At 41.0% G+C, this 144,179-nt stretch overlaps 2 protein-coding genes and 2 long non-coding RNA genes across 7 annotated transcripts; 2 read left to right on the forward strand and 2 right to left on the reverse strand.

Annotated features, from left to right (window-relative positions):
- Window positions 1-1,474: 1,474 nt before the first annotated feature.
- On the reverse strand, window positions 1,475-4,010 carry LOC117808051. Its single transcript, XR_004630115.1, has 2 exons — window positions 3,908-4,010; window positions 1,475-1,683 (listed from the first exon to the last, which is right to left on the reverse strand). It is a non-coding gene; the product is annotated as an uncharacterized LOC117808051 (long non-coding RNA).
- Window positions 4,011-7,053: 3,043 nt separating this feature from the next.
- Window positions 7,054-104,919, reverse strand: LOC117808053. Of its 3 annotated transcripts, XR_004630117.1 has the most exons (5): window positions 104,739-104,919; window positions 88,796-88,839; window positions 72,217-72,291; window positions 71,923-72,125; window positions 68,070-68,772 (listed from the first exon to the last, which is right to left on the reverse strand). It is a non-coding gene; the product is annotated as an uncharacterized LOC117808053 (long non-coding RNA). The 3 variants fall into 3 exon arrangements; XR_004630116.1 differs by lacking the exons at window positions 68,070-68,772; window positions 71,923-72,125; window positions 72,217-72,291 and adding an exon at window positions 7,054-7,292; XR_004630118.1 differs by lacking the exons at window positions 71,923-72,125; window positions 72,217-72,291 and having other exon boundaries at window positions 68,070-68,768.
- On the forward strand, window positions 57,466-79,464 carry slitrk6 (SLIT and NTRK-like family, member 6). 2 transcript variants are annotated; one of them, XM_034677488.1, is made up of 2 exons: window positions 57,466-57,582; window positions 75,694-79,464. In XM_034677488.1, exon 2 carries the CDS (start codon window positions 75,709-75,711, stop codon window positions 78,241-78,243), a length of 2,535 nt encoding a protein of 844 aa, XP_034533379.1. In that variant the 5' UTR covers window positions 57,466-57,582; window positions 75,694-75,708; the 3' UTR covers window positions 78,244-79,464. The 2 variants fall into 2 exon arrangements, with proteins under 2 accessions (XP_034533379.1, XP_034533380.1); XM_034677489.1 differs by lacking the exon at window positions 57,466-57,582 and adding an exon at window positions 70,450-70,469 and having other exon boundaries at window positions 75,690-79,464.
- A 36,653-nt stretch (window positions 104,920-141,572) lies between the features above and the next one.
- LOC117808238 (frataxin, mitochondrial-like) lies at window positions 141,573-142,329 on the forward strand. Its single transcript, XM_034677860.1, is given in 2 exon segments — window positions 141,573-141,846; window positions 141,848-142,329. Coding segments are annotated over 2 exon segments (588 nt in total). The 5' UTR covers window position 141,573; the 3' UTR covers window positions 142,163-142,329.
- Window positions 142,330-144,179: the final 1,850 nt, after the last annotated feature.

The raw sequence follows: 144,179 nt of genomic DNA on the forward strand, positions 1-144,179 counted from the left end.
CAGCTGTGCTATCATCTGAGGTAACCACATCCATCACTTTATAATTAGTGTCAGGCTCATGGTTAAAATGAGTCATAGCATGTGTCACGTGAGAGTTATTCACACCACCTCTCTCATCTGAAAAGCACACTGACGGTTTTGTCAGTTTGCTTCCATGCAGTGACTTCCACTAAAGAGTCATGTCCAATTTTAATTTATGGTTTATTAAACAACTTTTTCCAAACATATAAATGGCATTAAGTTAAAAATTAGCATTATTTATGAATAAAAATGCAATGTTTTGTGGATGCAGTGACAAACTGTTCACAGATAATCATTTTTGGATGGGATTTTGAGCCCGTGCAGTGACTTCCACTACAGAGTCATGTCTAGTTTTCTTTCTTGAAATTGTATTATTTTATAAATATTTTTTAGATGTAGTCAAAAAAAAAATTTTCACATATAAATCGTTTTTGGAAGTGGTTTTGAACCCATGTAGGGACTTCCACTACATTTTATTTTTTTAATTATGTTTTTAGTGTCACTTTAAAATGAACATGCTTTTAAAAAATATAGATAAATATCAAATATTTTGCAGCTGCATTAAAAACAATGAGGTTCACAGGTAAATGGCTTTAACCCCATGCAGTGACTTCCACTACAGAGTCATGTCCAATTTTAATTCATGGCTTATTTAACAACTTTTTCCAAACATATAAATGGCATTAAGTTAAAAATTAGCATTATTTATGAATACAAATGCAATGTTTTGTGGATGCAGTGACAAACTGTTCACAGATAATCATTTTTGGATGGGATTTTGAGCCGGTGCAGTGACTTCCACTACAGAGTCATGTCTAGTTTTCTTTCTTTATATTGTATTACATTATAAATATTTTTTAGATGTAGTCAAAAATATTTTTTTCACGTATAAATAGTTTTTGGAAGGGGTTTTGAACCCATGTAGGGACTTCCACTACATTTTATTTTTTTAATTATTTTTTTAGTGTAACTTTAAAATCAACATGCTTTTAAAAAATATAGATAAATATCAAGTATTTTGCAGCTGCATTAAAAACAATGAGGTTCACAGGTTAATGGCTTTAAACCCATGCAGTGACTTCCACTACAGAGTCATGTCTAATTTTCTTCTCTTTAACTTTTAATTGGATTTCACAACTTTTTTAAATGTGTTGTTGTCTCTGTACTAACTTTTTTGAAACATATAGATGGCAGCAATTTTGAAATGAGCATATGTTATGAATAAAAATCCAATATTTTGCAGTGACTTCCACTACAGAGTCATGACATTTTCATGTTAGAGTTTTAAACTGTCCCTGTCTCAACTTTTAACACATGTTGCTGGCACTACATTAAAAATTAACCCAATTTTTGTTCATAAAACTATCAATTTTTCAAGTTAATTTTCATTTGACATGCTTTCTTTTCCACTATGTTGAATTAAATACAGGGTTAAAATGATTTGAATACCACCAACATTTTTGGACTTGGGGTTTTATTATATTGGGGGTTTTGTGCAGCCAAAAATAGTACAATACACCCCTGATGTTATATTGAATTTAAGTATTGGAGGGATGTTTTGAAATAAAATGACTACAGGCAAACAGAGAGGAGAGTAGACTTTCAGTTTGGCAGCCGCAAGCCCATTGGCTGGTGGCGATGTTGGTGATGTAGCCAGCTCATCTGAGGAGAGAAGGGAAAATAGAATTCAAGTGGTGCAAGGGGAGTCAGACATTCACATAACTTCCTCAAAACATCATAAACAAACGTATTACAGTCATGAAAATGCAAGTTGCAAATGTCATGGACAGCAGGGCATAAAGATGGACATATAGAGCATTTGGCCTATCATTAAAACCAAGTCTATGGACGCCATTTTTCCAGAGAAGACAAAAGGAGCAACACGGTACAGCATGGATTGTAACATCATCAAGGGGAACTCTGTGTTGTGAAGGCTCAAGCTCTTGTTGAACAGATGGATTAATTCCCTCTTTGGTCACTTCTCCAGCTTATTCCAGGACACATTTGGCTCTTGGCCAATCAACCGCCAAAGGTCAATGACCTTTAACCTTTCCACACTGTACAAAAGCCCTTTGTGTCAAAAATAGCCCGTGTTGGTGTGTTGGCGAGAAACTTTGCTGCATGCACTTGAGCCAAGTTTTTTCTGACCTACTTGCTCTTGGAAATAAAAGAACAGAAAACAGATATATTTGTCCAGGATGAGAGAGAAATGTTGCTAATGGAAAACAAGTTAGTGACCAAGAACAGCACCATATGCTGCCGGTGACAGCCAGACAGAAAGGCACTCGGGGTTGACAAGTGATCCGATGAGTGTTTCACCTCAGTGCACGAGTGACAAGAATCAAGATGAGACAAGAGTCGCGGCAGCTTTAGATTTACTGTCCATTTACAGGCGGGAAGCCGGAGCAAATGCTGCAGTGTTTGACGGGAAGCAACGCTTGACTGTTAAAGACCTTGACACTGAGAGGGAAGAGTAGTTACCTGTTTTTGAAGAGTTTGTAATGGAGTTAAATAAGGATTGAAATAAGGTAAAGTCACATTAAAATGTCCTTAAGATCCACAAGATGTATGAATAATTCAAATATGCTGTTTAGTAGTTACATCCTTTACTCCCACTCCTCCTAGAAACTCATTATGAAGCAATTTATGTTCTTTAACCAAGTTCCTAAGTACACCGTAACAAGCAGCCATTGCTTTTATTATTATCACAGAGGAAGCTTATCACAGAGGCTGAAACAGCTGGTGGCCTAGTGGTCTAAGAGCCCCACATACAGAGGCTACAGTCCTTCTCATGGAGGTTGCAGGTTTGACTCCCAGCTGGGACTACTTCCTGCATCTCCTCTCCCACTCCACACTCCCCATGCTTCCTGTCTCTCTTCAGCTGTACTATCTAATAAAGGCAAAAAGAACAAAAATGTAACTTTAAAAAAATGTTTTAAAAAAGGTTTAAACAAAGTATAATAATAATGCTATTTTAATGTGATTAATCAGGATAAAAAATGTAAAAAAAAAAAAGAAAAAAAAGTATAATAATATTTCTATTTCAATGTGGTTATTTGCAATAAGAAAATGTATAATAATGCTTTTTTAATGCAGTTAATAGCAATGTTAAAAAAGTTTAAAAAATAAACAAAAGTCTAACAATAATGCTATTTTAATGCAGTTAATAGCAATTTTAAAAAAGTTAAAAAAATAAACAAAAGTCTAAAAATAGTGCTATTTTAATGCAGTTAATAGCAATTTTAAAAAAGTTAAAAAAAATAAGTCTAACAACAATGCTATTTTAATGCGGTTAATAGCAATTTTAAAAAAGTTTAAAAAATAAACAAAAGTCTAACAATAATGCTATTTTAATGCAGTTAATAGCAATTTTAAAAAAGTTTAAAAAATAAACAAAAGTCTAACAATAATGCTATTTTAATGCGGTTAACCACAATAAAAATTTTAATTTGTTATTTTGAAAATTACTAATTTGACACCCCTTGTCTATAACTTTAATTTGAAAGTAAATTTTTTTTAATTTTGTAATTTTTTAAGTAAAATTTTTAAAACACTAACAAAGCAGACCCTTTGAGGCATTTTGAAAATGTTAAATCCGACCATCAAAATAATTCGGAAAATGTTAAATTTACGTTTCCTGATCTTCTCACAATTATAAATACTTGAAGACTTCATTTGCAAAAACAGATAACTCAGTTTTTATACATTTTCAAAACACATATTTCTTTTTAATATACATTTGAATAAATTAACATTTTTTAACGATACTTCTAATAACTTCAGTTTCTTGAAACATTTTTAAATTTGAACTCTTCACTTGTCACACAACATGTGAAGTTAAACCATACACATTCACACATAAGTAAGCCCATAATTATCAACTCACCCACACACTGCTATGCTATTAGCAGTTGAGGTACACAGTCTTGCCCAGACAACCAGCTCTACTGCCAAACCACAGCTGCCTCTTAAGTGCCCTAAAGTGTGGGAGGTGGCTGGAGTGTGTGGAGTCACACCTGATCTGAGTTAAATCAAAGGCCCAAGCCACAGTTGGTTGTTTTGAGTCTTTGAACACTACTGTGGGAGTAAAAGTGCAAAAAGAGGCTTTAGTTACACCTCAAACAAAGTAGTCCAGTAATCTTACTCTGTAACTTTCCCCATGTGGTGTTACCAAAGCGCCGTACTTTCTCTGAACCTCACACTGAACCAAGATGATTCATTTGTGACCTCTTTGAAGTCCCGCTGCTTTCACCCATTATGACAGCAGGCCCTTATTTACCCCGAAGAACACCTGAAGACATTTCCAAGGAACAAAAGCTAACAGCCTTCTGGGTAAAAGGTTGAATGCAGCACTTTACTCGGTTTGATCAGCAGGAGAAGAAGAGGAAAAAAAAAACCACTGACGATATCAAGGACAAGAGAGGCAGACGTGTTATATCATACTTTTCTGTTTCCACTGAATTCAACACACACATGTACACACTGATACTGCAAAGTAGGGCATAATGAAGACTTATTCTTCATTTAGTGAGTGTTTATGCTAATAGAGGTGAAAAGGCTCCGCTTGATATAGATCACTGCTTGGGGGATCAGTGCAGTTAAATCTAGGCTTGGGGTTAACTGGGTATAATGTGGCCTTACCATGTAAGGCAGGTGCTGTGGGACCACATCAGAAGAAATGAAGGGGCCTATAAATGGTAAATGGACGACCTTTTTATAGCTCCTTCCTGGTCTTTGGACCGCTCACAGGGATTTACTGTGCCTCCGATTCGTCTGATTCGAACACGCTGTTGGGGATGCTTCCGCGCAAGGTGCCAACCTGCTTATCAGGGTAGTTATTAATACTTTCACACACATACACACCAATTAAATGGGAGCAATTCAACATCTGAATCTTCTGCGCGCAGGCAGGCTAGATTAAAAGGGGATTGAAGTCCCCGGTTCCCCAATAAGTGGGGAAACCACTCCACATCCAACCACCACCTGAAGAGCTCTGCCTCTCTGAACCTTTCCCATTTTCCTTGGAACTACATTTGATCGTGCACGCTGTTAACTTGTAGTCAATGATATAATTGGGGGAAGCAGCATTCCCTTTAATTGCTCGCCTTAATTTTGGAAGAGAACTCAGTAATTGGAAGCATTAAGGTGTCCTCAGGTGGCTCCAAACAGCCATTAAGGCACGGGGATCAAAGCAACTGGAGGGGAACCATTTTTAGAAATAGAGCCAGCTCACTGTTTGATGGGTTTCATTAGAGCCACGGATATCTAATGTATACAATCCAATCAACAACAACAGTGTGAGATCATTGGGAGTAAATCGTCCAACATTTTCGTCTCAATTGACCCACAAGCAAATTCATATAAAAGCCCCAGATCATGCACAGAGCCCATTCAATAACCACATGGATCCCTTTGACACAGATGGTAAAAAATTGCCACTGATAATTTACTTCCTGGCTCTTGAGCTATAAGTGGCACTCATAGGCACTTATGCTAAACATGGAAACATGCAGCAACATAATGCCGCATGTTATTGAAGGTTTTGATGGTTTAATGGGTTTTAAGCACACAAACATGGACCCCATAACTGGTAAACAAGACTCAAGAGGCCACAATTCGGTCCTCCACAGAATGGAGGTGAATGGCCAATTACAGGTCTCCATGAATTATTGGGAACAATGTCAATATTTTCTAGAAATAACATTTTATATGTTCCTGAGTCCTACCATGTAAACAAAATAGTTTGAAGCATTTTACAATTTTAATTTGTCTACATGTTTTTTTAAAAGTACTTTATGTTTCTATTTCCTGACATGTTTACTGGAGAGGCTGATCTCCTTTTACAATGAATGTGCTGATGAAAGGAGGGATGGAGGGATGGATGAATGAATGGATGGATGGATAAATTAAATAATGGATAAATAAATGAGTGGATGGATGGATCAGTGGATGGATAAATCGATGGATGGATGAATGAAAAGATGAATGGATTGATAAATGGTGATAGTTCGATGGATGGATGGATGGATGGATGGATGGATGGATGGATGGATGGATGGATGGATGGATAGATAGATAGATAGATAGATAGATAGATAGATAGATAGATAGATAGATAGATAGATAGATAGATAGATAGATAGATAGATAGATAGATAGATAGATAGATAGATAGGATAAATGAATGCATTAATGTATGAATGGATGGATGGATGGACGAATGAGTGAATGGTTGATGGATGGATGGATGGATGGATGGATGGATGGATATGGATGGATGGATATGGATGGATGGATGGATGGATGGATGGATGGATGGATGGATGGATGGATGGATGGATGGATGGACAAATTATTAAATGGATGAATGGATGGATGAATGAATAAATTGTTGATGGATGGATGGATGGATGGATGGATGGATGGATAGATAGATAGATAGATAGATAGATAGATAGATAGATAGATAGATAGATAGATAGATAGATAGATAGATAGATAGATAGATAGATAGATAGATAGATAGATAGATAGATAGATAGATAGATAGGATAAATGAATGCATTAATGTATGAATGGATGGATGGATGGACGAATGAGTGAATGGATGATGGATGGATGGATGGATGGATGGATGGATGGATGGATGGATGGATGGATGGATGGATGGATGGATGGATGGACGGACAAATTATTAAATGGATGAATGGATGAATGAATAAATTGTTGATGGATGGATGGATGCACGGACAAATTATTAAATGGATGAATGGTTGAATGACTAAATGGTTGATGGATGGATGAATGAATGGATGTATGTATGGATAAAAGGATGAATAAATGAATGGATGGATGCATGAATGGATGGATGGATGGATGTATGGATGGATAAAAGGATGAATAAATGAATGGATGGATGCATGAATGGATGGGTGTACTGAGTGTAAAAATGACTATAAATTGAACATTTCTGAATTTGTATTCCTTTTTTGATCGATCTAAGGAAATATTCTAATATTTTGAGATGCTGGATTTCTGATTTTAATGAGACCCAACTGTTTAATGTTAAATTACAGAGATAGAACAATAGATTGAATTAGCCAACAACAGCTGTTTCTTTCCATACCCAGAGTAATATAACACAATTATATTAAAGGGTTAATTTCTTGTTAATTAAACCAAAAATCTTCAGACTTGTCGATGAATCTTCAACCAAGCTTCAGAGGTTGCCTGATCATGGCATTCCACCATGTCTGTTTTTACCCCAGGGTCTGTAAGAGGAAGAGACGCAGAATAATTCATCTAACTGTTGAATTTTTAATTAAAAATTCTCCTCCCATATGTTAAATGCCAAATCGACTCGCAGCCTTTTATGACACAAAAAAAATAGGTCCTAAATGCAACAATGGCCCCCGTTTGGAAAAGTCCAGGAGTGCTTCTGTTGTTTGTTTTTAATCAGCACTGGACATGCGCCACCAAATCCAAGTCCAGTTCCTGACACCGAAATAATTTGATCCCCTGTGAGCAGGACGGCTTTCAAGTTAAATGAAAGGCTGGTATCATGAATTAGGACAAAGCTGCTGCAGCTTTTAAATGCTTGTCCAGGTATGTGAATGTTTAATGCTGCAGCTGTTATAGAATAATGCTAAACTGCTATGAAACAACATTTAGAAATCACATTAGAATAGTAGCTTAGAGGGATGTGCTTTACCAAGAATGATATGGGGCCCTAATTTTAGATTCCAGTCCTAATGAGTCCAGCTACAAGACTATTACCATGTATTCAACATCAATGGTAAAGTTTCGTGTCGTATCGTGACATTTGACCTCCAAGCCGAGCAAACAACACGTTTAAAACTCCACCTGTGACTCAAAATCTCAACATGGTTTCAGTAGCTAGTTAGCACACAGCAGGAATCACAGACACATGCTCATATAGGTAGGGTCATTTTCTGCAGAGCAGCTAAATGAAGCCACATTAAACCACTTTGAGGGACAGTGGGGGGTCGCAGGTCTTTGGCACCTATATTTTGGGAGTCATGGGCTGATAACTACAGCAGCTGCCAGATTTGCATTGATACATATTGTGCAATACTTCTGAGATCGAGGCTGAAATTGACTTCTCATCAGGCCGTGATGCATTTTTATTGACGAAGCTAACGGCTCCTGGAGGTAATGGCTTTCCCCACCATCCACATCTCCCCTTAGCTTTCCCACATAACCATCCTCCACACAGCGCCTTATTTCCCATCCATTCAGAAGCCAATCTGAGCCGTCATATCCTTCTCAGGTGTGCAGCTAGCATCTTGTCTATAATTGCGGCCTAATTAAACCCCATCGTCTCATGTGCATCATTTGGGAGGCCATTCCAAATTTCATCAAGCGAACGTATAATCGTGACATTGTAGGGATTTCCAATGCAATTAGCGTCACACATTGAAATCAATATGAAAATGTGAGCGCTCATTAATTGATTTGTTGTGTTCTGGTCGCCTCACCGCCTCATATTTCCACATCAGGTGTAGAAACCTGGAAATATGAGATGCATATTGCAAATGTTGCTCAGTGAAGCAGAGTCTGTGGGGATGTCTGAGTGATAAAACACAGTTATTGACTCCACAGTGCCCACAAAGCACTCGCACTACAGCTCTAAAAGTAGCTTCCCAAACATGATCTCCTCTCTAAAACTTCCCGGCCACCTTGTCATCTGTGACCTGCTCCATCTGACTCCATGAGAGATTTGTCATGTGCCTAATTTAGATATTCCATATTCTGGGTTTCCGGACCCACGGGGAAGGACATAATTGAATAGGCTGTGTCAAAGCCTCCCCACACTCCACAAAAACCTCCCAGGGACGGGCTAACGTTAATTATCTCCCATTGCAATATGGCCTAGTTTTATAATTACTGGTCCTGCCAAATATATTACAACATACTAAACCTCTCAGCAGACGGTTATTAATTTAGCATGTGTGATGCGTCGACATGCGCTTTAGGATTTGCTTTCTTACCTTATTTACAGACCGGATAACAATATTTGTGCACATGGAGTTGATTGAATTGCGTGTCACAATCCCAGGCTGTTAGTTAAAAACCTCAGACAGGCTGTTCATTAGCGGTACATATCTTATCAGCATGAGTGTCCTCGTTTCGGCATCAAAGGGGAGCTCTGTGGGTTTAACATATTGAGATTAGTTTACTTGTCAGGAGGAGTCAGTCTGTGAAACCAGTTGTTAAACGTCTCCTGTGACACGGGGAGATTATAAAGCCTGGAACATGACTTAGAGTCTACAGTACAGGCACGCTGGTTTATTTGTGAGGCTGTGTTTAGACACTGTGGCACTTAGAAGCATTTTTCAGCCCACAGCCCCCACTGTCCCTCAAAGTGGTTTAATGTGGCTTCACTTAGCTGGTCTGCAGAAAATGACCCTACCTATATGAGCATGTGTGTGTTTCCTGTGCTGTTATGGATTAACCTGCTGCTGCTGATGCTAACCCTAAACTTAGGAGTCATCTGGCAACAAAGAAAGGCAGAAAGCTCATTACATTTTCTATTTTCAAGGTCTATTTCTGGCGAAATTTTGTACTAAATTTGGGGGAAATGTACTATTTAAAAAAAAAAAAATAATTCTGGAAGACATCTCATGACCCCCATTTGTGTTTCAGGACCCCCACACTTCGGGAACCCCTGCCTTAAGTCACATTTGTTCATCGATTCCAATTTAAGTCAAAGAAACCAGGTTGAAGAGTTTAGCTTCAAGTTAGCAATGCTAACAAGACCAAGCTACAAAACATGCCCCCCTTTGAGCTGGATCTGGCACATCACAGACAAAGAAATGGGTCACTTATATCAACGTGGGAATTCGAGACATTACACCCGACCCTCCATTTGTAGCCCTTTCAACACCTGCACATTGGATGTCTTGCTAAAAATAACATCCACGCCGCCATGGAAGGAGTGAAGTGGAGCGGAGGCTGTATATGTGACGAGTTCTGACACTGAGAGAGAAGGCAAAGGAAGCTGGAAGTAAGGCAAGATCAACATCAAGTCGTTAAAGAAGAGGTTTCTGTTTTAATGTGAGGCTTGGCCTGATTGGACTTGTCTTAGCAAGACCAGGTTGTGAAGAAGTCAAGGTAGACTGAAATAGCTGGTAAGTCATTCAAGTGATCCTGCTCAAAGGACGGGCCGACACGGAACAACTGGATCAGTGACTGCTCATTGATCAAGCGGGGTTTCTAGTTCATGCACGGACCAGGTGCACCACTGCTTGGTCGACCGAACCAACCTTGCTCAGCAAGCAGCTGCTGCGAGGCGGGAATAGAAGCATTGTCCCAGGTCTGTTCCTGGGATGCAGTCCCAACCCAAGCCACGTGCACGAATGTCATATATGGAGACATGGTTGAACAGCACATGAAGGAAGCTTGCCAGTGTGCCATCTTTTTGTTGTGAGTTGGACATGCCGAGTACCACGGGGATCCTATCTCACCCCCTTCCCCCCAACCCCCTCATCACTTACTTTAACTCTCCCTGTCCCATTAAAGTTACTAACCATAGACCTTTCTGGAGTCCCTGAGCTCCCTTGTCTCGTAGGTTCCTGCTGCTGTGGACGTTCCAGACTCCAGCGGCAACAGTTACTACTACTCTAATCATCACTATCACCGCTCCCCCTATCTCTTATTCTCCTCTACCCCTCTTTCCAGACCCAACACGGTCCCAACAGATGGCTGTCTAACATGAGTCTGGTTCTGCTCAAGGTTTCTGCCTGTTAAAGGAAGTTTGTCCTCTCTGCTGTAACTAGCTAAATACTGTGAGGTGCAATGCTCATGGTGGATTAAGGTGGGGTCAGACTGAGTCTTATCCTGTCTTGGTGTTGGGTGGTCTATGCATTGACTTCCACTACAGAGTCATGTCTGTTTTTAATGCAGTGCCGCCTCATTGCAGCATGTTGATATTGTGAGCACAGAAAACTGTGGAGAGGTACTTTGAGATCTTGGAGTTTACTGGATTTCAGAATCATTTTATCTCACTATTACTTCTAAGTTTGAAAAACAACAGAACTACTAATTAGTCAAGATTCTTTTTTTAAATGAAGCTGGATGACGGGGGATAAAGTTCGCCTTTGAAGCTTTGAAAGGTTAATTTTAACGAGCCGAAAAAGAACTCTTTCGTTTCAACTCTGCAATTTTCAGCCCTTTTTTTTTACTTCAGGAACTTGACATCAAGCCATTAAAACAGCTCTAAAGGCACTTCTTCCAGCATCCCTCTGAACTGTGAACAGCCAAGCGAGTGAGTCACACGCAAAGACGGAGAACTTACGCAGAGACAAGAAAAGAAACTAATATTTTGAATGTGTTTGATCAAGGAAATCAATAATTTAAGGAGCGCTTCGTTGAATAAAGACTTCCTGGGTTCTATTATTTCATGGAGAATGAGGGCACTGAGAGAAAGTGGAAGCTGTACAGGAAGTTTTCTCAACGTCTGGCAGGTAGAGGAAACGATACAAAGAGAAGACAGTGTAATAGATATGATGTAAAGAATCACCCTAGTGAGACACAACAGCTTGTGCCCTGGATTCGCCTTTGGGGTGTTATCTCATGTTAATAAAAAAAAAAAAAAAAGGGAAAGAAAATCAATAGTGTTGCATTCTGGGAAGTGCTATTTCCTGAAGTGAAACCAGCAGTCACTTTTCCATTGAGGGGGTTACATGGCTCACAGCTGGGACAATTCTACGCAATGGAGGCGCATTAGACGTAGCAGGTTGAATCATCGGCGTAGAGGGAGAAGTGAGTTCAACTGCAAAGATTTCAAGAAGTAATCAAAGAGGTTACGAATGTGAGTATGTTACAGCCTCATGGGGCAATGAGACCACCAGCTTATTAATGGGGACTACATTCAGGGTCAGATACGAGGCAGAAACCTCCAGCAGGACCAGACTCATGTTTGACACACATCTGCTGAGACCTTGAAGTGTACAATGCAAAGAGGGTGTGAGGCTGAGACTATTTAAGATGGATAGATGTGGTCAGGTAAGTTAGAAAATTTCACTTTTAAAACCACTGGAACTAACTGTCCAAACTTTTTTGAGAATATGTTGCTGGCTTCAGATTTGGAGTGATGATACATTTTTTAACAAAGCATCAAATTGAATCAGTTTGTGCACAAACTACAAACTTAGCCTCACGGTTGAGTTGTGCACATGTAGCAGGCGGCCTGGGTTCAATTCCAGCCTGCATGTCATTCCCCCACTCTCTCCCAGTGTCCTACTCTATGCACTGTCCTCACCTCTATCAATAAATGTGTGAAAGCCAAAAAATACAACAAACAAAAAAAATTTCAGTGGAATATCCAAACTTCTTTATGTCTCCTTAAAGAATGAATGCACCATGTCCTCCTGTGGTCCTGCCTAATTCTGCAGCCTACCTCTTCTATTGTCCTGAGTTCCCCTTTGGATGTGCAAATGCTAAATTACAAGCCCAACTCATCTCAGGTGGCCGTACACGACATTCATAGAGTGGCGTTCAAAGATGCAGCAAATGACAACTCTCCCTCTTATCCTCATGCGTCTGCTCTAAATTTGGATGCTTTCAAAGAAGTCCTAAAAAGGTACAGAGAAGTCCGACCATTAAACATATGGCTGCTTAGCTTCACTTTGTATTCAGGGGAGGTGATGATAAAAAGCAGCCTAGAAGTGCCACTTGGGCACTGAAGTTATTGCTATTGCATATTCCTGTGGAGCATGACTGTTTTATTTAGGCCATCCGTCTTGTTACTTAAACCATTATTTATGCCGGTCCCCATTTTCAGTTAATCTCCTAAAGGGTGAGATTTATACCTATGGAAGGGAACCATTATCCACATGTGAATTAAGTGGAATTGCAAATGGCGTATTTCATCTGTTTGACACTAAGCACTTAGCACATTTCTCCGGCTGTGGAGGTAAAGCAGCCATATGTTGGAGAAACGTTCCTAATGTATTCTGTTTGGGGTTTTTTTTTTAAGCCTTGTTCTGGAGCCTGTTCAGAGCACAGACAGTGGAGTATGTATATGTCAATCCTTAAAGTGGGTGATCAAAACTTAATGTGCATGCCTAAGGTGGTAGTCCACCTCTGGGTATAGCAATTTTATCCTCCGCTGACAATAAAAGGAAGATGAACTGTGTCGAGTCGGTGGCAGCACCCTGGGTGATTCTCAGCAGATAAAGGCGCGTTTTCTGGTTCAGATGTGGTTCAGAACACGATGATGTGAAGCGAAGCTGCAAGCGGCGTAGTGTGACTCCACAGATCTGGTCTTCTCTTCATCACCAAGAGGGCGGCTTGCAGTTTTTTATCTCTATGGAGCGTCAATCCTCTACTGACGCCCCGGTTGAACTCCCCTTTAAGGTATATCTCATCAGGGTCAAGCAACAACAAAAAAAATGAACGCCACTCATGCAATCAAGAAGTTACCCTCCTTCTCACGCCGCCTCCTCTTTGGATTGCGCCTCACAAATCCCCTGCTTGTCAGCGCTAGCAACAGCTTACCAACCCTGCACGCCACTTCAAAAAGCTCCCGCCGTTTGAAGTTGGCGTGCGGTGGCATTTTCGGGCGCCGAAGAGTTAGTCTGCAAACTGTCACATCTGTTTGATTAAGCTAACGTCATTGATTGTGACAACGTGCGGAGTGACTCAGAGGGGGGGGGGGGGGGGGGGAGGAGCTAGCGAGTGGGACACATGAGCGGTGTTTAAAAAACTCTGCTGCTTTTGAGTCCTGCTGTTTTTTTTTTTTAGCCCCAATCAGAAAGTTGAAAATGAACACAGGAGCGAGTGTGAAAATGAAAGATGAATAAGGGGGCCTTTTAAAGATTAAGAATTGACAAGTAACAGTATGTGGTAGGAGGTTGGAAAACAGGACAAAGAAGATTGTGCTGCCTTTTGAATCTCACTGTGCCCTCGTCTTCAGAGCCCCATGCACAATAAATCAGACGGATGGGAAATGAATGAATGAGGTGACAGAAAACACGTGGGCAGCATGCCTACCCCTGCCATGTCCCGAGCTTGTGTGTGTGTGTGTTGGCGTTTTTTTCCTGCTGGAGGAAAGAGAGCGAGCGGCTGTGGCTCGCCTCCCCTCCTGTGACAGCTCTCTGCTCGCTCTCCTGTGAGCCATATTCTGCTCTGCTGCGGGGATACTGTGACACACACAAACGGCGCGCGCACGCCTCGCACGCCTCATACGCCTCACACGCTCACGCCCGATCCACTGTATCTCTTTTTCGGGGCCGTGCGAACGCGCGGATACACACACATGCGGCGAAGTGACAGGCGCCCGAGACAGCTCAGGGCCCCAGCAGGAGTCAGAGAGGCGGTGTGCCAAGTCAGAGCCTCGACTCTGTTCCAGCCCCAGCGTTGTGCCTTGAGAGGGCCGCGGTGACACACCACTCACTATGACTAGCTATGTATAACCGGCGAATCAGTACATTATGTTCAAGTCAGGATGTCACAGCTATGGATCATGGCTTCGCCCTCAATCAACATATGATTCAAATAATGTACATTCTGCACGTTGACCCCCGTGCATGAGACATTTCAAATGAACACATGCATGCACAAGCATTCAAACCCTGGCATTTGCAGCGTCCTCATGTATTCATATGAATTGCATGTGGAAATTGTCTGTAGCAGCGTGTGTTATTGTGTCACAACAAACACCTGCACATTTAAAGAGACAGCGTGACATTTAGAGCAAAGGGCTTCAGATTTCATCTCTGCACATCTGGGGTGTTTAGCCAAGCTTGGCGCTTAATGTGTGCAGAAGGGGTGCAGAAGGGGTGCAGACTTGGCCTAATGGTTAAGTTGCGCGCCCATGTAGAAGGCGGCCAGGGTTCGAATCCAGCCCAAAGGTGTAAAAGCAAGTCAACATGTTCTACTTAATTTAAAAGTGCCTTATTAAACCTGTTGGTTTTTTTATTTCGCTAAAATTGGGACAGTCCTGGTTTTCCCCAATGCCCTTTTAAGTGCCCCCGCTGGTGGCATCATAGTTGAACATGAGGTGTCATCCCAATGTTCCCACAGCCCTATAGGACTGTGGGAACATAGGCAAGCTTGGCCCTCAATGTGCAATGTGTGCAGCAGGAGTAGTACTGGAGTTGCAATTGAAGAAAATTTAAAAAGATTAAGGAATTTTAAAAAAGGAAACAAGAGAGTTGTGATGTTCTGCTTAATCCAAAATTACCTTATTAAATCTGTTCTATTTTTTGATTTAACTAAAATGTTAAATTAACACAACCCTGGTTTTCCCCAAAGTCCATTTAACTGCCCCCACTGGTGGCGCCACAGTCGAACATGACACCATTCCTTCCATAACACCTCTATTCAGCAGCTGCCGATTGGGAGTTTCAGCCTTGCATCATCATTACAGAATCACAAAAGCGCCACCTCATCTGATGGAATTGCTCGGGTTCATGAACTCTCATAAAAGACAATTTTAGACACAAAAAGTGACGAGTCATGAAAGGTTCAACAAAGGCATCGTTCATTTCTCACAGTGCCTCCATTCAAATCAGTTAAGGGACAATTATTTCAGAATCAGGTTCACAAGAAGTAAACCAACCAAGCATTAATGTGTAGGCCAATTATGGTCCAATGGAGGGAGGACTGAAGCTAGGGGGAGGATTGCTTTTGGGCATCCATGAAAGGTTGACGCCCAAACCTGGAATGACTTTCCAGCACTGTTTTAAAACGTTAAACCCCGTCTAGAGAATCCAACCCAAACTCAACTCAGAGCCAACAGTAGGGTAATAGCAAGTCTGACCCTGCTGGATTGAAATGACCTGAACCTGAAATGTATCTGGGCTATACCAAATACTCTATTTCCAGCGTTAATGTTGTCCTCCTGCAAGAGCTCAATGTTATCCTCAGAGTGAGACGAGGGCTTCTTTTTCCCCTCTTCCACTATCCAGTCTGAACAACCCTGTCAGTAAAGTGTTTCAAACGGTGTCATTAATTTGCATATTAAGTCAAAATGTACATTCAGAGTCGTTTCAAGGCCCAAAAGCTTCCAGTGACACATTTGTTTGCAGTAAACCTCCACAGGGGGTCTTTAGCAGTGCTGTCTCATGTTGCCAACTCCCTTCTGATGTTCTAATCTTCACATGCTTGAATCAGCCATAATTAATCAGATCTGTTTACGGGGTTTACATGTAGCAACAACACACGGGGTCGCACTGAGGCGAACACGTGTAATTTGTGCTTGATTTTTATTTTGACGAGGTTTCCTGTCGGCAAAGGTCAGAATGATTAAGAATGTTTCTGATCAGTTTTTGTACCAACAGTGAGAGGACATGCATGGGAAAGGAAAACAAAGAATTAAGATTATTGTGACACATTTATATCCTGAATTCCAAAGCAGAGTTTCATGGTTTGCAAATCATTCAAACTCATGTATTCAATTGGATATATTGCAAAGACAACAAATCAAAGGTCACTGTTTCATGCTACTGCTTAAATGAAAGCACGACTCTGCAGTGGAATTCACTGCATGGGCTCAAAAACGCGGGTTAAAACTGCACCACCAACTTCTCTGGGCTCAAGTCCGTTTGAGATGGACTGGGGTGAAGTGGAAGACTGTCCTGTGGTCTGGCAAATTTAAAATGTGACATTGTTTTTGGAAATCCTGGATCCTCAGATCTAGAAAGGGGGAAGGACTGACCAGCTTGCTTTCAGCACACAGGTCAAAAACCAGCATTTATGATGCTATAGATGGGTAGGGAACTGGGGTCGTAGAATCCAGGCTTGGACCAGGTCTTAGTTATGTTGCTATAGGCTTAGACTGTTGTGGGAACTGGTGCACTGACACACTGGGATCCTGCCTCACCCCTCATCACTTACTGTAACTCTCCCTGTCTCGTTAAAGTTACTAACCATTGACCTTTCTGGAGTCCCTGAGCTCCCTTGTCTCGTAGGTTCCAGACTCCAGTGGCAACAGCTACTACTACTCGTCTCATCACTCTTTCCAGACCCAACACGGTCTCAGCAGATGTGTGTCTAACATGAGTCTGGATCTGCTCGAGGTTTCTGCCTATTAAAGGAAGTTTGTCCTCTCTGCTGTAACTAGCTAAATACTGTGAGGTGCAATGCTCATGGTGGATTAAGGTGGGGTCAGACTGAGTCTTACCCTGTCTTGGTGTTGGGTCTATGTTCATAATTTGACATAGAGTGGTCTAGACCTGCTCTGTTTGTAAAAGCGTCCTGCCCTAACGTTTGTTGTGATTTGGCGCTATACAAATAAAGGTTATTGATATAAAATGTATAAATGTATAAAACAGCTGATTCAGCATTACCTTGTAGCTTCTGTGCCCCTAATTTCAACCGAGTGACAAAGCACAATATATTTAACATTGAAGGAAATTCACCACGGCAGCAGAATAATAAAACCTCGTTTTATAAGCAATTAATCTTCCAGTTATTCGCTTAATTAGTTGCGTGACCTGATAAACAGGAAATCAAAAGGATCAAAAATGAATGAATACATTTAGACGTTTTCCATTTTCAGAAGCAGCAACCAAAAAAAAAAAAAAAAAAGTTTGTCCTCCTCTGCTCGGAAAAATTAATTAATCAGACAATGAGTCAATAATTAGAGGAGCTGCGAATTCATTCCCTTACAATTGTTCAATCAATTCAATGACAAAGTTTTAGTTACAAAATAAATGCTTTATTTTGGCGGGGGGGGGGGGGGAATTTTGCCCAGTGTTTGTTTTGGATTATTTTTTGTTTGGTCCACTGTGATGACGCCAATCAGCTGTGACATAACGACTACCTGGTTACTAAAGCTTGCCCTGCTTGGATCAGGTCAAGGCCCTGACTTGATAAGACATGGACTTTGTATCTGGCACCAGGATGGCAGCAGATCTTCTAAATCCTCACAGTTGCGCGGTCGGACCTCAATGGATCGCACCTGATATCTAACAGGTGCCTGATTGGACTGATACATGGGGAGTCCGGATGCCAAGTCAGCTCCTTAGTCTTGCTATGTTCCCACCTTCATCCATTCCCCCATGCATGCCCCAACTGTGATGCATCCGTTCCCTTTGTAGGCACATTTGGCAGTGAACAGGGGTCAACATGGGCACCCTGACTGGTCTACGGCTACGCAGCCGTGTACGCAACTGACTTGGTGGCTACAAGGAAATGAGTCGCTTTGGAACACTCCAAATACTGACCACTGCAAAACATAAACTCCCTACCAGAGCCAGTCTAGGTGCAAAATATGGCCCCTGGATCTCTGCTGGATCGGAGACTGAGCAGATCCAGTGGAAGTTAACACATTGACTAGAATAGAAACCTATCAGATCTGGACTGGATATGGATTTGGTGGAATTTGGCGTATCTAAGTCATGCTAATATCAGTAAGATCTACCTGTTGACAATCTGTCAAAATATCAACAACCACTTAAAGGTAGATGTATCATTAAGTAGTTTATTGTCCCGGTATCTCTGCAAACCCAGACCTGATGGGACTCCAATCACACAATTGGAACCACAGGAGCAGATATAAAGTCATCCAAACAACGCTCACCATATGATTGATTAGGGTTTCTAAGGAATTACATGAATCTACATAATAGTCTCAGATTAGGAGGACATTTGAACACCTCCACAGGGACACTCTTACAATCATTAATCAGCAGAATATGTAATGACAAAATGTGCTGCCGTTTCAAGATTGTCCCTCCAGCCTTTCCTGAAATTGCACCCAACATCTGGGACCATTATCAGGGGGATATTTTGCCCTTTTAGGAACACTCACAGGGTCGTTTCAGTGGGTGTTGCTGTTCTGTTCCATTCATCAGAGTAACCTCTTTGTCAGTATTCCATTTCACTGTGTGTGTGTGTGTGTGTGTTTTATTTTTTTAACGCTACTCTTTTGTGCGTGTTCCTCTAATGTGAGTAAACTGACTAATATAGCAAAGCTCTCTTTCAAGGGCAGCGGGTGAACAGGAGGGTGAACACATTCATCAGTGTAAAAAGGTGTTGACCAAGGCTGTGCCTACCTGTTTGTTAGAAAAGGAGAGAGGGTGTCCACTCAGAGGCAATTCATGAAACTGTTGCAGCTTATTAATGGAGGCGACCAAGCTGTGTTTCACTTATATGGAGGGTTAACCAATTATGATGCTGTAGGCCCAGTTATCATTGGTGTAGCATGAAGTTGGCTAACAGGTGTTAAGCCCCAGATATGGCTAACTTTCCCTCATATTACAAGTTATTTTTTTTCAGTGGTATCCAATCTTGTGTCTGTTTTTTTTAAAGTTATATTTTTGGGGGGTTTTTTTGCTTTTATTTGTTAGGACAGCTGAAGAGAGGCAGGAAATGTGGGGAGTAGAGAGTGGGGGAGGACATGCAGGAGATGGTCGACTGGCTGGGTGACCCTTGCGACGAGGACTGTAGCCTTAGTATGTGGGGCGCTTAGACCGCTAGGCCACCAGCGCCCCAATGTTGTGTCTCTTAACTCCATGGGAATAAACTTCCCTAACAAGATGCATTGTGGGATTTACACTTGGGCTAATACTGAAAGTACTTTTGATTGTTGGAGACGGTGTTAATTTTGGCGGCTATTTTAGATTTAGTCTTAGAGTTAAAATAGTCAACATTTCACTCTTTTAACACTTTTGTGTAATTTCTTAAATTGAGTTAAATCATTCAGCCTGTCTTTGCTAAAGAGTCAAAAGTAAATATTCTTAATGAGACCACTATGGCTGTATTTTGACTTTCTTTCATCCATCCATCCATCTTCTTCCGCTTATCCGGGTCCGGGTCGTTGGTGCAGCAGCCTCAGCCGGGAAGCCCAGACACTCCTCTCCCCGGCCACTTCCACCAGCTCTTCTGGGAGGATACCGAGGCGCTCCCAGGCCAGCTGAGAGACATAGTCTCGCCAGTGTGTCCTTGGCCTTCCCCGTGGCCTCCTCCCAGACGGACATGCCCGAAACACCTCCCCAGGGAGACGTCCGGGAGGCATCCTAACCAGATGCCCGAACCACCTCATCTGGCTCCTCTCGATCCGGCTCTACTTTGAGCCTCTCCTGGATGTCTGAGCTCCTGACCCTCTCTCTAAGGCTGAGCCCAGCCACCCTGTGGAGAAAGCTCATTTCAGCCGCTTGTATTCGCGATCTCGTTCTTTCGGTCACTACCCACAGCTTGTGACCATAGGTGAGGGTCGGAACGTAGATTGACCGGTAAATTGATTTTCTTGATTCAAATAAAAAGATGCCTTGGGGGTAAAAAATCCTCAATGAAGATAAGACAGATGCTGGTTCACAGGTAGAGACCATGCTAGCACTGCACACCTCAGATAACTCCATCTGTCACAAGAATGCATCACTTTTATCTTTAAAGATTAGATGCACAGCGAGGGAAACATGGATGTTGAATGCACGGCGGTCCATCCAACCTGCACCCTCCATCCAACCTTCAGCCACCACTCTCTGACTGTGTCTCTGAAAATCTCCCGCCTTGATTACTGCCATGGAGTCCAGTCTCGGGGTGCCCAGTAAAGCCCTGGACAGGCTCCAGTGTGTACAAACCTCAGCTGCCAGGGTTCCCAGTTGCACCCAGCCCTGGCAGCACTTCACCCCGACTGTCATGCACATCCACCGGCTCCAAACGCCAAAATCCTACCTCACTTTACTGAATGGATTTTTATTTGTAGTGTCCTAAAATCTGTACCCAACGTTAGCAAACACACAGGAGGTAAAAACCTGGAGAAGAGAAGGAGAGGAAGAACCTTCTTCACCTTCAAAGCCAGAGTGATTACAATTCCAGTCTCTAGACCCACACCTCAAGGGGTCGTAATCAAGAGGATGAAAAACCTCGCACCTATAGTGATGTATGGCTGCGCTCCTCGGCGCAATCAATCAATTGGGATTCTGCTGTTTTGTACTCCTGACTCCAAACAACAACAATAAAATGTCTTTCTTGACTTCGCCCAAAAATAATCAATACAGCTTCTTCCCCCTCTCTCTCCTCGCTGCTCTATTTTTCAGGAACATCGCCCCCAAAGCTGAATCCAACCTTTCCAACATGTACTGTAGCGTCCTCCTTTGTTTCCCTATACGTGCCTGAGAGTGTCAGCGAATTAAGCACATTATTTCTCCATCTTAATCTGCGTTCTAAAAATAAAGGCGCACTATTTTAAACATCTGACGTCCTCCTGGAGTATCAGTTACACAACCGATAGTTTAAACGAATATTTATTCGCCCCAAAAAAAAAAAAAAGTTGGTAAATTATTCATGAGGGCTAAAAAAGGAAGCGAGAACAAGACAGACACTCTGTAAATAGAGTTTTTAATGTATTAAACACAGTGTGAAGAGTCAGATCCATCACCTTTGAAAAGCAGGGGTCTGAAATCCGGCGTATTGTCAACACCAGATTCGTTTTCATCCCCCTCACACACATTCTCCAGGTGGAGGTTGCCAGGTTAATTTTAAACCCTGTGTTTACAGTACGACAGGCCCCCTTTCTTTTTTTTTTTACACGCTCATTTCAATGACAATGGCGTAAGTGTTGTGATACAGCGTGTAGGAGGACTACAAGAGTGGTTAGGCGAAGGGAGGAGAGGGAGATGGAGAGGGAGAGGGAGGAGGAGGAGGAGGAAGGGGGGTAAAAAATGGGACACCAGCATAAACACCAGAGAGATCAGGCTATTGTTTTCTCTCCCTCTAAATATACAGGATTCAGCTTCCCGTGGCTGAGCACAGAGAGAGAGAGGGAGAGAGAGAGAGAGAGAGAGAGGGAATGACATAACCATCCCTTAGAGAGGCAGCTCCTTCTGACTCTGTTCCAAGCTTTTAATGCCCTCTAGCTGTCAGTTTGTGAACTGCATGCTCACAGAGAGGACACATTAGGCTTTGGTTGCATGGTGCTGGAGCTGCATCATGTCTTACATGTTGGTTGGACATCTAAAAGTTAATAACTGTAGTAAGCTTAATAGTTAATGTCTTTCATATATTCCTAATTGACTATCTTGGTCTGTCCCAATGTGTCACTGTAATGTTTTAACCTCTAAAATGTGAATTTATTGCCTCTTTCTCACATTAAATATCTTGCCTATGGGCTCTTTAAATTTTCAAAATAAAATATGCCTTTTATTGTATTTTCTATTTATATTAATACATCATATGTGGTTAATACAATCATAAAATTGTGGTTTATATAAAGGTTATCTATTTAAGCTAATATGTTTTTAATTTTTACCATTTTATTTCAGAATAAAAGCACAAACTCTTCTAGGCTACAAGGATCTCAGATTGGGAACACTATTGATTGTTAGCTTTAGCCGTCTTGTAATGCTTTTGTTCTGTGCATGCTAGCAAAGATGTTAGCTCCCCATCACCCAAGCAAGCTTATTTCTACATCTACTTTTAACATTAACAAGGGAACACTTGACTTGTGCAATAATAAGTCATTTTACGGTGATGGGGGTTTAGCTTTGTTGCTAATTAGCCAAAAGGCCCTTCAAATTAAGTGTCTATTAGCTGCCAAACCAAACTGAAAACACAGTTAGCAACTAGCTTGTGCATATATGGGAGGCTTTAGCGTTGGAGATGATTTCCCTAACTGTGTTAGCTTTAGCTGACTTGTAATGCTTTTGTTCTGTGCATGCTAGCAAAGATGTTAGCTCCCCGGTCACCCAAGCTAGCTTATTTCTATGTTTTCAACTTAGGAAAGGAAACCTTCACTAGCTAGTACGACTACTTTTAACATTAACAAGGGAACACTTGAGTTGTGCAATAATAAGTCATTTTACGGTGATGGAGGTTTAGCTTTGTTGCTAATTAGCCAAAAGGCCCTTCAAATTAAGTGTCTATTAGCTGCCAAACCAAACTGAAAACACAGTTAGCAACTAGCTTGTGCATATATGGGAGGCTTAAGCGTCGGAGATGATTTGCCTAACTGTGTTAGCTTTAGCCGTGTTGTAATGCTTTTGTTCTGTGCATGCTAGCAAAGATGTTAGCTCCCCGGTCACCCAAGCTAGCTTATTTCTATGTTTTCAACTTAGGAAAGAAAACCTTCACTAGCTAGTACGACTACTTTTAACATTAACAAGGGAACACTTGAGTTGTGCAATAATAAGTCATTTTACGGTGATGGAGGTTTAGCTTTGTTGCTAATTAGCCAAAAGGCCCTTCAAATTAAGTGTCTATTAGCTGCCAAACCAAACTGAAAACACAGTTAGCAACTAGCTTGTGCATATATGGGAGCCTTAAGAGTTGGAGATGATTTGCCTAACTGTGTTAGCTTTAGCTGTGTTGTAATGCTTTACTTCTGTGCATGCTAGCAAAGATGTTAGCTCCCCGGTCACCCAAGCTAGCTTATTTCTATGTTCTCAACTTAGGAAAGGAAACCTTCACTAGCTAGTATAACTACTTTTAACATTAACAAGGGAACACTTGACTTGTGCAATAATAAGTCATTTTACGGTGATGGAGGTTTAGCTTTGTTGCTAATTAGCCAAAAGGCCCTTCAAATTAAGTGTCTATTAGCTGCCAAACCAAACTGAAAACACAGTTAGCAACTAGCTTGTGCATATATGGGAGGCTTAAGCGTCGGAGATGATTTGCCTAACTGTGTTAGCTTTAGCCGTGTTGTAATGCTTTTCTTCTGTGCATGCTAGCAAAGATGTTAGCTCCCCGGTCACCCAAGCTAGCTTATTTCTTTGTTTTCAACTTAGGAAACCTCCACTGAGAACACTCTTTGAAACAGCTTGTCAACATGCTTTTAACATTAACATGGGTACATGAGTTGTGCAATAATAAGTCATTTTAAAGGAAGTTTTGACCCTTTAGCTTTGTTGCTAATTAGCCAAAAGGTAGCTAGGAGAGAGTATAAGCATGCTCACTTGTTAAAATGACATGATGCATGATGCAAATTACTGTACAGCAAGCATCAAGCTAATTTCCTGTTTTAAGCATTTAGCAGCCACATTTCGTTGCTAGCATAACTCTGGGTCTTTCATCAGCTTTGTTTTATTGGCTATGAAAAGACAATATTGTCTGATAAAATAATAAATGTACAGAGAAGACGCTGCCTGAGTAATAATCTCATGCGTGACTCATCTGTCGGTCACACACCGAGTCCTGTACCCAGACTGTATCTGAGAAGAAACTGGGTTTATAAAAACCCTCTTTGGTTCCCCCTAGGCCCAAAACAAGTGAGTCAGCATGTCACGTGATCCATTTCTGTGATCTCAAATGAATCAATTAAGAGTTTGAGTCACACTCGCTCCCTGCTGCTCGTGTATTGAGACTCTGAGATGTAATTTGTGGCCTCTCAAAGGAGTGTCAGCGTGGTGTTGTGGTCACCTGGTGATTAATTGGCACTGTGGAAACTGGAATTGTAGTACTTTGAGTGATGTGGCTGCATTGTAGTACATTAGACCTATATTTTGTTTCTAGAAAGTCCTAAAAATGGAGCTAAAAGAAGCTGTGGAGGCATTTTTAGAACTACAGGAGACATAAAGGCATGATTTAGTATTTCTACTGTATGTTACCAAAGATTTAAAAATAACCTCTCCTGCCAAAACATATGTTCCTCCAGGCTGAGGCCGGTTTAATGACTCACCCAAGACAAGAACAGATAAGATTTTTACCCCCACCCTCCCTCCCTCCCTCCTCTCACCAAAGCAGAGGATCATTTACTCCACATTGCGGCGCAGTGCAGATGATTTTTCAATTTCCATGTTCCTCCTGGGTTTCCTGAAACATATTGAGACTTCTGCCCTGAGTAATGGCTTTTTTCTGCCTGTCGAGGTAGCCCATAGATACAATTTACAACCTCTGCTATCTTCAGAAAGCACTGCGGAATACACAAGTGTCAATAGCTGTATCAGAATGGCCACAGGGATTGGCTGTGACAGGAATGGAGAGGCGTTCAGGGACTGTGCTGTTGTCTTGGTCTGTTTTTTAAAAGCTCAGGGAGACATTTTTAGAATTTATTGCTTTTAAATATAAGAAAAAAACAAGGCTCAAGTCTTGCTTTACTCCAGTGTTCCACATGAAACCTACATCCACTGATCCCCATGCAGTCTCTGGCCTCAGTATGAATTCCACTGTATAATTTCCAACACAAATGACCTGAGGGGCTCCAGGTGTCATTAGAAACATACTTTCGTGGTATGTGTTTTATTGCCCCTGTTAATTTTATGAGGGCTGTTAACTTAAGTGGAGGTGTATGCTGCCAGCAATCATGCTGCTGGAATCAGCGCTTTATTAACACCCCCTCCCATCCTCCCCGCCTTTTTTTTTTTTTCGCCCCCAAAAAAGAAGGAGATGAGGTTTGGTGTGCTGCCCCGCCTGAGGCTCCCGAACGCCACTTGTGCCTCGGAGTTCGCAGAGTGATGAATCCAGGCAGGGTTCGGAATGCAGCGATCATCGCCCTGTATCGATGTTTCACGCTAAACTTCCATCGCCGACTCGGTTTAAAGGGGCAATGAGTGAGATTTATTCCGTCCCATAACACTGAATGGCTGTAACATATCATGAGCAGAGTTATTGACCCGCAAAAAAAAATACAGGAGCAGGTGTTTGGAATGTCGGGGCATTCAAAACCTGCAGTCCAGACCACACATGGGGTTTAACTAGCCACGAAACTGCCAAAGTTGTGATTGATCAGAGTGTTTTTCAGCTATGTTTGTAAGATTCCTTATTAATATATTCTAACAGGAGCATGACTATGTTCCCACAGCCCTATGTTCCCACAGCCCTATGTTCCCACAGCCCTATGTTCCCACAGCCCTATGTTCCCACAGGCCCATATATAAGATATAACTTAAAAGAAAATGTGTGCAGAAGGAGGAGCACTGGAGTTGCAATTGAAGAAAATTAAATAAGATAAAGGAATTTTTAAAAAAGGAAAACAGAGAGTCAAGATGTTCTACTAAATTTAAAATTGCCTTATTAAATCTGTTGAATTTTTTGATTTCACTAAAATGTTAAATTGTTAATGTTAAATGTTAAAGCCTGGGTTTCCCCCAATGTCCCCTGAAGTACCACTGGTGGTACTATACTCGAACATGAGGGGTGATCCCTATGTTCCCACAGCCCTATATACCCACAGCCCTGTGTTCCCACAGCCCTGTTCCCCCAGCCCTAGATGTTCCCACAGCCCTATGTTCCCCCAGCCATAGATGTTCCCATAGCCCTATGTTCTCAAAGCCCTAAATGTTCCCACAGCCCTATGTTCCCACAGCCCTGTAGTTCAACAGCCCTATGTTCCCACAGCCCTGTAGTCCAACAGCCCCATGTTCCCACAGCCATATGTTCCCACAGCCCTGTCGTTCAACAGCCCTATGTTCCCACAGCCCTGTAGTCCAACAGCCCTATGTTCCCACAGCCATATGTTCCCACAGCCCTGTAGTCCTGTTGGACTATGTTCCCACAGCCCTGTAGTCCAACAGCCCTATGTTCCCACAGCCCTGTAGTCCAACAGCCCTATGTTACCACAGCCATATGTTCCCACAGCCCTGTAGTCCTGTTGGACTATGTTCCCACAGCCCTGTAGTCCAACAGCCCTATGTTCCCACAGCCCTGTAGTCCAACAGCCCTATGTTCCCACATCCATATGTTCCCACAGCCCTATGTTCCCACATCCATATGTTCCCACAGCACTATGTTCCCACAGCCCTGTAGTCCAACAGCCCTATGTTCCCACATCCATATGTTCCCACATCCATATGTTCCCACAGCCCTATGTTCCCACAGCCCTGTAGTCCAACAGCCCTATGTTCCCACATCCATATGTTCCCACAGCCCTATGTTCCCACAGCCCTATGTTCCCACAGCACTATGTTCCCACAGCCCCACTATTGTAAGATGTTGTTCCACCATTGGGACCATTGGGACCATTGGTCTGTGGGAACGAAGGGATGACCTGATTCTAACCGTACTCATATATTTTTAATATTTTCAGTCTCAATGAGAGGAACAGGAAGTTAGCAGGACAGGAAGTCCTTGTTAGTCACCTAGAAACGACAATAAAGACACGAAATGCAACAACAAGGGAGTCCAAACACATCACAACACATCAGAGGAAGAAGATACGCGAGTGGAAATCTGTTCTTGTCAACTCAACAAGAGTTTATTATTCATCACAATCACAGGGAAATAACAAAACTTCACAAAAAGAAGAAAAAGTGGAGTTAGAAAAATGGGGCTGTCAATTCAACCAATGTCATCATTTTGCAGCTGAATTCATAAATTCTCAGAAATTTCCACTTCGGTCTCTAAAATAATCAAAATTCAAAACTCCAATCCCAAACTTTCTTAAAAAAAAACAGCATCAAAACTTTCGTCGCACCAATTTCCTGACGACGATTATGAAGTCTGAGGACTTCTGTTGCGCTTAATTACTTCGGCTTCTCAATCTCCAAAGACGACCCTCGGGTTCTGAGCGCCTCTCAAAGTCCTCTTATTCAAATCTCAGCAAAAAAATGAACACACACTTGAAGTTTGTAATTTTCTCTTAATTATAGTTCATGAATGGAGGTGGAAGAATGGGAGTCTTATCTTATGGGAGTCCATTTTTGCCGGCTTTTGGCGAAGATTTCTGAGTTTTCAACAGGAATGCTAACGAATTTGGTTGCGTCATGTTTTAAGAGGTTTATAATCGCCCACTTTAATGATAATAATGCTAGCTTACTTTGTCTCAACTTCGTTCTGTACCAGAATTTTTTCATTGTAGATCCCCTGTCCACCTGTGTCCTTTTTTGTACAAGCTTCACATTAGCTACCGAGTCATGTTAGCTTGAATCTAGCTTACTAAACGTCATGTTTTCGTGCTATCTCAGAACTTGAGTGTAATTTCATTCTTGGTTGATTTTGTTACAGAAACCAAGATATTTCTTTCTGGACCTGAAAATGCAAGTCATGCTAACATGCTACAGCTAAGCTAAGAGCTGCTATATCAATGTGACTGAATACAATGATGACTACAGTGCTATAAGTGACTAGCATGAACTGAGCAAGTGCTGGCAGAATGGTAGCAGTTTCAAGGTATGGCACTCAGGTAGTGAAATGTTAATTTTTAAAGCTGTTTACGGCTAAAGCTGTTCGTTAGCTTGTCAAAGTCTGGTGTCACATCTAGCTGTGGAAATTGAACCTGAACCTTGTCTAAACAAATCTGTAAAAAATGGACGTAGATTCAGTTACATCACCCATTGGTTTATAAAGAGCCGTTTTCAAGTGAAATGATGGTGGCCGCCATATTTGTAAATTTCAGTTGTGCTGCTAATTATGCTAACGTATGTTAATCTAGCTACATGGATGCGTAGAACAAGTGCGGTGTGTAGGAATAAATAAATGAGCTACAAAGGTACAAGGTTGTAATCATGGTTTAAGTTGCTTTCAAAGTTTGCAGTTTAACATGGGGCCTAATGGAAATCCTCACCTTTTCAGCCGGCCCCTAGTGGACACTTGAGGGACTGCAGTTATTTTATTTTGCACTGCTTAATTGGCTTCATTTTGAAGATTGTGGTTGCCGCTTGAGTTATTTATCACATCTTCACACTAAATTGACTTGTTTTGCAGCTAATTATGCTAACGTATCTTAAAACTCTTAGCCGTGATGAAATCTAAGTGGATGTGTAACACTAGGGCGGAGCTATAAACCTAAAAACATTTGAAATGCGAGGTTGTAATCATGGCTGAAGTTGCTTTAAAAGTTGGCAGTTTAACATGAGTCCTAATGGGAATCTTAAGCTATTCAGCCAGCCCCTAGTGGACACTTGAGGCACTGCAGTTTTCTTTTGCACTTCTAAGTTGGCTTCATTTCGAACATTGTAGTTGACGCTTGAGTTTTTATCACTTTTCACACTAATTGGACTTTTTTTTTTGCAGACTTGCAACTTTAAAAAAAAAGCTGAAATTAATTGCCAAATTCTGGAGAGGTTTTACATTTAATTTGATTTAATTTTTAACTTTGACAGTTATCTTATAAAAGGAAAATGGATGTAACTTTTAGTACTTATTGGGTTTTAATTGAATTTACAGTGAGTATTTCATCAATAAGAGTGATGGGAGGTTGGTCTTCATCTCATACTTTTAAATATTATTAATTATTGTTCTGTGCTTTATTGTTTTAAGAAGATATATCTAGAAAGCGTTCATTCTGACAAAATAATCCCCTTTAGCACGTCAAATATTGAATAATTGAAGTGACAATGACATTCCTCCTCGCTTGGAAGGCCTCTCCAGAGCGTCCGACGCCAGCCGCCCCGCTCTAAGTGCTCTCCAGGAGTCACTTTATATGAAGGTGACACACAACATTTAACCCCTTCCTCGTGTTTAAAGGATTAAACACGCAGATCCTTCGCCGGCGGCACTTTTTCATGGAGTGACTTTGGCCGCCGTCTGCCCCGAGCACTCCAAACGGCTGAGCATTAACCCACGCCCCTGGCACATGATCAATAAAGCTGGGGAGACGCTTGCTCGCACACAACCACACACACACACACACACACAGGAGCCCTGCCTCACATCATTGAAACTATTAACACCATGCCAAGATCGATCGGTCACCCTTGGCTCCCCCCCCCCTGCCTCGCACATCAAGGGTAAGTGTGTGTGCGCTCACATATGCACACATGCAGAATGTTTTCGCTCTGCAGAACCACCAAGCAGACTGTGCTCCTTCATTTTTTATCTGCCTTGACAGCTGACATCACTTCCCTCTAAGTAGAAAACATTCACAGCTGGGCGACTGTGCCAAACAGTTGATAAAATGCATGATAAAAATGTGCACTACCTGGAGGAAGGGAGGAAGGGAGGGGGGGAGGAAAAGAAACATCCTCCTATCTGAATAGTTGACCTTTTGCAGAGAGGAGGAGGTTTCTGCAGCACTCTGATGGCAACAATTCAAACGCAGGTTCACAGCGTACAGCACTCAGCGGCTATCTCTCCCCTCAGCGGTGCCGTTAATAACAGGAGGCAATCTGCCTCACTGAGACGTGGGAAATGTAGTCATCTGTAGCGCAGTGGTGTGACCAGCTAAATGCTGCTAATTGATATGGACAGCGGGAGCCTCTCAGTGTGTGGGATGAGAAGGTGGCGGGTGGTGGAGAGAGCCTGACGTGTTTCCAGGCTGTGACGAGACTGCTGAGGACGGCCGCGGAAAACAAGCCGATGTATTCATCTCGCCACATTTCTTTCATTCATTCGTGCACGCTTGGTTTTTTTTCCTCCCTCCTCAGACATCCAGAGCAAAGAGACACATCTGTATTCGGCCAAGCCTATCTATTTTTACCCCCCGCCCCATGATTGATGTATCCTTTCAGCATGTACACCCATTGCTATCCACAGGGATGAATAAACCACAGCTGAACAGCAATCTGTAGGGAAGGCACAGACACACACACACACTCTCACGTACGTATACACACAGCACAAGCATTTACAGTGGGAGTAGACACAGATGTCCACATACGCATATGCAGACTCATGCTGAGGTACAAATGCATATGGTGGGATCCACCCATACAATATAAAGAGGGAGTGATGTCCGAGTGTACGGTGGCTGGCGAGGGCCAATGGGGTGCAACGCCTCAAAATGGTCACACGGCTGGAGACACAGATTTAAAACCGTGAAACAAGTGCAAGAATGTAGTGCTGCAAAAGAAAAGCCAAAACAAACATATTAATAACTAATTTCCTGCAAATGCACCGATAGTGCATCGTCCAAAACATTAAAAAACAGCACCACGTCTTTGTAGTTACACAAAGTTTTTTTCCATTGCAGTTGCACCATATTTTTGCAATATCATTATGTCTTTGCAGTTGCATTAACTTTTTGCAGTTGTACCATATTTTTGCAGTTGCATTAACTTTTTGCAGTTACATTAACTCTTTGCAGTTGCATTAACTTTTTGCAGTTGCATTATCTTTTTGCAGTTGCATTAACTTTTTGCAGTTGCATTATGTTTTTGCAGTTGCACCATATTTTTTGCAGTTGCATTAACTTTTTGCAGTTGCATTATCTTTTTGCAGTTGCATCATGTCTTTGCAGTTGCACCATTCTTTTGCAGTTGCACTGTTTTTGCATTTGCATTATGTTTTTGCAGTTGCATTAACTTTTTGCAGTTGCACCATAGTTTTGCAGTTGCACCATAGTTTTGCAGTTGCACCATATTTTTGCAATTGCATTATGTCTTTGCAGTTGCATTAACTTTTTGCAGTTGCGTTAACTTTTTGCAGTTGCACCATATTTTTGCAGTTGCATTTACTTTTTGCAGTTGCATTAACTTTTTGCAGTTGCACCAGATTTTTGCAGTTGCATTATATTTTTGCAGTTGCATTATCTTTTTGCAGTTGCATTAACTTTTTGCAGTTGCATTAACTTTTTGCAGTTGCACCATATTTTTGCAGTTGCATTATCTTTTTGCAGTTGCATTATCTTTTTGCAGTTGCATTAACTTTTTGCAGTTGCACCATGTTTGCCACTTTTGGCCACCATACAAAAACACCAAACAGGCATACAGATACACTCAAGCTCTGACTGCAACTTCATATCCTTCAGTCTGTTGCATTTGTCATGGATCTCACTTATCCAGCAGCGGCGTGTGCATTTATGACTCTTCTATTTTGCAGGCCCGACTCTGCTTTCATCTCCTCACCCTGCGCCTCAACTACAAGACAGCCGTGCGACTATTCATCCGACATGCTTTGCAACAAAAAACTGAACAGATACGAGACAGACAGCCATGACCGCTCCGAGATGCATGTCTCCCTGGAAGAGCTGTCCGTTCTGCGCACTTGACAATCTAATAGGGCCGGCGTCGTGAGCAATCGGGGGACGCTGGCGGCCGTTATGGCCACAGGTGAGTTATTGAGTTGATGTGGCCCCCCTCTCTTGTAGGGCATGGACACAAACAGAGGGAGTAAATGCATGGTGGCAGAGAGAGACACAGGGTCATGTGCTGGATGCAGCGTGTACCAAGTGACATAAGGTCTCAATCCTTTTCAGTCTCAATGACGGGCCTAATTGCGATCCCTTTTACTTCACGGACAGGCAATTTATAGGATATTCACCTTGGGGGACTATTTATATATGAACAAGTGCCAGAGAATAGACTACTTACTCCAGGGGGCATTGCAGTGTGATTGACTTGCCTTGGTGCTTAGACATAAGAGTTATGGAGAGCCACCAGTGCCCTCTTGTGTCCAAATCCGACTCCACACCTCCTGGAAGCTGCTTGAAAAATGTATTTATTTGGGGTTTTACTCAAGAGAGGAAAGCAAATTAGAAGAACACTTAAGAGGGGATCCGTGAAGCTTAGGGTGATATTAGATAGATGCGGCGAAATCCGACCCAAGTGGTTCGTTGACCTGAGGGAAGCCGGTTCTGCAAATCCGCCGCCACCACACTGCACTCAGCAGAGCACCCTTAAGATTCACAGTGTGGGTGACATTATTGCACTGAGTAAGCTTTCGCTCAGGAGGAGGTGGAGGTAGTTCAAGCTGGGCTAAAAGGCAAATTATAGAGTGCTGGTGCTGGTGACTCAGCAAGGGTGAAGCTCGCTCGTGTATTCATGGGCTCAAATCAGAAACATCAACCTTTCTCGCTCTGGAATCTTTCTCTCTTTTCAGACTTCTTTTCATGCGGTATGAAAGTTGTCTTTACAAGAAAGCTGACACAGCACATCCAGACAGATGCCCGGGGTGTTATCAAGCAAATACAGTCAGTTCTTTTAGAAGAGGGGCCATTTCTTAGCTCACAATGAGATAATTGGCAGATTCAGTTTGTTATTCTGAAAGGGAATAAGTCAACGCCAGTCCAACACTCAGAAGTAAAGTGAATCCAAAACTCTTATTTAACTAGCTAACTGTCCATGTGTTCCAGTTTCTGTGACGTATAAAGATGTTCTGAACCTTTTTGTCTCCAAAGTTTTTGCTTCCACATTTTTTTGAAAATAGGACTTTTATTTTGAAAATAACTCTCTCTGGAAATAACACCAGTAATTGAATTCTAGAACACTACACTCCCAACATGCAGGCTTGCTCATCATACCTAAAGTCTCTAAAAGTAGTATGGGAGGTAGAACCTTCAGTTATGAGGCCCCTCTCCTTTGGACTCATCTACCAGTCAGGGTCCGGGAGGCAGACACCCTCTCTACTTTTAAGAGTAGGCTTTTTGATAAAGCTTATAGTTAGAGCTGGATCAGGCTTGGACCAGCTCTTAGTTATGGTGCTATAGGCTTAGACTGGCACACTGGGATCCTATCTCAACCCCCTCATTACTTACTTTAACTCTCCCTGTCCCATTAAAGTTACTAACCATAGACCTGTCTGGAGTCCCTGAGCTCCCTTGTCTCGTAGGTTCCTCTGACTCCCGCGACAACAGCTGGATCAGGCTTGGACCAGCTCTTAGTTATGGTGCTATAGGCTTAGACTGGCACACTGGGATCCTATCTCACCCCCCTCATTACTTACTTGAACGCTCCCTGTCTCATTAAAGTTACTAACCATAGACCTTTCTGGAGTCCCTGAGCTCCCTTGTCTCGTAGGTTCCTCAGACTCCCAAGACAACAGCTTCTACTACTCTTATTCTCCTCTATCCCTCTTTCCAGACCCAACTCGGTCTCAGGAGGTGGCTGTCTAACATGAGTCTGGTCCTGCTGGAGGTTTCTGCCTGTTAAAGGAAGTTTGTCCTCTCTGCTGTAACTAGCTAAATACTGCAAGGTGCAATGCTCATTATGGATTAAGGTGGGGTCAGACTGAGTCTTACCCTGTCTTGGTGTTGGGTCTCTGTTCATAATTTGACATAGAGTGGTCTAGACCTGCTCTGTGAAAGAGTCTGTTGTGATTTGGCGCTACACAAATAAAGATTGATTGATTACGAGTGCTTTGCCTTGTACCCTCTTTTGATGTGAAAACCATACAGCGACCCTAAACCATGCAATCATCGTTCCACTTCAAACCCCATCATCCTCTTACTCTCATCTGATGCTTCACCTCCTCTCGCCTCACAATCCTTCCTGACAGCGTCTCTTTATCCAGCCTGAACCTTGAGCAACAGTGTGTGTAACAAAGCTGAGTGTGAAAAGCTCTTTCTGTCTTTTTTTTTTTAAAAGTCTGTATAATGAAGAAAGCACATTCGGAAAAAGACGCCTGGGGTAATGTCAACCAAGCACAGTCGGTTCTCTTAGAAGAAGAGCAATTATTTTAGCACAGGATATGATAATTATTGGATTCTGTTTGCCAGTTTGAATAAAAATACGACATTATCAATTCAACGTTTTCTTTTGTAAAGAAACACCAATTTAAGTCGAGGGAAAGGAGCACAACTTGTCCTTATTCAGCTTCCTGTGCCTTTATAAATCAAGCTTTATTTGGACTGTTTGTCTGACTTTATTCCTTTACCATGAAAAGCCACACATTTGGCGAAGAGTGTAAAATCTTCAACTCCCATTCCGCCCTCCATCCCTCCTGCCTTGCCGTCTTCTCCTCCACTGAAACACCAGGAGGGCCAATTTCGCCATCTATTACTCCGCCGCCTTGAGTCTTGGCTCCCTGCCATGGCTTATTAGGTACTCAGGCAACCCTTGGTTCAACCATTCATGCTTATTCTTCCTTTAATTCCACACATTCATCTCAGTCCCTCATAATTCCCCAATTTTGGACTATCTCACTGCACATGCACGGTCATCTTGTTCCCAATCTTGGCGCCCATTGGCTATCATCTGACAGAGACGTATGCATCTGGTAGAGATGGTGAGTTTGGAGGGCGTTCATGTGTTGCTAAATATTCAGTTACTGTGCAGAGTCCAGTTAGCAACCAAGAAAGCAACCAGAGCCTGTATGATACATGGACGGAGTCACTGTGACCAACCCATTGGTGGTCGCCATTTTTGAAAAAACTCAACCTAACTTCTCATTCAATGGTTTTCATTTATGTTAATTATTTGCAACATTGTAGATTAATACTGAAGACATCAAAACTATGAAATAATCTGCTTTTGCAATAATCTGGATTACAACAGTAGTGAAATAGGGCTATCCATTGTGCTAACCCTACCTCTGAAAGACACAACTGATGGTCTCAAACACATTAAGAAGGCAAGTCATTCTCCAAATGAACTCTTGACAAGGCTCATGTTCATTAGAAACCACTCCAGGAGACCACTTCATGAAGCAGACTGAGAGAACACCAAGAGTGTGCAAAGCTGTCATGGAGGAAAAAGGGGGCTACATAGGGGGCTATATATCTCTGCTGTCAGGTAGAAACCATGTATAATGTTTTTGGTCACCCTTAGTGCCTGTCAGAGAGCATTACAAAATTTCAGCAAATTAAAAGCGCCAAAAAGAGATTGGGACTGCCTCCCATTCAGTGTTTTGTTATATAAAAACTGAGTGTTTTTTATGTCCTGAAAAGCTGCATATTTGGAGATAAGAGGTTTCAGCCTGACAGTGATATCTTTCATAGTTTTGATGTATTAATCTACAGTGTTTACAATAATTACAATAAATACAAACCCTTGAATGAGAAGGTGGTTCCAAACTTTTGACTGGTATATGGTCTTGGTCCTGCATTGGTGTCAGTCTTGACTTGGTCTCGATCCCTAAATGTCTTGGTCTTGCCTTGATCTCATGCACTCAGGTCTTGACTACAACACTACTATCGGTCATAACTACTGGGACTTAAAACATACTACAAATGGACTAAATGCACTAAAACAACAGATAACTTGAACAATAAGCTAATATGCAACATCCTGGTATTTGGGAAGTGTTTCAAAAATAACATTGTGCTGCATCCTTGGCGTCACCCATCTGTTTGTGAAGGGGTGTTTGGAGGCCAATTGGCGGCGGCGGCCATATTGGAAATGCTGAACTCAACCTAACTTCTGTCAAGCTAGTGTGAGGTAAAGAGGCGGGGCTTTGAGCCTCCTAGCCAACAGCTACAGTGTTCCCGCCTGTCAATCAAATCAGCTGTGCCTCTCATAATGGAAAAAGAGATCAGCTATCCAGACTACACTTGTCTTTTCAACCAGGCTGTAAACATGTTTATTTCCTCTAATGGACACTCAAGGAACTGCAGTTTTTTAACACTTCAGCATTGGCTTCAATTCTCACTTCCTGAGGTTGCTGTTTGCCTGCAATATGACAGCAAAACAATGCAATATTTACACACTGTTTCTATACTGCTTTGTATGCTAACCTTAACTAACATTGCAAGACAAAAAGGAAAATCCCTGCTGTCTCTCCCAGTTTACCAAACAATGAAATCCAGCATCAAACTGCATCCTGTGACTCCTGTCGACAGTCAAAGAACTTCACCGCAGTGTCATTAGCTTTGAGGTGTCGCCTGAAAGTAAACAGATAAGCTAATACAAAGACACAGCGGCTTCTGTCGCGCCGATCAGGACTGCGGTGGCGGGGAAAGCAGCCGACTCCGGCGCTCACCTCAAACAGAGGTTGTGCATTATGTTCGAGCTCGCCGGGTAATTAGGTGGCGGCACCGCGTCTCCCTTGGAAAAGCCTCGTCTCGTGCGCGCGCCTTTCACATGTGTTCATCTGTCAGCCCGCTTGTACCTTTACTGTGGGCGTGTGTTTTTCGGCAAATCACCTTCATTATGAACGTGTCTCATTACAGTAATGAGACGATTTCATTATCGCTTAAACGACCTTGTCCCCGGTGCTAAACAAGACCGGCTGTTGCAGACCCAGTGGGCTACTTGAGTCGAGGCGCAGCGGGGGGGCCAGGCAGGTGGGCGGGTCGGCAGGTGGCGCCGGCAGAGACTTGAATGGAGACATCTAATTGAAGTGCACGAGTGCTTGTTTGCCTAAGTTATGTGCATGTTTGATTGCAGATGAGACTCGGCGGCTTGGATGTTTAGCAGAGGGGAGTTGTGCTCTGGTAAACAAAGTCAAAGATTAGGATTCAGAATTCAACATTTTTAACTTTCACGGGCTGGAAAAAAGGTTGAAGGACGTTCAACGAGAGCATTTCATGCCCCATTCATTTCAATGAGACTGAAAACAAGAGAGAGAAATGGAGGCAGGGAGAATTTGTTGCAGATATGTGAAACCTGCTCTTCTCTATTACCCATGCTTTGACATTTTGTCATGTTAGCTTAAAGCTGGGGTTGGTAGTCTTGGAAAACTAGCGTGAATTTGAATGTAGCATGTCTTCAGGACTCCGTCTAACCCGTCCCTCCCTTCCCCCTTTCATTTTCTGTAGGACCTACTAAATGTCATTAGTTCTTCTGCTTGTCAGAGCCCCCGTGGGGAGAGCTTTTTAGACTCTGATCCGGACTACAGTCCTGAGCAAAGCACCTCATCGGGTCAGAGGGGACAGGCCCGAGGTGGAGGGAGAGGGGCAGTGAGTAGAGGCAGGGGAAGCAGAGGCAGGGGATGGGGACGTACGCCCAGGAGGCGGGCAGAACTGCAGGATAAGATTTGATTGGTTTAAAATTTTGGGACTCAAAAACGGTGATTGGTTGATGTTTTCCCAGGTTTACTTACTTACAAAAAGTGGATCTAAATCTGACTACCAACCCCAGCTTTAATGAGAAATTATTAGTTACAGCCTTTGATCAAGGGTGACATGATTAAGCACTTCTTGAAGAGTGCTAAACAAAACAATGTGCAGCTATTATGAATACTCTGTCTCTGCAGCTGCAACACATAGTAATTGCAGCCACCATAGAAACTCTCTTGCATCTGTGTGTGCACGAGTGAGAGTAACACGACGCTGCAGACTGATCACTGACCACGTTGTTATTATGCATTTGAAAAGCATCAATTGTGAAGGTGCATATCCCTTACTTCTGTACGCAGCATTATTCTCTTCCTTATATGTGATATGATTGAATGAAGTTGGAGAGTGGTAGGTCTCAGGCACACACAGCGAGTGGGCGCACACCTTCTATTTTAGCTCATGTATGTGCAGCAGTGCAGGGTGAAATGGAATATAAATGAGATGGCGTGCTGATTAATGGAGACACTCGCAGCCAGCCGTATCGCTGGTCCCACTGCTCCAGAGCGGCGGAGCCAATCACAGCGCTAATGATGACAACAGCTCGACATATAGGAAGAAGCCTCTGCAGGAAGATTAGACTGTTGTAAGGAGGGGGCACTGAAGGACTCCGTGAATCTGCTGTTTGTTTTTAGAATCTAATTTGTATAATGATGAGCGTAATGAAAACAGCATGATGAGTCTTAATTACTAAAGTATTTATCAAGTCAAAATGCCCAGAATTCAAAATACTCCTACACGTGAGAATTCTACACTAAAACAACAAATCTAAATAACACTCTAAAACATTGAAGAAGATGAAACATGGAATGTGCTGTTTGAGCAAAAGTACTGCATTCATACAAGTACTTATATAACCACAGGTGTGATTATTCAATTACAGTTAAGATAAGGTTGGAGAGAGTCCACACTTGATAAAAATGGGATTAATTAAAGGCATTATGGTGATTCTTTAAATATTATTATTATTATTATTAGTAGTAGTAGTAGTAGTAGTAGTATTTAATTTAATTATAATAAGTATTAGTTGTTTTATTATTATTATTATTATTATTATTATTATTATTATTATTATTATTATTATTATTATTATTATTATTATTATTATTGCCATTAATAATAAAATAAAAACAACAGTATTGTGAGAATTATAATTAGATATTACAATCATATAATTTAACAATAATTATTATTACGCTATAATAATAATAATAATAATTATTATTATTATTATAATTATAATTATAATAATCTTAACAACAACAATAAAAATGATATTAGTAATAAAAATATATTATTATTATTATTATTGTCATTAATAATAAAATAAAAACAACAATATTGTGATACATATAATTAGATATTAAAATCATATAAATTAACAATAATTATTATTATTCTGTAATGATAATGATATAAATAATGATTATAATAATAATAATAATAATAATACAAATAATTATAATAATCTTAACAATAACAATAATATCAGTAATAAGAATAAATATATTATTATTATTATTATTATTATTATTATTTTTAGCAACAATAATAAGAAAAATCATAATGATATTGTGGTAATTATAATTATATATTATAAAATAATAAAAACAATAATATTTATAATTATTATAATACAAATAATTAAATTAATAGTAGCAACAAAAATAATGATAATAATAATAAAAGTAATTATAACCGTATTATTGTTGTTATCATTTCTAAAATAATAATAATAATATTAATATTCATAATAATAATAAACAATTAATAATAGTAATAAAAATAAAACAACTAATAATTATTATAATTAAATTAAATTATACTAATAATAAAACTAATAATAATAATACAACTAATAATAATAATAATAAAACAATCAATAATAATAATTTTTTTTTTTTTTTTTATATTTTGGTCGTACAATTGTCAGCCCACTTCCTTACTGTCACAAGATATTCACAGGTTTGAGCTCCAACCTCTTAACACTAAACAGAATGCTATCATCACAAGTCATAACTTATGTTAGCTAGCTAACCAGAGGACTGAACCAACTGAATAAAGGGATGCTAATATCATTAGCTGCTGCAGAAGTTTGATTAACTTGCAATATTTTAGAGGTTTGCAGCTGAATGCTCCTGCAACCCACTACACCCTGTTTCTTCAATCTCCCACTTTGGCACTGAAACACAAGATGTGATTTAAAGTTCTGAAGGGAGACTGTGGTTTTCCAGTTTTTACAATGACACCTCCACGCTGACAAAAACATCTATTTATACACACCTAACGCTTACAGTCGACACATTCACACCTTCACACACACTTTCCCTTTCCCGAGCTCTACCTGGCCCCCACTCAGATCTCCTCTCATCCCTGCTAAGCACTCAATCTGTTTGGTGAGTGACCTTTCGTTGTTGGAGAGCTTATCTCTCGCTTTTAAAGCACCCTGCAACCCTGAACTAATCCTTGGAGCCAAACACGGCCGGCCTAATCCCCACTCCCTCAAGTCCTCATTCACTATTTGCGCTCGCTCTAATTGTCTTGGAGGCTCACGCAGGTTAGCTCCGCCGCCTCTGCCTTTTGTGTATGCGTGAAGTCAATGATCTGTGGGTGCATGCATGCATCATCACCTCATCCGTGGATATCTGGGGCACTAAAAGCTTTGCACCAGTGAACCAGCTTGTGTTTGCAGTGTGTGTGTGTGTGTGTGTGTGTGTGAGTGTTTGCACATGTCTTTATGAGTTTGACCGGCATGGTCAGGCAGGGCCCAGTGATCACGCCGCCATCAGGGTGCATTTAGGAGGATTGCCACTGTGTAGGAAAGGATCAGGACCAGAGTCAGGACCAAAGCTGCACAGGCAGAAGCCCAGAATCAGCATTCAGGAGGCTAGTGGAGCGTTGAGTGTGTGGCTGTGTGTGTGTGTGTGTGTGTGTGTGTGGGTGGGTGTTTGTACGGCAACCCCTAGGGTAACAGTTCCTGGTCACAGTCTGTGGATGAAAGTAATTGCCAGTGGAGGGCAACCTGCAGCTGAGGCCCAGAGATGGTGTGTGTGTGTGTGTGAGTCAGTGTGTGGACGCTGTCAGACTGCTGCTTTCGTCCAGTGAGATGGGATGATTTCTGCTTAGATGTAACACTCTGCACAGACCGGGCTCCTACAGGTGTGTCTAGTTTGCTGTATCTTTAATTTGCCTGTGTAAACCTGAGTTTTATTCTGTACCCATCAGCTTCACGGTTTCTTTCCAGCCAAGTTTCCTGTATGCTTTTTGCAACCCACCATAAAACAGAGGGAGGACAAAGATAAGCAGAAGAAGAATACATCTCTTTAAACTCTATATATAGATTTTCAACCTGAAGAGGTCATACTGTTTTAAGATGGGATGCCTATCTCATCTTTAACCTTAACCTAGGTTGAGAAAGGTGCTGTTTAAATAAAGGTTTATAATAATAATAATAATAATAATAATAATAATAATAATAATAGTACAATAAAAAACAATAACATATATCAAACCAATAACATTAAAACAATTAGAATTGTTCTTATTATTATTGCAACAACAATAATAATAATAATAATAATAATAATAATAATAATAATAATAATAATAATAATACAAATCATAATAATAATAAAAATAATAATAAAAATAATACAAATAATAATAATAATAATAATAATAATAATAATATTAATAATAATAATAGTACAATAAAGAACAATAACATATATCAAACTAATAACATTCAAATAATTAGAATTGTTTTTATTATTATTGTAATAATAATAATAATAAAATAATAATAATAATAATAATAAATAACAAAAATACTAAAAGATTAAAAACAACAACATAAATCGTACTAGTAACATTTAAAAAAAATAATGATTATATTATTATTTTTGTAATTTTAATTATAATAATACAAATAATAATATTTTGTATTATTATTTTCATTGTTATTATTTCTATTAATAGTTGTAGTTGTAGTAGTAGAAGTACTATTATATCATTAATATGATAATTATAATAATAATCATAATAAAAGTAATTAAAACATAACATTAATAATACTAATAACGTACATTTAAAAAAATATTTTCCATTATTATTAATATTATTATTGTAATTAAACTAATTATTATAATTATCATTAGTATTACCATCAGTAGAAGTACTATTATTAGTTCTTATATTATTAATATTATAATAATTATGATGAATAATAGTAATAATATTTCAAACAACTCAATAATAATAATAATCATAAAATTAATGATTTAAAAATTAAAATGCAATTTTAAATAATTCAATTTTTTCATTTTTAAGGCATCTTGTGACCCCCCCAATCAGTGTCTGAGCCCCCCTCCAAACCCACTGTTTTATCTTTATCTACAAAATATTATACAGTACAAAATATGATTTATTGCTTAGTAGAGTTTTTTACATGAATAACAATTAAGTGAACAGATGCCATGTGCACATGTGTGATTCCTAAAATGCAAAGATAGCTACAGCATGTGTTCTAAACTCTCCAAGGGAAAGCAGTAGGAGAGGAAGTAGAGCAATCAGCATCACTCCATGTGGAGCTCCCTGGCTGATCTCCAGTGTCACATGCGGGTGCACCAAACGGCCAGCAGAGGGCCACCAAAACTAACAATTAACAGCGCTGCTTCCCCTCCACTCTGCAATGCTCTGCTGGAAGTTAACTCTGGCTCTGTGGAGAAGTGTAAAATCTGCATTTCTTCCCTCCTAATGTTTTATACATTCTCAGGGGGAGAGAGGAGAAAAAAAAAAGAGGACTTATTAATTGGTGCTGAAATATTTCATTCCTCTCATCCCACCTCTGAGGTTCTAACGCTTTAATGAAAGCAGCCATGGTTGAAAATGTTATTCCGGGCCTTTGAATTGGAACACGTCCATGGATAGGAGCCAGGACTCAGTGTGTAGGTGCAGAGATGTATGCAAAACTGCAACTCAATTCTATCTGGATTACTGAACCACAATGACCACCCTTTGCACAATGACCCAAACAGATTGCATGTGGCTCTGAGATACTGGGCTGGTGGACGAGGCAGGCAGGCAGACAGACAGGGACTGAGTGTAGGGGGGGCAGACATGCAGAGTGACAGGCACCCGAGCCAAATAAAGCAGGAATCAGAGAGCAATAGACCGAGGGAGCATGTGGCAGAGGTCTCGCCCCCCCCGAGGCCACTTCATCAGGCGGCACAAGCTGTCCTCTTTCAGCAGGATTTACGTCAGCCGCGCTCACGGCTCGGGATGTGTTCATCATTCCCGCTTACCTGGAAGTGCGGAGTCAATAAAAAAAGGAAAAGGAAGGAAGGAAGAAGAATGGGTACCATGGTTCCTCTCAGCTTGATTACAATAGCTTTGTTTGAGGAGCACAAAAGCAGCGTTGGGTTTAATTAAACGGCGTCCCCGGCGAACAATAAAGCAGGAAATTGGCGTCTTTTGTGGTGGCTTGTGACGAAGGTGTGGTTACAGGATAAGGAGCGGTGTCAAATGAGCTCAAACAGGTGCGCACGAGACAAGGGCGACGTTATCGGGAGCGTTATGACTCACAGGTAAAAGAAGAGGAAGGGTGCTGAAGGCAAGGGCAGCGTATGACGAATGGGATTGGAGTGCTAATAAGATTTCAGCTCAATAATACATCAATGGGGTTCGGGCTGCATGAGTAATGCATGTGCAGTATACGTTGAGTCATACTCAAGGGTGTGCAGTGCATTGTGTGAGGGTTTCCTCTGCTGCATTTTAGTTTGGACGCCTGAGCAGAGCTAATGGTCGGGTATCGGTTAGTGTTATTCAAAGGTTAGCATTAATTGAATTCTTATTGCAGGGTGAGAGGGATGTAAAGGCCTTGCAAACAACATCAATCTGAATGAGGAGGGGGGGTAATATGTGCTCTGCTGCTTTAATTTAGAAGGGGCTCTAATGAGGGTTCGACCGGCTTAAAGCCAGTTTATAGAAAGTTGTATTTAAGTGGTTTTTTGCTGTAACCTCTAGTGTTAAGAACATTGGTTTGAAAAACTGCAGACCCCGCCCCCCTCCATTAAAGCCCATAATTAACATTTTTACCAAACATTAAAGCTCCTGTGAGGAGATTTAAGCTATGGGGCCTCTCTAAGAGCTACAAAATCAAACAAGACCACTTACATGCTAATTTTTTTTTTTGTTGAGTTCAAGCCCATAATTCCAATTTTTACTGAAAATTAAAGCTCAAACGGTACATGGTTAAAAATAATACAAATTCATTGTTAAATATAAAAACATGAAAAAGTTACAAAAATTGAATTATACATAAATATATATTGAATAACATATATAAAAAATATTAAGTAACATTTTACATGGATTGAATTCTAAGGTTATGGTGAGAATATTTTACATAAAAACAAAATTTTTGCCCCCCTTTCTATCCCCACTTATCAGATCTACTTTTACTTGTAACATTAAAGTATAATACAAATTGAATATATTCATTTTAGTGCTGTTAAAGGATTAATTATTTTAATCCCATATTAATATCTCAACTAAATGCACCATTAAGGGCCTTTTTCTGACATGTTAATGCTCTTACCAACATGGGGATGGACAAATATGTCTATATATTTAAATGTATGTCTATTATTATTTATACAAATCCAAAATAATGACAAATACTGCACAAAAACATCCCCAGAATACCCTGAACATGGGAAACTCAAGCCCTATAGCAACAACAGATGGGCACACTGACCTGAGTGTTACATTACTTTTATTGTGCAAGAGTGCAATGGGAGGGCAGGCCACCCCTGTCAAAATCTCTGGTGACCGCCCCTTTGTGACCGCCATCTTTGGGCTTTACAGTGCCAATTTAGGAGTCAATGGATGATGTCACTGAAGGGCAGGTGTGGCGTAGCTGTAGAGTGGTTTGTACTCAAGTGACCTTTGCAGAGACGTGGACTGGCGGTGCAATTGGCCCCATATTGTGAAAGTGGTTGTACAGTCTAGAGAAGTGCAACATAAGTACAGATCCATTAATTGAGACTACTTCCATAACACAGATCAAGTGTGCTCAATAGAGGGGACTACTGATGGAAATGGCTTTTGGGACAGAAGTATTTAGGATGCAGAAAGTCTTGCAACACCTGTTCTGTTTAAATCCTTACGTATTCTGGACCTGTCCTGAGCTGTACTGAGCTATGATGCATTTCTTTTCCCGTCCTTTCCTGTCAGACATCTGCACCCGCTCAGGCACCTGTTTCATACACTCTGTCATCCACTTGAAGTGTGTCGCCCTGAGGGGAGTGGGATCAAATCCGACACCTGCCATGTCCCCCACCTTCTCCTGTGGTGCCTTTTGCATCTGGCCCACCTTTGCCCTTTGAGTCTGGATGACTGTGTCGAAGTGGAATTGGACACAAAGAAGAAACAGCGTTTTTGAAATGAGAAATATTCTGAAGAGAGGTTGAAATCGTCGGAACACAGAGGGAATTACACCGAGTTGCTCATTCCTGTCGCGCACAAAGCAGTTAAGGTTCAACGGCCTGCAGAGCTGCTTTATTATGTCTTTGAAATATTATTTCAGTAGGCCATAGCTCAAACAAACAACCACAGTCGGGCTGCAAAATATCTCATTACCGACTATAAATCATTGCAAACCACAAGGAGAGCAACAAGGTAAGGAAAACACTGTCAAGGAAGGTTACAGGGAAAACATGCTGTGGCTTGAGTCAGAAGAAAGTAATCTTCCATGACACATTGTGGTTACATAAAAACAGGTTCACAAGTGTGTAAAATTACCTTTAATTATCAGAAAATGTGTTTAAAATATCCCTTTGGCCATAAATTCAGAGTTTGGGTGCTCAATTTCATCAAACAGCACACCGACTTGGACACAAACATAGCACCACTCCATTGCACAACACCGCAAGGACAGGTTCCACCGCCAGCGCATAGTGATCACATAACATGCAAGCCTGGACCTGAGTCAAGAGAAGCTAATTAGCATTCTCCGCGTCACACGCCGCAGCCCTGTACATGTTTGTCAAAAAGGCAGGGTTGGGAAGTCAGGTGACCCGGCATCACAGGGCGGCGTGATGAAGGCGTCCGTCAGCAGGAGGGTTAAGAGTAGGCGCGTGTTCGACATGTGTTTGCTTTTACATTATCCAGCTCTAAATGTCAGGCAAGTTGTTTTCTTTCTCCTCCACGAGCGTTGAGTTCCCATCCTGTTTGCGCCTCACATCCTTCATGCAACAACTGGAACTATACTGCTGTGTTAGCCGTGTCAGAGGAGTTCAGGACCTGCTCCAGTGAACCCGATCAGAAGGATTCAGAGACCTAATTTGTGATCAAAGAGGAGTCTGTTTAAAATGTCAAAGTGGTTTCTCTATCCTTCATTTCCAAATTCATCAGGTCACGCTTTAAATTTAAACAGGAACCCTCAAAGTACATAGTGTTCAAGTTTAGAGTTCAAAGCTAAATAAACAGTTTAAAAAAAACTGTTGTGTTGTGAGTGATCGCTGCTAGCTTAAAGTTACAGCATGCTACGCTAATGTTTGTTTTGCACATGACTACGTTCTTCTCTTTGGTTAAATGTTTTTTTTCTGCAGGCGAATAACAGCTTCCTAACATCCAAAAGATGTATTAAAAGGGATTGCTGCTAGCTTAAAGCTACAGCGAGCTAATCTAATGCTCATTTGTATTCTATATGTGAAAAATACTTCTAATTTTACACAGTTTACGAATATCAGATGAAGACAACATTTTTTGGGGAAACATTCATTAAATTTGGTTTGAGAGTGCTAGCTGCTAGCTTAAAGTTACAGCCTGCTAGGCTAATGCCTGTTTAGCAAATGACTAAATTTCTTTTAGTATTACACACCTTCCTAACATTAGTTCAAAACTGTAAATAAAAGTTTTTTTGCATGACATTTTTATATTAACTGGCTGGAGTGTGATAGCTGCTAGCTTAAAGCTACAGCGAGCTAATCTAACGCTGTTTGGTAACTAATTCTATTTTTGTTAGATCATTTTTAATTTGACATAGCTTACTAATGTCAGTTCAAATAACATTTTTCAGTGCACAATCATTTAATTTGGTTTGACAGTGATGCTGCTAGCTTAAAGTTGCAGCATGTAGGCTAATGCTTGTTTTTCACACCATATTTCCTTTTAGTTTTGCAGACTTTCATAACATTTATCCAAAGCGGTTAATAAAACGTTTTCAAAGAACGTGCATTGAAAAATAGTTGATTGGTAAGTGATTGCTACTAGCTTAAATTTACAGCACACTAGGCTAATGCTAGCATTGCACATGACAATTTTCTTCATATTGTTAAATTATTGTCTTTTGTTTGACACAGTTACTAACATCATACCAAAGCATGTTTCAGACATGTTTAACAAAATAGGACAGAGAGCGATTGTTGCTAGCTTCAAATGGCGCACTAAGCTAATGTACATTTATTATTTTCTTACATTTGTTGCACAATTTTTAACCAAACATTTTCCAAAGCATCATTCCAAAGCTGTTCAGAACACAACTATTTTTCGGTTCAGATGCATTGAATAGCTAGCATACAGTTACAGCGCATTAAGCTAACATTCGTCTAGCACATACTATTTGTTTGTGTGTTAGCTGGACCTGGCAGATGAGTTATGTCATTTTGAGTTAAGCCTTAATGTGTGTATGATTTTATTAAAGGTGAATGTCTGTTTCTGTTTTTGAAAACTCTTAGAGAGGAGTTGTAGCAGGCGCTGTTTATAGATAACTCACATATTAAGGCTGACCTTATCTGACACGGCAGCAGAAACAACTGTAGGGCTTGACATTTGGGATTTGGGATTTTCCACACAGAGATCGACTCAAACATTAAAAACAATGCCGGAAGACACTAATTGGAAGTGTGTAAATAGCGATTACCATGGATTTCGGATTCAAAACATCCACACAAGAATTCAAAGATACACCTGCAATGCTTTGTAACACATTCGTGGAGCTGAGTCAGACATAAAAGCAGATTCACTGGATTAAGTTGGCCTTTAGGATAAGAAGAGAATCTCCAAACTTCAAGCTAATTAGCAGAGTTAAAAAGAATACGCAAGTAGTAGTAGTGGATACTAAGAAGGCTTTCGGCGACTTTAATGAGGGGGAATAAACAAAGTCATATGTGGAAAGGTTGCTCGGAGCAAGTATTCGTCACACTTTTCTTGGGAAACAGCAGGAAGTGACAGCCGAGGGGGGGTTATGTTGCACAAGGTTGGCCAAAAACAACAACTGTATAACGATGTGTCGACTGCATCTTCATCAAAACGACACAGAAGTGACGCTGAGACTCCAATGGTCCGAAAGCCACCTGTCGAGGTCCCGTCCTCCAGTCGTGTTATTTCCCCCTCTCCTAAGCTGAGAACATCAGTAGTGCTAATCAAAAGGCCACTTGGCTTGATCACGAGTGCCCTTGGGAGGTTACATAGCAATTAGGCCGGCTACAGGAGCAATCAAGCTAACTAGGAGAGCACTTAGGCCAACGTGAGGAGCACTCGGGGAGCAACTAGTCCGACCGGGAGAGCACTCCTGGGGGCGCTCAGTTGCTCCGCTGGGGGAAATGAAACATGGTAGATTCCCATTAAGACACAGACATGCTGAATGTACCTTGGTTAAATAATCTGTCGCACACACACACACACACACACACAAAGAGAGAGAGAGAGACATTGATTGAAAGATGATTTAAAAGAAAAAAAAAAGTACTCCCTCTGATTCCACGGTCGGACTTGCTTCCATGGAAACAGATTCTCTGCAGCCTCATTCAGCTCTCCTACATCTCAGAGCTGTGCACTTACACATTTAATCACAAATGAGGCAACTGTCACATTACACTTTGCCACCACTACGACTATTATGGTTTACGTAACTTAATGCCAATCCTGCTGCTGTTGCCTGGATAACAGGACAGGAAGTCGCTGCATGTTCCCCTATCAGAGGAAGTTGGGGTCCAGTGTTCCCCTCATGGTGATCTCTCATTGGTTATTATCCAGAGACCTTTCTAGAGTCCCTGAGTCTGGTTCTGCTCGAGGTTTCTGCCTGTTAAAACTTCACTTAAAGCAAGAATACAAAGCCGTGGCAGAGATCCACCGGTGTTCCGCTGTAAAGAGCGACCCTTTTAAATGGCGACTTTCAGCAGGACGCATCACTCACAAACGTCTTTATGTGATCATTAAATACTGTGATCAAATTTTGACATTTAATTAAAACCTGAACTAGGATGCTCTTGCTGAAGGTCTCAAGTTTGCATGGTCACAGTTGATACTGTAACACCGGGATCTGAGAAGACGACTGTCATCCTGCCGTCATATTGTGGACGGCAGGTGAAATAAAGCATAGCGGTCACTCTACCAATCAGAAACGTTCAGCATTTCCAAAGTTCCTGGACCTTTGGAAAGTACTACCCTTTGAGGAGGGACTTTTCAAAGGGTGGATTAACTCTCCCTGTCCCTTTAAAGTTACTAACCATAGTCCTTTCTGGTGTCCCTGAGCTCCCTTGTCTCGTAGGTTCCCCTGAGCTGCCGTAGACGACCTCCTGCTGTGGATAAATTGATTGATTGCCTCCCCTGGAACAAAACTTAGACCCTGGTTCCTTCCCCAAAAAGTTCCTGGATACAGTTCCTGCAGTCAAACAGCACCTTTTCATACACCATAGACAAACTTGAACGTGTTGGTTCTTAACTACAAGTTTCTACTACCAGAAGGGATTGTTGGAAATAAAGGAAACCTCATTCAAGCAGAAGAATGGCTCGGGTTTTGTCTTCCCGGCAACACACATCAAACAAAAGGACCCGCCACTGCAAACCCTTTGCTTGCCATCATTGTCTCAATCACAATGAATGAAAGAACACAAAACACACAAGGATTGCACATCAGACATAGAGCAATCCAAACCATCCCATTGTCGCTCTTTATCACAATGTAATTGAACGAACGGGATCACAATTACTGCGGGGGAATAGAATAAAGCCAGGACTGACTGGCGTACAATACACCCATCTGGTTTTTGAATGGGTGAAATCCAACACTGAGCTATGAATGTTAGATATGTTTGATGAGACAGTTCATTCGCCCCAGTGCTAAACTCCACTGACCCACGGTGATTCAGTCATTACAAACATCCGCCATGCAGCCAGAGACTGCTCAACTGTACTCAGCTGGAACTCTGGGGGAGATCCCAAAGTTCTCAAAGATACAAAGATATGTCAAGTGGGATATTTTGAGACATTCAAGTCTATTTGGTTGGATGGAGTCGGAGAAATGAGAGATGCATTTGAATGTTTCAGTCCAGCATCACAGAAATCACATCTGCTAGCTTGAATATGTCAGGTCTCCCTTCAACCCTGACCAGGCTAAGCACCAATGAGGTTTAGCTGCACAGTCAAGATGGACAAGCTGATGTGGACCACTCTAAGGGCCTGTGTCCATTAATACCATTTTTGGCACTGGCAGCACTTCCCACCTCAATTTCAGGGCGCTAATCACCATCACTAACTGTTGCTAAGTTTTGGAAATCCAAGGATGTTTTACAAAAGCAATGTCATTAGGAGCAGCTAAGTCCCGCCCCTTCTTGATTTTGATTGGTCGGTTAGGTGAGAGGTGACTGACGAGCAACACGAAATCAACTCACACTGCTTTGTTGTTGAATTACACTGAGGACACTGAGCACTGAAAATGTTAAATTGCATTGGTTTTGAATGGAGAATGTGCTAAATCAGAGCACAAAATGCAGTCAGTGGACACAGGCCCTTAATCTGCTACACCAAATCATCTTTGTTATGTACAATTGATAACTGTTAAAGGGCAGAGCCAGAATTTTTGGGGTGGATTGTTTTCCAGGGTGGCCAATTAGATCTCAGGGGTGGCCACCTCTTGGCACTAAATCACACCGCATCAACCCTCTGCACATTATGTTGGATTAAGAGCAACTTGAACTGGGAGTTGGCACCAGCTACCTCGCCATAAGCCTGTCACTACATCACATATTTCCTTGCTGAGGGTAAGCTGACTTCATTCCAGACTTGGACTGTGTTTAAAAATCACTTCCAATAAGAGCTGAGGTCCAGATTCTGGTCTGGCCCATGCCTTACAGGGAGGGAGATGAAACAGAGACGCTTCAACTGTAATGTTTGAGGTTAAAAAAGTGTTAGCATCTCTACACTGCCTCTGTTAAAGTTACTAACCATAGACCTTTCTGGAGTCCCTGAGCTCCCTTGTCTCGTAGGTTCCTCCTCCTGTGGCAACAGCTTCTACTACTCGTCTCATCACTATCACCGCTCCCCCTCTCTCTTTCCAGCCCCAACTCAGTCTCAGTAGATGGCTGTCTAACATGAGTCTGGTCCTGCTGGAGGTTTCTGCCTGTTAAAAGGACCTTCTCTGTTTGTAAAAGAGTCTTAAGGTAACATTTGTTGTGATTTGATAAAGTGGACATCTGTGTCTTTCTGTTTCAGCACAACTAACTTTTCATACAGATATTTGGGTTGTTGACCTAAATCCCACACAGTACCAGCCGGTGGACTTCCCTAACACGACCAGCTTTTCTGGACCGATCGCTCGGGGTGTAGGCGATAAAAACAACTCTTCATGGAATCCAAAGTTTGGGTTGGAAGGCCTGTTTCTGACGGGTCTTCTTCTGACAGGGGATGTAGCGAGGAGCGAGACTAAATTTACCAAGTCTGGGTCCTGGCGAAATACTTTTTACCCATGATGCAGAGCATGTGAGACATCTCAGGCTGCAGCACACAAACTGTGTGCAGCGTAGGACTGTGGGTGGGCTAGCTCCTTGGGCTAAGACAAACACACACACAGATGCGAGAGGATCTTCTATTATTTGTGCAGAGATTTTCATTGCAGATGAGCCAAAGTTGCCCTGTCTTCCAAATGTCATCACGCAGCAGTGTTTTACTCCTTTGGCTTCTTGGCTTCTGTGTTAGTTCCATGAGGGTGACTGAGAGTGACACGAGGAGTACAAAGAAGTCGGGATGCGGTTGCAAAAATGGACGCCTTAAGGTCTCAGCAAAAAGCAAGAGCGGGATTTTCATTTCCTAAAATGCAGCGGAGAGGGTGACCTTGGCCGAGACGAAAATAGGCAAACAGCTGCGGAACGCATTGATGATAATTGTGCATATTGTTACAGAGCTATTATGCAAAGTGTGATGTCTTCTCTGCAAAGGACGGCGCTTCAGAAGACACAAGAGCTGCCCCAGAAGATTGTGCTGCAGAAATTAAGCACAGAACTCCTTAGAACTAAAAATATCAAATATGCATACATAGAAATCCAAATAGAAAATATTAAATATATTAAATATGAAAATATTAATAAATGAAAATCTATAAAATCCAAACATAAGATATATAAATGACATGTTAAAATGTAGGAAAGTAAAAATATAAGATATTAATATAAAAAAACAGGTTTAAAATATTAAGTAATAAAATATAAGAAACTAAAAATGTATAAATATATACAAATATAAAAATACAAAACATAAAGTATAAATATATGAAATGTTAAATATAAGATACTACAAATATAAATATACAAAATCCAAATATAAAAATATGAAAATATAGAAATATGAAATATTTGTATATATATATATATTTTTTTAAATTATAATTTTTATACTTATAGAAACTAAAAATATGAAATATATTACAATTCCAAATATAGTATACAAATATGAAATATTTGTATGTATATATATATTTTTTAATTATAATTTTTATACTTATAGAAACTAAAAATATGAAATATATTAAAATTCCAAATATAGTATACAAATATGAAATATTAAAACATAAGAAACTACAAATATAAAATAATATATAAAAATAAAACAAAATAGATGAACATTAAAAAATGTAAAACACAAAAAAATGAAATATTAAAATATGATACAACTAAAAATATTAAATATTATAATATTGATATATAAAAATATGATAAAACTAAAATATAAAAATATAAAAATATGGAAAAAGAAATATGAAATATTTGTATATATATATATATATTTTTTTTTTTTATTATAATTTGTATACTTATAGAAACTAAAAATATGAAGTATATTAAAAATCCAAATAAAAGTATACAAATATGAAATATTAAAACATAAGAAACTACAAATATAAAATAACAATATATAAAAATAGAACAAAATAGATGAACATTTAAAAATATAAAACACAAAAAAATGAAATATTAAAATATGATACAACTAAAAATATTAAATATTATAATATTGATATATAAAATGTGATAAAACTAAAATATACAAATATACAAATATAAAAATTTAAAGGTATACCGGAATAAACATTTAACATATTTAAATATTAAATATTAAAATAACAGAAACTGGTTGCAAATTGAACTTCCTTCATATAAAGCATGCATCCCAAGCGCTCAACCACAGAGGACAATCAGCTGATGTCTTGCTGACTTGCTCTTAAATACCTCAAGGCTCTTTCTTTGTTAAATTCTGTATGCTGCTTCCTTGGTCGAGTAGGAGGCAGGTTAATCATGCAGTTACAATGCACCGAGTGTCCCCTTCGATATATAGCTGTAACTGACTCTCATTAGTGCCGGAGCAGTGGAAGAAAGCTCAGACGTCACACTGAGGTTGCAGCTGAGCCATTTTTGATGCGGTTAAGTATGATGATTATGTTGAAAATAGGACGGATATGTTTGAACAGTTGCCAAAGAGACAGTTCCTTTGTGAGTGTCACCCTACTTTTAGTTTTAATGATGCCGTTCAGTACACAAAATGTCAAACCCAAGCCTGGAGTGCTTGGATCAGTATCTTACAGCCTTAAGTACAGCAGGGAAATCTCAGGAATCCCAGGGTGGGAAACAAACATGAAACAAAAATCCCTCTTTAAAAACAGCGCTCATAAATAGGATAAACTCAGCAGCAGTGTTGACACTCCACTCTGACGACTTTCAGACTAATTGCTGTCAATATGAAGCTGATTGAGAGCTTCTGCAAGCACAGCAAGATTGTATAATCGGATAAAAAAGACACTCTTCAACAGCATGACACGTCTAAAAATGGAGGCGGGTTGTCACAGAGGGAGCTCGGCACCACCTGAGAGGCTCCTGGAGGAGATTTTCTTGCAACAGAAAGAGAGCAGGAATATTATCTGATTCAATTTTGCAGATGCAGGTGTTTCTCGTATTTTACCTGCCTACATGTTGCTGCAACACCGAGCCAGTGAAGCTATTTTTGAAACCAGGTTGTAAAATTTAAATTCAAACATGGGTGTTCACAGCTTTTACAGCCACCCTCTAGTGGCAATTGGAGGAACTGCAGTTTTGGCTTCACTTTTACACAGCTGCATGATGTGCATTCATTTGTATGATTTTTAAGGCAGTATCATCGGCAGGATTTAGGCTTTATATTTTATATTTTTTATATTTGTATATTTTTAGTTTCTTATATTTTTATATCTCATATTTGGAATTTTTTATCTATTTCTTATATTTTTGATTTTTTGGTTTTATGTTTGTCTGTTCTATATTTTTCCATATTAATATTTTTATATTACATATTTTTAGTTTCTTATATTTTTATATCTCATATTTGGAATTTAATATTTTTTATCTATTTCTTATATTTTATATTTTTTGGTTTTATGTTTGTCTGTTCTATATTTTTCCATATTAATATTTTTATAGTACATATTTTTAGTTTCTTACATTTTTATATCTCATATTTACATTTCAATATTTTTTATCTATTTCTTATATTTAATATTTTTAGATTTTGTTTGTCTGTATATTTCCATATTAATATTTTTATATTAAATATTTTTAGTTTCTTCTATTTTAATATTTCACACTTTATATTTTGAAATTAAATAATCTTATATTTCTATATTTGAGTATTTTTAGTATTTTATTTCTCATCTTGTGTTCTTTTAATATTCTTGATGTAGTCAAAAGCCCCAGCATTGTAACACAATACATCAGTGTTAAAGCCTCTTGTCCAATCAAATTACTCCGTCTGACCCAAGTGCCCTTTAATGTAATTTATAAATCTAATCAGGAGAGAGTTAAAGTATAAATAAGACTATTTTAAGCAAGAAGTTGAGTTGTTGTTTTTTTTGGTGACATTTAACATTTTAAATCTGCTGTTTGTGGAATCCTAACAGAGATGTTACTGTTTGTTATATTCCAAAACACGTGATTGAAAAATGTAGTGTGGACACTGTTGAAAATTTTAAAAAACAATATATATAATGGATGTAATTTTGAGGTCATGTGGTGAGTTCCACTACAGAGTCATGCATGTCTCATGCATTTGTTTCAGCCTGATCCCCTTTGTGCAAAGATTCTCTGAATCCATGATATTTTGTACAATAGATGATCAAAACCACAAACTCTTGACCCTTAGGAATATGACTTTGGAACTTGGGTTTCAGATTATTTGCAAACCATAATTATCCGTTTTAATCAACACTTTTATTTTGGAATGCACAATTCCCTGAGTGTATCAATGCTGTCACCAACTTCCTTTGAAATGTGACAGACCCTATCTATTCCACTGAAGACCGTTTTGTATGAAGCCTTGCATGAGTCACGTCAGCATGTGGACTTGATGTAGACAAAACACACCTCCCTCTGTGATCAAAGCACTGACGCATTGAAAACAGAGATGAATTATTAAATATTAACCGTCCTTATTGAGATGAAAACTACAAACAGCCAGTCTAGACTTCAAAGAACTACAAAAAAAAGAGCACTTTATCTCTATATTGTATTTGTATATGTGATAAAGTCTCTAAAAGTAGTATGGGAGGTAGATTCAGTTATCAGGCCCCTCTCCTTTGGAATCATCTAACACTCAGGGTCCTACTTTTAAGAGTAGGCTTCAAACTTTCCTTTTTGATACAGCTTAGAGTTAGAGCTGGATCAGGCTTGGACCAGCTCTCTCGGGCATCACTGCCAAGAAAGTGAGGCGCATACATATTGATCTATCTCCGTCTGAACGTGTGAATGTGTGTGCATGGCATACTTCTCCATGTTTTTAAGGTTGTGTAAATAAAAGAGGACGTTTCTTTTCAAGCCCCCTGAAGTGGGTTCACAAGGTTGTACTCTTCACTCGCATTCACTCCTCCTCTGAGAAGCCTTATCTGGAGTTGGGTAAGAAGCGAGGTCAAGCAGAGACTTGCACCGTGCTATGATGTTCCAGATGGGAGTTAAATGTACACTAATCCTGTGACAGACCTGCTTTGCAGACGCGTTACACTACAGCAGTGAGCTGCTGTGGAGGATCACACCCGGGGTTCGGACGCAGACGAGTCATGAGCTGGAATAATGATAGCATGCTTCATCAGGTTTTTGCACTCCAGGGAGATCAGAGGTCAGGGTGAGCTACAACTCTGCTGGAACTGGTCCCACATCGGTGTCTCGTTCAAGGACATGGAGAAAGCATGAACCCCACTGTGCACTCTGCTGCAGATACTGAACTTTCTAGCCTTCAACTACATCTCCTTCCTTCCTCCCTTTACTCACAGACTCATCCTGGTGTGTTATCTATCCTGTACAAGCCTATTCATTGGCCGGTTGGATTTTTAAAGCTGAGTTTTGGATGCACAGCCTTTTTTATTTAGCATTAACTCCATCCTCTATGCTTGGTGCTGCAGCCAGGCTATTTAAAGCCCATCAATGCAAGTTTTTTTTTTTCCTTTCCAGTATTGTAAGAAGCTCTGAGAGGAGGAGCTCTGTATAAATGCTATAGACCTTTCCCAGCTGTGTAAAATAACACCTAAAATAAACAGCAAAATACCGGAAGTCCCGTAATAATACCTTCAAAATAAAATAATTTTGTTTAAAATCTGCCAAACAGAGACAACAGAGGCTCATACGACTATAACAGTGAGATATAGACTTGCTTGTATAGTGTTTGCTTATCAGACTTAATCAGATTGTATTTATAAAGCCTTTACATGCAGTGACATTGTAACACAAAGTGCTGCACATAAAAACAATTTACAATAGAATCAATTAAGAAAAAGATAATCCTAATCCTAATCCCAACCTCAACCCTGACCCCAAAGCCACCCCACAATCCTAAGGTAAACAATAAAAATAATAATAACAATAAAATATAAAAATAAAATGTAATATAAGATGTTAGAACTCAACACAGGGAATTAAAATCACCAAAATAAAATAAATTATGAAGATAATAAAACACTAAAATATTAAACTATTAAAAGAAAATAGGATGCTATATTTAAAAAATTTAATAAATGTATGAAATAGAATAAAAGTGACTAAAATTTTAACTAGATAATAAATAATTAAATAAATAAAGCTGTTATAAGAATGAATTCAACACAAAGAGGCTCTTTATCTTTACATTAGGGGAACTATTCCCTCCCCATGCATCATGCTTTTACTCTGAAAGGCACAACCGGAAGTAGACGCGCGCACCACATCTGGCTTGACGCTGCCACCCGTCTCTGTAGTCCACCTCTACTGCATGCAAATTACCGAGCAACTCCAATATATCGCAGATTGGTTAACTACACGGAGCGCACGGCGCGGCGCAGGAGCTGGACGCAGCATGCGCTTACATCCTTCAGAGTGGACTGGAACAGCTGGAACAAATCTCTCCTTTTTCATTTAAAGTCTGGTGGGGGGTTTTTTTTTCTTCTTCTTTCACCTGCAACTTCATCACAATTTACCCACTTGGGGAGACTGTGAGAGGAGGGACGCGCGCACGCACTCATCATCCCGGGACCGGAGGAGTGGAAGCTCACGGCGCGCTGCTGAACGGAATAATTAGGACCAGGGTTTTTTTTTCACGCTCAAGACAGACTGTGGTGTGGTCGTGAGGGGATGAGTGGGGACTGACGGACAGAGGGGAAGTTTGCTCGTGTGTCAGCTGTGTCAGTGGGAGAGAGGTGGAGGGAGCAGAGAGGGAAGTGTTGAGGAGGTTAACCCCTCTTCAATGCGTCGGACTGGTGACACTTGAAGCAGGCTGCCTCTGTTCTCCACTTTCTGTCGGTGAGTCCACTGCAAAATACTACATTATGTTTATGCCTTAACACTTATGAATCAGGTCCTGCTGTGTTTTTCACGCGTGGAACCCAGGTGTTCATTATGGACAGGTTCCAACTAGCTCAACTATGCATCCTCTCCACATCTGACCACCACTGCAGAAACACAGCATTCCTCTGAATGCACTAAGTGAGCTGACCTGTCACTGTAATTCATGGCTGCTTGTCATTACTAGAGCTTTATGAGGGAGGGAGGAAAGTGCTGTAAAAAAGAAAGAAAGAAAAGAAAGAGAGAAAAGTGCTTGGACTTGACAGGGAGCAGAGAGAGAGAGAGAGTCCAGAGGGTCCTCCATTACCTCCAACACACCTGGCTGGTTGCCACACGCAGTTACTGTATCCCACGGCTGTGCTGGGCTTATGCTAATGGAGATTGCTGCTGAGCTTAGACTGTGCTGTCACTGCCTCCCTGGTGCTAAAAAACTTTCCTTTACATGCCTCCTTTTTCTTCTCCTTCTTCACTCTTAAAGGAGACCCTTTCCACCATCGCTAAATATAGTAGTTGCGTATGAATATTCATACGTCTGTTAGTGGTCACAGGTGTGCTTAACGAGGACTACATCACCACAGCCAATCAGAGATGAGGATACTTCTTTTAAAGGCATATTCCATCTTTTTTTAGGTTATGTTTTCACCTTTAATGTATAGAATGATTGAAGAGAGACAGAACATTTGGGGGAGTGGAGGGTGGGGGATGACATGCAGCGAATGTTCCATGCTGGAATCAAATCTGCGACCTCTTTAACTTCTGCGATGAGCTTATTGGTGGAACTGCGAGGCCAATGGTGCGGCAGGCATATGCCATCTTTGTTTAAGTTGTGCTTTTGGGGCATTCTCACCTTTAATGTATAGGGCAGCTGAAGAGAGATAGGAAACGCGGGGGAGTGGAGGGTGGGGGATGACACTCAGCCTCTGCAACCCTTATGACAAGACTATAGCCTCCTGTTTTTTGGTGAAACTGCAAGGCCAATAGAGCGCCAGGCATATTCCATCTTTTTTTTTTAAGATGGAATATGCCTACGAGAAATTTGGGGGAGTGGAGGGTGGGGGGTGACATGCAGCAAATGGTCAAGGCTGGAACTGAACCTGCGAACTCTGCAACCTTTGTGACGAGGACTATATCCTCTGTTTATGGGGAAACTGGGAGGCCAATGGCATCCCAGGTGTATTCCATCTTTGTTTAAGTTATGTTTTTGGTGGTTTTCCACCCTTAATTGACAGGACAGCTGAAGAGAGACAAGAAATTTGGGGGATGGAGGGTGGGGGATGACATGCAGCAAATGGTTCCAGGCTGGAATCAAACCTGCAACCTCTGTGACAAGACTATAGAACAATAAACAACATGATAGAAAAAATAATATGGACTGTGGACAATATCAAATAAAATAAGTTCATATGTAAATAAATAGAAAAAAAAATAGCTGGAGTAAATTAATAAATTAATTTTAAAAAATGATACATTCATGAAATGTAAAGATGTTGGCAGGACCCATTGGGCATTTACATATTCAGGAAAATGACCCTACATTCTTCACAAGGCTATGCTGCTTCCTGTACGTCACATTCTAACTCATTATGAGGCCTTCATCCTTTATGTGTAGCATTCATAAACCCATTTTAATGACCCTGATTCACCCAGCAGGACTGTATTCTCTTTAATAAGAAGGGTGAGTCCAATTTAACTTCAAGTCAACGCAGACTAGACGTGTCCAATTAGCTTTATGGCGCCAATTGCTTAATTGAGTTTTGGTCCCAATTTCTCGCTCGGGTGAATTAATGAGTAATAGTGTGACGTCGTTGCATCCCTTAATATGAATATATGTGCTGCCCAAGCCTGATTTATGAAGTACACTAACCATTGAAGGCGAGTTTTGCTCCTTAAGTTGCATTTAAATGATGCTAAATGGTCGTTTTGGTGTGTTTGTGTACAAAAGAGACGACTTGCAAGTTTTAAAAGGCACACAAAACCACAGGGAAGTGTAGATTGGAGCTGCACCGAGCAACCTGCTTGCAATAAAGGGAAAGTTGTTGCTGTAAAGTGTGAAACGGCCTCAGGAAATGTGTCCTCGGTTTAAAGAGTATTAGGAAAAGGCATGGTGAAACTTTTCAAATAGGAGAAAGACAGAAAGAAAAAGAAGCCTGCAGATATATCGGTGAGGCACGGCTAGCCCACAGAATATTGAATCAGTCAAATAAAAAAAAAAAGGAGGGCTGGAACAAGGAGCAAGGGAGTTGAACTATCTCTTGCCTTTCGAGTGGGCGGATGTCATAATTATCATTTCTCTAGGATTGCGATGGAGGGCCGCGGGCGCTGGCAGGATCTCTGCAGATATGTGGGTGTAGTGGTGGTGTCGACCCTGTAGGGCAAGCCACATCACTTCCAATAGAGAGTGGAGGGAGAAAAAAAAAAAAGAAGGGACAAGGGGCCGCCATAATTGGTGCTTGGGAACACTGCAGGGCGCTCGGGGGACATGATAGAGCCTGTGAAAAGAAGAAGATTCGTGCAGGGGTCTAATCTGTGATCCCGTGTCCGGCTGAAATGAAACGCAACAAGTCTCAGTATCTCGCATCCAGTCTCTGTTTCAGCCCCCGAGCAGAGTGAGTGTTAGTCGTGCACGCAACTGTTGGTGGGTGACCTCGGAGGAAGAGTCTCTGTGTGTACGTCACACAGAGAGGGTGAATTGGACTAAATAAGCAGGTGTGACGAGGAATCCTGCGTTGTTAAAAACCAGCTCTCTCCTGTCCTGCTTGTGCTTAGTCACTCCTCTCCTGTAGCACCTGGAAGAAAATGCCTCCTTCCACCGAAGTTGCTCTAAACCTCTCTGTCAGGAGACGTATAGCGGCTGCTTGCTCCAGGGCAGTGGGTCTTTTATTGCAGTGTGGTGAGTGGATAGAATCATCACAGGGCTCCGGAACCCAATCTAAGCTTAAAATCATTCTCAACACAACGGATTGATTTCTTTTTTTCCCTCTCCTCTGTCGCCCTTTGAGGTTTTTTTATTTTTATATTAAACCGAGGAAAGTTTTCTGCTTTTTGTCTTCTCCCCATATAGACTCGGCACCTGTCATGAACGCCTATCCCGCTGCACAGGGCTATAAATATTGTAAAAGCTGCTGTTGGGGAAGTGGCACATTCAGGGGAAAGAGGCCGGGCTCTGATGAAATGCTCAGTGAGCACATTATTGAGAACAATAAACACCTCGCTGCCCTTGTTTGAAATGCAACACTCCCTTCTGTTGCAGCGACGTCACGTGTGGTATGCACACATCTCTGAGCCGTGTTGTCTGTAAATGCACGGATATGATCCGGCGTTCGGCGGTAATCCGTCCCCCCTCCCTTAAAACAAAAAGGGAATTATGAGTGTTGAGACTTTCTCTCTTTGACTTTGAAGCGTTTGTTCTCCTAACAGGTTTAAACAGGAGCTGCAGACTGCTGTCCGGCTCCTTTAGCTGCCCGCTGTGGTGCTGCTCCTTAATTGGTCTTGAAAAGACTTATTCGGGAGGACCGTGCGGGTCAGCGCAAGCCTCGGTGGTTATTAAGTCATCAGACACTCAATTAACTTGGCAACTGTACCTGATCTTATTAAAGGGAAACTCGTAGGGGCAGAAAAACAAGATGCCTCCAGCTAAATGGTGCTGAATCAAAGTGAGAGTCTAAACTGTCCTTCTGTTACGTTCCAAAACTCAGACTGCATCTCATCTGAGTCCTCTGTCCTCCATCGGTCATACACTGGATTTCCTCCAGGCCTGTGCATCAGTCTGCTCCCTCAGGGTGTCAGACAGGTGGAGTTTTGTTCTCCTGGCGCTGCATCATAAAGCAACTTAGAGTGTCACAGTGATGAATAATGGAGAGGGGGCAGAGCTGAGAGTAGAGCTGGGCGATAATTCAATCATGATAATTATATTGAACCCCACATTTAATTGGAAATAATGCAAAAATGCCTTTAAATTTAAATGGAGTTGTGATGTCAGCGTCTATTTTCTAGTACAGCTACACCTAGGGCTGGGCGATAATTCAATAATTATCATGATGCTACTTATTGATTAAATGGTGTTATATTTATCATGATGTTATTGATATCGACTGATGTGAAATATTTTATCATGATGACATCATTTAAAATTTCGCCCAGCTCTACACACAATCCAAGCGCAGTGATCTTGCGTAGCCCATGCAGTGAGTTCCACTACAGAGCCATGTCTGTTTTTGACACAGTGCTACCCAATGAGTGTCTTTTTGTCCTGGTCCCAACTTTTTGAAACATGATAAGTGAACCAAAATGTTAAATTTGTCTCTTTTGCGTTATTTCTGATTAAACTTGGGGTTTAAATGATTTACAAATCATTCAGATCGGATTTTAGTGAACATTTTGCACGACTGTTAAACTTTTCTGGGACTTGTGAACTATGCCCCAAAAAAGAGGATTCATGTAGAGCTGGGCGATATTGAAAAAAATGTTATCACTATAAATATAAAATTATTTCATTTAACTTTAAAGGCAGATTTTTGCTCCTGAGTGAAAGTTGAAGAAACCAGACAGAGCATTTGTTCTATTTATATTGAGACAAATGATATCAAGATGATTATGGAATTATCACCCAGCCCTAGGTGTAGTTATAAGCTGACACTAGAACTCCATTTGAATCTAAAGGCATCAGTCTGCTCCCTCAGGGTGTCAAACAGGTGGAGTTTGTTCTCCTGGCGCTGCATCATAAAGCGACTTATAGTGATCCCAGAGTGTCACGGCGATGAATAATGGAAGCGCCTGGTGAATAAATAGAGAGGGGGCAGAGCGGAGAGGGAATCAGAATAGGTGGTACACACAATCCAAGCGTAGTGATTTTCTGTCAGAGGGAAAAGTTGCGAGTGCACGCTTCCCAAACAGTTCCAGACAGACCCGGACTTTCTGCTAATCCAACGTCTTTTTATGGCTTTGTCTTCACCCAGAGAGCAGGAGGGGACTCTATGTGGGACTCTGGGTCGGTTTCTGCTGGGTTGGCAGAAAGCTAAAGCCTCAATCAATCAACAGATGATGCCTTCATTGTAGTTTCGTCCAATTAGTGAACTCAAAGCAGCCACACATCTGCCAATTACAGATGTCACGGAAGACGAGAATTACAAGCATGGCACCAATCTGTCAGAAGAAGAATGTAGTCGTACAGAAGCTCGTAAGTGCCTGAGGTTTGTAATTACAACCTCCTTATGCAGCTAGGAACACAGTCTGACTGGTGCAGAGCTTCTTTTAAGCTTATAATCTACAGATTATATGGAAGAACAATTCACAGATTACGGATATGATGGCCGGAATAGGGATTTATTATGTAGCTGGAGTGAAAATAGACCTTTTCTGTATTGTTCTGCTTTACACAAAGAGATGGAGGTTGCTGCTTTCTGGAACAATTACCTTTATGCAACTATTTTTAACATTTCTCTAATTCAAATGCTAACAATGCTAGTTATTCTCTGCTACATGTGCTTTAAAAGTTGGGTTACAGGGGTTAAGGTAAGCTAATCTGGACAAACAGAAAGATGACACAATGTCATTATCACCACAAATGTTGTTTTTCTGTTTCACTCATACAGGAAAACAATATCAGAGATAGAGCTGGGCGATATTACAAATTTTAAAAAAATCACAATTTTTTTTTTTTATATTTTTTTGAAATTTGAAGAAACCGGGTAGAACATCTTTTATATTTATATTAAGAAAACTTATATCACAATAATTACTGAATTATCGCCCAGCCCTAGGTGTAGTTATAAAAGAATATAGACAGCTGACATCATAACTCCTTTTAAATTTTGGGTTTAAATGATTTACAAACCAAACCAGCCATTTAACTTTTTTGGGACTGGTAAATTACACCCCTAAAAAGAGGATACATCTCCAGGTGTAAGTAGAGCTGGGCGATATTGCAAAAGATATTACCTTGCTAAATATCAAATCAATATTTCATTTAAATATAAAGGCTGATTTTTGCTCCTGAGTGAAAGTTGAAGACGGTTTGTTAGCGTCATGATATTTATTGAATTATCGCCCAGCCCTAGGTGTAGTTATAAAAGAATATAGACAGAAGCTGACATCATAACTCAATTTAACTTTTGGGTTTAAATGATTTACAAACCAAACCAGCCATCAAATTTTTCTGGGACTGGTAAATTACACCCCAAAAGAGAGGATACATCTCCAGGTGTAAGTAGAGCTGGGCGATATTGCAAAAGATATTACCTTGCTAAATATCAAATCAATATTTCTCTTAAATTTAAAGGCTGATTTTTGCTCCTGAGTGAAAGTTGAAGACGGTTTGTTAGCTTCATGATATTTATTGAATTATCACCCAGCCCTAGGTGTAGTCATAAAGGAATATAGACAGAAGCTGACATTGTAACCTCCTGTTATTTGGACACCACAGAACGTTCTGCCCTCCATCCTGTTTACTCTGAGCGAGCAGGTCCATCTTCCTCTAATAGTGTGTCTCTGTTGAGACTGAAGGCAGCGTATCAGACGGCACATCTCCACCTATTTATGGAGTGAATCATAAGACTGTCATTAGTGTTACCCTGTGGCCTTTTTCACCGCTGCTGCTTTTAAACGGTCTATTCAAACAGCTGAGAACAGGCAGACACTCACGGTGAACACTTGCTTGCTTGCTTTACAACTTAGCACAACTCGTTTTCCCCTCCACATGTTTGCTCTCCTTGAGATGTGCCCGTCTGTGTCGACACAGCAGAGTCTGGACCGAGTATTCAGAAGGGAGTTATCTACATCCCCCAGTCCTGCCGGGCACTGGTTAGTCACCACTGAATAAAATGTGCTCCTTCTCAAGACGACAGCAACGCACAAAGAAACATACATCTGCTCGCTGCAGATGTACCTTGATGCCACAATGCACTTGTGTAATCCGCGTGCTCATTTCTGGAGAACTAATTACTGCGCATTAGTTAAACAGACCATTTGAAATGCAAGCCCACTAAATTGCGCTTGCCAAGGGAGCCGAGCCGCCACCCCCTCCCTTCTCCATGCGGTCTATTATTAGTTCTATCATGCATATGTTTGCTCTCAGAAATTAAGGCCCACCAGCTGAGAACAGTAAGAGAGGAGGCCGAGGTATTCCAGCGTGTGAAAATTGATTCCTCTGCTTTGTATTGGTTCACATGTTTGGACATATGAGGGGGCTGCATGTGCAAAAGTAGTCCCCGAATGAAGTCCCCGCATGCATTCATCTTGCCATATGATCAGCTGCCAGCTGTTGGAACCGCTGCATGGCACGAGACGGGGGGGGGGGGGGGCACAGCTGACGGTGCTTTAACAGGCCACTGAGGATGATTCAAAAGACTCAGCCCAGAGCAGGCAGCCTAGCACGGGGGCGGGATCCTTGGTTCCGCGGTCACTGAGGCTGTGTCTGCAGCACGGCCAGGAGGATCTTTGTTTCTGCGTGGTGGAGCAGTATGGTGGAGGGACTACAACCTAAGTCCTCGCCAGGGGGAGGATGTGGGGTTGGTTTATTTGTTTGATGCTGCAGAAGCTCGGGCAGCTGGTCTGATTTGTGCTTCTGAAGTGATACGGCAAACTAGAGCTGGGCGATATTGAAAAAGATGTTATGACGTTGAATTTTTCACATCAGTCGATATCTATAAACTAGAGCTGGGCGATGTTAAAAAAGATGTTATGATGTTACATTTTTCACATCAGTTGATATCTATAAACTAGAGCTGGGCAATATTAAAAAAGATGTTATGACATAAAATTTTTCACATCAGTTAATATCTATAAACTAGAGCTGGGCAATATTAAAAAAGATGTTATGATGTTAAATTTTTCACATCAGTCGATATCTATAAACTAGAGCTGGGCGATATTAAAAAAGATGTTATGACATAAAATTTTTCACATCAGTTAATATCTATAAACTAGAGCTGGGCAATATTAAAAAAGATGTTATGATGTTAAATTTTTCACATCAGTCGATATCTATAAACTAGAGCTGGGCGATATTAAAAAAGATGTTATGATGTTAAATTTTTCACATCAGTTAATATCTATAACCTAGAGCTGGGCAATATTAAAAAAGATGTTATGATGTTAAATTTTTCACATCAGTCGATATCTATAAACTAGAGCTGGGCGATATTAAAAAAGATGTTATGATGTTACATTTTTCACATCAGTTGATATCTATAAACTAGAGCTGGGCGATGTTAAAAAAGATGCTATCACGCTAAATTTTTCTTATCAGTTGATATCGATAAATTAGAGCTTGGCGGACAACAGGATGTTAAACAATGCAAGCTGCTAAGCTAACTACTACCTCCAATGTGGTCGCAATTTCTCTTCAACTCCTGTCCCTGCCTGTTCGATTGTGGTTTGTTTTACAGCAGTGGTGCCCAATATGAGGGTCGGGACCCCTGAGAGGGTCGCAATACCTCCATTGATGGGTCGCAAGATGCATTTTTAAAAATTAAAAACAATGTATATTTGATAATAAATAGAGGAAACAAAAGTAGTCCAGTGGTTACATTTGAACTAAAGTCGTGCTAATGACATGAAATGAAAATGTTTCATTAGCTACAAAGTTGGTCCTGAATTTCTGACGCCCTTCAAACTATGTCCTATTTGTTTTGCTCCATCCTTCAGTTAGCTTGCTCCCCAACAGCCCGCAGAGAGTGTGATAGCCTGCCCCCACAGGAGAGGATATCTGATCGTTGAATATTAAACATGTTTGGTCGCTACAATTTCAAATCAGTGGGGGGAGATTGGGGAAGGTAAAAGCACTCCCATCACACCTCACACCATAAGAAAATCTCCTCTTCTTACATCCTCAACTATCAAAGTATTGGTCCTTTGCTGAGGTTCATTAGAAGGCAAGAATTGGGCCCAAACATGCTAGATTATCTTGTAGTGTGCACCCTCCCTTACCCTCCCTTTACACGTTAAAAACCAGCCAGAAGTCAGAAGTCCCACTTGGTATTTACACCGAGGCTCACTCTCTGGATGAAAACCAGTCCAGGAACAATTTCTTGTCTCCTTTTAATCCATCATCACCGTGTTTGATCTCTGTCATGAGTATTTACATTCTAGCGCTCAGACATGTAGATGATGAACCAGTATATTCAACTCTATTTATGTGGATCTGACAGCAGACCCCTGAATTAAAATGTACCCCTTCCACCACCCTGTTGTCAGGACCCATAAATCACCACATCCGCAGGTAGCCTCGTAATGAGGTGGACTGAGGTCGTAAAGCGCGAACAGCTGAGGTGTCAGTGAGGCTTTTTCAAACAAGTATGAAACTGAGAAAAACTCTCCCCACTAGATACCCACTGGATAAGTTTAGAAACAGAAATGTGGAGTGACTTTTATCAGTCTTGACGGAGTTGGGAGAATGGCTCAGTCGGGTGCCACTAGGGATAACAAGCCCCTCATACTCGTGCATCAAGACGCCTCACGCTACAGAAAAGGAATTAGGCTCCTGCCTTATGGGCTATTTGTGGCTCCAGCGTGCTTTACTTCCTCTGACAGTGACGAGGACAGAACATGACTACAGCCGTGTTCGTATTATCTAAAAATAATGTCTTAAACTGTCAACTGGATAACGTGTATGCTACTTGGTGCACTTTGATCCAGGTTTATGTTGTGTCCACGGGAGTCGCATACTATGTCTGTGTTGTGAGTCAGTCCAATGGGGCCCCATGACAAATGCCTGGGAGGTAAGAATTAGTGACCGTTTAGTGCGTGAAATTCAATGGATAAGAGAGCACATGGGCTTCATGCTCCCCGGTAAAGGTCACATGATCAGTACGACCTCTGGGTTTAAACCGTACAGGGAGAATCAGTCTCTTTCAGAAGGAGGGTATTGTTGAAGTTAGATGGTGGAGTCAGCAAGATACTTTAGGATACTGAGGACTAAGTTACAAGGAGCGATGGGGTCTGTTGCTCCAGTATCCCAAGCTGCAAGCACCAAGGAACGGGCCCTCGCACACCTGCAACCACTGCCTGCTTGCGTACAAGCCGTTACTGTGCTGCAGGTACAACCAATGTGACCTTAATGAGGCATAGACTCAAACTGTAAGCATACTTTGTACACATTGTAGTACTGCTTTTGACCACAAGGCTGACCAGATCTATGACTTTAATGAAGTTATCATCTGAAGGAACATTTCTGACAAATCATTATATAAGCCGTTATCATGGGAAGCATGTTAAAGACAGATACTTGGACTTTTTGGAGAAAAGGCAGAGGGCAAGTTCGCCTAAATAAGCACCCTTGCGAATTTGGGTGTCAGAATTTCAAAAAGAGATGGCCGACTTCCTGTTGGGAATTCACCACGACATTAGGAATCTTTTTTGTAGGTCTTGGCCTGATAGATATGGGAAAAAACATCATGCATGTAGGTTGTGTGGTGGTCGTGTTGAAGGGCTGCCCTGTTGAGATGACGGGGGCGCTATTGAGCCATTTTTGGGCCTTTTTGCACGGGACCAAAAGAATATCAAATTTTACACCCGGCCTGATGAGTGTGTCAAGTTTGGTGAGTTTTCAGGTATGATGACGGCTCCAAAAATGACATTTACTTTGGTAGAAAGAAAGAATTATAACAGGTTAGGGTATACAGGCAGCCAAGAAGTGGCATATACATAAGCGCTTGTTTCTAAATCCACTACAGCCCACCTCAGCATCCGTTTATCTGTTACAAGTAGTTGTCAGTTTGATGGCAGACATTACAATCACTCAGTGGCTTCAGAGCTCAAGTTTGCCAAAATAACAACGCACCACTCAATGCACTTCAGGTAGCAGGAACTCCAAACTGATTAGGGAAAACTTCTCTTAACACAGCTTCAAATAAAAAAAGTGTTGCTCAAGTTGTAATTTTTTATACAGAGAGAGGATGTCATGGCGGTGTGCATTCTGCCTGCTTTTGCTCACCGTAGAGACTGTTTTCCCTGCACACACCAAAGCCTGCTGATGCTTGATTGATGTAATCTACAGTACTTGGACAGCAAACAGACACTAGAATGCTTCCAAAGCTGACTGTGTAGATCCTGTAAACAGAGATTAAAAGTAGAGAAGAAGGATGTTTGCTGTCCGAACACGGCGTCTATGTGACCTGCTGGCTTGGTAGGAACGCCTGACCTCTCAGCTTCCTATGGAGGAGGGAAAAAAGAGCTTGTTAGGGGCGCTGGTGGCCTAGTGGTCTAAGCACCCCACATACAGAGGCTACAGTAGTCGTTGCAGAGCTTGCTGGTTCAATTCCTGGTCGCAACTATTTCCTGCATGTCTTCCCCCACTCTCTGCTACCTAAGTTTCCTGTCTCTCTTAAATAATTAATAAATAAATAAATAAATAATAATCAGAAATTAAAATAAATAAATAATAATTATTAGAATTAAAAAAACAAATAAATACTGATAATCAGAATTTAACAAATTAAAATAATAACAATAATAATAATGATTAAAATTTAAAATAAATAATAATAATAATCATAATTTTAAAATAATAGTAATCAAAATTAAATAATAATAATAATAATCAGAATAAAAAAATACAGATAAGAATTATCAAAATTAAAAAAAAGAATGATAAATCAGAATTTTTTAAAATAGTATAATAATAATGATAATCAGAATTTGAAATAATAAAAATTATAGTAATAAATAATAATCAGAATAAAAATGAATAATAATCAGAATATGAAAAATGTAATAATATTGATAATGATAATGATAATAATCAGAATTTAAAAAAATAATAAATAGCTTGTTAGTTGAAAAACTTGCAGCTGCATCTTCGTGCACATTCAAAGTCCTATGTAACCATAATGAAACAATTCAAATACAGCCAGAAATGATGATGTCATGTTAAAAACCACTAAGACTGTAGTCAGCTGGTTGTGGTTTGAATGCAGCTGCACCTTGGAAATACTTCAAAAGACGCACATCTTGCAGTCACATGTAGGTTTGTGTACTTTGGTGTTGGGGCAGGACTCTGACTGGTCAGGCAAATCCAATTTAACTGACAAATATCCCATTCAGGGCCGCTTTAAGGAACTCCTCTAAGGCACTCGTAAAGTCGGAAAAGTCCAACATGAACGAATCATTATGACCGATGCATGCGATGGAGTGCTATTAATACTAGTCTCTTATGTCAGCTTCAGGAACAGAGGAGGTTTATTCACTGTGATGTTCAGGAGATATAATTAAAGGCAGCACTTACATTGGAACAATACAATTTATAGCTGGCCCCAAAAAATATGCGCTTGCTATTTCTGGGACTGTATTTCTGTAAGTGGCTAATGCCCAATGTGAGATAAATATTCCACCAACAGATTTCTCCTCTCCCTCCTCCCTCTGCTTTCCTTCCCTCGTCCACTCAGTACCAGCTTTTCTTTCCCCTTTCTTTTTTTCTAACTCATCTCATTTGATGTGGGATGATGATTTGGCTCCACACTCATGCATGAGGGGAGTTCTCATAGGGCTTCACTACATCTCTAATTGAATTGTCTGAGCAGCGAGAGACGCGCATTTCAAATTCGAAGAGAAAAGAGAGACCAGCACCCCGGAAGAAGTGTTTCATCTCCCGTGCCCGTCACGCTGAGTTCCATGCAACATTGATTACCTGGGAGGAAAAAAAAATAATGGATCAGTGAGAGGAGTCTGTTTGAAATGCCGAAGAAGGAGGGAGGGTAATGCCGCTCTGTATCTGGCCCCCAGCAGTGTCATCGTGCAGCGTGCGATAACATCTGTCAATAGTCTGTTTCATTTCACATTGTCTTACGAAGCATCAGGGTCGCAGAGGTGAGGGCCCCGGGGACCGTGACCGCCACCCGGCTTCTGAACAGGCCAGGACAGATAAGTTATGAAAGGAAATGGCTGGAGATATCCTCAGGCGCAGGGATCTGGATTCTTTTTCTGAAACCATCTGAAAAATGCATACGTAATAGGCTTTGAGAAATTAGACTTCTTCTTTGGTTTTATTCCTATTCCTAAGAAAGATTGGTAATTAGAGTGCGAAGTCAATCATAGCTTAACGGGGCGCCGTTGGCCTAGTGGTCTAAGGGCCCGCCCCGTATACAGAGGCTGTAGCCCTCGTCGCAGAGGCCGCAGGTTCGGTTCCAGCCTTGAGCATTCACTGCATGTCATCCCCCACCCTCCACTCCCCACATGTCCTGTCTCTCTTCAGGTGTCCTGTCCATTAAAGGCAAATATGCCCAAAAATACAACTTTAAAAAACAACCCTAACTCTAACCCAAAGCTACTGAGCTAATGTCACCTTCTTCTCCAGTTTAAGAACATTAATTCAAGCCCCGCCTCCTGTCATTGGACGCATACATCTCCATATGGATGGTTTTCACCACAACACAAAATTCAACTTGCAGGTTCAAACCCAAAACCTGCTTTACCAGTGACATACAGTGGCAAGATTGCATATGCCTAGGCTGCTATTGCCCTTGCAGTTTCACCAATAAACAGAGGCTACAGTCCTTATGGTAGAGGTTGCAGAGGTCGCAGGTTCGATTCCAGCCTGGACCATTTGCTGCATGTCATCCCCCACCCTCCACTCCCCACATGTCCTGTCTCTCTTCAGCTGTCCTGTCCATTAAAAGGCAAAAATGCCCAAAAATACAACTTTAAAAAACAACCCTTACTCTAACCCAAAGCTACTGAGCTAACCGCTTTATGTCACCTTCTTTTCCAGTTTAAGAACATTAGTTCAAGCCCCGCCTCCTGTCATTGGACGCATATATCTCCATATGGATGGTTTTCACCACAACACAAAATTCAACTTGCAGGTTCAAACCCAAAACATGCTTGCTATGCTAACCCCTTTACCAGTGACATACAGTGGCAAGATTGCATATGCCTGGGCTGCTATTGGCCTTGCACTTTCACCAATAAACAGAGGCTACAGTCCTTATGGTAGAGGTTGCAGAGGTTGCAGGTTTGATTCCAGCCTGGACCATTTGCTGCATGTCATCCCCCACCCTCCACTCTCCCTCATTTCCTGTATCTCTTCAGCTGGCCTGTACATTAAGGTGAAAAAAAAAACCCACCATCTTTTTCAATATCGCCCAGCTCTACCTACAACCACCTCTTGATATTCTCAAGAGATAACAGCAACAACAAAGTCGATCAAATGCATATGCATAACAAATCAAAGTGTTCACGTGTTTTCATACTGTCAAGCTAATGCTCCAAGTTTCATTATGAGAGGCACAAAGACCACATGAAAGGCTTCCCTCCAAAATGCAAAATCCCTGACAGTAGTTACAGTCGACTTGACTCCCTGCTTACCATACAAGGATTATCTTTCATGCTCCTGCACAATTATTGGCTTTTTAAACGACTTGTGTACTCGTTATTGGGAGAGATGTTTCCACAGTCTGTGTGTCTGTTGTTATCCGCGCAGGCCGACAAACAGCACCCGGTGTCCCTGGGGGGCGCGAACAACGCAACTAATTATTCCGCTGTATTCCGTCTGATGTTGTGGTGATTCCCTGCAGAGAGGAGTAAAATGGATTATTAATGCGTTAAGATTGTGAACTATTTTAGTCGGTGGAATGTTAATGATGATTTTTACAGACTAACATTTGGTGAAAGGGGTGTCCAGGTTTATTTATCTCCCTTCAAATTCCATATTACCCGGCCTTCTTTGTAGGTCTGCTGTAGATGGGAAGTTTATGGTTACCTTGGGGCGCATGCTTGAGATGTTTGAGAAAGCATTGACTGGGTGAATCATTCCAGATGAGCAAAGAGAGACTGAATGGAGGAGATGGAAGTAAGAGTGATGAAAGAGGCTAGAGCTGAGGGATAAAAGCCACGTGCCACATTCACACAAACCACACCGTTACCGTTAAACCACGGACTGCAAAGAGAATGGATGATCATTTACACCAAGTCATAAAAGTGCTTCGATTTTGGGGGCTCACATATTGCGGGAGAAAAATGGATCTTACCCATAAAACATGTACGATGCCTGAGGTGGGTTCAGTCCACAGCAGACATATTTATGGCTTTGGAGGGCCCCATGGTATCCGTCTTCTGGGCTTGTTTACACCTGGATAGTGGGGCCTCGTAGTGTTAAGGTGGGTGGCTACGCGTTAGCTTGGGTGCAACATCCAACCGGCATTATGGGGCTTGAATAATATAAATATTATCAAAACTGAGTGCAGACGTAGGGCTGGGCGAAAAATCGATATATTTAAACCTGTAATTACACCTGCCAACCACTGGAAAATAAGGGGGCGCTAATGTGCATGATAATTATTATAATAATCGACTGGTATGAAAAATGGGCGATAAATTGATAACGATAATTAGCACGATATGATTTTCTCGATATATATATATCAAACGTTGGATAAAAAATCTATTTAAATACACCTGTAATTACACCCCCCAACCACTGGAAAAGGGGGCACTAATGAGCCTTAAACGCTAGTTACCACACAACAGTAAATAGAAGAAGACGGCATTGAACAACCAATCATGTCGCAGGGTGAGATGTAGGCGGGGCTTAAAGACGTTTTGAGTGGTAATCTAATTGGAAATATCGCATATTTAACATTTTGGTGCTGGAAACATTGGGACCAGGACAAAAAAATACTCAAAAAACACGTAGAGAACATTTCCCAACTCATCAGTTAACACTGCATTCAAAACAGACACGGCTTGATATTTATCGTGATCTTTTTCAATATCGCCCAGCTCTATTCAGACGACATTTTGGCGACATTTCGTCATTTCCTGCACTATACTTGCGGATCATGAGATCCAGGCACTCTGATCCACATTCCAAACCCATTCATCCCACCTTCTTTAGGAGGAAAGTCAACAGCAGATCCTGCTTTTGAAAATGCACCCTACATTTCATTGACTCTCAATAGAGAGAAAGTGATTTATGGTCAAAGAGAGGTCGAGGACTGTTTATAGATGGATTATGAGTCAGAGGTTGGAGGCTCTGACAAACTATTCTCTCCACAGGCAGTATCGTCTGAACGCCGGGGCTTGCCTAGTCTTGTTAGAATGACGCTCTCCAGATGCTTATCTCGCCCGTTAACAAGTACAGCTGTGTTTTCCCAGTGTCTTATCTCTTTGAAGAAGCCTGATAGTGGTGGTGGGTGTCTCCTTGATCACGAGAAGATGGCTTCACTCCCCCCCCCTCCCTTGAGAGTGATCTAGCCTTTGATCCGTTGTGATTTCAGTCGAATTAAAGTAATGCATTGAGATGTGGCGCTGAGGCACGCCGTCGTTAAAAATCACATTCCAAAGCGCTTCCCTTGTCAGTCAACATAAATCCATCTTTCAATGAAGTGTGTGTTTTCAGAGGACTGTCTTGTGCCTCAGCTGCTTCTGTCAAGAACAGCAAAAAAAACAATCAGAATTCAGCATTTACATTAACGAACGTAGGTGTATATAGAGCTGGGCGATATTAAAAGATGTTACCATGCTAAATATTGAATCATTATTTTACTCAAATGTAAAGTCAGATTTTTGCTCCTCAGTGAAAGTTGAAGACGGTTTGTTAGCTTGTAGCTGGATTTAGTTTCTGATGAGCTTCTTGAATCCATCATTTCGGACGATGCTAACAGGAAGCAGGTCTTTTAGTGAAGTTTTAGTTTGTAGATTCTCAGGATGAGATAATTGGCACAATTCACCCACTTCCTGAAAGTGTATTAAGTCAGCTCAGTGTCAGACTAACGACTCTGCTTTGAGCTGGTAAATTTTGCGTCTTTAAGCCCCGCCTACCTCTCACCCTGCGACATGATTGGCTGTTCAATGCTGTCTACTTCTCCTGTCTAATGTTGGGTGGGAACTAGCATTTAAGACACATTAGCGCCTCCTCCCTTTCCAGTGGCTTGGGGGTGTAAATACAGGTTTAACCTGCCTGTTATCCTTGGGGTCAATTGGACCCCATTCAATATTTAAAATCTCTAAATTAATGATTAACATAATTTTTTCTCATGAATTTTCGTAATTTAATGAAGACAACTGGGAAAAAACAAAATTATGATATGTTCTAATTTCCTGTAAAAAAAAAAAAAAATTATGCATCAGTGTTCCTAGGGGTCAATTTGACCCCAGGCTTTTTTTTTAATGATTGAAATATATTTTATTGAAAGGCTATTTAGGTAGTCAACAAAGACATATAAACTTAGGTAACAATCAGTTTCTTGAGGTTTAAAGTGCTGGGGTCAAATTGACCCCAATGATACAAGATGTTAGTAATTTGAGGGTAACAGGAGGGTTAAATACTGTATATCAAATTTTATTAAACATTATGGTTTTAGAATTATCGCCCAGCCCTAGGTGTAGTGTCTGATTAATCGGTCTAACACTCAAGACACAATCCTTTATTTCCAGTTGTTGTAAATCTGTTCTTGGACTTGAATTCTAAATGAACTGGAGTGACTTATGCGTTCCTATGACTCACGCTCCCTTTGTTCGAATGAGTCCGGGGTACAAAGGGCAGAAAAATCAGTCAAATGAGAGCGCCGTGTCTTTAAATGTACCATTATCCCACTGTGACTCACTGGAGAGGAGATGCTGTCCTACTGTCAGGGCTCATCCTGTGAGCTGTATTTACTCATTGGTGGAAATGCATTGTCTAGTTAGAGACTAGAGACTCTGATGACTCTTGGATACGGATTATTAGGATTCTCGTTAGCTGCTGCGCTTGATTTAACTCGGGTTCCTCGCGTCCACGCGGGAAACAACATCACTAAGTGGTATTAAGAGGATTGGGGGTAAACATTCAGAAAGGAGAGAGCACTTAATGGAGGGTTATTCCACTCCACACAATTAAAGGAGAGCAGGAAAGAAGGGATGTTGCTTTTTCTTGCAGAATTATACTTTTATGTTATCATGCATACAATGTATCCATACATTCCACTTTCACACATACAACAGCTAAGTTCATGTACTGTAACACATGAATCTTGTATGACATGTGGATCACTATGATTGTAGTTTTAAAGGGCTCATTAAATTTGCATCAAACTCTGTAAAACATGTCCACTTATTTTCATCTCCTCCCCCCTTCTTTTTCCTTCTTTCTCTCCGCAGATATCCCAAAGCAAAATGCTGCCCCGTATCATTTTCATCGGCTTGTTCCTCTCCGCGGCCAAGTCCCAAGACGTCCCCCCCTCGGAGGCCTCATCCTCCATTAGTGAGTCTTGTGACTCCCTGTGCTCCTGCGAGGGGAAAGACGGCATCCTGCATCTGAACTGCGAGCAGAGGAACATCAGCAAAATCTCCCAGATCCAAATCCCGGCAGGTGTGCCCTTCCACCTGAACCTCTACAAAAATGACTTGGTGGAGCTCCGCGCCGAGGAAATGGAAGGGCTTAAGAATGCCCTCTCGCTGCACATCGGGGGTAATAGCATACAAGAGCTGGAGCCAGGGGTCTTTAGCTCCCTGGGCTCGCTGAAAAAGCTCCACATCAACAGCAATTTCCTCGTCACTCTGAAAGAGGACACCTTCCAAGGCCTGGTGAACTTGGAGTTCCTCCAAGCTGACACAAACTTCATCCGGGTCATCGAGCCTGGGGCCTTCAACAAACTGATCCGCCTCAAGGTCCTGATCCTCAACGACAACTCCATCGAGTTTCTGCCCAACAACATTTTCCGCTTTGTGCCCCTCACACACCTGGACTTACGCGGCAACAAGCTCCAGACGCTGCCTTACGTCGGGTTCTTGGAGCACATCGGGCGGATTATGGAGCTCCTCCTTGAGGACAATGACTGGGTCTGTGACTGTGATATCCTACATCTAAAGATCTGGATGGAGAACATGAGGGCCCAGTCTGCTTTGGGGGACGTGGTCTGCACGACGCCGCATCATCTTAAGGGGATTATTCTCGCGAAAGTGAAGCGGGACGTTCTATGCCCGTCCCACGCCGACATCAACCTGGAGGAGCCGTCAAAGTCACTGGATATGGTCGTGACCCCCTCGTCCAAGGTGGCTCAGATCCCCAAGGTGAACGCCAAAGACGACGCGAAGGTACCGACGCCGTCTCACGTCCCCGGCAGTCCTTGTGTGGAGCACTGCTCGTGTCACAATCACCCCGTGGCGGGGTTTTTGATGCACTGTCAGGACAGGGGGATTCAGAAGGTGTCGGACATCGGAATACTTCAACAGAGTCCGACTAAACTGGTCATGACGGGGAATATGATCCAGAAACTCTTCAAGTACGACTTTGTCACGTATGATAGTCTGGAGTTGCTCAACCTCGCGAATAACAGAATCGATTACATCGATAATGAAACTTTCCTCAGCTTGAGCAGCTTGAAAAAACTCTACTTAAACGGCAACAGGATTGAGAAGCTGTTCTCCACGATGTTTGTGGGGCTGCACAACCTTGAGTTCCTGTATCTGGAGTACAATCTTATCAAAGAGATTGCTCCCGGCACTTTTAATCCCCTGCCAAACCTGAAGCTGTTGTCATTAAACAACAACCTGCTCAGCTCGCTCCCGGCCCAGATCTTCCGCAACGTGCCCCTCACCAAATTAAACCTGAGGAAAAATCTACTTATGCATCTGCCGGTGAGCAACGTGCTCGATCAACTGGACTCGCTGGAGCAGATTTACTTAGAGGACAACCCGTGGGACTGCAGCTGTGACTTGCTCAGCCTCAAACAATGGGTGGAGAAGCTCAGGAAGGACACGGTGGTGGGCTCGATTTTGTGCCACACCCCCAGTAAAGTGATCCAGGCTGAACTGAGGAGCCTGCATCATGAGGTGTTGTGCCCCGGTTTGGGGACGTACTACCCGATGTCTCCAGATGGCGAGGAGAGCATCACGGCGACACTGGGGCCGGAAAGCCTCGACAAAGGTTTATTCAGCTCCCTCACGGACACCGTCCCCCTCTCAGTGCTCATCCTAAGCCTTCTTATGGTTGTCCTCATGATTATATTCTGCTCAGCCGGGTTGGTGGTGTTTGTGGTGCACCGGCGTCGGCGCAGGGCGAAGAAAAAAGCAGCAGAGGATCAGCCGCAAGGGAACGCCAGCAGCAGCCCCATTCACTTACACTACAGCATGTACGGGCAGAAAACCACACACCACACCCTGACGCAAAGAACCGGGTCGGCCACTCTCTACGAGGAGAGGTCGCACAGCCCGATCGTGCAGATCTGCCGCAACCCCACGTACTGCTCCCAGCACAAGGAGCACGACGCCGAGTTGGATTACGGCGTGGACGACCCGAGCGCCAAGCACCAGTTCTGCCGGAGCATCATGGAGAAGGAGAACACGTCCCCGCTCACAGGGAACCCCGGCTCCAAGTTCAGACCCATGGCCGGGGAGTGCCCGGCGGAGTTCGTCACGCTCGGGAATCCCAACTCCTTGTACAGGAACCTTCTGGAGCGGGAGAAGGAGCTGCAGCAGCTCGGGATCACCGAGTACCTCCGCAAGAATATGCCTCAGCTCCAGTCTGCCGTGGACATGCAGGTCCCGGGGCACCAGGAGGAGTTGAAGCTAATGGAGACGATTATGTACTCCAGACCGCGCAAGGTCATGCTTGAGCAAACTAAGAATGAGTACTTTGAACTCAAGGCCAACTTGCATACTGAGCCTGATTACTTAGAGGTTCTGGAGCATCAAACTGCATTTAACTGAGCTTACACAATAACTCCATATATTACAGTCTGAACCAAGTGCCTTGTCCTGTTCGCCCTCTTGTACTTTTCCACAAATATATACCATGGGCACATCACTTTCAGTTGAACAGTAGCACAGAATGTAACCGGTCTAGTCTTTGTCACCTGTATCTGTTGACAGCCATGTTATGTAGCTGCTGAGACGTGGGCCAAATAGAACCTAAAGAGTCTGTTGAGCAGACCTGGTTTGGATCTAACTTTGAAATCAGAGCTTTTCTTGTTATGATTGAAGGCCGGTGCAGGCGTCTGAATTGATCCGCATAGCGCTCGCCCCTCCCAACCCCCCCGTGTGGCATCCTGATCGCATAGAGCAGATGTTTGGAAAGAAGTGGGTGAATTCCAATCACCACTTGACCCAGAATTACTGTTTAACCAGTAATTCCGGGTCTGACCTGATTACACCCTCTGTCAACATAAGCCAGCTGGATTGCTGTACCCATAATGCTCATTGTGCCGTAGAGTCAGCAAAACGCCAACTGGTCGGTTGTTTTCGATCAATCCAAGACGCTGCACAGCCGCAGTCATAGGACCTCTATTTATTTTTATACAAAGCGGTGGTACTCACAGTACGGATGTGTATTCTCCTCTCAATCAGTACATACAGCACTTAAAAGTACAGTATATTCCACACAACTGTAATCTTGTACAAATGCATTGCACTAATCAAATGCCATAAGGTGGTGCATGACAATCAACTGAATCCTGCTGAATTTCTGTTTGTTTGTTATGTTTGTTTGTAAAAATGAGCCACAAATGTGTGTGATCCCTCAGTGTGTGTGCCTGTATGTGTATGTCTGGAGGTATTCAAGCAGCATCAGGAGTAGGACTCCTTCTGCGGGAACTGTCGGGACTTTCTAAAAGGCGGGGATTATTAGCACATCAATGGTTAACGGCGAGCAGGAGCTCCAAGTTCCTCACGCCGGACCGGACGACCTGCCAACCGACTCATATTCAAACAAAGGACTGCTGTCGGGACATTGTCAGGATTTATACTCTCCACTCCCTTCATACTCATACGACTCTGAAACGGTTCGTGTAAGCACACACTCTGTAGCTTTTCTACCTAACTAGATTGAATTATTTATTCTGTATATTTTGTATATACTTATGTTCCATTACATTTTTGGTTTTTGTGTGCCTTCAGTGCTGTACAGAATATAAACAGAAGTTGTAACTGATAAACAGGAAATAAAGAGTTGCAATATTATACATAAGCTCACTCTGGTGTTGCCATGAATCAGCTAGCAGTGTCCCGTTTATTTCTGTAGAAACAGAAAGCTAGGAAAGGACTCATGTTTGTTTGTTGACATAGTTTGTAGCTGGCTTATAGGTACCACACTGTGAAAACACAAGCCAATGCAGCCAAGTGACAAAAAAAATCACTCTAGAAACTGGAAAACACGTCTGAATTCAAAAGGGTGCGACATAAAACAGCAAAATGTGGAAATGCACCGCAAACACTCCAAATTCACCCCCAAAAAACAAGTGCATTGGAAGAAATACTCCCAAATGCAAATATGCACCGCACTGCAAACATGTTGCAGCAAAATACGTCACAAACTAATTTAGATGTGCAGTGCAGAAAACAACCGCAGACACGACTGTGGTGGGGGAAAAAAAAATACTTGCTGCATAAACAGGAACCAATACAAAAATGTGCTGACAAACAGGAAGCACAACCTAATCCAAAAAGTGTGCTGCAAGCACTCCAAATTCACCGCCAAAAAACAGGTGCACTGAAAGAAATACTCCCAAATACGAATATGCACCGCGCTGCAGACGTGTTGCAGCAAAATACGTCACACATACCAGGAAAACTAGAACATGTCTGGTGCAAATATAGTTGGAACAGCTAATTTAGAAGTGCAGTGCAGAAAACAGCTGCAAATACGGTTAAAACACGACTGTGGTGGAATAACAGAACTTTGTGCATCAACAGGAACCGATACAAAAATGTGCTGTGAAACAGAAATCACAACCTAATCCAAAAAGTGTGCTGCAAACACTCATAATGCACCCCCAAAAAACAGGTGCACTGCAAGAAATACTCCCAAATACGAATATGCACCGCGCTGCAGACATGTTGCAGCAAAATACGTCACTTATACCAGAATAAGAAAACGCGACTGAATTCAAAAGGGTGCAAGAGAAAAACAGCAAAATTTAGAAATGCACCACAAATACAGTTAAAAAACGACTTACAGCAAAGGCATGTGGTGGAAAAACAAAACTTGCTGCATCAATGGGAACCAATAAAATGTGCTGCAAACTAGAAAGCACAAAGGAATCCAGAAGTGTGCTGCAAACACTCCAAATGCACCCCCCAAAAACGGGTGCACTGCAAGAAATGCTCCCAAATCCGATAATGCGCTGCAAACATGTTGCAGCAAAATACTATATGGAGAAACTATGTGTATGTAAAGATGTGTGGTGCAAGTATAGTCGGTGCAACTAACTTAGAAGTGCAGTGCAGAAAACAGCCCCATCAAAAAAAGTTGCACCAATATGATCTCACTGTTATGTTTTGACCAATCAGAATCAAGGATTTAACACAGCTGGGTGATTAGGTAAGAAAGGCATTGGTGACTGTATTTATAACACCTTTTACTATTGCACCTACAAGACCACCGCAGAGAGGCTGAAGTGCTTCCACAGTCTCAGCTAATTGACACTCCAGCCACCCTGATCTGCATCTCCACAATGACCCCCCTCTCCTAATGCTCCATCAGTCCTCCGCCGTGCGTACCAACATGTGCATGCATACTTGTGTAAACACCATTTGGTTGTTTTCCTGCTGTGTGAATAATTTAACCCCCCGCGATGGCTCAAACCTAGTCCTTAATCACACAACAATGGCTGGAGGGTCTTATCACCAGCCGCGCTTTTCTGCATGACTTTCTTTCACTCCTCCTCTCCGGGGAAACAGCGGGCCCGCTCTAATTTCTCCATTTTCTATCTTAATTGATGTTTCCCGAGCTCCTGTGGAAGAACACACACACACACACACACACACACACACACAAAGAGAGATATAATCCCCAGCATTAATAAATAAATGTCTGTGCGTTTCTGTGCAGACACGCATCATTTAAGATATATGCAAAGTTAAAGAACCTGTGTGCACACACGCATAGCAGGGAGGATGAATTATCCTCTGCATGGGGTCCTGTGGGAGTCATAAGCAGTGTGCTTATCCAAAGGTGAGACATTAGCAAAGTGCATTAGTGTGTTTAAGAGATATTTTTCACTTTAGGGCCCGACTTCAAAATGAATGGAACTGCTTTTGAACTAAAGCTCACCAAGACGCCCATCCTTGATCAAAGATAGAAACAACCACACTCAAAGACAGAGTAATGAACGGAATGAAAGCTCCTCAGCGCGGGTTTAACCTTGTGCTTCTGCAAATTCGACAAACTTTTCAGATTAATTCTGTAAATCTTGCTCACTCAAAGTGCTAATATGACCCCGCCCGTTTCCTGCACGATTCCCCGTCACTTTGAAGATTCTTGAATAAAAGGAAACAGCATCTACAAAAAACGACTTCAAGGGAACAAATGTTTGAAAGTGTCGTGTCAACAGCGCCCCGTGTCATTCAGGGCCTTCATCTGACTTCCCTGTGAACTTTGGAACAAGCTGAACATCACAAGTTTGAGGTTTTGATGCTCTTTGACCGCACAAGAACAAGGAACAAGGATGCCAAATTACAGCTCAGTGCAACTCCAGTACAATGAAAGTGTATTTAATTGAAGTATATGTTGAAACTGCTCATTTTAAAAAGTTAATGCAAGTAACATTTCATAAAAGTGAGACAGGGTATGTTTCTGATTACATTTGAACAAGTTCCAGAAGTTTCTAACACTTGCCTTATATAGCATTCCAGATGCTCAATAATCCAAGGTCTCCCTTGTGGTATTTATTGCACCATATGTTTTGAATTGGGGCCAATTCGGGACTTCAGGCAGGTAAATTTGGCACCTGGACTCTTCTACTAAGGAGCCATACTGTTGTGATAAGTGCAGAATGTGGTTTTGCATTGGTTTGTTGAAGTATGCAAGGTCATCCCTGGAAAAGACACGATCTAGTTCCTCAAAAACCTGAATTTATGTGTAAGCTACTCATGCTAGGGGTACTGTTACATCCCCATAGCATCACTGATGCTGGATTTTGAACTGGTCCTACTCCTCTGTAGAGCAGAGGACATGGCGTCCATGACTTTCAAAAATAATGTCACATTTTGGTTACTTAGCCTCAATACTGAGCCTCAGAAACAAAATTAAAAAAGAAAAAAAATTGTTTTAAATATATTTTAAAATAGAGACTATTGCACACAATTAACATTAAGAATATAAATAGTTAAAATGAATGAATTAAAAAGAGTTGGAGATAAAATAAAGGCAAAATATGTCAATAAAAATTAGTGGAAAAAATCTAAAAATAGTGAAAATTAACAAAATAATAAAGCAACATCAACATTAACATAAAAGTAAAAAGTTAAGTAATAAAAATGTTAAACCCTACATACAAAATGATGCACTGTAGATTGAAAACAAGAAAGAAGACATATTAAAAAAAAAAAGAAAAAATTAAATAGAGACTAATGCACACTGAAAATAATAAAATATATGTAATTAAAATAAGTTAAAGCATCAAATCAATATTAAGAATATAAATAGTTAAAATGAATGAATTAAAAAGAGTTGGAGATAAAATAAAGGCAAAATATGTCAATAAAAATTTGTGGAAAAATTAAAAAAAAATATTTAAAATTAACAAAATAATAAAGCATCATCAACATTTACATAAAAGTAAAAAGTTAAGCAATAAAAATGTTAAACCCTACATACAAAATGATGCACTGTAGATTGAAAACAAGAAAGAAGACATATTTAAAAAAAAGAAAATTTAAATAGAGACTAATGCATGCTGAAAATAATAAAATATATATATAAGAATATAAATAAATAAAACACATACATTTAAAAGGGTAAGGATAAGAGTTGAATATCAATTAAAATGAGTTAGAAATTAAAACACATTGTTAAAAAAAATAAAACAACATTCAAATCAATATTAAAAAGTTAAGTAATACAATTGTTAAACCCTACATAAGAAAGCATGCACTGTAGATGATGAGAGTGTCCCCATCCCAACTTTTTAGAAATGTCACTGGCATCAAATTTGAAATTTGCATATATTTAACATTTTACAGTTCAAATTTTCAGTTTCACATTTAATTTTTGGTATCTTTCTATCAGTATCTATTTCTATCTAACAACATGTGTGATGACATTCACACAGTCATACAACACTCTACCTTAATGCATGAGCTCATGTGTTAACTGTACAACTTGCAGTATGTGAGGAGGTAATCATGAATGAAAGTGTGCGTATGCATGCATCCACACGTATGAGCACACGAGGTGGATTCACTGAGCTCACACTGCCAATAAAGCACTCATCATCTGTGACTGTTTACACTTCATTTTGAATGTTATGCATGTTTGTTTTGCAGCACAGCCAAACACAACTCATATCTCCTGACCTGGAGTGGAATTAAATAGACTCAGCAGAGATCTGGGTTCAAATAGGAGTTGCCTGTGTTTTTCTATGAGGAGTAAAGTGTCCACAGTGAATATGATGTATGAGATTTATTAGCAAACTGCTTCGTAAGAGCAGCCTGAAGAATCTATATCATCTCACCCACTTATTGTTTTATAAAACGCTCTGTCTGTTACGTCCCCCCGACCACGCCGCATTAATATTCATATCTGACAACGCAACAACAGAGCGGCTCTTCTGGGCAACGGTATCGACCCCTCCTCTGCTTTCCAAGAGTTTCAGCAGGTTCTTTGAAGTGAGCTGCAGTCAATTAGCGGCTCGCAGATTACATTATTCGAGCGGCGCGTCTTCCCTCGCCTTTAATTCCTCCTGACATTTCAACGAACAGTGAGTGGCAGGAATATGGAATAATCAAGCCGCTGGGTATAATTGCCGCAGGAGAGAAAGGGTTGGGCGTAATCAGGGGGTCAAAAGATGTAGGTCGTAAATTGAAACAAGGGGAGCGCTTCCTCCGGGGGGTGGAGGAGGGAGAGCTAACAATACGAGTGAGAGAACAATGCCACAGTAATGGAGGATAACTCACTGATTGTGCAGAACAATGCATCTTAATCATGCAAGCTGAAAAGCACTGGAAGCAGATGCAAATGCAAGTTCACTTCCAACCTGAAACTCTGTCGGTGAAATGTTAAATTTAATAGAATTTAAAGGGCACCGAAGGGATTTAACATTTCACTCCCATCAAGTCCGGACACTCAGACACAGCACATTATGTTAAAACAAAGCAGGAAAAGATATGATATGAGCTGAAATCCTACATTTCCCATGATGCCGATCAAGCAGGGGAAACCCTCATGACATCACAGCTACGCTTTCAAATGAGGGGATATAATTCAACTACCGCCACAGATTTTCAGTCATTCCGCAGTTTTTTTGAATCATAATGCACAAAATAAAAAAGTCAAAAAATTCTCAAGTCTTTTCTTGTTACATATGAGTTAAATTCAACATTTAATTCTAATCATTTAAATGGAATAAAAATCTCACTAATTTAATCGGAAATAGAATAAACTGGGATTAATCGTGATCTCATTTAAATTAACATTGTTCAGCCTATTCAAACAAACAAAGTTGAATATGACATCAAACTTCATATATTGATGGTCCTATATAATATTATAAAACAATAATTTGCATTTATATAGCAATTTTCAAAATAGGGGGAAAATAAGATATACGAATGAAAATGGAAAATTAACAAAAATACAATAAAAGATAAGAAAAGAGGAATTTGATGATTTAAAATTTAAGATTAAAGCAGAACAGAAGGGTGTTAACGTGGGATTAACTATGGGATTCACTCATGACAGCTACAGGGGCTGATCCTAAGAGGTGGATAATACCCTCAATGATATCTGGTTGGCTAACCCAGATCAATCCATCCATCTATTATCTTTACTCTTCCCTCCATGACACTAAACAGTTCAGGGTCATGGACAGGCTGGAGCCTACCCCGACTCTAATTGGGCGAGCACTGGGCTACACGATACCAATCAGAGGGCTAACATGTCGAGACAAACAACCCTTCAGACAGCTTGGAGTCACCAATTAACCTCAAGTGCATGCCTTTGAACTGTGGGAGGGAGGTTGGAATACCTGGAGATGAACCCATACAGTGCATTTACAAGGAGAGCATGGGAACTCAACACGGAGCAGCTAGCTGGTTAGCATGGGAGTCCAGCCAGGAGCCTTGTTGCTGAGAGGGCGCCACCCCAAAGTCCTACAGTGCTTGTTGCCATCTACTCTTAGAGGCAGGACTTCACATAGCTTAGATTTAAATGTTTAAATGCCCCCCCCCCCCCAATCAAACTCCTGCAGATCTGCCCCTGAAGAGCTCTACATACTGCACATTTGACACTGTGTCATCTCCTGCTGTGTTCACATTGCCTAAATCACAGTAGCTGCCTTGCATCTCAGGACTAATGTTTCAGAAGTTCTGTTAATGCACTCGTAGGTCATTGTGGTGAGGATTACTTTGTTTTGTTCCGTTTTATGTCGCCCTGCAGGGAGCGCTTATGCATTCAAAGCATGGCTAACATTTAGCCTAAAGAGTGCAGAGAGAGCCTTGTCGTGCATTCGAACGCTCCCCTGTGATTTAGATCTTACGGGCCCACGAATAAAGACTCTTAATGTGGAGTTTGTTCTCAACGATGGCTCCTTATCGAGCATCCCCGTGCCTCTATGAACTACTAATGAGTCTGTAAGTATCCCGACCTCTCTACAATGCGCATTAAGATTCCCCCCCTGACGTCTCTATCACTCCGGTCCAGCTGTGGTCACTTTAATTGATGGGCTATGATTTGGACTCAAAGGCGCATCCATCAATCCATCCGAGCATCCATTTTTCGATATCTGTGATTTGACTAGTCAGGGTCGCGAGGAGGCTGAAGGCGCGCTGGAGCAATGAGAGGCGGACGTGCGTGAAATGCATGCGTTTATGGAAAGTGATACGGGAGATTTGAGCGTGTTTGAGCGTGAAGACATTTGCATTAAGTCTATAAAGATGTCAGTTTGTGTTGCGATGGCTGCCAAAGAGACGCCAATGGAGCCAAACGCCTGTTTTAGATTAACACATTGAGGAAGATATGAATAAAGGGGTGATAATTAATGAAAGGAGGGAATTCAACGCCCCTAACTATGAATGCATCGCCCGCTATGTGGAGCGACTTTGTTTGTCCGCCCCCTCTTCCTCACTTCCCGGCCTGAACCGAGGTCTGTTGCAGAGCTCTACCCCGGGGGCGATGCTATGATGCCGGCTGCCAAGCCGAGCAGCTTGCAATGAAGCCGTGGACATTGAACCCTCCGTCCTGTTGTTCGTTTGGCACACAGTTTAAAAGGCAAGCCGGTGACCCAGTTCTGCACGGGAACATCAGACGTGCTCGGGCAGGGGGACGCGCTGCACCGGGTGTTTTGTTCTGAGTGCAACCTCTCAGGTGTTGGGGATAAAAATAATGTGATATGAGCGTTAAAACCCTCCATGAAAAAACCCTTGATTTGATTTTGAAGTTGACGATTACACAGAGGTGTTGCGGTTCTTTCACTTCCTTTCCCTACTGGGGGTTCAGATGCACGAGCAACAGCCTCAAAAGACAAGAATTCAGTCCTGCTTTGAACGCCAAAACAGCCTAATGTGCTTGTTTATCCTGCTTAAAGTTGAGCCAACTTTCAGTGGAATCTGTGTTGTGTAAAAACTAAAAGTTCAGGGACGTTCTTCGTCATTCTGGGAAATGTAAGAAGTCACTATATGGAGAAATGGAAAAAGTAGATTACGGCACTTCATCACCAAAGAGCTTCTGGATGTGCTGAGCGTCCTGGATTGATGATGGTGCTTTAAGTATCTAAGGGAGGATTTGTCCCTTTTATGGAGCGGGTGCATGGTTTTAAGAAGGTAGCACATACAGTACAGGGCAGTGGAAATGGATGAGGAGCACTAAAGGGATACGTGTAATATGAGATGAAATGGTGTCCAACACTAATTGTGTTTTTAATGACTCTCACTGATTCATTCTGGTCTCATAAAATGACCTTTAGATCTGAGGTCAGGTGGGGAGTGGAGACTCCAAAGGAAGGCCGTCTTGTCCTTTAGGAGAGTCATATTAAATCTAACTTAACATAAAGGAGGAGCTAAAATGAGCTTAGAACAAAGGTGTACAAAGCAAGGACAAGAGGGAGAATGAACCATGCAAACTTTTAGAGCTGTGAGCGTTGGCACCAAAATACCTTGAATTTAAAACAATAGTAAATCTTCTGTTAGTCATGATTAGAAATATTAATCTACAGGCCCGACACATTCTCCATCAACTGCCTGACTGCCAGCTGTCTGGCTGACACAGCACAATGACAACACACACACACACACAGGCTTCCGCCTTCCAGGGTCCATAAATCATCATCAGAACACTGCTTCTGAAGATCTTACGCCCCTTTCTAACTTTAGTGAGGCAGACAGCGGGCTCAGACCTCGTTCTCATCACTACGAGCCGTCCCCTTAAGGGACCGTCTAAAAAGATGCTGCAAACATATTCCAGAGCTGTATCCTGGTGCAGTGTCGTGTAACGGTGTCGGATTGGGAAAGTCTCCTCTGACACACTTTGGGGGTCAGGGGTGAGTCACAGCTTGTTTTACGTCTGCCTGAGTGAAATTTCATCAAACTAAGAGTTCCTCTACTCGTGTGGAATGTTCAAGTACCTTCCCCACCTCTGATAATGTCTGACTGAGGGCACACCAGATTAAAGGTGCCCCTTTGAAGCAAAGCTTTGTACCTAGTTGGATCAAAACCACGAGACCTTCAAAGACATGTCTGTGGATGTTACCTTATATGGCTTTTGATAACAGGCCTCGCATGATTGGTTGGTTAAAAGGTACCATATGCAGTATTTTGGGTTGAAATAGAAGTATGTAATACATATATGACAATTTAACATCTTCAGCCCCTGATTGGTCATGGCATGTTTGAGATTTACTACCCCAGGTTGGAGAGGCTCTGACTCAGTCAAGAGCAGGAAAAAAATTCTATTGATTGGACATGTAACCCCTAACAAAAAGCCTTGAATTAGGCCACGCCCCCAAATAAATGGGGGTCCCAAATTTGGCGCTGAATCGGGTCTAAAATCATCAGTGTGTCGCCAGTCTACATAGATCTTTATAGAGAGGTGATATACATTATATTTCTTTTCAAGGTTTATTTGTTAAGGACAGATACAGCATACATAGACAAACTGAGAACAGCCAAGTAGTAAATGCTAATTCCAAAACCACGTCCCTAGAAAGGCTTTAAGAGGATATACTGAGGTAGAGCATTTATTGTGCTATTTTTAAGGCTACTTTTTCATGAAATCTTAATATATATAACTCCTAGAGTTTAAAACTCAAAAGGAAAAAAAGGGTTAGCTTACTTGATTTGGTCAGGGTCGTCCATTTTCGGGGGATTGACAGCCACCTGGTGAAAAAAAGAGAGAAAAAAAGTCAGATTTTTTATTTCATTTTGATATTGTTGCACCTGATTGAAATATCTGGCATGTTTTTTAGTAACATATGAGTGAACACAAGATAACTCGGCTAATTTAGGACCTCACATCTTGGTAAAATAGGTTTTCAGGGCATTTAAAGTTCCACCACACCCCAGAAAGTGTCACTTCCTGTCTGTCTCTTTCCCTCTGCCTCCCCCCCCAAGGGCTGTCTGTAAAAACTTGAGCTTGAACTCTCTTAAAATCTGTTTATACACAACACCTCGTTACTATTTCAGCGTGTCTTTTCAGTTCCCTTTTAAGAGCATCAGCGACTCTACCAGGAGCTCCTACAAAATAAAAGCCTGGAAAAGGCCTTGAAGTGTTCATTCTGCCCCGTTAGCACATCGCCCCAAGTGGAGCGTGAACAGCTCACGGCTCACGGTTCAGGGCAGTCCACAAGCGGGAGACCACGCGTGACCTTTCCCTTTGTTCATAAATAAAAGTATTACCGATACAGCGCCATGAGGAGCGCACATAAATAAACAACGCTCAGCTAACCCTTCCCCAGATGTGCGTTACTCCCTCTCCGCTGGTGCAATCAATTGAAAAGCTTATTCATGCACACGCAGTATATACGTGACATGTATGCAATGCATGTCCCATAAGAGAATACTCTCTGTTATGTCTTGGAAACACAGTGCTAGCTTGCGGAGCATGAAGCGAGGCTGACTTTGACATGATTGTCTGCGATAAAAGGGAAAAAAAAGGAGAAGAGAGGGAAAGAGAGGGAGAGAAATACCCTCCAAGAAAAAGAGTCACAAGTCACACTTGTGCTCTCCATACTCGGGCAAACTTCCTCATGTGATCAGGGCAGAAATATGAGACGGTAGCCCAAAGTGTTTCTAATAATATTACAAGCTAATGACCCGTTTCCACAAAGAGCCGAGCCCGGCCCGGCCCACTTGGAACGGGATCAGTGATGGGCTTTCATGGCTCAGGGAAGACGCGCCGAGCGGACCGAGCAGCAGAAGCCATCCGCTCCTTCCTCCGCTGAATGATGGTGCAATTAAATGTTTCATAGTGTGCCAACTTCGGTGCTAGGGCTGCAGCGGATCCCAGCTAGAGTCCCTCTTCTCTCTCAAAGAGCTGTCATGCAAAGCAGAAAATATGAGATGCAGGCTCGCTTCTTCTTCCTCCGTTTTCTTCCATTTGCCTCATTCTGTCTCACTCTCCTGTTCCCTCTTTGACTCCAGAAGTGCATCACAGAAGTGATATCAATGAGAACTTTGAACCTCTGCTCTCAGAGTGATCTCTCTGTATGCACTAAACATCCTGCTTTTGTTCTGAATCGTGCGTTCTATAAAGTGGAGATCACTGATTCAGTGATATCACTTCTTTCATCAGACTATGCAAAAATGTGTCACTTCAAATGTGACATTTTTGCACAAATTGAGATTGTTATCCTTTGTTCCTTTGGAGAAATTGGAGATCAGAGCCATGCATGAGGATGGGCCGTGATCAAAAGTGTGTAAAGTAAGTATTTAGATGAACAAATGTGTTGGTATATACGTCTGAATCAAAGAGACAGGAGAAACCAGGGCATGAAACACAAGGGAAAAACTGAACTTAACATCGACTCATGACAGGACCCCTTCCCTCAAGGGACGGATCCTAGACTTCCCAAAACAACAACAAAAAAGTCATTCAGGGAACACAATATTGGGTCGGAGGAGGGAGTCTGGAAGAAGGGAACCGTGGTGCACAGCAGGGGGGGCCATGAGCTGTGATCGGCCTGGGAGCCGACGGGAGAACCAGGGGCTGGTGTCGGTCTTGGAGCCGATGGGAGAACCTGGAGCTGTAGCCAGCAGGACCTCCGAGCAAGGAAGGGGCGTCTGCAGGACCTCCGAGCGAGGAAGGGGCTTCAGCAGGACATCCAAGCGAGAAAGGGCCTTCAGCAGGACATCCAAGCGAGAAAGGGCCTTCAGCAGGACATCCAAGCGAGAAAGGGCCTTCAGCAGGACCTCCAAGCGCGGAAGGGGCGTCGGTAGGACCTCTGAGCGAGGACGGGGCACTGGCAGGACCCTCCAAGCAAAGAAGGGGCGTCGGCAGGACCTCTGAGCGAGGAAGGGGTGTCAGCAGGACCTCAGAGAGAGGAAGGGGCATCGGCACAACCTCCAAGCATGGAAGGGGCGTCGGTAGGACCTCTGAGCAGAGGGGTGCTGGCAGGTCCCTCCAAGCAAAGAAGGGGCGTCGGCAGGACCTCTGAGCGAGGAAGGGGTGTCAGCAGGACCTCAGAGTAAGGAAGGGGCTTCAGCAGGACCTCTGAGCAAGGAAGGGGCTTCAGCAGGACCTCAGAGTGAGGAAGGGGACATCCGCAGGACCTCTGATCAAGGGATGGGCTTCAGCAGGACCTCTGAGCGAGGAAGGGGCTTCTGCATGACCTCTGATGGAGGAAGGGGCGTTGGCAGGACCTCCGATCAAGGAATGGGCTTCAGCATGACCTCTGATGGAGGAAGGGGCGTCGGCAGGACCTCCAAGCGAGGAAGGGGCTTCAGCATGACCTCTGAGTGAGGAAGGGGCTTCTATAAAGTGGACATTTTTGCACAAACTGAAATTGTTATCCTTTGTTCCTTTGAAGAAATAGGAGATCAGAGCCATGCATGAGGAGGGGCTGTGATCAAAAGGAGGAAAATGTGTGTAAAATAAGTATTTAGATGAACAAATGCGTTGGTATATACATCTGAATCAAAGAGACGGGTATAAACACACAACACAAAGGATGAGAACACAGCTTTGAAGCATATTTGCGGCTTACAATGTGCTTCATGTATGATGAAACGTGCCGCCTTCAGCTATTAGCGCCAAGCCTTCATAATAAATTCATGTCCATAAGTTAGAAGAACTTCCACACACACATCCAGAATAATCCACTTTGGAACCTTAAAGGAGCACAGCAGTGACGTGTGGAGCTGCAAAGGGCAGGGAGAGTGCATTTCAACACAGACGTGACACGAGCGACGTCGTCTCGAGGACGAGAGGAGCGTTGAGCGACAGCCAAGGTCTTATCTATCGCTCGTGTGTCACGTCATTTAGAAAGGATTAGTGTTTTTCTGGCGTGAGGCAAACAAATATGTAAAAACTGGGAGCTCTTCAGCCGGTGGCATTAAAGCGAGGCTGAATCTTGGAGGGTTGGATGTAGATTCGGGGTGGATACAGAGGTCAGATGGTTATTGCACGACTGAAAGCTAGCTCGGTGTAAAAATTCGATGATGAGTTTCTGAAAATGCCGGGGTCAAAAAGTGATGCAGTCAAAAAGTGTGTATTTCTCAGAGTTACAAATTGCACTTCAAAGAACTGTCTTCTAATTGGGGTTCGGAGCGTCGACACAAGAGGTTTCAGTCCTTCACCTCCTATTAGAGTACAGTGTTCTTTAAATAAACACACTCTGCTGTTCAGGACTAGCCGACCACATGGCCTCTAGTTTCCCTCACAACCCAGACATGAAAGTGATGGTTAGCTCGACTTAGCTTAACCCTGGGATAATCAAGTGGGCACCTCTGTTTGCCTGTTTCCTCAAGTTAGGCCCACAACATCACAGGGAGGCTCAACATCATGCTAGCTCAACAAGCTAGTTTTCAGTATATAAGTTCAAAGACAGAAAGACTTATCCATGCTTTAAAGCAGAAGGCTCACAAAAAGTTGCTAACATGCAGTTCTAATTTTTGCTATCTGAGCTGAAAGAGCATGCTAATGTTTGCTAATTAGCATCAAAAACAACACAAGGCTAATGCCGTTTGGAACAGATACATCTAAGGAATATCAACACACAGGGAAGAAGCTCTTTGAGAGACATGTAGTGATGCTTTCAGTCATAATAGCATGCTAACATGCCCCAAAGACTATGCTAACCAGCTAATGTCTGGCAGGTGTAATGTTTGCTACAGCTTACAATTACTCATTAGCACTCATAATGAATATATCTTGAAAATTGATGTTATCCAAACCAACATGCTAGCCACTCTTTTTAGAAAGACATACCCATACGGTTAGCCAAAATGCCAAAACGACATGATTTCTTGCACAAGAGAAACCGCTAATGTTATGCTTGTGTCTTTGTTGTTGTCTAACTTCAAGCATTAGCGAGTGCACAATTGCTAATCAGCAGGAAAAACACTGAAACAAAGCAGCTAATGAGGATAAGACAAGCTATAACTTGTTGTTGCTGTATTATGGCATCATGATGCTAACGTGCTCAAAAGGCTATGCTAACATGTGTAATGTTTGCTATCTTAGTCTAAAGTAGAGGCACAAATGTAACATTCACTAGTTAGCATGAAACATATAAAAAAATGGCAAACTGATTTTAGCTAGTCATGTTAGCTGTTCTTCTAGAAAGAGGATTTCTTGCTCAAAAACACACTATTGAAATAATGGTGTTTAGCTGGTGTTATGGTGTTGTCTTAGCATGGGAAATAGCTAGGTAGCATTTGCTCATGAGTGGAAAAAAATACAAAAATAAGCTAACCAATGGGAATGGGGAAGATATAACACTGCCATGTCAACGGCAAAGCTAGCAGCTATTTGAGAGAGAACGCCATGTTTTGTGCTTGAATGCTAACAACAACATGCTAACATTTGAGGGTTTGATGAAGCTAATAGGGATAGAAACTGCGATTTTTTTCATCTGTTTTAACCATATAAGACAGAAAAAAGTTAGCCATAGCATAGCACAAACAGTTCAAATGTATGCTACCTTTTAGCAGCATTCATTTTGCAGGCATAAGGTGATGAATAAAGACAGGTTTTGTAGCTACAGTTGATATTAGTGCTAGCTTCCTCAGGGATACATTAACGTCCATGCTAAATGTATTTATCTCTGTTATTTAATCACTTCACTGTGACTCCCACATGTGTTGCTGCCTTTAATTAATACTTGAGAGGTGGATATAGAACATTTGTGTGTCTGTGTAATCTCTTGTTATTGTTTAAGGGACCCAGAAGGATTTGGAAAGCCTTGATTTGGACTCAGGGATTGCTTTTTTGCGCTTCTACTGCTGGGAAGGGATATTTGACATTTAAAGAACAGAGATGTAGAAATCAATCTGTGAAAGTGACTTTAAACGTTTGACAAACTGGAGCAAGATGGCGTCTGTTTGTGTTCAAAGATAATCGAAGTGCCACTTCTGAAGTTTACTGACACAGATCAAGAGACTTGTCCTAAAAGAGCCCAACCACAGCGTGAATCACCCTCCACTCATAGGTCACGTCCCTCCCGCCGCCCCCCCTGCCCTCGCCGCCGTCTGGAGTTCCCCACTCAGGCAGTCTTAGAGACCCACTTCCTCTGTGCGTTTGGGGGATTAGGACCATCCCCTGGTTAAAACCGCTAAGTCCCTGAAGTCTCTTATGTGGATTTTTGAAGCCTCTTATTTGGAATTATAGTCAGTCCTTAATCTTGTGGATTAAGGAGAAACGGATTGCTCTCGAAGAAAAGGAAAATAGTATACTTAGTGGAGAGGGAAAAAACACTCATTTCAGTGAGACTGAAGCGTCTTGAATCGCTCTTTTTATCACTCCCGTACTACACTCCATGAAGTCAAGTGAACTTCCATCCCTCGACTAAAAATTACTGCAGAATTTGCCTTTTTCTTCCACTTCGGCAAACTTTAAACTCGCACAAGCACGCTTAGCTTTGGGCCCCGTGTGTTCCTGTTGTTGTAGTCTTGACGTTGGAAGTCACAACAATTAAATCAGCGCGCACCCATCGGCCTGTGCTGTATGGAGGCTGCAGGAGCAGAGAGAGAGAGAGGGGGGAGGCGCATTTAAACCCCCCTGTGCATATATTCCTCCACACGGAACAAGCACTTTTTTTTGTCCCTTTTTCAAAGATCTGGGACGGATTAAATATTTATTCCTACTGTGGCTTTAAAAAAAGAAAACACACACAGCTAATTAGCGGTAGGTAGCTGCATTCTATTCTTCTATTCTTCTATTTGAATAAGTTGTTTGACAAGGACACACGGCTGTATGCTTTTGCTTTGGGGATTCAGGATGTAATCAAGGTTGTTTCATACGGCAGCAAATGCCACCGCAACACCTGCAATGAACGTTCTTGTGGAGACGCGCCAATGAGAGGTGTGTGCGTGCTTTTGCTCAAGTGAAACTGATGCTCAATCAATTTTTATCTCTATGTCAAATTATGAACAGAGACCCAACACCAAGACAGGGTAAGACTCAGTCTGACCCCACCTTAGTCCACCATGAGCATTGCACCTTGCAGTGTTTAGCTAGTTACAGCGGAGTAGTAGTAGTTGTAGCAGCTGGAGTCTGGAACGTCCACAGCAGGAGGAACCTACGAGACAAGGGAGCTCAGGGACTCCAGAAAGGTCTATGGTTAGTAACTTAAATGGGACAGGGAGAGATAGAATCCCAGTGTGTCAGTCTAAGCCTATAGCAGCATAACTAAGAGCTAGTCCAAGCCTGATCCAGCTCTAACTATAAGCTGTATCAAAAAGGAAAGTTTGAAGCCTACTCTTAAAAGTAGAGAGGGTGTCTGCCTCTGAAGGCTATACCTCCCATGCTACTTTTAGAGACTTTAGGTACTACCAGAAGGCCTGCATGCTTTGAGTGTAGTGCTCTTCAAGGCAATAGGACACTAGAAGCTTTCTGACATATGATGGTACATGACCATTAAGGCCAGTCTAAGCCTATAGTGGCAAAACTATGAGCTGGTCCAAGCCTGATCCAGCTCTAACTATAAGCTTTATCAAAAAGGAAAGTTGAAGCCTACTCTTAAAAGTAGAGAGGGTGCCTGCCTCCAGGACCCTGACTGGTAGATGATTCCAAAGTAGAGGGGCCCGATAACTGAAGGCTCTACCTCCCGTACTACTTTTAGAGACTTTAGGTACGACCAGAAGGCCTGCATGCTTTGAGTGTAGTGCTCTTCAAGGCAATAGGACACTAGAAGCTTTCTGAGATATGATGGTACATGACCATTAAGACCAGCCTAAGCCTATAGCGGCAAAACTATGAGCTGGTACAAGCCTGATCCAGCTCTAACTATAAGCTGTATCAAAAAGGAAAGTTGAAGCCTACTCTTAAAAGTAGAGAGGGTGCTTGCCTCCAGGACCCTGACTGGTAGATGATTTCAAAGGAGAGGGGGGGTCTACCTCCCATACTACTTTTAGAGACTTTACAGGCCTGCATGTTTGGAGTGTAGAGCTCTAGAGGGGTAAATGGGCACGCACCGTCGAGCACATGGGTCCGTGCCGCTACATGGCTCGGTACACACGGCTGCGTCTCGTTGTTGCGCCCACCCACCGCAACTCTAACAGCCTGGGCTAATTCGTTCCTGATGACAACATAACACACTCCCACGCGCTCACACTCACACACACTCGGGCAGCAGCCTCAGATGAGTGTGTGTTTTGCATGTGCATATGTATTTCCAAGCCCAAAACTTGACTAACACATCCGGGGTGGATCGATACTCGCTGCAAACTGCTGAACTCCTGCCTCCTCCACAGATGACCCGTCACTGGGGACACGTGTGAACTCTGCACACGCCGACCCCCTCGCCTTCTCCCAAAAAAACCTGGCAACGCCGCCAAATCTGAGTCTCACCAACGCGGTGAATCATACCTTAAATACCTCCAAGCCCTTTTTTTTTTTCGCACTCTCCTCCTGTTAGTGCGCTATATGATGTGTTCAGGGGGTGAACATGACACGGCTCGGGCGTTTGACTCTGCGTTTTCATCCACTCTGGGATGATGCTCCAGTCGGATGCGCTGCGAGCGAGGTCACGCGCTTCAGGAGGAGTCACACACATGCAGACACTTTTCAAAAAAGGTGCACAAGCAAAAGGGGATTTGTGTAACTGGATACACACACACACTTCCCTCCCTCCACGGGAGCTCCAGCCTGCTGTCAGTTTGGTGAAAAGAGGCTGCGAGCCCCTGGAGTTTGGCCTCTTCCTTTCGCGAGCCCTCTGACGGATTCTCCTCACCTCCCCCTCCCTCGCTCCATCTATCTTTTTCCACTCAATCCCTCTCCCTCCACCACCATCTACTTTCTCTCCACTCCCACACAACTCTTCTCTTCGCTCCAGCACACACAAAACAAAATGCAGCGACTATACTATACTATACTATACTATACTATACGTCCCCTGCTCTTCGACTTACAGGCATTTCTTTATTTTTTCCCACATATGCAGCATCTCTTGGAGCTATTTATAGCCGCTTTGTGCACCTACACCAATGAGCCACAGCCTCCTCCTCCTCCAATCTAGCTAGGATTTGATTATGCAGCATGCATCGCCCTCAGGAAAGTTAGACGGGGAGGAGTGAATCTCCAAAGATCAAATCTCTTTGATACGCTGGGCTCGCGTTGCAGAGCAGGTCCCCAAATCCTCCAGGAGATTATACGGATGTGACTGCCGCGGCTCTGTGTTCTTCATCTCTCTTCAGCTCCTCTTATTCAGTTCAAGCTTGTTTTCCTTTGTGCATAAAGACTCTGAAATTACCCAGGCATCTAAACAATGTCCTTTTAGCGCTGCACTGTCAATCACTGGGAGATTGTGTACTTTTAACTCCCTGAGGGCACCGTCTAATTTCTCTTAAACTCGCCCCCCCTTTGTGGTTTCGTGTTCATGCATCCAGCTGTTTTGACATGCACTGCAGGGGTGCCAGCGCCCCGAGGACATGATAGAAACGATGACCTTTTCTTGCTGTTGTACTTGTATTTAAAGCTACATGTGTTTTTGGATGTGCCAAAGAAAGTATCATAAGCAGGAGTCGTGCTTTAAATTCCATATAGGTTGAAGGTATGTGGTGACCTAGAACCACACAAAGACAACAACATTCCCTGACTGCAAACAAAGAGCTAACTATGTTGGAGAACGGCCAGACAAAGGTCCGTCCTGTCCTAAAGGATGACCTAGTTGCGTTCAAGGTAATGTCTTCTCAGGTGAAGCTCAACAACACCAACAATGGCGGCTACCGTTACAATTACAGAGTGGTGGTTAAATGAAGTAACAACAAGTTCAAGTACCAGGAAGTGTACTTCAACCAAAACCTAGTGATGCTAGCATGCCCGGTGTGAATGCTAATGCTAATTCAAACAAACAGTGAGCATGAAGCTGTCAGGAATATTAATGCTAGCATGCAGAAAGTCAATGCTAGTGATTTACGACAATTTACAGCAAGCAGGAAGTAAATGTAATTAGCATTAGCATACCGAAAGAGAAAGAATGTTGCTAATTTAAAACAACCAGCGAGTGAATGTAAATAGCATGACGACTGTTGGTCTAAGTTAGCATAAAGCTATCCAATTTGTCCGGAATATTAATGCTAGCAAGCAGAAAGTCAATGCTAGTAAGTCATGACAAGCAGGGAGTCAATGTAGATAGCATTCTGTCTGTTTGTTTGCCTGTTTAAGCTAGCATAATAACTATTCAGTCTGTCAAAACAGTATTGCTAGCATGAAGAGAAAGAATGTTGCTAATTTACAACAAACAGCGAGTAAGTGTTAATGGCATCACAACTGTTGGTCTAAGCTAGCACATAAAAACATAGTGATGCTAGCAGGTAGAGCGACTATTGCTAATTTAATACAGAGTGAAACTACATGTACATAGCATCCCCAATGTTTTAGAGTCGAAGCTAGCATGAAACCTCAAAGTTCAATTTGTTGAAGTTAGCTTTACACCTGCTGGTTTAGCTTCACAAAATAACAACAAGCAAATGTCAGAAACAGATTAGCTTTTGAGATAGCATTATGGCTATATTAGAATGTGATCTTAGTAAAGCTAGTTAGCCTGGCTCTTACGTAACTTAAAAGAAGCTTAAATGCTAAAGCTAAATGAAAAACTTATAGTTGTAGGATGGCCATGTTAGTTGGATAGCTAGTTTCTTTTGAATTTGAAGTTACACCAAACTGAAGCGTGCTTGTGCTATGCTAGCAATTTAACCAATCCATATCTATTTTGCTTTTCGGAAAAAAAAATGTAACAAGTAGCAATCAAGAAAAACGGCCCGGCCCAAATAGCTACCAAAACAGATGCTAATAGTGTATTGTAGCATGTAAGCTAGCTATTTTAAAAAAAATAAAATTTTAAAGACATTTTTGGGGTGTTTCAAAAATAGAGCCCCAGAAGTTAGATGGTACTAGCTGTTTTTTTAAGCTAATTATAGAAGGACGCCAAACATGAGGCCCAAATAGCTACAAAAAGAGATGCTAATCGTGTATGGTAGCATGTAAGCTAGCAATTTTGTTGAAAAAAAAAAGCCTTTTGGAGGGGTTTTCACAAAAAGAACCCACAAAATGACCTGCTACTAGCTGTTTTATGCTAGTCATAGAAGGACGCCAAACATGAGGCCCAAATAGCTACCAAAACAGATGCTATTAGTGTATTGTAGCATGTAAGCTAGCCATTTTGTTGAAAAAAAATGCCTTTTGGAGGGGTTTTCATAATAAGAACCCACGAAATTACCTGCTACTAGCTGTTTTATGCTAGTCATAGAAGGACGCCAAACAGGAGGCTCAAATAGCTACCAAAACATATGCTATTAGTGTATTGTAGCATGTAAGCTAGCCATTTTGTTGGAAAAAAACTGCCTTTTGGAGGGGTTTTCACAAAAAGAACCCACAAAATTACCTGCTACTAGCTGTTTTATGCTAGTCATAGAAGGACGCCAAACATGAGGCCCAAATAGCTACCAAAACAGATGCTATTAGTGTATATGCTAGTTATAGAAGGACGCTAAGTTATTTATTCCCACATATTGACTCTAGTTCCACAACTCCTCCAATCAAAAGTCCACACCAAGTCCAAAACTTCACAACGATTAGAGGTTCTTAAAGCAGCGTGGCTCGCCTCATCAAGGAAGCAGAGAAATGAATCTTCAGCTGGCGAGCGAACTGCTTCGTTAAGCGGTTTGATTGTGGACACAAGTGATGGATGAGCTCATAAAAGCGACCAGCATTACATCCCAATGACCAAGATATTGCCTGGGAAAAAAAACTAAAAACTAATGGCTTTACGCAGAGGGAGAGTCACCTTTAATGGCTGCTTTCAAGTGCACTTTGGAGCATGTAAAAACAAGCCGCAGCTCCCACTTGTTTTTCTCCCTCTCTCTCATGTTACCTGCAAGGACTTTGCAGTTCAGCACGAAGGCATGAAGGGGATTACATAAAGTTTATTATACATAACAGCAGCTACAGGTATTGAGCAGTCATTGTGGCTTCAGGGCAGCCTCCTTCTAAATCACAGGTAAAATATGGAATGCAGTGACAGGGCCGCGTTCCCCTTTGTGTGGAGATAATAAGACGCTGCAAGGTTATGTGGAGGATTACTCCCATAACACGGGAGGAGTGCTCGGCTGTATAGTGAGGTCTGCAAGGTGACGCCGTCGTTTGTCCTTCAAGGGCTGCAGAACTTTGTCCCTTCGGTGCGTGAAAATGTCAAGTGTCAATTACAGATAAATGGATGACATATTGGTGTTTTCCACTCTCCACGCCGTGCACACAATGCACATTTAGGACCCGGGATGAGGACGCCAGCTGCAATGTAATATACAATTAAGAGCTTCACTGTTCGGTGCCAAAATATGGATGGGAAATTTAATGTGATTGCAGAGTGTGTGCGCGCTGCAGTGTCCTGTAATGTGCAGCCTCTGAGTCGCTGGTTGTTTCACGAGGCAGCCACCCTTTTTAGTCGTCACCTGTTCGAACAGAAGCGTCGTTATTTCCACCAACGAATGTGTCTGAACTGGCTTCATTCAGGCTTATGTAACAGCTCTGTCACAGGTGTCGCTGGCTATTTTTAAATCTTCATTATGTCCCCTAATTCTGAGTGTGAGAAGGCCCGTGGGCTAGGAGTTTGGACTGTTTAGAGACAAGGATCTGATCCAGGGAATGCATGGACGGATGAGGCTGCTCACAGTGGGTGGCTTCATTTATCTCGCCATGGAAAACATGTATTAGGGTTCTATTTTTACTCAAACAAAATGGAAATGTTGTATTGTTCCATTTAAATTTTCTTTTTGTTTTGGCACGTTAACATCTGACTTAATATTTCACACAATTGAATCAATTAAATACATCAAATGGGGGTTAAATGTAACATTTGTGCTAAATTCTACCAAGAGAGATGAGCAGGGGACACAAATTTAAAGAAAATTAGCATCTGACAACTATTACATTTAACATTTTCATAATGTTGTGCTATGCTATGCTATGCTTTGCTCCACTAGGTTATGTGTACAGTCAATTTAAACACAAGTGTTTTTAATCCAAAATTTTCCTAATTCAATTTCAAAATATTGAATTCTTCAAAAGACATTTTAAACAATCCTCAAAAGGACGTCAAATTGTTCAATTTGTGATAAATTCTAAAAAGAGAGAGGAGCCACAGACACAAATATAACGAAAATTAGCGTCCAAAATTTTTCAAATTTAATATTTGCATAATCATGTGCTATGCTATGCTAAGCTATGCTAGGCTACACTATGCAACAAAGTGAGCTGTCAATTTAATTTAAGTGTAAATCCTTAAAAGTTAAAGTTCAGTTGAATTTTTAAAATTGCATTTTAATTACATTTTCAATTTTTTTAAAATTGTATACATCTAATACATTTTTAAATTTGTGTTGATTTACCAAAAGGGAAGAAAATTTCAAGAAAAATTAGCATCTGAGAAATTTTAAATTTGCAAAATGTTGTGCTATGCTATGCTATGCTAAGCTAGGCTACACTATGCAACAAAGTGAGCTGTCAATTTAATTTAAGTATAAATCCTTAAAAGTTAAAGTTCAATTGAATTTTTATTACATTTTCAAAATTTAAAAAAAATGTATAAATCTAATACATTTTTTAAATTTGTGTTAATTTACCAAAAGGGAAGAACATTTAAAGAAAAATTAGCATCTGAGAAATTTTAAATTTGCAGAATGTTGTGCTATGCTAAGCTAGGCTACACTACACAACGTTATGATTAGGGTCAATGTAAACAGGACTGTTTTTGCTCTTAAATTTTCAAATTTTAATTTCAATTTCATTCTAAACTCTTGCATTTTTCAAATACATTGTAAATAATTCTTTTGAGGATGTTAAATTGTTACATTTTTGTTACTTTCTTAGACACAAATTTAAGGAAATTAGCATGTAAAAACACTCAAATTTAACATTTTCATTATGTTATGCCAGGCTACACTAACATACTTATAAAAAAACGTACTATCCCTTTAAGAGGCAGATGGGTACATCATATGGTGATGCAATTGCTGTGCTTTTTGCATGGCCTCAACAAAGTTAGTGTCTTTATTCAATAATTCAATCAATTACTGTCCAAGTTTAATCTATATTTAACATTTTGAAGGACACAATGAGGTGCCACCTGATCTGAATAAGAGATAGTATGGATGTGACAAAGTTTGTAAGGTGCATTAATAACCAGACAGACTCCTTCATCCATACCGTCCTGTGCACGTCAGGTGATTGGCAGTAAGCAGAGTGTAACATAGAGAGACACTCGACTGTGGCACAATGAAATAACGATTAAACAAACTCTGACAAAACCTAATTAAGGCTCCGTGTTCGCTGTGATGGATTATCTCTCCGGAGCGGTGGCTACGTTCTGCAGTTGTTTTAAGTCCAGACTTGAGTGGCAGCAAACATTCTTTGGTCTGTCTAATTCTGTGCTCAGTGCATTAAAGAGGCTCTGTGCTAAAGTCAGGAAATGATGATTTCTATTCAGGAATAAAAACAACATATCTGTGAGACGTGTGTGTGTGTGTTGGTGGAAGCAATTACTGCCTGGTGAAATCCTCAAAAAGTTAACTGCAAATATCAGAAACTGAAAACGCAAGCTAGCAGGGATCAGATCTACAAACACAATATTCTATCTGTACTGATATTGGCCTGTACTAAGTACCACCAATTTAAGGCATTATGACAGGCCACTGCTGAAATGATAATAGGATACAAATATTGGCAACAATAACTTCTGGTACTGGTATTAATATCTAGATCAGTTCTTGTATCTGTATCAAAATCAGAAAATGACACTGGTATCTAAACCACATATTGGTACAAGTATCTGTATTGATATCAGTACTGGTATCAGTATCAGATATCAGGTATCTGTACTGCATCTCAGTCCCAAATTTCAGTCCATGTATCAATATCAACACTGGTTTCAGTATCAGATATTGATACTGGTACCTGAACCAATATTGGTGCTGGTGTCAGTATTAGGAACAGATCCTGATACCTGAACCAATATTGGTGCTGGTATCAGTATTAGGAACAGATCCTGATACCTGAACCAATATTGGTGCTGGTATCAGTATTAGGAACAGATCCTGATACCTGAACCAATATTGGTGCTGGTATCAGTATTAGAAACAGATCCTGATACCTGAACCAATATTGGTGCTTGTATCAGTAGAAGGAATGGATACTGGTACCCAGTTCAATATAGTTACTGGAATTGATATCAGAAATTGATACTGGTACAATATCGGTACAGGTATCAGTATTAGGGATGATATCTGGTACCTGAACCAATATTGGTGCTGGTATCTGTATAAGAAATGTACACTGGTACCTCTATAAGAAAAAAATATATACTGGTACCTAAATCAATATTGGTTCTGATACCAGTATTAAGAACAGATACTGGTACCTGAATCAGTATTTGTACTGGTATCAGTATTAGGAATGTATACTGGTACCTGAACCAATATTGGTATGGGTATCAGTATAGAAAATTAATATTGGTACCTGAAGAAAATTGGTACTACTTTCAGTTTTAGAAAAAGATACTGGCATCTGTATCAGAAATCAATACTGGTACCTAAATCAATATTGGTTCTGATACCAGTATTAAGAACAGATACTGGTACCTGAATCAGTATTTGTACTGGTATCAGTATTGGAGATGTACTGGTATCAGTAATAGGAATGTATACTGGTACCTGAACCAATATTGGTATGGGTATCAGTATAGAAAATCAATATTGGTACCTGAAGAATATTGGTACTACTTTCAGTTTTGGAAAAAGATACTGGCATCTGTATCAGAAATCAATACTGGTACCTGAGTCAATATTGATACTGGTATCAGTATTATAAATTGGTGCTGGAATCAGTATTAAAAATACATTCAAGTATCTGTATCAGAAATTGATGCTTGTACCAGTTACAGAGATCAATTTGGGTATCAGTATTTCTATTTCTAATCTAGGTGTAAACATGTCTTTATCAGTATCAGTACAGAGGAAACTCTGAACTCTAACCCACTGCTGATGAAGAACTTTGTTGACAAAAAGAGACCCTCTTTGTGAGAGGTGCGACGTCCCCTCTGCCACGACAGCCTGCTCTAATTATCCAGATTTATCTGAAGGGCTGCTTAAAGAACCAAACAAGGTTTCTTAGAGGACATCATTTCCCCCTTCACTTCCCAACCCTATCAACTGCCAGATAATCTGGCGCCGAGCCACCTGACTGACTCCTGGCGGGAGTTCTTGACTCGAACAAGATATCAACCACACCAGCTGACACCCGGGCTCAACACAGACCGGTGCTCTCCAGTCCTCCTGTTTGATCAAGCGGCCGCACACGAGCTCGGCGGCGCAGCCTGGCAGAAAATGGTTGAGATATTCTCAATGAGGATGACTGAGCTTTGTATGCACGGGTGACTGCGTCGGGTCATGACGTTCCCTCTCTGATGTTTATCTGTTTCTTAGCATGCTGTGCTAGGCTACTACTGTACGTGAAGTAGAGTGGAAGTCAAGTCAGGACAGACACACAGGGAAGGGAGCTAGCACTGACAGCGCAGGTGCAGCACAGCTAATACTCTCACTACAGAAGGCTCAGAAAGGAGGCTTACTTTAGATCAGGGAGGCAGGGGTGTACACCAGGAACGCCGTCCAGAGCAGGTGAACACACCCACAGGGCTGGAGGCTCCTCCTCCATCCAAACACAGGAGAGGTACAGGAAAACAAAACTCCAAAAACACTGTCCCAGTGAGAGCAGAGAGAGACCTGAACACTGTCACAGAGCTAATCAGGGACAGGTGCAACCAATTAAGGGAAGTGGACCAATCAGAGGGGAGCATGCATCCCAGAGGGGACACACAGGAAATCAAATAAAGAGAGGGTTGCAAAGTTATTATTATTGTTTTACTGGTTTTATCTAACTCTTCCAACTTATATTATTGAACTGTTTTACTCTATTGGATTTAATTATTTATGTTAAAGATTTTTATTTAATTTTTCCCTATTTTAATTGTTGCTGTCTGCTTTTGTGAATAAAGACTGTTATATAAGTGAAGTTGAGTTGGAGTTGGAGGATGTGCACTGACAGGGATAAAATATCACACACTTAAAAATATCATTTTGATTTTGTACTTTAATAGAGGTATGATTAAAATGTTAAAAGTGACAGTCTTAGTTTAGACAGTGAATATCATATATTCATATTGTTCTTGTGATTTTAGTGTGAATTATGTTACAAATAAAATGAAATGAATGAAATTATTTTTTATATACACAAATACAAAAAAATAAAAATACAAGTTTTAAAAATGTATATGTATTGAATTTTTCTGTTTTGATTATTTGTATGTATTTAGGCAAGTAGCACCATTGACTGACATCTCAACCAGTGGTTTAAGCTTGTATTGTTAAGAACACATGTTTTGTTAAAAAAGTATGAAAAATTAAAATTAAAAAAAATCTTAAAAATTGAATTTTATTATTATAATTTGTGTCCTGTTTTGGCTATTTGTATGTATTTTCAACCCAACCAATGGTTGAAGCCTGTATTTAAAAAAAAATGTGTGGTCTGATAAAGATATATATATTTTTTTTAATTTAAAGAATTTGACTTAATTGATATTTTTTCCATTCTTTAACTATTTGAATTGTATTTTGCCACTTTGCACCATTAATGGACATTTCAACCAGGGGTTTAGGCCCTATATTTATAAGAATCAGGGTTAGGGGTTAGGTTTAGGGGGTTAGGGGGTTGGGGGTTAGGGGTTAGGGTTAGGGTTAGGGTTAGGGGTTAGGGTTAGGGTTAGGGGTTAGGGTTAGGGTTGGGGTTAGGGTTTGGGGTTAGGGGTTAGGGTTAGGGGCTAGGGGTTAGGGTTAGGGGCTAGGGGTTAGGGTTAGGGTTAGGGGTTAGGGGTTAGGGTTAGGGTTAGGGTTAGGGTTAGGGTTAGGGTTGGGGTTAGGGGTTAGGGTTAGGGTTAGGGGTTAGGGTTAGGGGTTAGGGTTAGGGTTAGGGGTTAGGGGTTGGGGGTTAGGGTTAGGGGTTAGGGTTAGGGGTTAGGGGTTAGGGTTAGGGGTTAGGGTTAGGGGTTAGGGGTTGGGGTTAGGGGTTAGGGTTAGGGGTTAGGGGTTAGGGTTAGGGGTTAGGGGTTAGGGTTAGGGTTTGGGTTTAGGGTTAGGCATAAAAAGTAAAAAACAAAACAAAAAAGGAATTCTTGTCAATTTTAATTTGTTTAATTTTGTTTCCTGTTTTGACTATTTGTATGTATGTAGGCAATAAGCACCATTGACGGCGTTCCCAACCATTAGTTGAGACCTATATTTTTGAAAACATATTGCTTTTTAAAAAATGAAAAAAAAATAACTTAATTTTAAAAAATGTAAACATGTTTTAATATTTTTCCATATTTTATTGTATGACCAACTTCTCAGCCAGCCTATACTTTTAAAATGTGTTGTGTGTTAAAAAGTGAAAAAAATAAATAAATAAAAAATTTTGTAATTTTTTTTTTTTTTTTTGAAGTTAAAGGGATCATGTGGCCCTAACACTGAAACATGAATGTTGCAACTTATACCACTTCATAAGATACAATTTCTGCTATAATCCTCACTGAATCAAATAAAAGTAGTACTGCTCTTTCTGTTGTACTTCTTATTTCAGTGAATTATAACACCCTGCAGTGAACACAGAATTTTAACTTCATGTTATTTTGTTCCCAGCACAGACTGAGGAGAGTAGTCCGCTCCAGGTGTTTGAATACTCAGCACCTGCTGGGGCAAACATTAAGTTGCAGGTATTGATCATCCCTCACAGATAACAGTATTCAGTGCTTCCCCATCTGCCATAATGACTGGAGGCCTCTTGCCAGCTGCCTCCACAGGTTTGCTGCTTCTGGTTCGGTGTTATACACTTTGAGAAAATGTGTTCATGAGACAGAAAGTCATCACTTAAAGACAGACTGAGTCTTCTGAGAGTAACGAGCACACACATATGTATCTCAATATTGTGTTCGAGCTGAACCGGCTGATTGCTTCTTATTTTTCCACGCAGTTCATGCACACACTGACTTCCTTTGTGGAGTGTGTTTGTGCCAAACTGCGACACCGCCGCAGGGCTCAATGTTCTATAATAAGCCGCAAAAATTGGATCATTCTTTTATTTACGGGGTGGAACAGTTGGACTTAATTGTCCCTTTGGAAAAAGTGACATGTGATTTGTTGAGAAGCCTGAAATTCTTCCACAAACGTGCCGCTTTTTAAAGTCTCAGCCAGTCAGTGTGACTAACTTCAGACTGAGTGACAACATTGGGAAAGTGCGTGAGTGCGTGTGACTACCCAGCATGCCCATGCGCGCAGGCAGGGAAAGTTCAGCGCTAGCATCGCCGTGATGTGTCACTTCCCCGGCGGAGATTTTCAAACACGCTCACCATCAGAGGGAGGAATAAAAAGTGTGAATTGTGTGGATGAGGGCCGCGGACCATGCGTTAGCATGTGATTCACACAGTCTGGTGTTCAGAGCAGGCCGGAGAGCTTCACGCCCTCAGGGGAGGGGAAAGGAAGGCATGTGGGCGATCAGGGCTGACACAGAGAGTTCATGAGCATAATGTTAAAGAAGCAGCTTTTATTAGACCCGCTGTTTAAATACGACATCCACCCTGCAATATGACACGTTCATGGAATCCCTATGATGTTTGAAAGCTCATTTATGCTCTGTGGACGAAAAACAAAGACTCTCTTTTAGAGCAGGAAACTGGCAAGATCCCTGAAACTATCTTGCGCGTCAGAGCGCATCATCCTTGGAGTGTGTTTGGATTGGCTTTTAAAGTTCAACTAGTTGTTGTTGCAAGCACTTATTTTTTTAAATGTTCCTCACAAAACTCCAGAGTCCCTGAAGTCCCAAAAAGTATTCTTTTTAATATTATGTGCGCAAGATATTAACTAGTCTAACTTGTGCGCCGGATATAATAATCTTGTGGGACCAAGATACTATCTTGTTGCCTTCTGGGAACAAGCTGAGTACCTTATGCTAACCTGCTTGGTATCTTGTGCGCACACAAAAAATATATCAGGTGGACAAGATAATAATCTTGTTCAGACAAGATAACTATATTTTGGGCAGGAGAGGACAACTTGTTCCCCTAAGATACTTAAATGGTGCTAAACAGATATTAACTTGTTCCAACAAGATACAAACTTCTACAAACAAGATTATAAATTTGTTCTCACATGATACTTAAATGTTGCTAACAAGATTATCAATACTTAAATGGTTTGATAGCTCATTTATGCTCTGTGGATGTAAACATACACTCTCTTTTAGAGCAGGAAATTGGCAAGATCCCTGAAACTATCTTGCGCGTCAGAGTGGCGGGACACCATGCATCATCCCTGGATTTGTGCAATATAATAAAGTGTGTTTGGATGGGCTTTTAGAGTTAATCTAGGAACTATTTGACACAGTTAACATAGTTTTTGAAGGCTAATGCTAAGCTAGTTTTACTTTCTTACTTTTTTAATTCCTCACCAAACTCCAGAGTCCCTGAAGTCCCCAAAAGTGTTTTTTTTAATTGTGTGTGCAAGATATTAACTAGTCTAAGGTAAAGAAAATAACATGTGCGCCAGATATAATTATCTTGTGGGACCAAGATACTATCTTGTTTCCTTGTGGAACAAGTTGAGTACCTTATGCTATCCCTATAACTATCTTGTGTGCACAACAAAAACACATCATGAGGACATCAAACTCTGACACAATTCAAACCCTAACTGGGTGCGAAATGTTGCTTTTTAGAAGATCTGGCGTGTTGACGAAGTTAGCTAGCTAGCTTGATACTTGTCAACTAAGTAGCCACACTGTTCTATTTTTTAAAAACTCAATTTAAAATAAAGTGATGTCATTATTCTACTTTTATCACATGCTTCTTTGTCCCTTTTGGTACACCGTAGTCAAGCTGCCGCATAGTCTTCCTGCTTCCCACTGCTGCCAAATATTGAAAACCCTGTGTTTTTTGATGGCGCATTTCACTTGGAGAATTGGAATATCCCAGAAGTACCTTGAGTTTGAGCTTCGACCTACAAGCTATGTATAAAGGTGTAGCTATTCAGGCTAATGTAAATGAGCGATAGCATCACAAAAGCTTACAGGACACTATTTTGGCGTGTGAGGACCAACGCCGACCTAAATCAAAGATGTTAACAATCACCATTCCTAGTCAAGATAGTGGACGACTCAGGTTTAAGATATGTCCTCTCATTGCCGTATTGCTTGTCTTACGGTACTTAAGATACAGGCGCAACATTAGGGACAGCGAAGCTAGAATTAGCATTAGCATAGCAGCGCTTCAATGTGTTATGCAATGAATATGCTTTTGAGGAGGACGTTTCTCCATGTGAATGGTTGTCAAATGACGCCCAGTGTCTTTCTTCTCAGTCGTGGTGAACCAAAGAATACCTTGGAAACTGTAGTTAGTGGTAACACACAGGTCCACTTTGTTCCCCTCACTTTGACATTTACATGCGCCTTTGTTCCTTCTACTTAAAATGCAAGGAAGCGATGCACAGAAAGGTAAATAGAACGGGTGAAAGGACTGCAGTCTGGGGGAGCTGATTGCAGATTTACTCTCCTAGTATCACATTCTTGTCTGCCAACGCGTCTCCGACCAAAAAAATCAAAGATTCCTGACTTGATGGCAATCATTTTTTTTCTGCTGAAACTGCCAATCTGCTGACATTTTTCCTTTGTGGCAGGCTTCCTCTGTCGAGTGCCGTTTTATACCACCTCTCTTTGACAGGCCGGACATCAGAGACGGCTTCCAGACAGTCAGGATTCAGAGCTAAGTAACCCGACAGATGAGCAAAAGTGGCTTCTTTTCAGTGGCCTGGGACTAATCTGTCTCTCACTGTACCTGCATTTCACAGAATATTTAGATGAAACTTCTCTGACTTCTACAAATGCAGACAGATGGAGGAGATATACGAGGACTATATTTAACATTCAAATGAAACTACTGTTTAAACTGCAGAATATGACGATAATGAGGCTCTCACTATGACGTATATGCCGGTTTGACATATTCAAAGCACTGCACACTTTTCCACCAAGGCAGTTTCAGGGCCAGTTTGGACCCTCGGCCAGGACAACAGGTTCCAGGGCAGCACCAACTCAACCAGGAACTGTGAACGCCAGGGGCGAGAGGCTGGGAGGGCAAGGGGTCTTCTTACATGAAGTCGGCGTCCATGTAAAGCACGACAGGTCGCACAGGAGTGTCGGTAGACGTTCTCTTCGGGACCTCATGTGAGTACAAAAGGCTCCGGCGCTCAATTGAGTGTTTTTGCGAGTGGCTACACAAAGTGGACCTGTGTGTTACCACTAACTACAATTTCCAAGGTATTCTTTGGTTTACCACGACTGAGAAGAAAGACACTCATATGGAGAAACGTCCTCCTCAAAAGCATATTCAAACGCATTGAAGCGCTGCTATGCTAATGCTAATTTTAGCTTTGCTGTCCCTAATGTTGCGCCTGCATCTTAAGCAACGTAAGACAAGCAATACAGCAACAAGAGGACATATCTTAAACCTGAGTCTTCCACTATCTTGACTAGGAATGGTGATTGTTAACATCTTTGATTTAGGTCGACGTTGGTCCTCACACTCCAAAAATAGTGTCCTGTTAGCTTTTGTGATGCTATCGCTCATATGCATTAGCCTGAATAGCTACACCTTTATGCATAGCTTGTAGGTTGAAGCTCCAACTCAAGGTACTTCTGGGATATTCCAATTCTCCAAGTGGAATGTGCCATCAAAAAACACAGGGTTTTCAATATTTGGCAGCAGTGGGAAGCAGGAAGACTATGCGGCAGCTTGACTACGGTGTACCAAAAGGGACAAAGAAGCATGTGATAAAAGTAGAATAATGACATCACTTTATTTTAAATTGAGTTTTAAAAGAATGGAACACAGTGTGGCTCCTTAGTTGACAGGTATGTAGCTAGCTAGCTAGCTAGCTAACATGTTCAACACGCCAGATCTTCTAAAAAGCAACATTTCACAACCAGTTAGGGTTTGAATTGTGTCAGAGTTTGTTGTCCACATGATGTGTTTTTGTTGTGCACACAAGACCAGAGCGGCTCCAACTCTTTGCTGGTCTAGAACCGCGAACTGGTTACGTCAGGGGCGAGGGGCGAGGGGCGAGGCAAAGCAGGGGTCGCCCTCCACGGGCATAGCATTCATAGCATATAGAGAATCGAACTCCATTGTCAATGTGTAATTCGCCCCTTAGTGATGCTGCTTCTATCCCCTCTGATCTTCCCCAGATTAAACACCCCCACACACACTCGAACACCGCTCCACATTCCACACTGAGCAGTTTTTTAAATCAGCTTCTCTAATAGTTCCAGAGTTTATTTTCAGCCTTAATGAGCCTCTGCTCTGAGATCTCCCGTTTTGCTATTCCAAGCCAATTCACAGAGGTTTCCATCCCGTCTCACTCCTCTGTTTCCCCCCTTTTTTTGTTGCATTCATGCACTCATTTAAGAACACGTGTGCACACACTGTGAAACAAACGGCGTTGTCAGATCCCTGCAGGGAGAGCTCTTGCGAGGCATGGCGCGTCCCTGAGGAAAGTAATGGCCTGCCCTGGAAAGTCAAATAGAAGAACTCGGCACGAACACACAGAAGCAAGAAAGAGGGTTTAAAAATTAATTACTTCCTACCTTATCTGAGGACATACATATTAAACTGTGGAGATGGTATCAGTTTGATTGCACAGGAGGAAAAACATACTGTATATTGCTCTTGTTGGAGGTGGGAATTGGAGGTATTGGGTGTAAATATTTGAATTTGATGCAATATTCAAGCTCCGAATTATTGACACTGTGCATCATGCTGACTAGACATCATCCCATCCACTTGGAATATTCAACAGCAGCTCAACAGGGACTGAGACAATTTCCAGAACAACACATACAAGCTATTCTATTTACTTTCATGTCCGACATAAATAATGCAGAATCCCAGAGCTTGTAGGAGCAGCGTGCACATGTGCATCAACACTATTAAGACGCCGCTTCCACCTGAGCTGCAGAGACATTACAAGGGTAGACACGGCGCTGAAATATTTAATGTCTTCTGGAAGAGGATGCCCGGTCTGGGCGGGCGGGCGAGGGAAGGTGGTCGCCGGCCTTCCAGAGGAGGAAGACAAAACGCTCCCTCCCACATACAGTAACCCTGCTCCTGCTGCTGCTGCTGCAGCCCCGAAAGGTGCACAGTGCGAATCAGTCTTCAAATGGATTATCCACAGTGGACCTGGGAGCGCTTAAAGTTTGAGTGGAAAAACAAAATTATGTACTTCCTTTGATCTGAGGCACATTTAGCGAGGCAAACGAGCGGGATGTGTCACCCGGAATGTATTTTTACATTGCAGTCGGTTGCTGCTCCCTTGCATGATCAAGCGGCCACATCAAAGGGAATACAGGCGGCGTCTGAACTCCTCTTTCTCTGTTGGTGTCTATTTTACGCTCCACATTGCATATCATCCTAATTTTAACCTATAAAGTCAGAAAATTAACCCTCAGCGACACATCCCTCTCCACAAAACCCGCTCTGAAAATGAAGTTTCTTTTCTCTCTTTACATCTTCCTCCTCCCTCCTCCTCCTCCTCCCTCCTCTCTTGATCAGTGGAGCAGGAAATAGATCCCACAGAAGCGGTGATGTAACCGAGTTATCTAATAGCCAATTGAAACGCGTCCAATTTACATCAAGCCCCACTTGATGTAAATGACCTTCTTTAAAGCACGCTTAGCGCCGTCAAACACACTGTTAGCGGCGTGCCGTGGAGGAAAAACGCCCCCGATCGGCTTCGCTTCCTGCCGTGTCACATCGATATGGCTCCCTATGTGAACACGTCTGATAGGGCGTCCACGTATACATTTCGGACTCCCTCAGACCGAGGTGTTGGGACAGCGCCACTCAGGCCAAGGGCTCCCCGATGCCTCAGGGACGGCCGGGGAAGCACTGTCATTGACTTGGTGTGTCCTTAACTTGTGTCACTTTTTAGCAACAGTTAGCGACAGTGGCTTGAGGACCATTAGTGATATAACCCGTGGCAGCTATGTAGCAGCACAAGGTCATTATATCCCAAACGCAGGCGTAATGATAGCTGCATGTACAGTAGAAGAAGAGAGAGGAGCCTGGTCGTAATGAGCTCTTTTGGAGTGTTATTTTACTACCGCTGGAGCTCTCCTCAACCCCCCTCTTCGTTTCTGCGCACAGCCAGACACCCTGAGTCATTAGCAATGAAAGTTCAGCACAGTTCAGGCTGATCATTTTTGATTTAGATGAAAGCTGCGCGCAGACAGAGGGGCCTTTTTTTTCTCTCCAAGCGACCCCCTCGATGCACGCGCTCCGAGGCAGCCGCCGCCGAGGAATGCATGCAGGGGTAGATCTTTCCAACATTGGAGCTGTTTATGTTGCATCATCTGTGTTTGGGTTCTGCAAAAATGGAACACCTCCCTCCCCTTTATAGCACATGCTTTTTGTTGTTCATGTAGGAAATGAAAATTGACCTCCTTTCTGCGTCCATGTTAGAGTTGTAATGTATGACTTCCTTCTTTGGTGTCATTATGTCCTAAGTTGTCGTCATCACATTGCATTACAAGCAGGGTGAAATGTTAAAAATTATATGTTAACTGGTGGTGAAAATGTACGCCACATTTAGAGTGCAATACACCTGCAGTACCTTAAGTGTCCACTAGAGGCTAGCTCTAAAAGTAGCTAAAAGGCGCTGAGGTTCCATGTTAGGGTTCCAATTTTTAGCACAATTTGTTTTCTTATGGGAACAAGTGAATGATCTTGTTAGAACCATTAAGTGTCTTGGGGGAACATGTGAATGATCTTGTTAGAACCATTTCAGTATCTTGTGTGAACAGGTGAATGATCTTGTTAGAACCATTTCAGTATCTTGGGCGAACGAGTTAATGATCTTGTTAGCACCATTTAAGTATCTTGTGTGAACGAGTTAATGATCTTGTTAGCACCATTTAAGTATCTTGTGGGAACAAGTGAATAATCTTGTTAGCACCATTTAAGTATCTTGTGGGAACAAGTGAATAATCTTGTTAGCACCATTTAAGTATCTTGTGGGAACAAGTGAATAACCTTGTTAGCACCATTTAAGTATCTTGTGGGAACAAGTGAATTATCTTGTTAGCACCATTTAAGTATCTTGTGGGAACAAGTGAATAATCTTGTTAGCACCATTTAAGTATCTTGTGGGAACAAGTGAACAATCTTGTTAGAACCATTTAAGTATCTTGTGGGAACAAGTGAATAATCTTGTTAGCACCATTTAAGTATCTTGTGGGAACAAGTGTATAATCTTGTTAGCACCATTTAAGTATCTTGGGGAAACAGGTTAATGATCTTGTTAGAACCATTTAAGTATCTTGTGGGAACAAGTGAATAATCTTGTTAGCACCATTTAAATATCTTGTGGGAACAAGTGAATTATCTTGTTAGCTCCGTTTAAATATCTTGGGGGAACAGTTGAATGATCTTGTTCGAACCTTTGAAGTATCTATGGGGAACAAATTGTCATCTCCTGCCCAAAATATAGTTATCTTGTGCGCACAAGATAATATTTCATTTTTACCAACTCACTGACCGTCTGTATGCTTCTATTTAACTTAAACTATCTCTTTTAAGAATGGCTAACTTTAACTTGCGGGGACTTGTTAGCCATAGTGCTGTGCGGTTTGTCGTTCAAGCTAGCTAATGCCTTCCCTTTAAGATACTTAATCCAGATCTGACTTTCAGCTATGCAAGGAAATCTGACAAACCTTTAACTTATTATTGCCTTGAATGCCACGAAGCACAAAACATAACTTTTGACTACAATTTGACACAAAGTTGTATTTATCTGATGGAGGGTTTCCTGCCTGAGAGTCTACAAACGTCTATTGGTCATTTCTGAGCACTTACATTGTTAAAAGGCTTAGAGGTGTTTAGACACCCAATGGATGACCAGCAAGAACCCCTTTAAACCTGTGAAGTCGCCTATATGCCACATCCAAACAAAGCACACGCACACAATAACAATAACACCGGCCACTTAGCAGAGACAGAAAGCCAGTTAATACTAGATAACTCAATAACCTGTCCCTGTCGTGGTTTGCTTTGCTGTCAGGCATATGGCACTCTCAAGGCAATCTGGTATTCCTGACTGCCTGGGAGGCTAAATTCATATCTAACTGCCTGACAGACTGCCCCTGTATGGCTCTACTTCCTTTCAGACATCTGGTATTGTCTGGCAGCTACCTACTCTAGCTTGGCTTCCTGGGAAGCTTTACATGGCATTCTGCTGCCTAACAGACTGCTTTTTTGTTTAGCAGCCTCTAGCTAGTATCACTTTGTACCTACTTCCTTTAAGGCATCGGTTTTAAAATGCAGCCCGGGAGGCCGGTTCTAATTCCTCTGAAGCCCCTGCCAAAACGCCTTGGCAGAATATCCCTAAAGTGCATGTTCTCTGCATGGAAATAACCGGCGTCACAGCGCCTGTTCCTAAGACGAACTCCCTGTAAGTGTTCAGCTATTTTAGGACCATTGAACAAAGACGGAGTAATATGAGTAACAGCTTGTTTGTCGGGTTCCAGTTGTATTTTTAAATATGAAGAGGTCTAAGGGTCTTAAGAAGGCAGACGTAGGCGGGTTAGATAATAAGATGCAAACTAGTCAGAACATAAAACAGATGAATCGCCCACCACTTCTTTGATGGGAGATATGATGAAGAATGTGAGAGCAGTCTCAGACAATCTGACCTTTTCAAACAGCATTGCTCTACCCTTGAGTAAAACTTGAATTATTATACAGGTAGAGGTCTAACCAGAGGTGTCACTCATACAACTCCAATACCAATGAAGTAGGGACACTAAAAAAACATATTTAATCAGTAATATTTACTTGCTGTTCAACATTTTGGGTCATATTTTACATTTCATGTTTCAGTTTTTAAATGTTTTTCCTATGGGTGTTAACTTGGGGCTGCAGGAAGGCCAGTTTTAGCATCCACACTCTTCTACTAAGGAGTCTAACTATTGTTATATGTGCAGAGTGTGGTTTAACATTACCTTGCTGATATATGCAAAGTCAGGGTCTAGCTTAATAACATGTAAAGTTTGTGATAATTAGTGTAATAAATAATTTAATTATAATATAGCTTACCTTTATTATTATTATTATTATTATTATTATTATTATTATTATTATTATTATTATTATTATTATTATTATTATTATTATATTGTATTATTATATCATTGTTATTATAATAATAATAATTATTATTATATTGTATTAAATATTTGTATCATTATTATTATTATTATTATTATTATTATTATTATTATTATTATTATTATTATTATTATTATTATATTGTATTATATATTTGTATAATAATAATAAGTATTATTATATCTATTTGTATTATTATTATTTGTATTATTATATTATATATTTGTATTATTATGATTATTATATTATTATTTTTATTATTAAATTGTATTACACATTTTTATTATTATAGTTATTATATCATATTTTTACATTATATAAAGTGTTATAAATATAGTTATTATATTTGTGTTATTATTAATATTATTATTTTATATTATTATATTATTTTATTATGCATTATTATTATTATTATTATTATTATTATTATTATTATTATTATCTTATATATGTTTTATTATTATTATCCTTATTATTATCATTATTGTATTATATATATTATTATTATTATTATTATTATTATTATCTTATATATGTTGTAATATTATTATCCTTATTATTATCATTATCATTATTCTATTCTATATATTTATTATTATTATTATTATTATTATTATTATTATTATTATTATTATTATTATTTTATATATGTTTTATTATTATTGTCATTATTATCATTATTCTATTATTATTATTATTTATTTTTATTATTATTATTATTATCTTATATATGTTTTATTATTATTATCCTTATTATTATCATTATTGTATTATATATATTTTTATTATTATTATTATTTTTATTTTTATTATTATTATTATTATTATTATTATTATTATTATTATTATTATTATTATTATAACATTTTTCACTATGAAAGAACATTGTTGTACTCCCTGCTGGAACACAATAATGTCATCCAATGGGTTATCAGTAAATTAAATGTAAAGGTATTTAATATAATCTAAAGCATTCTGAATATGAGTATATTAATAATGCTTTATAACTAGATGTTATTCTATTACACATTTTAATTATCTTATAATTCCATACAGACACTGGCATCATTATGAGTTATGATAAGTGTTATAAATAACCATGAATGCTTGTAATGACGATTATTAGTGAGAAAAATTGCTCTATAAATACAATTATTTCTATGGTGGAGCCCAAAGATATACAGATATAGAGAGTGTCAAGCTAGAAGACTGACGCACAGCTCTTGTCATGTTTTAAAGGAGCTGCCTGAGTGAGTTGCGCTCTCATTGCAACAATAACCAGAATCCCATAAAACAGAAAACTAACATTTCACATGGTTTCAAAGGTCTTCTGCCAATTGGATTCCAACATGGCCTCCCAGAGGAGCACACAAACTGGCAGACTTGAAAGCAGACGGCTTGGAATTGAAAGCGATGCAGACTTGCTCCTGGAGGTGGACCCGGGGCGTCAGCGCGAATGTTCAAGAGACTCAAAGTGCATCAAACAGTCCTCGTGTCTTGAAGAGTCCAAGTCCACATGAGCTCGGGAGACAAAAAGAGTCTCCAGGAGGGGGAACTTTTCCATCTGCAGAGCTGGACGGATGATCCAACACCAAGGAGTAGACTCCTTTTAGAACTATAATAGAACTTATTAGAGATGACCTTTCAAAATAAAGGTCAGATTCTCTGAAGAATCCCCTTCATTCAGTGCTATCCATCAAAGAGGAAACCTGCAGTAATTTAAATTAACCCAGGTTATGTGCTTTAACTCACCCAATGGGATTACTGGGGAGCTTTTCTGATGGATTTGCTGGAGAGTGTGTGTCTGCGTGAGCGACTTGAGCTTTCAGGAGCCAGATGTCTGCAGAGCGACCCCTCAGCACAATTACCTTCAGACATCTGGGACCAATAAACGCGGCGAGCACTCTCTTTTCTTTCTCTTTATTTCACTCGTCCTCTTGCTTTATCAGAATCTGCATGTTTCCCTTCATGCCCAAACACATGCATTCAACTCCCTCCCCCCTCCTCCCTTACATCTGCCTCTGCATCTGCACATACATAAACAACCCTCCTCTCCTTCTCTCCCCCAGCTGGTCGCCACCTCGCTTCCTCTCTCGTCTCCTCTGTGTGTTTCCTCTCGCTTGTCACTCCTTTCCACTCTCGTCAAAACACCTTCTCCTCCCTGGGCACCGACAACAGCAGAGCCGATTTGCTATTCAAATAGTTTTCTCACCTGGTGCGTGCGTGTGTTGCGTGTCCGTGGAATGCATCATCATGCAAATGTTGTTTACCTGGTAAGCAGAACCGGGGCCTGTTTTTTAAGGCAAGAGCTTCTGTGCTTTACATATTACTCTGCAACATTTCATCTCTGTGCTGCGACACCGACACATTTGTTTGTGCTTGAAAGGTGTTCGTACTCGAACAGAAGGCCGGTGTTTGGAAGGTGTTTACTGACTGTCAGCAGTGTCTTAGTGTGTCCTCACTTTGAACTTCACACACCCTTAAAGCTGGAAAACAACCTGTCAAACAGCAGCTAGGAGGTCAGAGCTCAATGCAGAGACAGGTCCTCATTCTAAAGCAGGGGTGAAAAAAAATATATATATATTAATAATAATAATAAATAAACAAATTAATAAAAATACAAATAAAATACAGCAAAGTAAACCAAATAAAATATTAAAAATAACTGAATAAATATTGTCTGTAATAATTTAAAATAAGACAGTATATACTTAAAAGTGACTTACTAGATAAGGAATAAATAAAGTTAGATGGAAAAAGACAAATTAATAAGCAAGAATAAAAACAATGGTCTTGAGAGTGCCCCCTTGGATTCCACTGTAGTAGATAAAACTTTTAAAATTGCCTTCTCTGGTGCCTTTTAAGAGTAAAAGGCAAAGAAGGGCCCTCTGGATGCCCCTCAAATGTATTAAACATAGAAAAAATGGCCTTTAAGTGACCCTAAATTGTTTACAATGTAGAGCAAGTGGCTTTTAAGTGACCCTAAATTGTTTACAATGTCGAACAAGTGGCCTTGAAGTGATCCTAAATTGTTTACAATGTAGAGCAAGTGGCCTTTAAGTGACCCTAAATTGTTCACAATGTAGAGCAAGTGGCCTTTAAGTGACCCTAAATTGTTTATAATGTAGAGCAAGTGGCCTTTAAGTGATCCTAAATTGTTTACAATGTAGAGCAAGTGGCCCTTAAGTGACCCTAGAATGTAGAAACATAGAAAAGTGCCCTCTAGATGCCCCTGAAATGTTCAAATAGTTAAAATGTGCCCTCTAAGTGCCTCTAAAATGTTTGTTTTTTTAAATAAAGGCCATTTAGTGACCCTAATTGTATATAATGTAGAACAAGGGGCCTTTAAGTGACCCTAAATTGTATTAAATGTAGAACAAGTGGCCTTTAAGTGACCCTAAATTGTATTAAATGTAGAACAAGTGGCCTTTAAGTGACCCTAAAATGTAGAAAACATAGAAAAGTGCCCTCTGGACGCCCCTCAAATATACAAATAGTTCAAAAGTGCCCTCTGAGTGCCCCTAATATGTAGAAAACATAGAAAAAGTGGCCTTTAAGTGACCCTAAATTGAATCAAATGTAGAACAAGTGCCCTCTTAATGCCTCTAAAATGTATAAAACATTAAAAATCTCATTCTCACCTCTCCCTCTCTCTCTTATTCTCCTCTATCCCTCTTTCCAGACCCAACCCGGTCTCAGCAGATGTGTGTCTAACATGAGTCTGGTTCTGCTGAGGGTTTCTGCCTGTTAAAGGAAGTTTGTCCTCACCACTGTAACTACCTAAATACTGTGAGGTGCAATGCTCATGGTGGATTAAGGTGGGGTCAGACTGAGTCTTATCCTGTCTTGGTGTTGGGTGGTCTACACCTGCTCTGTTTGTAAAAGCATCTTGAGATAAGGTTTGTTGTGATTCGGCACAGTGGCCCATGCTACTGATTCCACATGTGTGTGCAGGATCTGTAAATAGAGAACCTCAAACCAGCACAGTTCCAAGGGAGGTCAATGAAAGGTGCACATTTTGCATAGTTTTGCCTACTGGTTCCACACACCACCAGTCTAATAATATAACAAATACAAACATGAGGAATAAGAAATCACATTAAGTCAAAGCGACTGGTTCCCTTCTTTGGAGTTAAGTACAATAACCTTGCAGCGACAGTGTTTATTTGACATAAGTAATGGTACAGCTGGGGTGTTATTATTGTTGAAAGCTCGCCGTAATTGCCTCGCCGCGTCTTTAAACCTTTATTTGGGGAATCAAAACAAGGGCAAAGGAACATTTGGTCTGATTGTTTTAAAAACAGAATACAAGCCCAGCCTCAGGAAATTGGTTCACCTGCAAAAAACCGTCTCAAAATACATAACATGATTCTGTTTCTGTGTGTGATGGCGCAGAGTCCAAGTGTGCTGTGTTTGTGAAGAGAGAGAGGCTCCAGGCAAGCATGTCCTGTTTGTTCCCCAGCTGAGGCACGGATAAATAATTTCTCCCAGGCAGGAGGCTTCAGCATCTTCAGCGCCTTGTGATGATTACTGGAGCCAAATGAGTAAACGAAGCCCACCAAAGTTTACCGTGGCCCAGATCGCTCAGGTTGGCTGTCACTGCTATCTAAATAGGGCTGGAGTGAGGGGAGTGTTTCAGTCCCAGGGGTACACAGTGGATCACAGGAGGCTGATTTGAGGGGTGGTCTGTTTTACCTGGGGCCTTCAGAAGACATAAAGGCCTGTCTGTGTCTCTCTCAGCTGGACCTGCTGCTCCTCCCTCATGCTGTCTGTGTTTGGTTTGGCGTGCATGCACTGACACCATCAAACAACACTTTCACTCATCCAAGCATTTCAAACATTGCTGATTATTATCAGGCTGATATATGATATTAGTTGTTTGATTAGTTTGATTATATCAGTTAAAAAATATATTTTGAACTGCTTTATCTGTGTGTGGCCTCGATCTTTGTTACCAGCCATGAGACAGGTGGTATTATTATTATTATTATTATTATTATTATAAACAGTATATATATAATTTTGTTTTCGATTTAATTGCATCATAATTATTATTATTATTATTATTATTATTATCATTATTATTATTATTGTTATTATTGTTATTATTATTATTATTATTATTATTATTATTATTAGCAGTAGTAGTAGTAGTAGTAGTTGTAGTAGTATTACTACTATTATTATTTATTTTATTTTTGTAATTATATACAGTATATATATAAAGTTTTTAAGATTTAATTGTATTTAATTGTATTATTATTATTACCATTATTATAATTTATATTATTATTTTTACAATGTATACCATGTTTTTTTAAGTTTAATTTAATTGTATTATTATTATTATTATTTTTAATATAATTAATTGTATTATTAGTAGTAGTAGTAGTAGTAGTACTGGGAGTAGTATTATTACTACTATTAATATTATTTATATTATTATTATTATTACTACTATTAATATTATTATTTGTATTATATTAAGGATATATAATTTTTTTTAAGCTAGATTAATTGTATTATTATTATTATTATTATTTTTTTATTAATATTATTATTATTTATGTTATTATTATTACTACTATTAATATTATTATTTGTATTATATACAGAATATATAATGTTTTTTAAATTAGATTAAATTATAATTATTATTAGTATAATTAGTATAATTATTATTATTATTATTATTATTATCATTATTCTTATTCTTATTATTATTAGTATTAGTATAATTATTATTATTATTATTAGTAGTAGTAGTAGTAGTAGTAGTAGTAGTAGTAGTAGTATAATTATTATTATTATTATTATTATTATTATTATTATTATTATTATTATTAATAATAACAACAATTAAAAACAGACACGACTCTGTAGTGGTATTCACTGCATTGGCTCAAAATCCACCACAAAAACCACTGTCTTTGACTTTCACAAATACAGGTTACAACTGTACAATGCAAAGAGAAAACCTTGTATTAACTTAATCTAGAAGACCAGTGACTTCTCTGGGTGAAAATTCAACATTCTTTTTGGAAATCATGGACGCCACATCCTCAACTTCAAAAGACGAGAGCTAGCAAAGCATCCCAACTAAAGTCTTCTTTACGAGTCTCCTGATTCCCTCAAGTACCCGACCAATCAGAGACATGAAACATTGTAAGTCCATCCCCAAAAGTACCTGGAGTAGTATTTTCAGGGGTTTTCAATTAGCAGGAACCATTTGGGAGTCAGTCACTGCAGTGGAAATGCATGTAGAGCCTCATAAATCCCTGACAAGTCCCTTCCTTGGGAACCCAGCTTGATATAATCTACAAGATGTTTCATTTAATGTATTTATATAACGTATAATCAAAGCTCTTCAGATGTAATTTAACATACTTCACTCTGGAGTTCATGAACCCGACTTCTTTGGTTTGTATTCCTTAAAATAAAGAGGTCACTTCCCCTTGGACAGACCCTCTCCTCTTCCTATCTTCCAACATGTTTAGCAGTGAGAACACAGCTCTCCACATGTCTGCCCTTCCTCTCACTGTTTATAGCTCACTTGCAGTAGAACAGATTGAGGTGCACAGGGAATCCAAGGCCCAGGGGATGACAAACAAAGTCATAACAAGAGTGAGAGAAACGTAAAAGGTCTGGAGCGAGTCAATGACTCTTTCAATTTTTCACCGAATCATAAAAGACCATGTTCTCTCCCACTTCACAGCTCTGTCCCCCCCTTTATATTATTGACCCAGCTGGTCCCCGGTGGCTCTTTGAATATGGGACGAGGCTTTTCATTTATTCTCGGACGCTGTCGAGAGTCCTTGAACTGCTTGTCCCTGTCATGTGCACTTTCTGGTGGGACCGCTGACCTTGTAAACCAACTCAAGCGTGGCTCTTGGCATATGTAGATCCCTCTGCCACCGGGGCCCTCTTGTCACAAAGGATCTGGCAGAGAGGCTAAAGCCGGAGTCACTGGGAGGGTTACATCAATAAAGTGGAAGTGATCCATGTAACTGACGGGGGATAAATCCTTCGAATCAGTGCTGTCAATGCAAAGCTTTCCAAACAGATCAAAGTCCAAAGTCCTGAAGAGAAAAGAAAGGACAACGCTGATAAATAACTCTGCATTAAAAACAGACTTGACTCTGTAGTGGAAGTCACCGCATCGGCTCCAAATCACTTCCAAAAACCACTTTCTGTGACAACGTGTAAAACCAGGGAGAGCATCAGCAAAGACCCCCAAATTACAGAACAGAGCGTGCATCATTGATAATACATATGGAGCTTCCTGCCCTTCAACGTGCTTACATGAAATGACAAAGCTTGAGGTAGGGAGAGCACACCTCCGCTCTCTTTCATATGCATACATGAAAAGCCAAGGCAGGGAGAGCATCAGCAAAGACCCCCCAGGGAACAGAAGAGAGCGGGTATGAGTAACAATACAGGGGGGGCTCCCTGGCCTTTCAAGTGCTAACCTTGAATGCCAATATAGGTAGGGAGAGCACACCTCCTCTCTCTCGCATGTGCATACATGAAAAGCAAAGGCAGGGAGAGCAGCAGCGAAGACCCCCGAGTTACATAACAGAGAGTGCGTCATTGACAATACATATGGAGCTTCCTGCCCTTCAACGTGCTTACATGAAATGACAAAGCTTGAGGTAGGGAGAGCACACCTCCTCTCTCTCGCATGAGCATACATGAAAAGCAAAGGCAGGGAGAGCATCAGCAAAGACCCCCAGGGAACAGAAGAGAGCGGGTATGAGTAACAATACAGGGGGAGCTCCCTGGCCTTACAGGTGCTAACCTTGAGTGCCAAAGTTTGAGGTAGGGAGAGCACACTTCCTCTCTTTTTCATGAGTATAAATGAAAAGCAAAGGCAGGGAGAGCAGCAGCAAAGACCCCTGAGTTACAAAACAGAGCGTGCGTCATTGACAATACATCTCTTTCATATGCATACATGAAAAGCCAAGGCAGGGAGAGCATCAGCAAAGACCCCCCCAGGGAACAGAAGAGAGCGGGTATGAGTAACAATACAGGGGGAGCTCCCTGGCCTTGCAAGTGCTAACCTTGAATGCCAATATAGGTAGGGAGAGCACACCTCCTCTCTCTCGCATGCGCATACATGAAAAGCAAAGGCAGGGAGAGCAGCAGCAAAGACCACTGAGGGATAAAGCACAGAGTGGGCAACAATGATAATACATAGGGAGCTCCCTGCCCCTCCATGTGCTAACAACAATTGTGAAAGCCTGAGGCAGGGAGAGCACACCTCCCCTCGCTTAACTAAAATATCATGCAACAGTGGATAACTCTGATGGTGTTTTATTACAATAGTGATTAAATATTAAGTGTTATCATAAATACAGCCATTGCAAGTTTAAACAGTTAGTAATTGGCAGGCCGCCCCGGTGATCAACTTGCTTCTCGACATGCTGATTGCTTTTTGACTCCCAAGCTGGAGGCTGATTGGAGCTCATATTTGAGGACGACCACAGGGACGTGGCCCAGGTATCTCGTTGCTGAAACAGGAGAGCGAAGCTGTCAAGGCGTGACACATGAGCTAATAACCTTTGGCCTCGGCAGTGCATTAGAGTGTGGGGCTGCAGGAAAAAGGTAGAGCTCCATTCAGGCATCTTTGAATAGACTGAAAGGAGAATGTGTTACTAAGCAAGAAATATGACTCCGCCGCGATGATCCGGCGCTCCATCTTGATCAAATATTTTATTTTCCACCCATGTTTAAAGTGTGTGCCTTCTTTCTTCACATAATCCCCCGCAGGCCAGTCGAGATCTGCAGCATTAAGACGACGATTGTTTGCAGAATACTTTCCCATAATCCCTGTGACCCACTTTTTGGTCCCTCATTGGATTCCTTCTTTATGTGGCTTCATCACAGGCCTCTCTCCCTGGAATACATTTCCATCCTTTAATGTAAATGGGAACTCCTGAGAGCTTTTTCATACAGGCGATGATTTCCTATAAGGCCCCTCGGCATAACGATGACTCGCCTGGTGGGCGAGGAAGCACGACACTGGCCTCACCCTGTGTTTATTCCCACGAATGTAAATGCAGGTGTGTTAAGGATGCCGGGGATTGCTTGTGACGTTCATGTCAGGTGAACTGTAGCATAGGTAAATAAATACACACTGATTGAGCAAGACTTTGGTATTTGGATAGGATTAGTAGACGGTGTTCCCGTGTGAAAGGCAGCTGAAGTCAGGTGTTTTCAAAACAGGAATCCAATTTCAAAAAGAGACACCAGAAAAGACAAGGAGAAGCCTCAAGTTGCCTTTTCCCTCCTTCTTTGGAAAGACTCCTTGTTTAGCTTGGCCCCATGAGTTTAAACTCACTTAATGAGTTTATTTCCGTCTCGAGAGCACACAGCTTGTACAACCTGAACCCTCTTCAAATCAAAGCATGGCAGAGTTCTCTGGAACACAAACGAACATTGAAGTGTATAATGTTTTTTTTTTTTTCACCATCTGCCTCCACGACTGAGTGATGGAAAAACAGGCCACGTGCAAACATCAAGCTTCCTCGTCATGTAAACCTCGTCCCCCATTGAAGTCGTGCTCTGAGCCTGAAATGAAAGTTTTGGTAACTGTTGGTTTGTGCATGTGGTGACGTACGCACAGAGCTGGTCAAACACCTGTTCTCAGCTTGTGTTTGAAGATAAACCAAGCTGTTCTGGATTAGACCAGAGCAGCAAAGCTAGCAGGCTGTAATGTAAACTTGGAAGGCAGTGGGGAAGTTTCTATGCTGATGTCACATGAATCAAAACCTAATTCCACTCTAAATGAGCTTCGGCCAAGAGAAGTCAATGGATGCATTAAAAACCAGACATGACTCTGGAGTGGAAATCACTGCATGGGCTCAAATGCCTATGTTTGAGACCATGTCTGTTTTTAATGCAGTGATTTCCACTACAGAGTCATGTCTGTTTTTAATGCAGTGACTTCCACTACAGAGTCATGTCCATTTTTAATGCAGTGACATCCACCACAGAATCATGTCTGTTTTTAATGCAGTGACTTCCACTACAGAGTCATGTCTGTTTTTAATGCAGTGACTTCCACTACAGAGTCACGTCTGTTTTAATGCAGTGACTTCCACTACAGTCATGTCTGTTTTTAATGCAGTGACTTCCACTACAGAGTCATGTCTGTTTTTAATGCAGTGACTTCCACTACAGAGTCATGTCTGTTTTTATTGCAGTGACTTCCACTGCAGAGTCATGTCTGTTTTAAATGCAGTGACTTCCACTACAGAGTCATGCCTGTTTTTAATGCAGTGACTTCCACTACAGAGTCATGTCTGTTTTTAATGCAGTGACTTCCACTGCAGAGTCATGTCTGTTTTTAATGCAGTGACTTCCACTACAGAGTCATGTCTGTTTTTAATGCAGTGACTTCCACTACAGAGTCATGTCTGTTTTTAATGCAGTGACTTCCACTACAGAGTCATGTCTGTTTTTAATGCAGTGACTTCTACTACAGAGTCATGTCTGTTTTTAATGCAGTGACTTCCACTACAGAGTCATGTCTGTTTTTAATGCAGTGACTTCCACTACAGAGTCAAGTCTGTTTTTAATGCAGTGACTTCCATTACAGAGTCATGTCTGTTTTTAATGCAGTGACTTCCACTACATAGTCATGTCTGTTTTTAATGCAGTGACTTCCACTACAGAGTCATGTCTGTTTTTAATGCAGTGACTTCCACTACAGAGTCATGTCTGTTTTTAATGCAGACTTCCACTACAGAGTCATGTCTGTTTTTAATGCAGTGACTTCCACTACAGAGTCGTGTCTGTTTTTAATGCAGTGACTTCCACTACAGAGTCATGTCTGTTTTTAATGCAGTGACTTCCACTACAGAGACATGTCTGTTTTTAATGCAGTGAATTCCACTAGAGTCATGTCTGTTTTTAATGCAGTGACTTCCACTACAGAGTCATGTCTGTTTTTAATGCAGTGACTTCCACTACAGAGTCATGTCTGTTTTTAATGCAGTGACTTCCACTACAGAGTCATGTCTGTTTTTAATGCAGTGAATTCCACTACAGAGTCATGTCTGTTTTTAATGCAGTGAATTCCACTAGAGTCATGTCTGTTGTTAATGCAGTGACTTCCACTGCAGAGACATGTCTGTTTTTAATGCAGTGACTTCCACTACAGAGTCATGCCTGTTTTTAATGCAGTGACTTCCACTACAGAGTCATGTCTGTTTTTAATGCAGTGACTTCCACTACAGAGTCATGTCTGTTTTTAATGCATTGACGTCCACTACAGAGTCATGTTTTTTTTAATGCAGTGACTTCCACTACAGAGACATGTCTGTTTTTAATGCAGTGACTTCCACTACAGAGGCATGTCTGTTTTTAATGCAGTGACTTCCACTACAGAGTCATGTCTGTTTTTAATGCAGTGACTTCCACTACAGTCATGTCTGTTTTTAATGCAGTGACTTCCACTTCAGACTCATGTCTGTTTTTAATGCAGTGACTTCCACTGCAGAGTCATGTCTGTTTTTAATGCAGTGACTTCAACTACAGAGTCATGTCTGTTTTTAATGCAGTGACTTCCACTACAGAGTCATGTCTGTTTTTAATGCAGTGACTTCCACTACAGAGTCATGTCTGTTTTTAATGCAGTGACTTCCACTACAGAGTCATGTCTGTTTTTAATGCAGTGACTTCCACTGCAGAGTCATGTCTGTTTTTAATGCAGTGATTTCCACTACAGAGTCATGTCTGTTTTTAATGCAGTGACTTCCACTACAGAGTCATGTCTGTTTTTAATGCAGTGACTTCCACTACAGAGTCACGTCTGTTTCTAATGCAGTGACTTCCACTGCAGAGTCATGTCTGTTTTTAATGCAGTGACTTCCACTACAGAGTCATGTCTGTTTTTAATGCAGTGAATTCCACTACAGAGTCATGTCTGTTTTTAATGCAAATTTTAATCTACATTATATATATTAAAAACGTCTGACTTGGTTTGTCATTTCTCACCTCTTCAAAGTGTGCACCAAAGGCTCCACTGCCAGAGAGCATTCAAAAACCTTCCACATCCAGTGATCAGATAAGCAACACCACATATATTTAGCCAACTCCAGCACCTACGTTTCATTTACACCCCCGCCAACAGCTACAACAGGTAAATGGACGCCATGTGGCGGGTTGTGATGTGCACTTCCTGGTGATACCAGTTGAGTCTCTTGATCTGCCGACGGGGACCATCCGTCATGTTCGTGGAGCAAAGTGAAAGCAGATAAGTGTCGAAAGAGTCTGACTGGAACCAGACTTGACGGGGCCCATATGGCCTCATAAAGAACCCGGCCCCGCACTGTAAACACTTCCCATTTTTAGACCGCTTAAGAGCTGACAGTGAGCAGACGGTGCCACAGAGCTGTGCGGAGTAGAGAAGCCTCGTGTGCGCCGCGAAGGACTCTCTCTTCTATTAACTTCTACGTCTGTGACTTTCACACTTGGACACAGAACAGGGCCTCCCTCGTGTTGTGATATTTCACCTCCGTGTCGTCTTTGTGTAACACTTGCGCCTGATAAGAATATAAGAGGATGATCCCCTGAGTGATGGCGGTTTAAAGCGAAAGGTGTGAACAATGGGAAGTCAGAGAGAGAGAGCTGTGTGAGCTCCTCCATCACCTTAATGATGCTCCTTACAAAAGGTTTCGTGCACGCATTTTCCAAAGGACAACCGCCCCTTCAATTTGCCAGCAACGCTTCTATGAAATTGGTGCAATAAAGTCTCAAACAACTGGCAACCCCTGCTCTTGCAGAAACCCCCCATTGTTTCAGAGAAAACACATTTCACACATGCTTTCACCCACTTTCGTTTTTGTCCTGCTGCCCATTACACGACGCATTAGAAAGGCTCCGACTCCCACAAAGAAGCCAAAGTGAAAGATTTGATTTTGACAGGGAATCGGTGGCTCTTTGCTCCGTCGGAGAGCTTCCTCGCTTTCTTGAAACCACTCTGAAGCCGCTGGAGGATTAGTCATTATTTTGTCTAGTCATAACAGGGGGGGGGACTATGCTTTAGCTGTGCTACCTTTGACTTTTCCACGGATGCCAAGGTCGAACCATTTGATTTTTAAAAGCCGATAGCGTTGAATGCTATTTGTGGCTCCGAAATCATTCCGGCTGACCACTCAAGGGAAAAAGTACAACATGGAAATATTCCCTCAGAATGAAGTGACAAAAGTAGCCCTCTGAAGGACATTTCTAATGGCCACTTTGCAACGCCGAAGGGACCTCTCTCGGATTTCGAAGACCATTAAATCTTTCGGATACGAAAAATCAAACAAAAAAAACACTAAAAACGATGGACCTAAAATTGTCCCAGATGAAAACACATTCACTGTGAGTCTCTGAATTTGTCAAGAGCACTTTTGGCTACACTTCTAATTGTGTTGCTTCAAGTTTCGTGCCATTCATGAACATTGCGCTCACGAATACCCCTCCTTTGTTGTCATAAATCCATCTCTGGGTATTCCACTCCTTTATTTATCTTTAACTTTGACTTAATCACGTGATATGTATCTTGCACAATGCACATTGTTGGTCCAGCTAAGGAGTTGTCTAAATTGTTAATTTAGGGTGAAGTTGGTCTGGTGTTGGGAGGCGCATTCCCAATGGCGCAACCTGAAAACGAGTAATTAATGCACTTGAATAATTTGAAGCTATCGTAATGAGACTGATTGAAGAATGTAGGTAGTAGACAGATAAATATTTGTGTCAAAATACTGGTAAAAAATAAGCTGAGTGCTAAGAATGGATTGCAGGCGCTAGTTGCACCAAGAATTGCGCTTAAATCCCCCCGCTATCTGCACCATCTCAACTTCAAATTCACACATTGTTGGTCCAGCTAAGGAGGTGTCTAAATTGTTAATTTAGGGTGAAGTTGGCCTGGTGTTGGGAGGCGCATTCCCAATGGCGCAACCTGAAAACGAGTAATTAATGCACTTGAATAATTTGAAGCTATCGTAATGAGGCTGATTCAAGAATGTCAGTAGTAGACAGATAAATATTTGTGTCAAAATGTTGGTAAAAAATAAGCTGAGTGCTAAGAATGGATTGCAGGCGCTAGTTGCACCAAGAATTGCGCTGAAATCCCCCCCGCTATCTGCACCATCTCAACTTCAAATTCACACATTGTTGGTCCAGCTAAGGAGTTGTCTAAATTGTTAATTTAGGGTGAAGTTGGCCTGGTGTTGGGAGGCGCATTCCCAATGGCGCAACCTGAAAGCGAGTAATTAATGCACTTGAATAATTTGAAGCTATCGTAATGAGACTGATTCAAGAATGTCAGTAGTAGACATATAAATATTTGTGTCAAAATGTTGGTAAAAAATAAGCTGAGTGCTAAGAATGGATTGCAGGCGCTAGTTGCACCAAGAATTGCGCTTAAATCCCCCCGCTATCTGCACTATCTCAACTTCAAATTCACAAAGCAAATAATGCTAACAACATTCAAGTGCAAAAACACCCACAAATGTGCAGCTTGCTCCAATTTGTGCCTTATTGTAACTGACTTGAGTTGCACATCATTACTCGGTGCAGCGCAGTGCTGCGCCGTGTGCTTCAATCCTGACGGCGCTAAATTCTATCCACATATTTCATGAGCTGGATAGAGCAGGGATGTTCTTACGTTTTAAGCAGTTGTTTCATGACAGATGCGATATGAATTCAAAATTGTATTGCTAGCTTACATCTTGGATGGAGCTAGCTAGCAAAAAGCAGCTGGTAATGTCAAAATACAGATTTATATAGTTATTTTAAGGTCATCAAGACGTGGATATTTGCTTTGATCACGTGAAGTTTATACGTTTATAAACACTATGGCGCAGTTACCGATTGCACTCACAAGGCGGTAAATATTCCACTCTAACTGCGCAGTGCTATTAGCCCTAGTGTTAGCAATTCAAGTGTTATTGGTAATGAGGCTTAGTTGCATAGAAAAGGGCCTCTTTCGCTCCATTTAATGCATAATGGCTCATTAAATTGTATGCAAACAACACTGGCGCACAATGATGCTATCTTCTCCACAGCGCAATTTGTGGTGCATTTAACATTTTGCGCCTTTTCTGTTAATTTGCACAGAAAAGGGCCTGTTTTGCTCCATTTAATGCATAATGGCTAAATAAATTGTATGCAAACAACACGGGCGTACAGTGATGCTATCTTCTCCGCAGCGCAATTTGTGGTGCATTTAACATTTTGCGCCTTTTCTGTTAATTTGCATAGAAAAGGGCCAGTTTCACTCCAATTAATGCAAAATGGCTCAATAAAATGTGTGCACACAACACTGGTGCACAGTGATGCTATCTGCTGTGCAGCGCAAATTGTGGTGCATTTAACATTTTGCGCTTTTTTGTGAATTTGCATAGAAAAGGGGCCTATTCTTCTCCAACTAATGGCTTATTAAAATGTATGCAAACAGTACTGGTGCACAGTGATGCTATGTACTCTGCGACGCAATTTGTGGTGCATTAAACATTTTGCGCCTTTTCTGTTAATTCGCATAGAAAAAGGGCCTGTTTAGCTCCATTTAATGCATAATGGCTAAATAAATTGTATGCAAACAACACTGGCATACAGTGATGCTATCTTCTCCACAGCGCAATTTGTGGCGCATTTAACATTTTGCGCTTTTATTGTGAATTTTCATAGAAAAGAGCCTGTTTTGCTCCAATTAATGGCTCATTAAAATTCATTCATACAAAACGGGCATAGTCTACAGCGCAATTTATGGCGCATTTATCGTTTTACACATGCTTTGAGAGTTAGAGGACTTTTTTGGCTCGTTTTCACACATTTTCAAGCTCAAAAGCCGTGTAATCTTGAAGTGGATCAGACCCTGAGTGTTTTAATCTGAAATAGTTGAATCTTCCCTCTGAATGACCCTCAATGATTCAGTGAAACCACTCCAACAGAGCCCCAAAACATTTGGCAACGCCTGCTCTTGTGAATTCCAGCTGTTCCTTCAAAAACAGATCTAAGACCCTCTTTTATCTCCTCTCATGTCTTTATTAACCATTACGACATGCATCAGAAACGCTGTCATCGAGTCCTCCGGCTTCTTCTTCTCCTTTTTTTTTTCTCACTGAACAAACGAGCCAAACACAACTCTCATGACATCACTCTCTGATTCGGCATCGCCAGATTTTTTGTTTTGTGGATTATTCAGACGCATGAATCCTCCCAAGTTTCGGCATTTCCTGTGAACACTGTGCTCCCATTCATAACCCAATCACTTTGATAGCAGCCCCTCTCTGTAGTCTCCGTGACCTCACTTGAGAGTTCCCTCAAATCACTCCTAGATCAAAGCCAGCGATGCTTGATCCTCTGATAATAGTGCAAAGCCTCCAGAATCTCAGATCAGACTTAGACTTTGTGCCCTACTTGCTTCACCACCCCTCCTTTCCCTCCGCCTCCTTTCCTTTTTTATTTCACTGCCTTGCGAATTGCCATCCTGAATAAAGCGCATTTTGAATCCGTACAAGAGACATGCTGGAAAAAGTCAAAAGAGGGGTGAGCACTTAGCGGAGTAATGATGCCATTTAGCATCGCCACTCTCCCAGTTTGTGTGACCTAGATAGGGAGCGACACGAGCAGACTGTGGCGACCGGAGCCGCTTTCCATTTCGCTCCTCGCCGCAGAAACGCTGATACATTCCTGCGTGGAGAACCCCGCCGATCACAATATGCAAATGCATGCACCTTGAAAAAGTCAACGTGGTATTTAAAGACGCGTGATGAAAGTTTCAGAAGTTGTGGGTGCTGCACATTTATCTTTTGTGCATCAGGCCCTGTCTCTTCTTCTATCTGTTTGTCACTCCTGTACATATATTTGAGCGTCAGATTATGTGTGTTTGTTTATTATTAGATGCTAATCCTCCAACTAGACACACTGTAAAGATGCTCCGACAAGGACGAATCCTCCAAGTGGCCGCCCTCATCTCGCCGTTTCCATATTCATGAGCACTACTGATATTTTGGTCTTCATCAGCATGAAGACATATTGAGATGATGACAAATTGGCTCCACTCCACAGACGCAGACAAACACACACACACACTCTTGGGAGTCCACTAAAGGGGGGGCGATCCAAGGGCATCTTCTGGGCCCAGACGCTCACAAATCTGCCTCACTCTGCACTTTCTGCATAATTCCCCCACTGCTACGCCTCCGAATGACCTGCGTGATCGCCATGAATATCAATGTCACGCGTGTCGGGCCGCGTCAATTCGCCTCGGTTTGATGCATGTCGCCGGCTCGGTCGTTTAACGGCTCCCCTCGCCCATTGAGGAGGATGAGGATGCACGGTTTGGATATTGCTGGGTGATGCATTTGTGTCACCTTAAAAAGCAATGCATACGCCACTTTGAGGAATGCAGGAGAAATTAGCACCTCCTTTAGACGTTGTCCTGATTTAAAGCAACTTTGTCACCGCCGTTTCCTGCAGGGATGATCGTTATTCTGACCTCCTGTGCAATCAGAACAGGGCCCGTGTCTCCGTGGTGTTGTCTCTGACTTTCACAAATGAGCCAAAGTGAAAAATCGGATTTTGACAGCCAAGCTGGATGCCACTCGCAGCCAAAGTGATCACGGCGTGCACTTACTCGTCTCGCATTCTAATCATTGATACTGTCGAAGCTGCAGAAACATAATCAAATGAATCCAGAAAACATCACGCTGGAATGCAGAGCGTTGTTTTTTTTTTAAAGAGGAATTAAAGTTTAACTGTGAGCAGAATATAAAGAGCAACACTAATGAGCCAACATTTGAAAGCAGTCTGATAAATAAAAGACAAAGTTGTGGTGAGGAACAAGGTTGATGTGAGGGTAGCACAACATCAAGTTGATGTTTAGATGCCAAAGTGCTCAATTATTACAGAAAGGTTACAAATACCCGGACAGTGCTGCAAGTTAGCGCTAGTGTTAGCAGTTCAAGTGTTATCTATAATGAGGCTTTGTTGCATAGAAAAGGGCTCATTAAAATGTATGCAAACAACACTAGAACACCATGATGCTATTTGCTCAACAGCGCAAATTGTGGCGCATTTAACATTTTGCGCTTTTTGTGAATTTGCATAGAAAAGGGTAGGTTTTGCTTCATTTATTGCATAATGTCTCATTAAAATGTATGCAAACAACACTGGCGAACGGTGATGCTATCAGATCCGCAGTGCAAATCGTGGCGCATTTAACATTTTGCAGGTTTTTTTGTGAATTTGCATAGAAAAGGGTCTGGTTCTCTCCTTTTCATGCATAATGTCTCATTGCAATGTATGCAAACAACACTAGCACACAGTGATGCTATTTGCTCAACAGTGCAAATTTTGGCGCATTTACCATTTAGCGTTTTTTGTGAATATGCATAGAAAAGGGTCTTGTTCGCTACATTTAATGCATAATGTCTCATTACAATGTATGCAAACAACACTAGCACACCATGATGCTATTTGCTCAACAGCGCAATTTGTGGCGCATTTAACATTTTGCGCTTTTTTGTGAATTTGCATAGAAAAGGGTCTTGTTCGCTCCAATTAATGTCTCATTAAAATCTATGCAAACAACTCTGTTGCACCATGAGGCCATTTGCTCAACTGTGCAATTTGTGGCGCATTTAACATTTTGCACTTTTTTGTGAATTTGCATAGAAAAGGGTCTGGTTCGCTCCAATTAATGTCTCATTAAAATCTATGCAAACAACTCTGTTGCACCATGAGGCCATTTGCTGAACTGTGCAATTTGTGGCGCATTTAACATTTTTCAAGGTTGACGTCATATTTCACCATTCTGACATTAAAGACGTAGAATTATTATTTTAATTGTATACAGTAGTAGAGAAAAAAAGTATAATTTATGTAAAATGAGTTGTACAATAACTGGAAAAATAAAATAAAATTGTGCATTAAAGCTTATCAATTTTGAAAATATTATGGTTATCAAAAATTGCATTTTAGTTGTCAATAAATCATAGCATCAATAAGGGTTTGGAACAAATTAAGGAATAGTAAATACTGAGAATAAAGTTACAATATATCAAGAATAAAGTAATTAATTTTTTTTATTTGAATTTTATAAATGGTCTTGAAAAAAAAGTTGTAGCATTCTGGGATTAAACTCTTACATTCATGAAAGGAAAATGTAAATTTACAAGTTCATGCTCATTCAATTATGAGATTGACGTTATACGTTAACCATTCTGAGATTAAAGTGACAATTTTGCAAGAATAAATTCATAAAATTAATATTTTTAACTGTATAAATTTGTAGAGTTAAAAAAAAATTGACATTTACGTGAAATAAGTAAAAATGTAAACTAACAAGTTTATTTCCTAAAGTTACAAGATTAACTTAATACATTCAAATGGAAAAGTAGTTGAAAAATTAAAAATGTCTTAAAATTAGAATGTTAAGTTTATGAGGAAACGTCTTAAATTAATAAGAAATTAAAGTCACACATTTGCTTAACATATTGGTAAAAAATGATATGTGAAAAAGTTACATATTTACAAGAAAATTGTACATTAACATTGTTTTTAATTATTGTTAATTAACTCATAATTTTACTAGAAGTAATTATAATTTTTTATGTTTTCCTGGTTTCTTAAAGGAGCATTCTAATTGGTCAAAACTGACATTTTGGTGTATTAGAATGTCATTATTGACTAATGATAATAAATTGCTCTGTCAGTTCTCCTCATTAACCGTTGAAGAATGGATCTTCCTGCTAAGTTCCATTCATGATCTCCTGCCTCCAGTGAAAAGGCTCTCACATCCTGACACTGATTACAATCCTTCAGGGTTTCTCCTCCTCAGGGCCAAAACCCCCCGCTGAGAGTCCAGGCGCTAACCCATTACACATTCAACCCACTCCAACTCCATGTAAAACTTCATCAAATTAAACGTCCTTTTATTGCTGTGATTATGTGGGACGATGTCACAGCGGACTCCTGCTGTCACTCTGTGTCAGCCTCCCTTAATATGACACAGACCACTGCTGGTACTCTGCCAGGACAAGTGCCCTTCAAATTAAAAGACCTCTCTGCCAGATTTCAACATGCAGAACCGTCAGGCTCAGCTGCTACGGCTCCTGACCTCTCGAGCTGGCTGCTCTCCACCACACATTACAGTTGTATAATGAGGACAAGTTATGAAAAAAAACACTGACTCCAGTTTTAAAGGTTAGTCATCTCCATCAGTATTAGCTTTATCCACAGCGATGTTATTCCGGTCTTTTTAACCCTGAAGTGTAATTGCTTCGGCAGTGCTTGAGTTATTGATTGCTTTCGTGGGTGAGGAGCAGAAGAATCAATGCAACATCCCTCAAACCATCCACGTCTGACGTCTGAGGCAAACACGTAATAACTTGACGCAAATTCAAACGACAACAAAAAGAACAGACGGAAATATCAACAGCCAGAGGGAATGATTTTTCTCTGTAATTCTCCAGCGACTTGAAAATGATCCCTTCAGCTATTTCAGTCTGTTCATATCAGCCCCAGCATTCACATGACACACCACTAGTTCTGTTTACTTTCTACCTTTAAAGAAACTCCTGATATGAAAGAAAAGAAACGCCTGATGTTATCTTCTCGGCTCTTTTCAAAGTGACAATTTGAAGCCAGGCCAGAGGAGGTAGTTGCGTGTGCAGTTCTGCTGAGCCACAAAAAAAAAAAAAAAAGAAGTGCATGGACAATGTGCCCCGAGTAATTCTGGACCCATGCCTTTTGGATTTTTTTTCATCCAATCCCATGCTCATGCCACTTTGCACAACATCACATTTAGTGAGGGGACTTTGTTTTTGTGCTACAGTCTCACTATTTGGGAGGTAAGTTTCTTTTTGCAGAAGCATTGAGTTCAAAAGTTTGGGCTTTGTATATTCCTCTAGTTCAATTGTAACACCTATTCCATTATTATTTTAATTACAAAAGTACAAAGCGCTATTTTAAACACACCTTGAAGCTCTGTTTGCACCAAAAATACCTGACACTCTTTGATCCAGGAACTACTTTTGCAGGAAATCAAACGGTTCCTCCAGCCCTTTGTTGTTTGTCTGTCAATCAAGTCTTAAAAACTGGACTCTTCACATTTTGGAATCCTTACATAAAAGCCATGTTTGCACCAAAATAACCCCAGCACTGTTAATCCCAGGAACTATTTCTCAAGGGATTGAAAAGGTTCCTCCAGCCCTTTGTTGTTTGCATGTCAATCAAGTCTTAGAAAACTGGACTCTTCACATTTTGGAACCCTTACTAAAAAGCCATGTTTGCACCAAAATAAAAAACAGTACTGTTAATCCCAGGAACTACTTCTCAAGGGATTGAAAAGGTTCCTCCAGCCCTTTGTTGTTTGTCTGTCAATCAAGTCTTAAAAACTGGACTCTTCTAGTTTTATTCTGTTTATAAATGTCACATTTTGGAACCCTTCTATAAAAGCCATGTTTCCACCAAAAATACCCCAAAAATGTTATATGAGGTACTAGTTTTCAAGTCATTTGAAAGGTTCCTCAATCCACTGCTGTTTGCACTGCACCAAAGTCTTAATACCTTGGGAGAATAGGGAAGTAAAAGAGTGTCCTGAAATTTGTGAGTACTCAAAAGTCCCTGTACTATCAGAAGGTACCACCCCTCTAGAAGAACTATTAGAGTATGAAATAAAGTCCCTTGAACGTTGTATCAGCCTTTGCCTCTGCAGTTTCTATATACTGAGTAACATCTGAAGTTCCTTGTCCCTAAGGAAAGTTCCTATACTTTCAGAAAGTACCACCTCTTTAGCAGGGACCTTAAGAGACATGCAATGGAGTCCATTTAGCATTACTTTTGCCCCTGCGGTTGATATATAGCGAGTACCATCTGAAGTTCCTGGTCCCTAAGGAAAGTTCCTATAGTAAAATACCTTAATACCATAGGAGATTAGGAGAGTTAATATGCTTTTGTGTGAAAGAGTCTCTTGAAACTCAACCAATCATTGAAAAAAGTCCCACTTTTAAAACTCCTGTACTTTCAGAAAGTTCCACCTAACTAGAAGAACTATTAGAACATGAAATAAAGTCCCTTGGACATTGTATCAGCCTTTGCCTCTGCAGTTTCTATATATTGAGTAACATCTGAAGTCCCTTTAGTTCCTTTAGTCCCTTTAGCATTACTTCTGCCTTCCCAAAGTTCCTGGTCCCTAAGGAAAGTTCCTGTAGTTTAATACCTTAATACATTGGGCGAATAGGGAAGTAATTCTGCTGTTGTGTAAAAGAGTCTCCTGAAACTAAACCAATCACTGCAAAAAGTACCACTTTTAAAGTCCCTGTACTTTCAGAAAGTTCCACCTCACTAGAATAACTATTAAATATGAAATAAAGTCCCTTGAATGTTGTATCAGCCTTTGCCTCTACAGTTTATACATAGAGTGAGTACCATCTTAAGTTCTTGGTCCCTAAGGAAAGTTCCTATACTTTCAGAAAGTTCCACCTCTTTAGCAGGGACCTTAAGAGGCATGCAATGGAGTCCATTTAGCATTACTTTTGCACCTGTGGTTGATATATAGCGAGTACCATCTGAAGTTCCTTGTATCAGCCTTTGCCTCTACAGTTTATACATAGAGTGAGTACCATCTAAAGTTCTTGGTCCCTAAGGAAAGTTCCTATACTTTCAGAAAGTACCACCTCTTTAACAGGGACCTTAAGAGGCATGGAATAGAGTCCCTTTAGCATTACTTTTGCACCTGCGGTTGATATGTACTGAATTTTTCCTAAAGTTCCTGGTCCCTAAGGAAAGTTCCTGTAGTTTAATACCTTAATACCTTGTGAGATCAGGGACGTTCATATGCTGTTGTGTAAAATAGTCTCCTGAAACTCAACTCCTGAAAGTTCCTGTACTTTCAGAAGGTACCACCTCTCTTGAAGGAACTATTAGGGCATGAAATAAAATCCCTTGAATATCATTTTAACAGTTGCCCCTACAGTTGATGCATATAGTGAGTACCTCCTTAAGTTCCTGGTCTTTAAGAGAGTTCCTGCGGTGTAAATGCAGCTTTAGTTTGTTACTTGTAAATCAAGCAAACAGCATGATGGAGTGAATGTTTCCTGATGCAGCCTTCAGAGTGGACACATTTTTGCAGCAGGACAAAAACTGCCTACTTTGAGTTAAATTGAACCATTTGAAGTCAGAAGCACAAAAACGCTGCACACCGGTAACTATTCTTCTTCTGCAACTTTCTTTAGCTTAAGCTCTTCTGGCTGGCACACCTTGATCATGCATTTCTGCGGCACCAGAAAGAGAGAGCTATCAATAATTGATTCAGCACAACAAAATATGGAGGGCGGGGGAGTCTGTGTGCTGTTGTTGTTTTATTAGGAATCTGAAGAGCAGGAATAAAAGACAACACTGTTCCCAACACTTCTTCTTTCTTCCTTTGAAGGCAGATAATTTGAATGGAATCGACAAGTCCAGGCGCAGCAGTTTGTCTTCTTTTTAAAGAAAGACACGCGGCAAAGAACTCACAGCACAGCAACTCAGAGGGTTACATAAGTGCTCCTACAGATCATCCACCTAGCTTCATGGCAGGTGAAGGTACACAGAGCTTTAACGCTGACATGGACACTTATGGAAGTGTTTTAAACATTTAAAACCAACGCTCATGGGAATGCTGCGTTCTGCAAGATGCGATACCATGTTCTGAGTTGGACCTGCTCCCTCCAGCGTATGCATCCTACATGATTCATGTGCATTAAGTGGGCACTAAGTCATGGAGCGAACGAGACATGGCACATGCTGCAGTAGTGGATCATGTACTGGACTACTTCAGATGCAGGTGTGTTGACACTGAGAAGAGGTGGAAGTGGGTTGCGTGGGTTATTACTGATATGCATTTCAACCAAGAGTTCTGGGGTCTTTTAGCACCCTGAACTAAAAGGTTCCTGTGCCTCCATTGTTGTCTGCGTTCAACTGCAGGCTGAAGTCCTAGGTAGACTGTGCAAATCAGGCCAGTGATGCATGGAGGAAATAAAAAGTAAATGCACTACACCATTAGACCAGTAGAGGGCAGTAAAACAAAGAGGAACGCCATTCATCACACATGACACCATAGAAGCAGATGGACAGGCAGGTATCATTATGAGCAACACAATTAGTTCGCAGAGATCAGCCGGTGTTTTGGTTCAAACAGCGACCCTGTTAACTGGAGACTCTCAGCCGGATGCATCCCTCGTAAACGTCTTTAGAGCTTTTCAGCTGAAGGTCTCCAGTTTACATGGTCACTTTTAAAACCGGAACACCGGGTGAGAGATGCATTCACGGTGGGTTAGAGAAGACTACTGTTACAAGCTGCTAAATCAAGTTCAGCATTGCAGGCCCTGCCCCCTGAAAGTCCTGGGACCTTTGAAAAGTACTACCCCTGAACTAAATCCATCCTCCTGTTGAAAAACGCCTTAAGATGTAATATTGCCTCTTAAGGAGGAGGAAGACTGTCCCTGCTCATTACTGTAACAACACAGCAGGGGGACATGCGTGCAGTGACAGCCCAATCCTTGTCACATTCTTAACTCAGAGCAAAACAAAAAAAGAAGCTTTGCCTCTTTGCAGACGGCAGACGACTTACTTGTTGTGCCACAGATGAAATGAAGCATACTTGAAGAGATGACTTTGTGCAGCTGGAAGCAGAGCCGGAGGGGGAGGGGGGGGGGGACGGCTCTGTGGTTTCTGTGGGAGGATGAAGGGGAAAAAAAACTGACGTGTTAAATGGATTCATAATGACAATGAGATATTAGAGTGGAGATGTTGCACGATGCAACGAGGCGGGGTAAAGGTTATCATCTCTGGAGGATGTTTGCAGCAGCAGCTCAAACAGCTCAAAAAGGAAAGTTTGAAGCCGAATCTTAAAAGTAGAGAGGGTGTCTGCCTCCCGGACCCTGACTGGTAGATGATTCCAAAGGAGAGGGGACTGAAAACTGAAGGCTCTACCTCCCATACTACTTTTGGAGACTTAAAGTATGATAAGCAGGCATGCATGTCTGGAAGATACGAAGGTGTCTGATCATTAAGAAGATGGATTTCAGATTCTAGTCTAGGTTTTATGGGGAGGCAGTGCAGTTCTAGTGAATCAAAAGCATGTTTTTTTTTAAAGATGAAGTCATTGAGGAAGAGGGAGACCATGATGATGCTCTTTAATAAATCCACATGTATATATTCTCAGATGTGTCACCTGGCGAACACACAGCTGAACATTGCGGCTGCGCAGAGCACCAGGAAGCTTTGTGTCCAGGTGAGGAGCCTGTCACACCTCACAGGGATCCCTCCGCTCAACAAACACACTGTGCGTCCCATCTGTCCGCCTGCTGTCAGATGTGTAGAGAACAGAGTGGAGGATGTCTGTTGGAGGAGGAGGAGGAGCATCCACCTGACGGCTCCAAGGCTGGAGAAACCCACACCTGGCTGACGAGACGTTGGACTCTCTGGCTGATTACTTTGAGGACCTGATGGATGAAGCTTTCACTGGAGCAGACTACGACGTGCTGACAGTAAAGATAGGCGAGGACCACGGCACCTACGTCATCAACAAACAGACTCCAAACAAACAGATCTGGCTCTCTTCTCCCACCAGCGGGCCGAAGCGTTACGGCTGGACGGGCGAGCGCTGGGTCTACTTTCACGACGGCCGGAGCCTCCACCAGCTGCTCTCTGAGGAGTTCTCCGTCATCTTTAACAAACACATGGACCTCTCTGAGCTCCTGTACTCCTGAGACCACACACCTGCTGAACACCTTCAGACCGTCCTGCAGAACCAGCACTGTGACGCACCGGAGCACTGATTAAACACAGACACAAACACCTGTCACTGTCTTTAGGAGAGCAGGTGTCCATGACGACAGAGATGTAAACATGTGAGCTGTAATGTTTATGTTCTCAGATTTATATTTACACGTGGTGGTGATGATGATGATGATGCTTTCTCCTTTAGTATTTTAAATATAACCACAGAAATAAAGAAAAATGTAAATGGAAAAAAAAAAAAAAAGATGAAGTCATTAGTGTAAAACTGACACGTGCTTAATTAGAGCGCAATCCCAGCAGCTCTGTCAATTAATGCAGACTGTGAGGTTGGGTATAATAAGATGGGATTAGATGAAACTCATTGTCCTCTGAGGACTTTCCCATGGCTCAATTAACTCGGCAAATAACCTGAATTAATTACAAGCATATTGAAATATTAATTTTCTGCTCAGAAACGGATACAGCCTGAATAATTCAACAACAAAAAGAGGGCCATCGTAGGTCCGCGTGCGAGCGTTTGTTTACAAGGTGAGATTATGATGTGCGCCCAATTTCCTGCGGTGACCTTGCAGGAGGCGTTTGGCCGCCGCCTCACCGTCCCTCTCCTGTTCTCTGGCAGAAGGAGGACTCTTTTAACCTTTTCTGTCTGGAGCTCGAATGAGAAATTTAGCCGTTCACCCCAGGAACCAAGCTCATTAAAGCATATCGGGGGCTTCAGCTCGTGCGCGCGGTATCCAGGGCATGAATATGCATTATTCAGAGACAGGACATTATCTATCTGGTTGTGCTTCTCAGTGATGTTGGTTTTCAACCCAGAGGGGGCGAGGGAAATGAATATGTAAAATATTTCGACTATGCCGATATGGCATCCTCATGATCTTGAAAACATAATTGCTAATTTATTAAGAGGGGTTAAAGCAGCAGCTTGTTTTTTCTTTTTCTGGAAAGATACATTCTCCACACAACAGCAATTTCAAAAACTTTGGGACGCTTTGTAGGTTGTTGATGAAAACATAGTTCTATCTATCTATCTATCTATAGAGACATATATATACACTAGAGTGGAATAAACAGTGTCCATGATTTCCTTGAAGAATGTCAAATGTTGATATAAGTGTGTATATTTCTAGAATATATCAATATTTGACATTAAATATATATAAATATATATGTATATATACATGCATATACATAATTAGTCACATTTTGATATACTTCATATATATTTATGTCTTTATATGTCAATATATACATAAATATATAGACATATATATACACTTGAGTGGATGAAGTGGTGTCCGTGATTTCCTTGAAGAATGTCAAATGTTGATTAATTTTATATATAAGTGTATATTTCTAGAATATATCAATATTTGACATTAAATATATATACATATATATAAATATATATGTATATATACATACATATACATTATTAGTCACATTTTGATATACTTGATATATATGTATGTCTATATATGTCTGTATACACATAAATATATAGACATATATACACTTGAGTGGAAGAAGCGGTGTCCATGATTTCCTTGAAGAATGTCAAATGTTGATTAATTTTATATATAAGTGTATATTTCTAGAATACATCAATATTTGACATTAAATATATATAAATATATATGTATATATACATACATATACATTATTAGTCACATTTTTATATACTTCATATATATTTATGTCTATATATGTCAATATATGCATAAATATATAGACATATATATATAAATACACTTGAGTAGATGAAGCGGTGTCCATGATTGCCTTGAAGAATGTCAATTTTTTTCTAGTCTAGTCTTGGAATATATAAACATTTGACACTAAATATATACATTAATATATATGTATATCTATAAACATATAAATATACATATATACACACATATATACATTATTAGTCACATTATATATATCAAATCTATTAAAATGTGACATTGTCTCTCTCTAGATATACATATATATATATAT

The sequence above is a fragment of the Notolabrus celidotus genome, chromosome 24 (genome assembly GCF_009762535.1).
Source record: "Notolabrus celidotus isolate fNotCel1 chromosome 24, fNotCel1.pri, whole genome shotgun sequence".
NCBI classification, from domain to species: Eukaryota; Metazoa; Chordata; class Actinopteri; order Labriformes; family Labridae; genus Notolabrus; species Notolabrus celidotus.

What these genes read in the sequence shown, in the direction of transcription:
- slitrk6 (XM_034677488.1), top strand. Translation starts at nt 75,709, where the DNA reads ATGCTGCCCCGTATCATTTTCATCGGCTTGTTCCTCTCCGCGGCCAAG.